At 44.1% G+C, this 134,143-nt stretch overlaps 2 protein-coding genes and 1 non-coding gene across 3 annotated transcripts; 1 reads left to right on the top strand and 2 right to left on the bottom strand.

Moving 5' to 3' along the window:
• Positions 1-31,924: 31,924 nt before the first annotated feature.
• SLC9A4 (solute carrier family 9 member A4) lies at positions 31,925-88,302 on the bottom strand. Its single transcript, XM_002691184.7, has 12 exons — positions 87,484-88,302; positions 78,053-78,516; positions 61,544-61,803; positions 58,756-58,973; positions 55,131-55,333; positions 54,486-54,572; positions 52,131-52,201; positions 49,140-49,301; positions 42,388-42,484; positions 38,768-38,899; positions 37,424-37,511; positions 31,925-33,491 (listed from the first exon to the last, which is right to left on the bottom strand). Exons 1-12 carry the CDS (start codon positions 87,737-87,739, stop codon positions 33,136-33,138), a joined length of 2,394 nt encoding a protein of 797 aa, XP_002691230.2. The 5' UTR covers positions 87,740-88,302; the 3' UTR covers positions 31,925-33,135.
• LOC112448964 (U6 spliceosomal RNA) lies at positions 61,864-61,970 on the top strand. The gene has a single exon (XR_003037413.1). It is a non-coding gene; the product is annotated as a U6 spliceosomal RNA (small nuclear RNA).
• A 7,438-nt stretch (positions 88,303-95,740) lies between the features above and the next one.
• On the bottom strand, positions 95,741-126,208 carry IL18RAP (interleukin 18 receptor accessory protein). Its single transcript, XM_010809839.3, has 11 exons — positions 125,899-126,208; positions 120,318-120,488; positions 119,198-119,519; positions 118,589-118,772; positions 110,947-111,097; positions 105,565-105,630; positions 103,306-103,429; positions 101,145-101,296; positions 99,920-100,057; positions 97,276-97,449; positions 95,741-96,552 (listed from the first exon to the last, which is right to left on the bottom strand). Exons 2-11 carry the CDS (start codon positions 120,388-120,390, stop codon positions 96,179-96,181), a joined length of 1,758 nt encoding a protein of 585 aa, XP_010808141.2. The 5' UTR covers positions 120,391-120,488; positions 125,899-126,208; the 3' UTR covers positions 95,741-96,178.
• Between the last annotated feature and the right edge of the window lie 7,935 nt (positions 126,209-134,143).

Here is a 134,143-nt window from a genome sequence, read left to right as displayed (position 1 = left end):
ACCTCTGCAGTTTCTGGGCACCTGCAACTACAAGTTTCTTGGCATCTATGGAAACCAGTAAGTCAGAGTGCTTCAGCGGATTGTGGGGAGGAAAAGTAGTATTTCCTCCACCCTCCATAGTGGCCATAGTGGAAGCAGAGATACGACCAAGCCCAAACCTGGAAATAAAGGAGCCAGGGTTTAAAACACTGATCTTCTTCTAAGCGTGTTCCTTTCTGCATGTTCATCTAAGCATCTTCATCCACTTTCCACCCCCTTCCATCTTGAATAAATCCTTAAAGTTTTTTGAGTTTCCATTTATCTGTCCAAAGGTCGCTCTAAAAAGCATGCTTGTGCAGATTTTATTTAATAAGAGTTCACTCTCAGAAAATCTCGTCAGCTGCTTCTAGTGTGAATTTTGGTCCAAGCTATTCAAAGTGGACTGTTTCTGTGGTTTCCTAGTACTTCCCCAATGGGGAGGTGCAAAATCTAATCTATATACTTTGGTATTTCTGCATTTCCTATAGTCCTTGGACTCCTACTATTTTATGATCAGTCTTAAAACTTGAAAACAGCTTAAAGAGCCAGTATTAGTTTAAAACTTAGTGTGTGCTGTGCTTATCTTTGACCTATGTTTTCATCCACCCACCCGTTCATTTATCTTTTCAAACAATCAAACATCAAGTAAACTTTTTGAGAACCTAGTGTGTGCATGCATGTTAAGTCACTTCAGTGGTGTCCAGCTGTTTGCAACCCTATGGACTGCAGCCCACCAGGCTGCCCTGTCCATGGGATTCTCCAGGCAGGAATACTGGAGTGGTTGCCCTCCTCCAGGGGATCTTCCGGACTCAGGGATGGAACCCGCTTTTCTTACTTCCCTTGTATTGGCAGGCAGGTTCTTTACCACTAGCATTACCTGAGAAGCCCAGTCTATGTGCGGGGCGTTAATTCCTTCAAGAGATACAGAGACAAGATATATGAATCTTGCCCTAGAGAACTACACAGCATAGTAGAAAAGATAGAATAATAGCAAGGGCTACATTTACTGAGCACAATGAGACTGTCTTCAAACACTGTATTGTTCATCTCACTAAATATGTGTAATACCTTACAATTATATTATTATTAATGGTACAGCCCATTTCGCAAATGTGTAAACATGGAGAAGTTATGTAACGTGCCCAAGGTCACAGAGTTAGTATTTTAGTACAAGTCATTTAACCCAGAAGCTACACCATTAAACACCATGCTATAAGACAATGGAGGTGACGATGACAATGCTGGTGAAAATGGAGATGGTGTCTGATGGTGGTGGTGGTCGTGGTGTGCTGCTGCTGATGGTGATGATGTAACTACGATGCCAACATGAATTCAGAACTTTGAGGATGCTTTTGTTACTCACTGGAAACCATATGGTGAGCATTATTTCCCCTTGTTTCAATATAAGAAACCTAAGACTCCAAAAAGTCAAGAAAGTTGATTCTGCTGCTGCTGCTGCTAAGTTGCTTCAGTCGTGTTCGACTCTGTGCGACCCCATAGACAGCAGCCAACCAGGCTCCCCCGTCCCTGGGATTCTCCAGGCAAGAACACTGGAGTGGGTTGCCATTTCCTTCTCCAATGCATGAAAGTGAAAAGTGAAAGTGAAGTTGCTCAGTCGTATCCGACTCTTCTCGACCCCATGGACTGCAGCCCACCAGGCTCCTCTGTCCATGGGATTTTCCAGGCAAGAGTACTGGAGTGGGGTGCCATCACCTGCTCCTCGAAAATGGACCAGGTGAATCAAACCCTTGTATTTTAAATCTTAAAAATAGAAAAATTAGATCTTAAATGTATAATAATAATGGGAGATACAAAATGGATGAACCTGATAAATATAAAAAAATAAGGACCATAAGAAAGCAGGACCAAGGAAATGATTCTATGTGTTCCCTTTTGGAAATAAAATTGGAAATTAATGCAGAACCATATTATATTACATTTAATTTTATTAATATGCTACTTACATTTTCAATCTTTTACATTTTTAGAAAATAGTATACATTTCCTGCCTATAGCATCTCCGGGAAGAACAGTTTGCTTATTCTGGGTTTATAGAGGGCTTCCCAGGCAGGGATAGTGGTAAAGATCCCTCCTACCAATGCAGGAGATGAGGGTTTGATCCCTGGGTGGCGAAGATCCCCTGGAGGAGGAAATGGCAACCCCTGCAGTATTCTTGGAGAAGGAAATGGCAACCCACTCCAGTGTTCTTGCCTGGAGAATCCCAGGGACGGGGGAGCCTGGTTGGCTGCCGTCTATGGGGTCGCACAGAGTCGGACACGACTGAAGCAACTTAGCAGCAGCAGCAGCAGTATTCTTGCCTGGGAAATCCCATGGACAGAGGAGCCTGGCGGGCTACAGTCCATGGGATCGCAAAGAGTAGGACACAACTGAAGCGACTTAGCACACACACATGGGTTTAGAGATTGAGATTATTCATTTACATTGTTTGCAAAGATACCTGGCACAACGTCTACACGAATTGTGTTTCAAATATCAAGAAAGTTTTACTCCCTAAAACTATGCACATACACGAATTGTGTTTCAAATATCAAGAAAGTTTTACTCCCTAAAACTATGCACATTTTATGATGTGCATTTAATAGTGTCAGTGTTCTTTTCAGTTAAAATGCAGATTTCATTTTATGAAAACTACTGCAATAGCTTTGAAGAGATACCTATAATTTAGGCCAACTAACAAGTATATAGTATGCTGCATTGGATATAATGATGATAATAATAATGATAATAAAATTACTCTCTTATTGTATTTTAAAAATCTATGTCCAATAAAATAAACAGGCTATAAACAGCCAAAGAGGATTCCTTTATAAGAGGCAATATGGCATTATCAACATGAATCACTCGAATAGGCACAGCCACTGGCCCTGGAAATGAAATTTCACATCACTGTGAAGCTCCCTGAGAGTTCTGTTGAGGAGGTAAAGTCACTCTTCTATGAATAGTCATAAATAGTCCCTTTTCTAGAGTAATTGACCAAATATTAGACTTTTTAGTGCATATTATTATTACTATTCCTTTGATGACTCAACTTAAATTTTAAACCTATACTCACCATATTTTTGTCTTGAATTGCTCTTTAGGTGTGAGTGCCTTTTTATCCTAGAATTAGTTGAGAAAAGAGATGATGCACAGACACAATGAATGAATGGAAAGGAAACACGGTAGTTATCAAGCAGGTGAATGGTATTTGTGGGCACCCTTATGTGGACACAGATTTCTGCTGCTTGCCCGGTCTCAATTTCTATATTTCTTCACTCATGCTATTTAAGGAATATCGTCAACCATAGACAGCTGCTGTCAGAGTTGATGGGAAAATGTGTCGTCCAGCACCTGGCCTGTCTGCAAAGCGTGAACACCGAATGAAGGTGGCTGTCCTTCCTACATGGCTCCCGGAGGTCCCTGCCAGCCCCAAGATTCTCTGTATCACAGGATGCAGTGCCTAATGACCATCCATAGTGGATACTTGGGTCCTATACGAATCCCAGAAAGAAACAGGAATCTATTAATATATTCAGAGACTTCATTCCACTTACCCAGAGGGTCCCAGTCTGAACTAGTGGGGCTGTAGCTCCTTCACAAGTGTAGATAGGAAATGAAATTTTTTGTCCTTATGATTCCAAGGGATTTAAATTTTCAGTGGTTCAAAATTAACTTGTAATCTTGCTTTTATATTTTGATTATGTAGGCATTATGGAAATAGTCATGAGGAAATAAAAATAATGGGGGTGGAGGGTATAATTGTCTTTACCGTGTACTGCATCTACCTTTGAAACCGTAGGTACTGTTTATCAAGAATGGTTAGATCCTGTTGGCTCTACAAATAAAAAATGTATTTTAGTTCTAAACTAGACAATTTCAGTTCTGCTAAGGTTTAAATTCAGGCTTTGAGTTCCAGATTAAATTCATCCATGTTTGGATTCACATCCAACTTCTTGGAAACTTCGATACAGTAATTAAGCTAACGAGTTAACTGGTCAAATATCCAGGAACACCGTGTAGTCCTTGAGGTTAAAGGCTAGCAGAAAGGACTTCCAACAATGATTTAAGAACACATGATTATAGCCATGGAGGCGGAGGTGGCGGGGGGAGTGCAGCGAGGGGGTGCCGGTGAAGTTACACTGGCCTGGGATGTTTCCCAGATGTTCGTGTTTTGTGGTTACATGATGAGCAAGGACCAGGTGATTCCGGCTGGTAAACTAACACCACGTGAATCCCTGAAGCGGAAAGGGCTCAGATGCCTCTTCAGTAGTGCTTACAGAGGGTGTGACTGTCTCCACAAAACGAAACAGTGGAAGAAACCCAGAAGGCGAAATGTCCGTAAGCCACTTCTAAGGAATAGCATGTTCAATGCCTCTCCTCTCATAAATGAATCTGTGGGCATCTGACTGAAAAGGATGAAGCTGAGAAAAAAAGAGCTACATTTTCCTCTTGTGGGGAAAGCCTAGACACAATCTTTTTCCATTCCAACACCTGCATTTACAGGTGAAGAGAACGAATGAGGTCCTAAAAGATGCACTGACGATGCAACTTCAATGCCACGTCCCAGTAAGGAATTCATAGTGAGATTCCACACTACTCAATTGTCATTTTAAAATACTATATTTTTATCAAGGTAGATGAAACTTAAGGGGGAAAAAGTGACCTGAGAGTTTGTCAAGGTAAGTGAGATTTGGGAGAAGAGAAACAAATAATTTTTCTGATCCCCAAATCTGCAGAGGGAAGCCCCATGGCTCAGGGGTAAAGAATCCGTCTGCCAATGCAGGAGATGCAGGAGACTCAGGTTCAATACCTGGGTCAAGAAGATCCCCTGGAGGAGGAAGTGGCAACTCACTCCAGTGTTCTTGCTTGGTAAATCCCATGGACAGAGGAGCCTGGCGGGCTACAGTCCGTGGGGTCGCAAAGACTTGGACATGACTGAGCAACTGAGCGCAGAGAGCAAGTCTGCAAGATAAACTGGTCCATTCTCCTGACCAACAGAAAAGAATTATGGAAAGTTCTTGTTGATTCGCCATGAAAATACAGGCTCACTCAGAAGGTGAGGCCAAATCAGGCTAAACTCTTTAATAAATAAGAAACTGTATTTTGCAACACACATATGCACACACAGATACACACAGATACAGACACATATATACACACACAGACACACGCACACCCTAGCTCAGTGGTGGCCTGGCTTCTCAGCAGGAAAGCCAGGCAGGGCTTCACTGACATCAACACCTGCTGCCCTCCGCGGCGTGTTTTCCAGACGCCCACAGACTGGCCTGCCCCGCTTAGCGAAACAGCTGCAGAGAGGAGGCCTTGGTGACTAAGCAGAACTGTTCCCATGTGGTAAACCTTGGGAACAAAGGTCAGTTGTGATAAGAATCTCCATGCTTGTGGATAAGGAGGAAACAGAAAAGAAATCTCAACCCTGCTTTTCCTCTCCTCTGCATTTAGTCACTTAATAAGATCCTTACTATTTTTCAGACTTCAGGTCTACTGAAATTTTAAATTATCTGGATGAATGAAGCAAAAGGAAAGAAATGGTTATGTCAATGATCATGCTTTTTTCCCTAAATTACCTGTATAATTAGTTCTCTTCTCCATTTAATTTTTATGATGCAGGACTGGCCTCCAATATAACCCCAACAAAAACAGTCACTCCCCATCCCTATCTGACTCTCTCATGCTACGTATGGTCCATATTAGGAGTTGTGTTTAAATGTATAGCACACATTCTTAAATTTAATTATTTTTTAAATCAGTTCTGTATGCCCTAGTGGCTCAGAATCTGAATCTGCCTGCAATGCAGGAGACTTGGGTTCAATCCCTGGGTTGGGATGAACCCCTGGAGAAGGAAATGGCAACCCATTCCAATATTCTTGCCTGAGAAATCCCACAGACAGAGGAGCCTGGCAGGGCTACAATCCATGGGGTCAAAAAAGAATTGGACACAACGGAGCGAGTAAGCACACATGTATGTTGGTGTGTTTCGTCTTTCCCTTTGCATTTCCACAAAAGCGGGTAGAGAAACTGGAATTACTCTTTAGGGTGGGCAGGGATGGTCCCCTGGGCATTTCACGTGTTTTCTCCTGGTGTGTATGAGAAAACCTTCCTACCCCAATCCTCTGTCTTATTCTTCTCCTCCTCTTTCTCTTTCTTTCCTTTCACACACGTGTGCACACGTACACATGCACACATGCATACATACACACTTCTGCTTGAAGCCATGTATCGAGAATTAAATGGTTCCATCTGATGATAATATATCAATGTCCAGCTTGCTCTATCTATCCGTCCATCTATCTATCTAACTTCTCCCCTTCTAAACAGAAGGCACACTTCCTTTTCTTCATGATCCAGTCTAAATTTAACCTGCTCCAGAGTTTTTAGTCTATTTCAGCTGGTCAGAGAGCAAGCTCTAATTACTCTCAACATCTTCATTTCATTAACATAATTTGCTATGGTCCCAAGAGAGAAGATATTCTAGGATTTAGGCTTGTAAAATGACCAGGAAAATCTGGAAATTAGACTTCCAGAAAAAAAAAAAAAAGGATATGTCCAAGTAGTGGCTAGACTGTATTCACAAGAACAAATTATTTGGCTTATTGCTGAGTCATTTTTCATCACTGGTGTTGCCTGCTGCCTGAGCCATAAGAATAGCAAGACAATCAAAATGTATGGAATATTTGGCTCACTCACCTTGTGAATATTCAACTCAAGGCAAGAGTAAGTTTACTTTTGAAAAATATGCCCACAGTGCAGTCCAGTTCTTACTATTTAAGAACCAGTTACAAACCTGTTCTTAAGACCTCTTGTTTAATTCACAGACATCAAGGAAAGCCGTAAAACCAGTTCTTCTGTTAGGCTGTTAACAAAAAGACAAGAACGTATTTCTATAACTCTTTTTATTAGATTGTGTAATTGTCTCTGTAAACAGGCCTATATTCTTCTCCTAGTCCGCACATTCCACCTTTTTAATTGTTGAATAGGTTGGGAATGGCAATGCACTCCAGCGTTCTTGCCTGGGAAATGGCATGGACAGAGGAGCCTGGGGCGCTCCTGTCCACGGGTCACAACGAGTTGGACACAACTGAGTGACTAAGCACTCATGCACGCCCCCCCCAACACACACATGCACGTGTGCACGCGTGCACACACACACGACTTGATCACAAGGGGCTTCATCACAAGTTTTGAATGTGATGGCACCCTCACGTTTTCCACCCACATTTCAGTGTGTCTCTATCCTAAGATGCATTTTCACCCTAGGAAATGGGAAAATACTTCGTCAATCATGGTTGTATTTTGATCTGAAAGGCTGTGGTTGAAACGATGCCTATTAAAACGTATATTTCCTAGTTAGATGTATTAACATGTAAATTGTTGATCTGTATAAATTTTTTCAAAACTTTTGAAAGTATAGTGGTCAATTAGCATATTAATATACAGGCTTTTTCCTGAGGTATTTCTTATCTATACAGTCTATACTTCAACATCTGTCTATACTTAAATTTCTATTGAAAGGAATTTTATTTTCAACCTTGCTAGTAAATTTATATTGAATTTTGAGAAGTTGACAATCCTATTTACTTGGCTTTCTAGCTTAATGAATTTCTATATTAGTAAATTCATTATAAAAATGCAATATTAACAATTATCTTTGACTCTTTCCTAAATAATCTTTGGATATAGAGAATAAGAAAAGCTAATAAATTGATTGTGTCCACTGAAGTCACTTGAAAAGAAACTTAAGAATATAAATAAGAGACTGAAGGAGTAAGCATGCATTGTTATGGGAAAATCATTTTTGTTTCTTTACCATGGACTAAGCAGTTGATTATTTTTGAGTAACATCAAAAAAAAATAATAAATTCTGAATTTTTAAATCAATTCTAAGAAAATTTTAAAAAAATAAGCTGGCTTTGAGCAAAGTAAACCCAGTGTCCTCAAATCTCTCCCTGCGTTGTCCTTCTGCAGACACTGCACTTGGCAAACTCTTGCCTGGGTGAAGCCAAGCGTCTTCTCTGTATGTGGCCGCAGATGCCAGTGGAAAACGACACAGCCAGGAAGGCGTGGGCCATGATCAATTCGCAGTCTCCCACCATCCCTGGACCCTTCATTCCGCCAGGACTCTGACTAGGTTTTCTTAATTTTCTCTCCCAGTTTGTATTGTTTCATTTTTTTTTTTCAAACTTTCTCTACTTATCTCAAGGTTAGTAATTCACCTACTCCCCACACCATTTTATCCTTCTTAAAAACAGAAACCACGGGTGCGAACTCTCTCACTTGCACCAGATTAACTGCTTACTGGCTTTCATGGCCATCTTCTCTTTCCTACTGAAGCGGGCCATGATGCTGACCTAAATTTTGTTGTTCATATCTCATTCTCTGAGGCTTGGTATAGAGTTGCTGTCCTGATGATTCCCTAGCTCTTGGCTACTCAGTCTCACCTTCCAATCAAGCAGGGGTCCACTCTTCCCCTACATCCTTCATCCCGTGGGTTTGAGGCACTTTTTCAGCCTCTCTGGCAAGATCCTTACATCTGTCTTTTAACTGCTGAGCTTGCTTCATCTGTCTGTCCTCCTATTCTTGTATTTTCCATGAAAGTTTCCCCCCTCACCCCAGTGTCCAAATCTGCCAGTCTTGTGATACATAAATTGACCACAGCTCTAAACTCTGTGGGCTTCCTAGGTGGCTCAGTGGTAAAGAATCCACCTGCCAATACAGGAGACTCAGGTTCAATCCCTGGGTCAAGAAGATCCCCCGGAGAAGGAAATCACATCCCACTCTTATCTCAGAAGTCCCATGGACAGAGGGGCCTGGCAGAGCTACAGTTCATGGGGTCACAAAGAGTTGGACACGACTGAGGATGCACGCATGCCTAAATGCTCTCTGGAACTCAGATTCATATTTATTGCAGAACAATGCCTTCAGGGTATTTCACAGTTATTAAAAATAAGACAACAGCCCCAAATGGAATCACTTATCTAAGCTCCAAGTCACCAAATCCAGACTTGATTAAATTACAGTTTCAGCTCTCCCAGAAATGGAATCTTAAACCAGTTCAACAGAAATCACTTCGCCAGCACTAGCAAGGTCACCTGCCTAATAGACCCTGCCATTCCCCTAAAGGAAAGGAATCTTGCCATAACCAGCCCGCTTTTTTTTGCCTAGTGTAACTTCCTTGTTTCTGCTCTTGTCTACCGATAAAAATCTCTCCTTCTGTGCACCTCCTCCGAGCTCCCTTCCATCTGTTAGATTGGCTGTTGCCTGATTAGAATCCAGTTTTGCTCAAACAAATTCTTAAAATAATTTAAGATAAAATACGTTATCTTTTCCCCTGGAGAAGGGAACGGCAACCCACTCCAGTATTCTTGCCTGGGAAATCCCATGGACAGAGGAGCTTGGTGGGCTACAGTCCATGGGGTCACAAAGAGTCAGACACAACTGAGCATCTAACAATATTACCACTACTACTAAAGTATCTTTTAACACAGGTAACTCAATATTTTTAGAATAAAGTTTATTATCTATTACTCCCATCAGTTCCATGTAACCTTTCCTCTAGGCTTTTCCAATGGCTCAGTGGGTAAAGAATTTGCCTGCCAATGCAGGAGACTTGGTTTCCATCCCTGGGTTCAGAAGATCCCCTGGAGGAGGAAATGGCAACCCACTGCAGTATTCTTGCCTGGGAAATCCCACGGACAGATGAGCCTAATGGGCTGCAGTCCATAGGGTCCCACAGAGTTGGACACACCTGAGCACTAAGCATGCACACTTCCCTCTAATCCTTGTTTCGTTAAATGCAAAACCATATGTTGATTGCTTAAGACATGTTGGCATTTCACTTGATTTCTCACTCCCCCTTAATCCTACACAGAATCAAACTCCATGACTCCTCATGGTGACTCCAAATCTCACCAGAAGCCATTTCTATCCGTCCACCCCTATTGCATCCACCCATGTTTTCCACCATCACCTCTGGCCTAGATGACGCAGTAGCCTCCCTGCCACCTGTTGCTCCATACCTGAAATCCACTCTCCATTCTGTGGCCGTCCTACATCCAACTCTTTTAACTTCTAAGTCTTCCTGCCCTCCACTACCTCTTGCACATACTAATAGTCTTCTCCTCCTTTGTCTTTTTAATGCATGCTTACCTGTTAGGCTTTAGCCTAGATGTCATTTTCTTTGTAAAAACACTCCTTTACACCATGAATCCAGGTAAACAGCCCTTCCAGGGGCCTCCTGTAACATACTGTTGAACTGGAATTCCCTACTACGGAATTTCAGAAACCTTGCCTGTCTGGTTCACTGCTGTGATTCTAGAACCTGGCATACAGTGGCTGTGGCATAGAAGAAGTGTTCTACATGGCTCTTTAATTCATGAATTCCTAGATAAGTGAATTGTTTTAGCATTTGCTAAAGAAGGCAATGGCACCCCACTCCAGTACTCTTGCCTGGAAAATCCCATGGATGGCGGAGCCTGGTCGGCTACAGTCCATGGGGTCGCTAAGAGTCGGACACAACTGAGTGACTTCCCTTTCACTTTTCATTTTCATGCATTGGAGAAGGAAATGGCAACCCACTCCAGTGTTCTTGCCTGGAGAATCCCAGGGACTGGGGAGCTTGGTGGGCTTCCGTCTATGGGGTCGTATAGAGTCGGACACGACTGAAGCGACTTAGCAGCAAATGGAAATAAATTGGTTTGAGGGAGGAAAAAGCAAACAGTGAGCTGGTGCATGAGGGCAAAATAGTCTAAAAATCATTTAAAATGCCTGTGTTCTATCATTGGTGCTTAAAAACATATTTGTAAACTTATAACATTTACTTGTTTGTGACACATGCTGAATCTCAGCTGTGTCTGACTCTCACGACCCCGTGGACTGTAGCCCACCAGGCTCTTCTGTCCCTGGAATTTCCCAGGCAAGAACACAGGAATGGGTTGCCATTTCCTCCTCCAGGGCATCTCCCCAACCCAGGGATTGAACCCACGTCTCTAACGTCTCCTGCATTAGCAGGCAGGCTCTTTACCACTAGGGCCACTTGTGATCGATTTCCATTATTCTCATTCTCCTCTCCTCCCAGTATCTGTGTCATTTGTCACATAATTTTGCACAGGTCTCTAACTGTGGGCAGGAGACACAGTTTTCCCACCTCTGACTCTGGTTTCAACCACGATGTCTGCTTTGATTAATAGATTGATGCGAAGATGACCCTGTGCCCTTCTGAGTCTAAGACTCAAGAGGCTGTGCGTGTTTCTCTCGGTCCTTGTGTGCCTCAGCCTCACCCAGGAGAATATAGCCATGTTCACCCCCTGGCTCCAGAGGAGGATAAGAGACCCATGGAGCAGAGTTCCCCCAGCCAGGGTACTTCAGCTGACCTCAGCCTAACTCAGCTGACTCCAACTGACCTGGACCCATTGTTGTTATATAAAGGTTTATAGGCTTAAGTTATTGAGTTTCAGGATAGTTTTTTTTTTTTAACACTAAATTCTTGTAGCAGTCACTTCCTGATATGTCAGTCACTTGAATGTTTGGGTACAGCTATTCCAGAGAATGGTTATGATATAAACTTGCCCCTGTTTATTTTTAAAAATGAGCTTTTAGAAAAAGCATTTATAATACATATGTCTGACTAAAGAGTTGAATCCAGGATGTATCAAGAACTCAGGACATTTCTGGATTAGAACTCCGTGCCTCCACTGCACAGGGCATGGGTCCGATCCCTGGTCGAGGGACTAAAGAACTTAAGAACCCACACCACCCCACCCCGCCACCACCACCAAAAAAAAGAGAACTCATATCAAACGATAAGAAAAAAGACAATTTAGAATGGCAAAAACAAACTCCCAAAACAAAAAATCCATCTCCCCTTGGGAGGAATATTTCACAAAAGAAGGAGTACAAATGGCCAGTGATCACATGAAAAGGTACTCACCATCATCAGCCATAGGGAAATGCAAATTAAAACCACAGTGAGATACTGCTTCACTCACACTAGTGAGCTCTTACCCCCAGACTTGACAACCCGACAGAGCAAATGTTGAGGAGCCTGTGAAAAACTGGAACACTCTTCCATTGCTGGTAGGGGTACAGCGATGCTCGACCACACTGGAGAACTCCTTTGACATTTTTCATAAGGATAAGCTTTACCCCATGACCCAGCAATTTCACTCCTAGTTATTACTCACCAGAAGTAAAGACTTCCTGTCCACCAAAAAAAAAAAGACAAAAAAAACAAAAAAAAAAAACGTACAGAAGAATGTTTATTGTAGCCTTCTTCATAATTAGGGCTTCCCTGCTGGCTCAGATGGTAAGGAATCCAATGGTAAAGAATCCACCTGTAAAGCAGGAGACCTGAGTTTAATCCCTGGGTCAGGAAGATCCCCTGGAGAAGGGAATGGAAACCCACTCCAGTATTCTTGCCTGGAAAATCCCATGGACAGTGGAGCCTGGTAGGCTATAGTCCATGGGGTCGCAAGACTTGTGGACACAGTGAGGGGAGGAGAGGGTGGGAAGGATATAAAGTTTGCTAACAGCAAATTTCATGTTGGGAGCTTAAAACTTGGGACTCAGAAAAGTGAAGTGGTTGAGGTATCAAAACCAGTCACAGTGGGTAAAGAATTTTCTCTGGTTTGCAGACTCCTAATCAGACTGCTAGTCCCCATTTTGTCCCAAGACACAACTGATCTGAGAGATGAGCTTTATTTTCTCCCTAAGAGCCAATACAAATTTAATTACTATTTTCCTTCAAAATTTATGGACTAATATTCAGGTCGCTTTGTAAAAAAACTTGGCACTAATCAACTTGAAAGAATTGACCCCTTCATGGGCCAGTATCTCAACAGATTAATAAACATTAAGAAATTTTATACCTCAAATTTTGCTTTGTGAATTCAATAAAATTCTTGAATGTCAAATCATTGATTAATTTTGAATTCTAAAGTATTGGGAGTGCATTTTATTATTACAGATAGAAAATTTTAGAAGGCAAACTTTTAAAATAGTATTAATTACCTTTTATTTATTTATTTTTGGCTACACCACAGAACATGTAGGATCTTAGTTCCTCAGCCAAGAATCAAACCCTCACCCCCTTCATTGGAAGTGCAGAGTCTTAACCTGTCCCTAGAAGACAGATTTTTGAAAACTATCTTTAAATATATTTAGCGAGTTGAATGTGAAAAGAAAATTCCGTTCCCCATCTTGGTTATGTGTTTATGTGGATATGCTGAAACATGCAATACTTGATTTTTTTTCAGGCTAAAATTAGTAGAATAAGTTATCAAATGAATACAGTAGCTCCATTTATCCTTCTTGATATCAACAACTAACCATGATGAGGGGTGATCCATCTAGGAAAAAAATGAGGAAAACTCACCTGGCTTTGGTAACAGAAATTTTTTCCTAAGCATCTAAATTTAGTTTTAAAATGCCATACTCAATATTTCACTAGTGTTTAGAAATATTTCTAAGCTTTATTGTATCTGTAGCTAGATCTAATGCATTCAAACTTAAAAACACTTTTAAAATTGTCATTTTTGTCAAATGCATTTTCTTCTATTTTTTCTTTTGGAGTATAATTACTTTACAATATTGTGATGAATTCCACCATACATCAACATGAATCAGCCATAGGTATACATACGGCCCATTCCCCTAGAGCCCCGCTTCCTCTTCACTCCCATCCTGCCCCTCTAGGTTGTCACAGAGCACTGACTGTCAAATGCCTCTTTATCAATAATCAATGCTTAAAAATGCATTTGGGGCACTTTCCTGGCAGTCTAGTGGTTAAGACTCCACCTTCCAATGCAGAGGGTGCCAGTTTGATCCCTGGTCAGAGAGCTAAGATCCCACATGTCTTGCAGCCAAAAAACCAAAACATAACACAAAAGAAATATTGTAACAAATTCAATAGCATCTTTAACAAATGCTTGCATGCATGCTACGTCACTTCAGTAGTGCATGACTCTGTGCGGCCCTATGGATCCTATGGTAGCCCTCCAGGCTCCTTTGTCCATGGGATGCTCCAGGCAAGAATACTGGAGTGGGTTGCCATGCCCTTCTCCGGGGGATGTTCCCAACCCAAGGATCAAACTCGCATCTTTTATGTCTCCTGCATTGTCAGGCGGGTTCTTTACCACTAGTACCACCTGGGGAGCCCCTTTAAAAAATGGTCCACATCAAAACAGCAACAACAACAAAAGCCTTTTAAAAAATGCCTTTAGGAAGTCTCATTCGTTTCTCATGCCCCATTGTATACATTGGAAGCATTGTTTTAAGGTATTAATCTATGTCAGTGGCCAGTGATTGTATATGGCACCGAACAGAAAAATAAGCAAGCAAAAACACAATTCCACAAACTGTAGGGGAGCAGTAATGACCTGCCTGTACAGTAGATTCATGTGCTTTCTAAAATGAAGTGAAGTCGCTCGGTCATGTCCAACTCTTTGGGAGCCTATGGACTGTAGCCTACTATGGCTCTTCTGTCCATGGGACTCTCCAGGCAAGAGTACTGGAGTGGGTTACCATTTCCTTCTCCAAAGGATCTTCCTGATCCAGGGATCGAACCCAGGTCTCCCACACTGTAGGCAGACGCTTTACTGTCTGAGCCACGAAACCTCCCGTAATTCTTATCAGAAGTGCTTTCTCATCAGATGGTATCACTTCTGAGCTCCTATGAATGTTTTTCCCCCTGGATACTTTACCTGGATACTGGATGACTAAGCTACCCCACTGATCTTGCTGCTGACCCCTGCACACACTCATTTTCTCTGATCAATACTGCAAACACACACAGATTAGGGATCTGCATTTCTATACGAGGCCACTGCTGCCAGATTTCACAAATAGTACAGGGTGCCAGCTAAATTCATATCACACTCAAAGAATCATTGTTTTATAAGAGTATTCTCCCCTGTCTATCTGGAATTCAAGTTAACCTGGGCACCCATCCAGAGAAGTAACTTAAGGAAAAGTCCTATGAAAGTTTGTATTAATATGTTGTTTATTTTACTGTGTAGTTTCTTTTTCATAGGGACAGAGCATAAGGTGTGTATGTGTGTGTGTGTGTGTGTGTTTTCTCCCTCTCTTGGTTTTAATATCAGGAAGCCTTGGTTGTCTTCTGTGAAATTCATTTGTTTTTATCTTAGAAGGTCTGCACAGGAGTCCTTGGTGAGGCTTCTGTTTTCACCTTGGCTGCTGAAAGGCTTGAAGACACAAAATTATGGCGCATCCAAGTCTAAGAGACACACGGGTACCATGTTTATGCTTATTTTTAGCCTTTCTAGCCCCATCTTTGGTTTCCTTTCCTCTGTTGTTTCTAACTATGTTATTGTTATTTTCTCAGGTTTTGTATCTTTTTTAGCACTGTTCAAAAGCCTCAGGGACAGGGTGTGTGAGGAAAAATAAATAGGCCAAACCTGGCATCTTAGGCAGTCTTACAAAAATAATTTGATAATTTGATGAGGAATTTGTTGTTTTGAATTCCATCTCAAGTGGTTTTTGTGGCTAAAGATTTACTTATTGCTACATGGAGGTCTACAGCTTTGGCCCACAGTGAAGGGGGGTCCCACAGCTGAAGCCCTGAAGGTGGTGATGGAGTCAAGATTTAATGTGCTTCCCTTCCATCCAGGAAAGAAAGTTCACCTGTTCTTTTGAATACTCTTTCCTTCGTTGCTGCTGCTGCTAAGTCACTTCAGTCATGTTCAACTCTGTAAGACCCCAGAGACGGCAGCCCACCAGGCTCCTCTGATCCTGGGATTCTCCAGGCAAGAACACTGGAGTGGGTTGCCATTTCCTTCTCCAATGCATGAAAGTGAAAAGTGAAAGTGAAGTCACTCAGTCGTGTCCGACCCTCAGTGACCCCATGGACTGCAGCCCACCAGGCTCCTCCATCCATGGGATTTTCCAGGCAAGAATACTGGAGTGGGGTGCCATTGCCTTCTCCACTTTCCTTCATTACGACCTCTAAAATCATCGTTTTGTTCAAATAACATCATTTCTATTAATATCTTATTTCCAGTCAAATAAATACCCTACCTCCTGTTTCTTTCTTTAACCTCTAAGTTATCATAAGGCAATGGCAACCCACTCCAGTGTTCTTGCCTGGAGAATGCCATGGACGGAGAAGCCTGGTAGGCTGCAGTCCATGGGGTCGCACAGAGTCAGACATGCCTGAAGCGACTTGGCAGGAGCAGCATCAGAAGGCAGCTAAGCCATATTATACCTCCTTGTTGACAGGGAAACAGAACGGCTGTCCATATGGTTTGCTTTATGTGTAGTTCCATCTGAAAGTTGAGTTAATTGGGCAGAAAGTTAAGGGATTCAGTCAGTCTAAAGGTTAAAATTCGAATACTCCATTGAGAGCTGAAGTCCAAGTTAACTCTTGGCTGGCTTGATACCCCCTAGCAGATGTGTTTATGATTGGTGTTCCCATTTTTACTTCTTTCATAGGATTAAAGTGGCTTACATTTAATTTATTTTTGAAAAACAAATACAGTCCACGGGGTCGCAAAAGAGTCAGACATGACTGAAATGACTTAGCACGCAGACACGTGCTTCTCCATCCATTCACCGGTTGGTGGATATTTAGATTGTTTCCATGTCTTGGCATGCATTGAATTTCTGAAATGGCTTCTAAAAGCTATCACCTTGACACTGTTATAGGAAGCCCTCTCTTCCATTTCTGTTTTCTCTTGGTTGACAGCAAGCAGTAGGAGTATGTAGGAAGTTAGGGGAAGCTGGGGACGTGGAATTCGATGTGTGGTTCCACCCATCAGTACGTAAACAATAAGAACACATAAAAATTAAAAGAATATTTTTTAAAGCTACCCTAAAGCATTGTGACATTTTCTTTTAAAATGTGGCAGGGAGTTTTTAAACTGCCTAAATGAAACTACCTTGGGTGGTTTATTTTTTTAAAACAATGCACAGTACAAAATGTTTAATTCTTTGAATGATGAAAAATTAGCAAAATCATTTAAAAGAGTGAATTCAAACTTGGGTCTCTGGAACGTGGCCACAGAGAGACAGAATCAGATAAGTTGTTAAGAAAAATGCTGGGCTGGGCTGCAGCTCCCAGCTCTGCTCACCGCATTGTCCTTAAGCTCATTCACCTCTGGTAACAGGTCCCGGCCTGACACGGGGAATAGCTCACATTTCACCCTCAGCGGGACTCCTTTCTGGACCGTATCTCACTGCACTTTCTGGTTTCATCAAGAGAGGTCACTGTGGCACTGCTACTAGTAACAGTCTCTCTGGCTCCCAAAACAATGGAAAAATGCTGTCAGTCAGTCAGTCAACAACCATGCGGTAGACAGACCCAGGCACCATGGCCAGCCAGAGGGACAAGGAGTGGTGTAAAGGAGCTGGTCTGACGGCATAGGAACATGGAGCAGGAGCAACAGAGGATATAGTTCAACAGGCTAAACCAGTGCATACGGGCCCGATCATGGGAGAAATCATTAATGTCCTATTTACCTTTGGTAGGCATTGTGTTTGACAGCATTTCTGTAAGGAGATAGTGGAGGACAGAGGAGCCTCACACGCTGCAGTCCGTGAGGTCGCTAAGAGTTGGACACGACTTAGTGACTGAACGACAACAATGCAAAGCCTCAAACATGAAGAACTACTTTTTAAAAGATTTGACTAGCTTGCATCATTTTGATCCTGTCTCTATGTCAAGATACCTTGTAGGTATTTCTTTGAAACAAACAGGTTGAAACAAACCAAAAAAATCCTCATGAATCTCTTCCTTTGAGAAATAAACTACTGTGTTATTATCCATTTTTTATGAATAGAGGGCCCAACATGAGGGAACAGTTAAATGACATCCGTTATCCCCTAATGGGGCCTCCCTCGTGGCTCAGATGGTAAAGAATCTGCCTGCAATACAGGAGATCCAGGTTTGATCCTTGGGTTGGGAAGATCCCCTGGAGGAGGGCATGGCAACCCACTCAAGTATTTTTGCCTGGAGAATTCCATGGACAGAGGAGCCTGGTGGGCTACAGTCCATGGGGTCACAAAGTCGGACACGACTGAGTGACTAACACTTTCATTATCCCCCTACTAGAGTGCTGAGGGCTTCTTTACTTAGTTCAGGGTCTTATTGAAATCCCCAGGCCAATACATCAGAACCTTGGGGGTGGGAGTGGGAACATTGATATCTTTTAAAGGCCCGGGAGAGTCCAGTGTGCAGCCAGGGTGGGGAGCCCCTGCAGGACAATGTCATCAAATTGGCTTCTCATCCAACACCGAAATGAGATTTTATAAATGATTGAAGAAAAAACCCATTTCATGGAAATGCTTGACAAATGGAGAGCCATTCAATTCTTCAAAAGCATTGTACAACCTGAATGTAGAGCTGGTACAGCAGTTCCTTTGGAAGAAGTGCTGGAGATGTGTGCTGGTATCCTTTTGAAGGCTGCCAACCATTATCGTATGGTCTTTCCAGTGGTCATGTATGGATGTGAGAGTTGGACCTTAAAGAAGGCTGAGCACCAAAGACTTGGTGCTTTCTAACTGTGGTGCTGGAGAAGACTCCTGAGAGTCCCTTGGACTGCAAGGAGATCCAACCAGTCAATCCTAAAGGAAATCAACCCTGAATTGTCACTGGAAGTACTGATGCTGAAGCTGAAACTCCAATACTTTGGCCACCTGATGCGAAGAGTCAACTCATTGGCAAAAGCCCTGATGCTGGGAAAGACTGGGGGCAAAAGAAGGGGGGGTGACAGAGGATGAGATGGATGGATAGCATCACTGATTCAAGGGACATGAGTCTGAGCAAACTCCAGGAGACAGTGAAGTATTAATAGGGAATCGCGGAGTCTGACATAGGGTCGCACACAGTCAGGCATGACTTAGCCACTGAACAAGAAAAACCATAATTTGTGGGTCAGGTGAAATGAGATTTATGTCAATAGAGTAGAAGCTGGTTTTTCTGTGCAGTTAAGCCCTTTTGCCTAGGTAAATAAGCAAACAAACGTGGGGCATCAGACAAGAGGGCTCCCTTTCCCTTAGTTTGGCCTCAAACAAAAACTGTGACTCCCACCTCTACCCTGGTTCTGTAATTGATTATAGAGAGACCTTTCTGCCCAGCATACTTACTGGTTCTCATCCCATCAAGGAAAAGAACATGACTTTATTTTTACTTCTTTCTTAAGTGAAACAACTACTCTTTTCACTGACATGCGCTTTAACCTATGTGAAGACTAACTGCAGGAAGAGAATCAGTTTTAGTTTAAAAAGCTTGTATAAAAATGTCATTTAATAAAGTTATTTTTAACTTTTATTTTATATTGGAGTATAGACTATTAACAATGCTGTGATAGTTTTAGGTGTGAAGCAGAGCAACTCAGCTATACATATACATGTATCCCTTCTCCCCTATATGTGGCAATTATTTTTAAGGCATAAAAATCACTAAAATACTTTCTATTGCATTATGGACAAAGTATGGGGAGGTAAATAAAGGTGTGTGAGTCAAGTGAAAATTGTCCAATTGCATTTACAGTGGAAGATCTCAAATGAAAGCAATAATGAAGTTCCTGCATAATTTTAAAAATTACAGTATGTGGTTCTGTTGAACATATAAATGGAATTGGTGTACCTGTCCATTGCTGGAGACCACATGAAGTAGCAGAGAGAATTTGAAAAATAATTTGAAAATACTTTAAAGAGCTTTGAAGAATTCATACCCTAAGTAATAGCAAGCAAGTAATATTTCTATAATATATGGTGTTTGTAACATTATATTTAAACACAATGAGAGAATAAGGTGGCACGGTGGTAAAGAATCTGCCTACTGACACTAGAGACTGAGGTTTGATCCCCGGGTAGGGAAGATCTCCTGGAGTAGGAAATGGCAACCCACTCCAGTATTCTTGCCTGGAAAATTTCATGAACAGAGGAGCCTGGCGGGCTACAGTCCATGGGGTCAGGAAGAGTCGGATATGACTGAGTGACTGAGCACACACACATAGAAACATATGTAAGAACATGTATCCAACATGCATAAACGTCTCCAGAATGTTCTTAAAATCTCTAACATAATTTATTTGCTGATAATAAGTTGTTTATATTCAATACATCATTGATTGGGTCATACAGTTACCTTTCCCAAACCTTTTCAAGCTGTGATCAGATGTTTCCTTTAGGATTCAAGGCCAAGTGATGTTGTTCTTTCTCACATGTTTCTTCAGTGATTCTAAGAGGTTAGCAACCCCTCAGTCTCCATGGTACAACCAGTTCTGCCCTTCTGAATCTGGGGTGTCACTGGGCGATTGTTGACTTTCCAGATGGATCCCCATGGTACCAACCAGTTCTGCTCTTCTGAATCTGGGGTGTTACTGGGCAATTGTTGACTTTCCAGATGAATAGACACTGACTGATTTATTCTTCTTCATATGGAACCTTCTCTACCATTTTAATCTTACAAAGTCCAGTGATTTGATGCATGGAGCTTGCCCCCACCCACCCCCTATGCAGGGAAAAGAGCAGAACAGGCAAGGGTAGAAAAGGAAGGACCGAGGGGGCCCCCACCATAGCCAAGACCAAGAAAGAGGGTGGGCTCCATGGTCCTGCAGATAAATTACACCCTCTGGTTCACTGAAGAACCGACACTGCATACATCTGTCAAAATGCAGATGCCTTGGCCCCAGCACAGACCTCGTGGATCATTTCAGAGGAGGTGAGAGGGAGAATGTGCCAATACTCATGCTTTGAACAAGTTTTGCAGGTGAGTCTTATGCATGATAAGGTTTGAGAATCATTAAGACAAAATGTTGGTAGGTGTGACTTGTCTGGCAGTCTAGTGTTTAAGACTCTGTGCTCCCAAGGCAGGAGCCAAAGTTCACCCCCTGGTCCGGGAACTAGATCCCACAGGTCGCAACTAGGGGTTTGCATGCCACAAATAAAAAATTCCACATGCCAGAACTAACACCCAGCACAGCCGAATACAGAAATAAAAGTTTGAAGATAAAATGTTGATATAAGCAAGCATTACTTTTGCATGTAATTATACTTGTTCTTAAGAAAATATTTCATATTTCCCAACATTCAGAAAATAACATTTTAAGCTTTCAACTTGTCCTCTATTGAAAGACCTCCCAAAAGAAGGCGGTTTAAACTTGTGTGGCAAAAACAATTTCATTTTCTTTTCTTTTCATATTTTCTTCAACTGAGCTTAAAGAGACACTCCTAAGTGCTCTCTGGTTTTCATTGCACTAAATTGGGCTGAAAGGGGTGACTTCATGTCAGTTTTGCACAAGGTCTGGTTCAGATCACTGTTTGGGTTTGTATACAGATCTGAGAATGTCCCACTTCTCTTCAGGAAGCTGTTATTCAGTTCAGTTCAGTTGCTCAGTCGTATTCGATTTTTTGCAACCCCATGGACTACAGCACACAAGGCCTCCCCGTCTATCACCAACTCCCAGAGCCTGCTCAGACTCATGTCCATCACATCAGTGATGCCATCCAACTATCTCATCCTCCATCATCCCCTTCTTCTCCCACCTTCAATCTTTCCCAGCATCAGGGTCTTTTCCAGTGAGTCAGCTCTTCGCATCAGGTGGCCAAAGTTTTGGAGTTTCAGCTTCAGCATCAGTCCTTCCAATGAGTATTCAGGGCTGATTTTCATTAGGATGGACTGGTTGGGTCTTGCAGTCCAAGGGACTCTCAAGAGTCCTCCAAAACCACAGTTCAAAAGCATCAATTTTTTGGTGCTCAGCTTTTTTTATAGTCCAACTTTCACATCCATACATGACTACTGGAAAAACCATAGCTTTGACTAGACCGACCTTTGTCATTTGTTTTTAGTTTATTGAATTTTAGTTATTTGAAGGAAAAAATTTATTTATTACCTATTCTTCACATGGAAGTAAATTCCATATGAATCCAAGAGTTAAATATAAAAATGGAATCATAAGAGTTAATTAAAAGAATGATTACAGAGTTTTCTGTATTATTCTGTGCAAACACATTTTAAAGCTTGGATTAAAATATAGATAAAAAGCTTCCCAAACCCAAAGGTGAATTTACCCGGCGAATCCCAAAAACTAACTTGAGATCAAGTAGGTGGCCATGTGGGAAGATCAAATTAAGGAATCTAGCATTCTATGTATGGGAAGATGCAAACCTCTGGGCTCATTTAATTCATTCCTTTCATATGTACCTCAGCTATCTGGGGTCCGTCGGATCATATAAAAAGCAAGAGAATACCAGAGAAACATCTACTTCTGCCTTATTGACTATGCCACAGCCTTTGACTGTGTGGACCACAATAAACTGTGGAAAATTCTATAAGAGATGGGAATACCAGACCATCTGACCTGCCTCCTGAGAAATCTGTACACAGGTCAAGAAGCAACAGTTAGAACTGGACATGGAACAACACACTGGTTCCAAATTGGGAAAGGAGTACATCAAGGCTGTATATTGACACCCTGCTCATTTAACTTATATGCAGAGTACATTATGAGAAACGCTGGACTGGATGAAGCACAAGCTGGAATCAAGATTGCCAGGAGAAATATCAATAACCTCAGATATGCAGATGACACCACCCTTACAGTAGAAATCGAAGAAGAATTAAAGAGCCTCTTGATGAAAGTGAAAGGGGAGAGTGAAAAAGTTGGCTTAAAACTCAACATTTAGAAAACTAAGATCATGGCATCTGGTCCCATCACTTCATGGCAAATAGATGGGGAAACAATGGAAACAGTGAGAGATTTTATTTTGGGGGGCTCCAAAATCACTTCAGATAGAGACTGCAGCCATGAAATTAAGACATTTACTCCTTAAAAGGAAAGTTATGACCAACCTAGACAGCATATTAAAAAGCAGAGACATTACTTTGCCAACAAAGGTTTCATCTAGTCAAAGCTATGGTTTTTCCAGTAGTCATGTATGGATGTGAGAGTTGGACTACAAAAAAATCTGAGTGCTAAAAAATTGATGCTTTTGAACTGTGGTGTTGGAGAAGACTCTTGAGTGTCCCTTGGACTGGAAGGAGATCCAACTAGTCCATCCTAAAGGAAATCAGTCCTGAATATCATTGGAAGGACTGATGCTGAAGCTGAAACTCCAATACTTCAGCCACCTGATGCGAAGAACTGACTCATTGGAAAAGATTCTGATGCTGGGAAAGATTGAAGGCAGGAAGAGAAGGGGACGACAGAGGATGAGATGGTTGGATGGCATCACCAACTCAATGGACATGAGTTTGAGTGAGCTCCGGGAGTTGGTGATGGACAGGGAGGCCTGGTGTGCTGCGATTCATGGGATCGCAAAGAGTTGGACACGACTGAATGACTGAAATGGACTATCTGGGGTCAAATCCTGTTTCCTTATTTGCCTTAAAGAGTGGCAGATGACTGCTTTTTGCATCAAACCCCCGCACCCCCCCCCCCCACCTACCACCCCATCACAGTTTTGGGAGCCCTCATTCACATTTGGAAGTCAGGAATCGCTGATGGCTGTGACATTTCTCATTTATTGATATGGCAGGAAATATTTCATTTCACAGTGAGAAGGAAGTCTCTCTTTCCTTCAAAAACTCTTTTCAACCACTTTGATGCCTGAAACTCATTTTTCTCAAGTGAGGCTTAAATGCTAGGACTCTGAAAGATCTAACATGCCAAAATGTGAGGTGCTCATTCAGAACTTTCTTAAAAAGGGAAAATTTAGTAAAAGGGGCAAGGGGAAGCCCAGAGGAGGGAGGAGATCTGCACAGCAACAAGAGACTGAAGTGTCAGACAAAGTTGCCCCCTTCCTTTTCCTGGGGCCAGCCTGCTGGGTTCCATTTCCTTCCCCTAAAGGGAAGGGACTAGCGATTGGGAGGCAATGCCTTGGGCTACCTGAAGCAAAACTGCCAGAGCTAAAGGAAGCCTAACTCCAATTCTGGTCCCTGGTCTGAAAGGAACAGAGGCAAGCCTGTTTCACTTTAGCCAGATAATAGATCAAACCGGGGAGAACAGATAAATCCATAACAGCCTTTCACCCAGACCATATTTGCCATACAGAAAAAGAAAGGCGTTCTATTTCAGCGTCTCTGGGCCTCCTCCCGGAGCTGAGCTAATTAAGGGTCACTCCAGGATCTTCTGAGTTTTCTTTGGTGGCTTCAGAGGGGAAAGATAGGAGGTGGCTTTTAACAAACAGGAACCTCACCCATAAAGCCAATCTCAGATTTCAGCCTCAGTTCTTTTGCCAGCTAAAGCATCCACGTGGAGAAGGGAGTGGGCCATTCTGCCAGGGAACTCACCCTTAGGGAAAGACAAAACCCCAACAGCACAGAATAACAAAAGGTAATCTCAGAAACACGCTCTTAAGCCTTGGTCCCTTATCATCAAGACCAAACGTGGAGAACTGGATCCCTCTGGTGGAAGAGTACGGCATGTGTTTAGGCTTATAGGTCCGGGTTCGCCAAATTGTAGGCAGAGGTCTTCTGCGGTTTCTTGAGAAATTTCCATTGATTCCCAAAGCCTCCCCCGGTCCTCGTCTAGCTTAGAGCCTGGCAGTGGCCACACACACCATCCCCTCATCTGGTAACTCTTCACGGTCTTGGGGTGTCACCTTGGGATTTTGTCCTCAGCTCCAAACTGCCACCCCCAAGTCTGAAGGCATTTTCTAGGAGAATTTGAAGAACAGCCAAATGCAAAGTCAAACAGGCAGAAAGCTTAGCGAGAGATTAGTTCACATTAAATATGTGCATTTTGGCGCCTGCAGGGCAGTTTTATACTATTTATACAGGGCAGTTGGAAAAATTGTTTGGAGGTTTACTTTGCTTTTAAAAAGTTGGCAATAAATTCACCTGTGAGTGATTCAAGCTGATGTGTGGCAGAGGCCAACACAATATTGTAGACAATTGTCCTTCAATAATTGTACTTTGTTCTATACTTTTCAAGATTGTACAATTATAATCTTTGATAATTAAAAAAAAAATACACACACAAAGAAGCTGACAATAAATATATTAAAGTCACACCTTTTAAGTTTCTCTAAACATTTAAGGTGGATTCACATTCAAGGGGACTTCCCAAGTGGTGCAAGGTAAAGAATCTGCCTGCTAATGCAGGACATGCAAGAGACACAAGTTCGATCCCTGAGCGGGGAAGATCCCTGGAGAAGGAAATGGCAACTCACTCCACTGTTCTTGTCTGGACAGTTCCATGGACAGAAGTGGGCTAGTGAATCAGAACTTACAATTATTTGAGAAAATTAAATTCTCCTAAACTTTCCATTGCTATTTGTAATCTTGCCAAGATGTCTATTGAAAAATGATTTGACTGTTTCAAGCGCTTAAGTTTTCACTTTATACTGGAATTTAAGTTCAATCTTTTGTTTCTGTCAACTCAAAATCTCAAACAATAGAAGTATACAGTTGCAAACATGCACAGTTTCCTTAATTAAGATATCAGTATCACAGATTAGATCTCATAAATATTCTTTAAATTTAGTTTTAAACTCCGCCCCCCCCTCCATTGAAAGATGTTTATCCATTATGGAAACAATGATGTCATTTCACACAATTTGGGGATTTCTTTCCTATAAAATTTCAGGGGGTGCCTTCTCAACTTGGCAAGCTTCTTAATGGCCAGAGATTTCAGGCAGGACATGATTGATCCTTGTCTGATGCTAATGGATTATGCCTGACCACAAGTATGTGGTGGCTGGTCCATGGATCCATTATTCAAAGGAGGTCATCAGATAGTCCCAGACTTACAATTAATTATATAAGGACTGTTTGAGAAAGACATTCAGAAGTGGCACCATAATGCACAATTTTCATTAGATTGTCTATGTGGATCTTAAGATACATAGTATTTTTTCATTTCACTGTGAAGATCTTTAGAACGGATAGAATCTCCACTTTTTCAAATATTTCTTCTACTCCTGATATTAAATGATCCTTGCTTGAATTCTGACTCTCCTCTCATGACTTGTCTGAGTACTTGATCATGGTGTTCACAGTTGCTCTGTTAACATGGAGATCAAGTTGAGAGCAGCATTGAGACTGCCGAGAGAGTTATTTCAGGCTTATTCACTGGAATATACGTGGACAATAAACTAGAGGGCTCTTTGTAAGAGTTGAGCAAGTTTTCTGTGCTATTCTCTTTTTTAAAAAAGTATAGTTGATTTACAATATTGTGTTAGTTTCATGTGTAAAGTAATTCAGATATATATATATATATGGGCTTCCCTGGTGGCTCTGACAGTAAAGAATCTGCTTGTGAAGCAGGAGACCTGGGTTCAATCCCTGGGTTGGGAAGATCCCCTGGAGAAGGGAATGGTGACCCACTCCACTATTCTTGCCTGGAGAATTCCGAGGACAGAGGAGCCTGGCAAACTAAGGGTCCATGGGGTCACAGAGAGTCAGACACAACTGAGCGACTAACACTTTGATACACACACACACGTATGTACTCTTTTTCAGATTTTTCTCCATTGTAGGGTCTAGGCACAGACCCACACATACACACACACACAGTGATTTTTGATCTACATATTTAAGATCAGGTAGCTAAGTATGGAATCCATATAGCTGAACTGACGAATTCAAAGCTACAGAGTTACAGTAGTTGCACCCAACTGCAAGCGCTGGTGATGTGTAAGGGTGCAAATGTTTCAGTGACAAGTAACAGTGTCTTTAGGTAAGAAAGCCAAGGTTTTCAGAGTCTGTTCAACAGCAGACTCCTTCCCTACCTTAGCATACTTCATCTTTCACCAGAAATGGTTCTGTAATTCTCCTGGATAAAGGGAGTCAAAGGCTATGATTAGAGAGTACTTAAAAAAAAAAATGACAGTGTGCTAGTATTATTGAAAGGCCAAAGAAAGTTTGAAAAATGTCCATATTTTGTTGGGAAATAATCATAGGAATAACATGGATCGAGCAGTTGTTATTGCAATATCTTAAATGCCTCCCAAGAAGTCTATTAATTTCCCAAATCACATGGCCACTATCATCAGTTTTGAGATGAGAAAACCAAAGATTACTTGCCCAACATCATAAAACCAATCGATATAAGTGTGTTTTAGTCACTCAGTCGTGCCCAACTCTTGGTGACCCATGGACTGTTAGCCCACCAGGCTCCTCTGTCCATGGGATTCTCCAGGCAAGAATACTGGAGTGGGTCACCATTCCCTTCTCCAGGAGATCTTTCCCACCCAAGGATAGAACCTGGGTCTCCTGCATTGCAGGCAGATTCTTTACCATCTGAGTCATCAGTATAGGATCTTATATAAAAAAATTAGGCAGTCAGACTCCAGAGCTATCCTCGTAACCCCTGGCCTGTATCTACGCCCCCAAAACAAACTTTTTTGTCGCTTTTTCTCGGCATTTCCCTCCACATTTGATCTTCGCAATTCTTGTTACATTTCCCACTCGGACTATTTTAAAATAAACCCTAGAAACCATGAGGTATGTGTATCTGAGGATGCCTTCCTAAAATTCGCCAAATGTAGTTTCCACTTATTCACAGGGTTGTGTGTAATTGGGTTACTTGCATAATACCGAGGCACAAGTGCCCTAAACATTCATATCAGAAACACCATTCTCATTTTTTCTAGCCTCCTTTGACAAACACTTCCCCACCCTGTACTCAACCTGTTTTCCTTGTTAGCAGTCTATGCAGAGATGTACTGCTATATTTTCTGAGTATGACTGGTTACCTCTCTGAGTCATATTTACCATTATTGCTTCTTGGTTTCCATATTCTCCTTTGTATGAACTATCTAAGTTTCAGAGAAACTCGTGTTCATTTCCTTATCTTATACCAAACCAAACACTCTCAGAAAACATACAGAATTCTTAAACAACCCTGATGGAGCAAGAACTTGATATGCCTGCTTCCTTCATATGAGTCTGTTTAATGTAAATATGAAAATCGTTTTGCTAAGTGTTAGGAACGGGGGAGCCTGGTGGGCTGCCGTCTATGGGGTCACACAGAGTCGGACACAACTGAAGTGACTTAGCAGCAGCAGCAGCAGGTACCCTATTAGGCTTTCAAGAAATAAAAATGAATAAGACCTGATGATTGCCCTCAAGCAGCTAGTGAACGATTCAGTGGCAGACCATTAACCCTCGTGTGGAGCTAGAGAAAGTCTAGAGAAGAAAACCCAACCAGAGAAGCAAGAATTCTGACTCCCCAGATTGAGACCTCTCAACTGCAGGAACCACATTTCCATATAGGATCAGGTGAACTGGTCATTTGCAAAAACTAAATAAATATCAGTTGAAGGCATACCATGTGGAAGACTTTGTTTTAGGGACCTTTTATTTTTTAAAGTCTTTATTGAATTTGTTACAGTATTGCTTCTGCTTTATGTTTTGTTTTTTGACCATAAGCCATGTGTGATCTTACTTCCCAACCAGAGGTTGAACCCACACCCTCTGCAATGGAAGGCGACGTTTTAAACCTCTGGACCACCGAGGAAGCCCCTGTTTTCAGGATCTTCAAGGAGAATTTTTAAAATTCACCACAATCTCACAAAGTAGATAGTAACTATTATTGCCCCCTTTTCATAGATAAGGAAACTGAGGCACAGAAAAGTAGAGTGACTTTCTCGGGGTCACCTAGCTAGAGAGATGAAACCATATTTTCAATTAAAAATAGTCTGACTACAGAATCTATTTTTATCGCCAATATCACATATTTTCACTAACTGGGTAGTCTCAGACAAGTTCTTTTTCTAAAAGTAAAAGTAGTATTTGTTCTACTTCAAAAGAATAATTACCATTAATTAACTGCTAGATTTCTAGCCAATGTAGGAAATTCGGGTTTGATTCCTGGGTTAGGAAGATCCCCTGGAGAAGGAAATGGCAACCCACTCCAGTATTTTTGCCTGGGAAATCCCAAGTAAAGAGGAACCTGGTATGCTACTGTGCATGGAGTTGCAAAGTGTCAGAAACGATTTTGCGACTGAACACACACATATTTCAAACACTAATTTTAGATTCTAGAAAAAAACAATAGTAAACCTTGCACACGTTAGTGTGCACCACAGCAGACCATAAATCAAGAAGCCTACTTAGATGGTTTTGTTGACTTGCCATTGCGGGCACTTGCCATCTACCTCTACAAGGATAAAGCCATGAGCTCCTGCAGCTGGGGACCCTCAACATTCCCTGAAGGAATTCAGGACAGATAGCAGAAACGAGGCAGTCTGTGCTTGCAGGGAGAAACTGGCAGGGCAGGTCTTCAGATAGTTAGATATTCTCAGGAGCTGACTTTATGAACCTGATTCCTGTATCTCCTGAAATCTAGAAAAATACTAAAATCCTTCATGGTAATGACTGTTCATGACTGGCAAAGTTTCATGAGACTAGTAGAAACTTTCTACAAAAAAATATGTGCTTAATTAAGCATATACTCTTCCTTCATCAAAACCACATATTACTGACCTCCCCCCACCCCCGTCCCCCTCTTTGGAGCAGTTTCTCAGAGATGAGGTGCCATCTCCCAGGCTGTAGTGCTCATGTTGCCCCAAATAAAACTTAATTTGCAACTCTCGGGTTGTACATATTTTTAAGCCGCCAGTATTCATTCATTGATTTCTTCATTCACCCTTGCGAAGGTGTTTAGGAAGACATTAGCATTCAGATTCGTGGCATGAGTGAAACAGACAGTCCTTCCCTCTGTGGACGGACATCATCCAACCCATGGTGGCTTGAACTGAACTGAGAAGAGATGAATTCTGTCTCTTTGTCTGGTTTGAGCTGAGATATTGATTTTCTTTTGCCATTGGATTGAGACCTTCACCATCAGCATTCCTGGTTATCTTGCCTTTTGGGACTCAGTGGGACTGTACCGTTGGCTTTCCTGGATCTCCAGTTTGCAAAGATGTATACACACACACACACACACACACACACACACATATATACATATATAATCTATATTAATATATATGAAATATAGAAAATATAAATACTATAAAATAAATAGGAGACACCCTGGTGACTCAGTGGTAAAGAACCTGCCTGCCAATGCAGGAGACCCAGGTTTGATCCCTGAATTGGGAAAATCCCCTGGAGAAGGGAATGGCAACCCACTCCAGTATTCTTACCTGGAAAATCCCATGGACTGAAGAGCCTGGAGGGCCACAGTCTGTGGGGTTGCAAAAGAGTCAGACATGACTTAGAGACTAAAGCAAACAGCAAAACATAAAATACATAAAATAAAAATACTATAAAATATATTGCTATTGTTCAGTAGTGTCTGACTCTTTGTGACCCTGTGGAGTGTAACCGGCCAGGCTCCTCTGTCCATGGGATTCTCAGGCAAGAATACTGGAGTGGCTTGCCACGCCTTCCTCCCAGGGATCTTCCCCACACAGGGAAGGAACCTGCATCCCTTGCACTGAAAGCTGTGTTCTTGACCACTGAGCCACCTGGGAAGCCCTACTTTGCAAATACTCATTTTCATTCTTGTCATGACTGAAATGTAATGAATAGTCTTTACAGATATTTTTAACAGAGAGCTGCCTGAAGTCTCAAGTGTGGTGTAGCAAAACTGCAAGAATTCCAGCAGTATTATCTAAATTCAGAACTTGAAATTCTGCTCCCGGGGTGTGGGTGGAAGGCAGCAAGCATTGTTTGCTAAATCCATGCTGGCTTGTGCTGCCTGCTCTGTGTGACTTTCCCGTGGGCGGGTCCCTGGATGAGGACCTGTCCTTTTGGCCTCTAAGAATACCTTTCCTCTTTCTGATTCGTTGTTTTTTTTTTTTTAACTCTGCATTTGTAACTTTGGGGACACCCTTGTCCCCCTTACACAGTCCCTTTTGAATACAGTATACTTAAATAACAGGGTTGCCTCCTGAACCGGATCCGGGACAAGAACAAACTCAAAACAAGGGCAGCCTTCACCAGCGAAACACAACACCAGCGAAACCCAGAATCCGAGTTTCACTTGCTCTTAGTCACCCAAAAAAACTCCTGTGAGGAAACAAAATAAATGAAACCCCGTGGAACCTTCCTTCCTTTTAAACTGGTCCAGAGCCATGATGCTAGGTGACCCTGTATTTTATAAGTTTCTAACTGGCTCTATTTCTCATATTTCCTTGAGTTCAAAGATAATATGTCAATAGAAATAAAATACAGAAATACAAATAATTGCTTACAGGATAATTCACGTTTTCACTTCACTGTACTACTGAATGGGAGATGCACACTCCCCATCAGTGATTTGGCTCCAGCCACTGCCAGCTTCCCAGGTGGCACTAGAGATAAAGAACCCGCCTGCCAATGCAGGAGACAAAAGAGACCCAAGTTCGATCCCTGGGTTGGGAAGATCCCCTGGAGGAGAAAATGGCAACCCACTCCAGTATTCTTGTCTGAGACATTCCATGGACAGAGGAGCCTAGCTGGCTACAGTCCATGGGGTCACAAGTAGTTGGACACGACTGCACACATATGCATGTTGATCCCAGATCTGCATTGCTCTGCCTGAAAACAGAGTAGTGACCCCCTTCATTCGTTTTGCAACACGGTTCTCGTTTCTCTGCTGAGTAAAATGTCTGTGAGTAGGGCAGGAATTGTGACTTCTTACCTGTCATACTTCTTGAGCATCCTTGGCTTGGAAGCTGGTTAGAGTCTCAGAAAGAAAAAGAATTTATTAAATCAAATACTGTGGGCAGATGAAACAACATATCACTTGCTAATTAGAGGAGTGGCCAGCACTGAGGCGGGTGTCTCTTTCATTCCCAGTAGCTTATGGCCCAATTAACAATTAACACCCACTAATGTTCTAAGAAAGAGCTTTCTGTCTGTGTGGCTGGGTTTTCTCAGGAGGAGTTAGAAATAAGATACTTGACAGAGTTGAGTTTGGAAAAAACAATTAAAAACTCCAAGAAACCACCTGCATTATTTGTGGATAAAACATACTTGCAAAATCTTTAGACAACATCAACATATTTGCTGATTTTATTTATATAAAAAATGACTTTCCTAATTTATAAAGTTGTCAAACATACTAGGCTTCTCGGGTGGCACAGTGGTAAAGAATCTGCCTGTCAATGCAGGAGACACAAGAGACACGAGTTTGATCCCTGGGTCAGGAAGATCCCCTAGAGGAGAAAATGGAAACCCACTCCAGTATTCTTGCCTAGAAAATTCCATGGACAGAGGAGCGTGGCAGGCCATAGTCCATGGGGTTGCAAAAGAATAGGACATGACTGAGCTACAGCACAAACATACTAGAAGCAGTCTTATACCGCAGGTTGGGAAGAAGAGAGACAGAATGCTCCTCTCATGTCACCTCCACCACAGCTGCAGAACCCTGAGTTAACATCATTTACAAAACAGAAATCCAGGATAGTAAGATAGCTCTTGTCAGCCCCTGGTGTCCACGTTTGTCCTAGAGAGAAGCCCATGGCCTCCTAGGGAAGCAGACCCTGAAGAGGCACCAGCCAGCTTCTCAAGGCCTCACTTTTGTCCCCTGGAAAATAAGAATGTCTGATATCACCTTCTCTAATGTCCCTCTAGCTCTGAGATGTGTTATGGACCACCGATGCTGTACAAGGGGCCTTCCTGGTAGCTCAGTGGCTTAGGATCCATCTGCCAGTGCAGGAGATGTGAGTTCAATCCCTGGGTCAGGAAGATCCCCTGGAGAAGGAAATGACAACCCACTCCAGTACTATTGCCTGGAGAATCCCATGGACAGAGGAGCCTGGTGGGCTATAGCCCAAAGGGTCACAAAGAGTCAGACACGACTGAGAAAGAGCACACACAGACATGAGCAGAGCCAAGGAGAATTACTGCCCAGTCCTGCTTATATCTCAGTAATTACACAAAGGGCACACTTGGTGAATACTTCCTGCGGGGATGGATGTCTGTCCTCTGCAGACAATTCAACTGTGAAGCACAGCTGAGAATATGGCAGAACCAGCAAGTGTACTCCTGGCCCTCTGAAAAATCTCCCTTACAGAGTCTTACAGAATCATGTGTAATAGAGTCTGACAGAATCATGTCTTATAGAATACAGAGTCTTGCTGTCTAATAGCTTCCAAAAACCCTAACTCTCTCCAGACCTCTGAACACCCTGCTTTCAACATAATCAGCAGACAGTGGACTCTGGAAAAACCCAGAAACAATCCCGTGGACATGACACCACGATACTACTTTCTTTGGAGCAAAGGGCTGTGGGACACGTTGCAGTCCCCGCCAGGTCTGAGCTCCGATGACAGTAGGGACCCAAATGCTGGGGTCTCCTCCTTACTCTCCTCCTCGGATTCGAACTCCTCATCCACTGCGTGAAAGAGCGGTTTGGGCCTCAAGATCGCCCTTCCGCCCCTGCCCAGGTGCTCTTCTCGGCCAGCGTTTCTCCGGTAACCGAAGTGCAGTGGCGTCCCTGCTCCGTGTAAGCGCTTCATCGGGATGACTTCAGGTGTCCATCGTCTTTCCTGAATCGTCCCCGTTGGAGAGTGTGTGTTGAACGTGATGGGAGGGAGTTCTGAGTCACTGCCGTCGTGATCTGGGAAAGTATGACGAAAGGAAAAAGAACAGGATTTAAGATCCGAGAGTGGGGACATCATATCCAGATGCAGGAACGAAGAGGGTGGCCTAGTCCTCCTGGTGTTTCAGCTCCTACGCTCACCTGTGGCATCAGGTGAAGTCACGTGGCTGGGCACCCATCGCCATGGTCCATCCATAGAGCTTGCTCCTCCTGTCCCAGTCTTCCTGGGCTTTAGGAGGGGTGTCCAGGCAGGACCTCTCTATTTATACCACCAAGTGGGCCCCAAAGGCAAAAGAGCCTTGGAAGAATGTATGTAGGCCTCAAAGCAGCAGGAAGTTCCTACACATCTAGGGAAGGGGTGTCCTAACCCAGGAGGACACGGACTGAGTAGGGAGGGACAGTGATCCCCATGTCACAGCCCCGTGAGCTGTGGGGACTATCTGCTGAATGCCCCACCTCCCTCCACGCCCTCCCCTAGAGCCCTGATGGGCATTCGCTGGCCTTGTTCTGTGGGATAAAGACAGATAAAGATTTGGGGAGAAAGTGAGTGCAAACAACTGTGCCCAGATACAGATGGAGAATTATCTCAAATATCAATTATCTGACATTTGATTACAATTCTCTGATAAAATTAAGTCCCACTTCACTACTTTTCCTTCTCAAATTTCTGGGTTACCCACTCCTTTTGCTCACCTAACAAAATTTAGAGGCACTTCTCTGGTGGCTCAGACAGTAAAGAACCTGCCTGTCGATGCAGGAGACCTGGTTCAATCCCTGGGGTGGAAAGATCCCCTGAAGGAAGGCATGGCAACCCACTCCAGTGTTTTTGCCTGGGAAACCCCGTAGACAGAGAAGCCTAGTGGGCTACAGTTCATAGGGTCACCAAGAGTTGGACACAACTGAGCAACTAACAACAAAAAAGAACCCATGAAATTTAGAACCAATTGAGCACATTTGAGGGGAAAAAAAATTCACTGGGACTAAGATTTCATTTAGTGTCTAGATTAATTCACATTGAACTGACATTTTAAAGCATCATCTTCCTTTGAAGAACACCCCTATCTACCCAAGTCAAGACTTCTATGAGGTCCCTCAGTGGTAACAGTCATAATGGCTAATATTTCTTGCTTCCCAGGTGGCTCAGTTGTAAAGAATCTAACTGCTAATATGGAGATGCAGGAGACTCAGGCTCAATCCCTGGATCAGGAAGATCCCCTGGAATAGGAAACAGCAACCCACTCCAGTATTCTTGCCTGGAGAATCCCACAGACAGAGAAGCCTGGCAGGTTACAGTTCATTAGGTCACAAAGAGTTGGACACAACTGAGCACAAGCATGGATATTTCTTGCACACTTACTTGGTTGCAGGCATTGTTCTAAGAGTTTTATCTGTGCTAAATGGCTTCACTCAGGGCAACACTTTTCTCTGTGAGGGGTACCAACATTCTCCTCTTTACAAAGAGGTAATGAAGCATGGAAAAGTAGAGTTTTATGTTTTCTTCATGTAAGTCCTATATATATTTTCCTACGACTTTGTCATTTTTATTGAGAGCATATGTGAGATGTCTTTCAGGGCATCTATTGAAACAGCCGTTAGACCTATTTACCTGGTGAATAATGCAAATGCATTTCCAAATGTTAAACAAACCCCACCTCTGGGATAAGTCCTTTTTTTTAAGGTATAGTAAGCCTTTAATATTCTGCTGTTATTTTATTTATGACTATTTAAGATTTGTACATTAGTAGTTGAAGCTGCTATCATAGCTTGTGATATTGACATTCATCTCAAGAAATGACTGGAGACTGTCAGGCTGTCTATCATTCAAGCAACCTAACAGCACCAGCTGTTTGTACCCGGAAGAGTTTTAAAAATTAAACAACTATACACCCTATAGCTGCTGTTATTTTGTTTTGTTTGTTTGCTTTTGTGTGATAGCTCTTTTTATCATAAAATAATGCTACTTACAAGAGTGTGACCTGGGAATAGATGACTAGATCAATGATACAGAATTAAGAGTCTAAAACTCTCTTTGGGCATGCTCAGTTGCTTAGTCCTGTCTGAGTATTTGTGACCCTATGATAATAGCCCACCAGGCTCCTCTGTCCATGGGATTTCCCAGGCAAGAATACTGGAGCGGGTTGCCATTTCCTCCTCCAGGGGATCTTTCTAATCCAAGGATCCAACTTGCATCTTTTGCATTGGCAGGTAGATTCCTTAGCAGGGTGCCATCTGGGAACCCCATGGGGCTCTCATATAATTGACTATCATTAAGTCATTAATATGATTACTAGGTTCCTATCTATTGACAGCAAAATGTTTCCACAACATAAGGCTGAGTGAACTGGACGATTCACAAAAATTCCCAAACAATGACTATCCTGTGACAATGTATCATGTAGTGCTATGTGTGATTTTTTTTTTTAAAGCAGGTTGTGGTAGGATAAGGACCAGAATGATGTAGGTAGAATTATAGAAGGATGCTTACCAAAATACTCTACAGTGAATATCTCTGGGTGCTGGGGTTTTCAAGTGCTTTCAACCTTCTTTTTTTATGCTTTTCTCTACTGGTTGATTTTTATTTTATATCAAACATGCTTTTATATCAGAAAAAGTTTCATTGTAAGGAATAATTATATTCATTCTTCAAATATTTAATTCTCAAATCCTATGTGTTTAGTTTATTTACATTTCCAATGTGATTTTTAGTCTTAAAAATTTTGTAATATTAGAACAGAGAACGTGGCATATCATATGTCACTTTATGCTAATAGAAAATCAATTTATATACATTTAAAAATAACAGCTTTTATGAGCACAATAGGCAATTTCAATAATTCTAAAATTCTATTTAAGTATTAGATATTAAGGGCTTCCTTGGTGGCTCAGTGGTAAAGAATCCACCTTCAATGCAAGAGATGCATGAGACACTGGTTTGATCCCTGGGTTCGGAAGATCCCCTGGAGGAGGTCATGGCAACCCACTCCAGTATTCTTCCCTGGAGAATCCCATGGACAGAGGAGCCTGGTGCCCCATAGGGTCACAAAGAGTTGGACACGACTGAGCATGCATTAGATATTAAATGGGAAATATCCAATAAGTAAATTTGGTGAAAGTATTTTAGTAAAATATAGCCAACTTTGGAGAATTCTTCTAATTTATAAACCACAGATGAATCCTATAACTTTAAAAAACTGCCCATTTTATGTTTCTCTAAGTCAAGGGTTGGCAATTGATGACCCCCAGGTATATCACCCTGCTGTATCTTTTGGTACAGCTCTTGAGCTAAGACTGATCGTTACATTTCTAAATGGCTGAAAAAAATTTTAAGAATATTTCTCAATAAGTAAAAATTACACAAATTTCACTATTTATCACTAAAGTTATTAATTCAATTAATAAAAGCTATGGTTGTTCCTGTAGTCATGTATGGATATGAGAGTTGGACCATAAAGAAGTCTGAGTGCTGGAGAATTGATGCTTTTGAACTGTGGTACTGGAGAAAATTCTTGAAAGTCCCTTAGACTGAAAGGAGATAAGCCAGTCAAACCTAAAGGAAATCAACTCTGAGTATTCATTGGAAAGACTAACGCTGAAGCTGAAGCTTCAATACTTTGGCCACCTGATGCAAAGAGCCAACTCATTGGAAAAGACCCTGATGCTGGGAAAGATTGCGGACAGGAGGAGAAGGGGAAGACAGAGGATGAGATGGTTAGATAGCAGCACTGATTCAATGGACATGAGTTTGAGCAAACTCCTGGAGATAGTGAAGACAGGGAAGCCTGGAGTGCTGCAGTCCATGGGGTCGCAAAGAGTCATGACTCAGCAACTGAACGATAACAACAATTGTGTTCTCTCTTGCTTGTCATGTGTATACTGATGTAATATTCTTGGTTTTGCCTTTTGACCTACAAGCCTGAAAATAAAGAGAAGCAGCCGTGGATGCAAGTTACCTGTGAATTCAGCCACCTTCATGTCTCTGCCTGCTGGCAGAGGCTTGCTATAGGGGAAGGAGAGGTAGCGGATGTTCTTGGTACCAGCCTGCAGGCAACAAGGAGAAATAAAAAGAAGAGTCAGCCCCTGTAACTGAGGGCATCACATGGCAAACAAGGAGGATACAGAGTCTTAATGGAGCATCCTGTTTGCATCACTGCCTTTCAGTTACTTTAGTTTAAGGAAAACAATGCTTCCACCTTCAGTATTTTTCCCTTCCCTCTCCTGATGGAACAGACCATGATAAACCTCTCCAAGTTCCTCCCGTGGCCCCACTGGGATCAGGGTAGAGATTAGGAGCTACTCCAAATTCAATGTCCATCCAGCGTCTCCTTTTAAGATTGCCTGGTGTGTGCTCAGTTGTGTCCAGCTCTTTGCGACTCCATGGACTGTAGCCCGCCAGGCTCCTCTGTCCGTGGCATTCTCCAGGCAAGAATACTGAAGTGGGTTGCCATGCCCTTCTCCAGGGGGTCTTCTTGATCCAGAGATCGAACCCGCATCTCCTGTGTCTCTTGCATTGCAGGCAAATTCTTTACTGATGAACCACCTAGGAAGCCCAAGATGTGGCCTCAAAAGGAGCAGTTAAGATGCACAGCTGGTGCCATGAAGATAAGGTCCAAGAATCTTGGCAAGAACAAATTCCTCCCTGTGTCTTCCTGGTAGAGAAGCAAGCTTCCTGATCCTTGGGTCCCCCATCCATGGAGGGGCCCCTGGAGTCCAGTCTCTGGCCACCATGGGAGCTCGTCTAGCCTCACAGTCCAGGGAGTATGTTCCAGTCACTGGCTCATCCTGAGCAGGTGCGGTTTGCTGCCCCATACCCCATGGACTTCCAGGTGGCTCAGTGGTAAATAATCCACCTGTCAATGCAGGAGGCCTGGGTTTGATCTCTAGATCAGGAAGATCCCCTGGAGAAGGAAATGGCAACCCACTCCAGTATTCTTCCCCGGGAAATCCATGGACAGAGGAGCTTGGTGGGCTACAGTTCATCGGGTTGCAAAAAGTTGGACACAGCTGACTGACTGAACAACAACAACCCCGGGGACAGTTCGGGCCCCAAAGGCCCCCTAGGAACCTGATTAAAAACAGACAATGGACAGTTAGTCTCACATTAGTGTGGGTTGGAGCTTGGGCCCCAAAAGCCCTGGGCTGAGAGAAGGGGGTGTCTGCTGTCCCGTACCCCCTTCGCTTTGTCTTACTCTGGCACCAAGGGAGTGGTTGTTTGTTTAAACAGTGATGGGAGTCACCCGAGGAGGCCCTGGTCGGGGACTGGCCCAGCTCGGGGTGAGTTGGTGTCTGCCCCTTACCGGCTTCCCCCAGGGCAGGCTGTGCCCTTTCTTCACGCTCTCCCTGAAGGTGTTCCGACGGCGGATCAGAATCTCCTTCGCCTGCTTCTCGCTTGTCTGGGGTTGGAGGTTGTATTTGTTGTAGGACAAGGTCTGCAGAAAGAGGGGGCATCGAACATGTACTGACATCTCTGCACAGCTTCCAGCTCTGGAGACCACGGGAAAGTCATGCACAAAAACTAGTAGAGGGACTCCCTGGTGGTGCAGAAGCTAAGACTCCAGGTTGCCGATGCAGGGGACCCAGGTTCTATCCCTGGTCAGGCAACCAGATATCACATGAGGTAACTAAGAGTCCACTGGCTGCAACTAAAGATCCTGCAAGATGGAAGTGATGAAGATGGAAGATCCCGTGTGCCACAACTAAGATCTGGTGCACCCAAATACATATTTTAAAAAAATGATTAGTAGAAGGAGAAGGTGACACCCACGCCCTCTGAGCCTCTGCCTCAATTACAGAGATGCAATCTGCGGCTCTGGAGGAAAGGTCTGAGATCCGGGCCAGCCCACCAGGACGGAGCTGCAGTTGAAGCCCATGCCCCTGGCTCGCAGGGGCAGTGGCCCCCGCTGTGCTGTCATCCTGTGACCCTCAGAGTGGTCCTCCCAGAGGTACAGATGCCCAACTGTAGACGCCTCCTTTGTGACCATCCTCAGCACTGTAGAACGGTCAGTGTTGCTAATGGTCTTCCACTAGCAACGAGGTAGACAGACAGTTGTCCTGAACTGCAACCTTGAATTTTCCTTCAAGAGAACAAGAGAACTGTGGTGGAGGGAGGAGTCACGTGACCTATGTCAAGACAGCATGATAACCAACCAGGACCTCCTGTATAGCTCTTGGAACTCTGCTCAGTATTCTGTAAAAAGCTAAATGGGAAAAGAATCTGAAAAAGAATGGACACATATAGATGTGTAACTGAATCACCGTGCTGTACACCTAAAACTAACACATCATTAATCAATGACACAAATAAAAAACAAAAATTTTTTAAAAATAGGAAAAAAATAAAGGAGACTTTAAGGGGAAAAATGTGGCTAATTCCAACTGCAATGTACTGTATTAGCTACATACTGATTCTGAAGACATTAATTTTTTAAAAAGAATATAAAATATCTTATTGGTAATTTTTATATTTATGACATGTTGAAATATTTTTGATGTGTGTCCATGCGTGCGTGCTAAGTCACTTTAGTCATGTCTGACTCTCTGTGACCCCATGGACTGTAGCCTTCCGGGTTCCTCTGTTCATGTGACTCTCCAGGCAAAAATACTAGAGTGGGTTGCCATGCCCTCCTCCAGGGTGTCTTTCCAACTCAGGGATAGAACCCATGTCTCTTATGTCTCCTGGATTGGCAGGCAGGTTCTTTTACCATTAGCTCATAAAGTGGGTTAAATAAAATATATTATGAAATTAAAGAAAAAAAAAGATGGGACGAGAAAGGAAAGACAGAAAGGGCAGGACAGGTGAGTCTCGTTCTCTCATGAAACATAAGTAGAAGCAAAAGTCGTCTCCGGTAGAGCCCCTGGATTTACCATGTATGTTCTCCCCACAGGACTCACTATCACCTATCTGCTCATCTCAGCAAGGAAGGGAGAGCCTACAAAGCTTAGAAGGGAGAAACCTGGAGGGCGACTGAATAGGCCCTGATAAAAGAAGAAGAAAGATGACTATCTAGGAACCTGATAAGAAAAGAGACGATGGACAGTTAGCCTCATTTTACGGTGGGTTGGAGTTCCAGTATCTCTCTTATTTCTGAGTGAGTGAGTGAAAGTCACTCAGTTGTGCCCGGCTCTTTGTGGCCCCATAGACTACACAGTCTGTGGAATTCTCTAGGCCAGAATACTGGAATGGGTAGCCTTTCCCTTCTCCATGGTATCTTCCCAACCCAGGGATCAAACCCAGGTCTCCTCCATTGCAGGCAGATTCTTTACCAGCTGAGCCACAAGAGAAGCCCAAGAACACTAGAGTGGGTAGCCTTTCACTTCTCCAGCAGATCTTCCTGACCTAGGAATCAAACTGGGGTCTCCTGCATTGCAGGCAGATTCTTTACCAACTGAGGACTTTCTCTAACCTCACTCTCCACCTCCATGGGGAAAGTCTCAGTACCAGGCACCCTTGGGGCTGTGACCCTCCCTAAGCAGGCTGGTGTTCTTTCAACCAGGAAATTCTACCTACTTATCTAAGGCAGAAAGTGATAGTCCTGTGGAAATGGTTTCACTTGGAAAGATTTGAAAGCTGCTGGGTTTACTTGACGCGTGCTATCTGCTGCTGACCTGCGTTCCTCCAGCAGGTGCAGGGCCTTTTGCTGACACATTCCCCTTGATCACTGACCTTCTCAAAACAGCAGCCAGAACACATTCACCTACCCCAGATCATGTAATTCTGAAGTCATGGAAAGAGCTATGGCTAGGCAGTTCGAAGACCTGGGTTCTTAACTCAAATTTGTTTTGTGACCTTAAACAAGTTAGATAACTCTCCAAGGGCTTCCAGGGTGGCTCAGTGGTAAAGAACCCACCAGCCAATGCAGAAGACTTGGGTTTGAGCCCTGGGTTGGGAAGACCCCCTGGAGAGGAAAATGGCAACCCACTCCAGTATTCTTGCCTGGAAAATCCCATGGACAGAGGAGCCTGGTAGGCTAGAGTCCATGGGGTCACAAAGAGTCAGACATGATGATGACAGAAAAAAACAAAACAACTCTTCTAACCTCAGCATCTTCTACTTGAAAATGAGAAACTGTGACTAAATGATTTTGGGGGATCCCATGACATAGTTGCAAAAACCAAGGCCCTAGCAGTAAACTCACTTATAACCCTACTCAACAATTGGGATGGTCCACTGAATCCTCACCCTTAAAGAGCTCCTAATTAGAGGACATTGGTATACATGTCATTTGATTAAATCAAAATTTCAGAAGAACTCACCTGAATAGCCTCTATACCTTTTCCAAAACTGATAAATAGTACGCTTGATAGGTCTCTTTTGTGTGTGTGTGGGGGGGGGGGGTGGAAATAGATAGATAGATAGATAGATAAATGTATATTGGCCAAGTGGCATGTGAGATCTTAGTTCCCAGACCAGAGATAGAACCCATGCCTTAGAAACTTGGTGTCTTAACCATTGGACTGCTGGGGAAGTCCCTGATATGTCTCTCTTTTTTTCCTCAGGCTTTCAGCACTGTGGTTTTGATATTTTAATCTAAACCATCCCAGTTTTCTAAGCTCTATTACAACCAATTATGCTGAGACAGCTCCATCACCACTGGCATCCTGGGGCCATATTTCTTCCCTGGTGGACAAGCTCCATCATCGGTCTGTCTCTGAAGGGGGAGGGAGCCCTGCTGATCCTGGAAAGCCAGGTCTGCAGGGTTGGGGCAGCCTGACCCCTACGGCCAGCAACTGGATCTGCATTTCTCTTTCTACCACGGGGGGCCAATTTTGCTGCAGAAACATAACAATTAACTTTCTGTTTTCCAAACAAAGCAGAGAGAAATTGCTCAGCAGGAAGGCTGCTTGGGAGAGGGTAACCCGAACAAGAACTGATATCTGGAGGACCGGTTCCAATAAGGGACAAGTCTTACATACACACCCTTTGTCGAACTTGATACATGTTGCGTGTCAGGATGTCCCTCATGGACTCCACATCTTCAGGGGAAAGTCTTTTGGTTTCTTGTGTCTTCTGGACCCTGGAAACATCATTGGAGGGAAGCCAAGCATTATTCTTTCATCTTGGCAAGACAAGTACAAAACCATCAATTTACTTTTAGGAGTTCCAATACCCAGAACCCCTGTTTTTCCATAAGCTTTCTTATTGTTTTAGGAAATTTGTAGAAAATATTGGCACATGTGCCTTGACTTGCATTTTGAACATATAGTTTCTTTGTCTATAACTTTTATGTGAGGATTATTCTAACTCATATATATATATACACATATAATTTTTAAAATTTTAATAGGCTTTTTATTTCAATGTACATTAGGAAAAATTACTACCAGCATATCAAACCACGTATTTACATTAACAATATAAATTTCCTATTTTAAAATCTTACAAAATATTTTTGCCCATAAAAATTTCTACTATATGTAAGGTGTAAAGAATAATATAATAATAAAGCATGCACACATCCACCATGCAGCATAGAAACAGAACATTATGAATAATTAGTGTTTCCTCCTCTTTGTCTCTCCCTGAACATTTCAGAAGTTTAATCAAGTCTGCGAATTTGGTAGTTGTCCCTCCATTGCCTAATGCATTTTTAAAAACTGGTGACAAACCAGTTATTTTTTCCTCCATATCTATTATGAACAGATATGTTTATAAAAAAATAAAAATCAATGATTAGAAAATACATTCTTAGAAAAGATACCACAAAATGTAAATCAAATAATTCACTGTTCGAGTCAACACAAATTAGCTTATTCCTTGAAGGCTCACAGATAACACCGTGTAGTCACCACATCTGGAACAGCACTAATTTATGCTTCCCAGGTAGCTCAGTGGTAAAGACTCTGCCTGCCAATGCAGAAGACACAGGTTCGAACCCTGGGTAGGGAAGATCCCCTAGAGAAGGGAATGGCAACCCACTCCAGTATTCTTACCTGGTAATTCCGTGAACAAAGGAGCCTGACAGGCCCCAGGTTGCAAAGAGTTGGACATGACTTAACAACTAAACAACAACAACCTATCCAGTATTAAAACTTTGAGTACATTTATCTTGGAATTCTCTCTTTAGGGATTTTATCTCGGGTTAAAGAATAATGGGAAGAAACTAAAATCATATTTTACAAAGAGAGTTAAACTATCTCCACCTCCACCAGGAAAACCAGCCCAGCTTGGAGACACTGGACCCTCTGAGATTCTAGAAGCAGTTGACTTCTGGCCTCCTTGACCATGAGCACCTCCACCCCCCACCCCCTCCTAAAAGGGCTCAAAAGCTAAGTCAGGGCCAGGTTAGCCAACAATGCACAATTGTCCTCGGAGGTTCTCAGTCATGACATCGCTATGTGCAGAATTCTCGTGTGACATACATATTCAATTTCAATCACTTGAGTCTAGAGGTTGTAATTCCTAAAAACTTACTGTATGAATCATATATGCTCACTGTAGAACATATGAACAAAAAAGGAGAGAACTAAGGAAAATTAAATCTATCTTTTAATACTGTCACCTCCCTTGACATCTTGGTATAAACCCTTAAGGAGTTGTGATTTTTTTTTCTTTTCTAGCTGCAGTTTTTCGAAATGCACACGTGTGCTGATTTACTATTCTCCACGTATGCGTGCATGCTCAGTTGTGTCCAACTCTCTGAGGCCTCATGGACTGCAGCCCGCCAGGCTCCTCTGTCCATGGGATTTCCCAGGCAAGAATATTGGAGTGGGTTGTCATTTCCTTCTCCAGGGGATCTTCCCAACTCAGTGATCAAACCTGCATCCCTCGCATGGGCAGGTGGATTCTTTATTACATGCTTCTAAAGGTCTTAGGATAATTGATCGTAAAGATGAGTAGTTAATGCTTTCAATACAGGCCACTTTTTAAGTCCTTTCCCCCCTCAAACAGTAGCGTCATTGCCAATAAATAGCAAAGACATTTTGTAAATAATGTACAACCGGTAAAAGGATTTCAACCATTTGAATCCTGAAAAACCACAGGACGCCAGCATTTACTTAGCAATGCAATCTGCCAACGGACTAATACCTTTCTATTAAATCAGTGAAATCAGTTTCTATATATCAGAGCTGAAAATATCAACAGTATTGGTGTTCCGTTACCACCCTCAGTGATTTAAACAATATTATCAGGCTATTTCAACCTAAATGTCCTTCAAACAAAATTCACTCTGATGTAGATACACCCACGTGTTCCCACAATCCGCATCTGCACACATTCCTTTATTATGGTGGAAGGAATCTATTGCTAAACAGAAACTACAGCTAATCAAAGAGTTCCACTTCTTGTGTTCATAATAAACTGACCAAAGAGGGAAAAACCATGGGTAAAGGAAATGATAAAGTTAAACCTGAGATAGGAGATCTAATTTGGCATTCTCCCCAGTTTATAATTAACCATTTTGGGAAGGATCAGATTGAGTTAAAGCCCATTTAGGTTGCTGGTTGGGTATATAATGCAGGGATCCCAGAGGCACTGCCTCTTATTAATCCACACTGAGAAGCTGTAGCTAGAAAATTATAAGGAAGAATTACTGACCCAAGCACGGTGATGCATACATTTTCCTACCTGCTACTTCATTAGCAAAATCACCCCTGAAATGATCATATCATGACCACAGAAAAGATAAAAACCACAGAAAAACTGAATGTTAGTAATCTCTAGGTCAGAAAAGTAAAATTATAAACTAAAAGACGCTTGGCACTGGAAGAAGACAGAAAGGAAGTCTTAATCACCTTAAAGAAAAGGTCACTGGTAATTTCATGGCCATTCAGATCAAACTGGGAAAACTGGGGTGTAAATGTGTTTGAATGAAAGGTTCAGATTTCTCTTAATCTTTTTAAAAAAAATCAGAGGCTCTAATAATGTAAAAAGAATTTTCAGGACTTCCCTGGTGGTTCAGTGGTTAAGAATCTGCCTGCTAATGCAGGGGACATGGGTTTGATCCCTAGGCCTGGAAGATCTCACATGCCATGCAGCAACTAAGTCTGTGCATCACAAGTACTGAAGCCTGCATGCACTCGAGCCGGGGCTCCACAGCAAGAGAAGCCGGTGCGATGAGAAGCACCACCACTGGAGAGTGGTCCCTGATCTCCACAGCTAGAGACAAGCCCACGCACAGCAAGGAAGACCCAGAGTGGTCAAAAATAACAATAAATACATAAATTTATTTTTAAAAAGAGGTCTCAATTCTAAACACAGCAATGTAGGTATGAAATCTAGTAGATGTTATATTCATGCCATAATCTGAAGTCCCAAAAGATCGAACATATCTGGATTTATCTGGAAGAATCCATGCTCCTTTAGTAGCTTTATACATGAAATCCAGGAAAATGTATGTTGACCAAAGGACGTGCTCACTGAGTAAACAGTGGTACCAACAGCTCTTCTCTGTGTGTGGCTGCCTCGTGTCTTTTCAGAAAGGTCACCAAAGTGGCCATCACTGAGGATGAGTGAGGACTCATCGTGGCCCCGGCTCCCCACAAGACGATATTCCATCACAGAAGTGAACACAGTGTGAGAATCTTCATTCTAGAGCCTTTGGTGTCAGCATGTACGACTATAAACCTATACCTGGCAATATGTGATCAATTGAAAAATTCTTAAATTATAATCAACCAATATGTGCTTTTTTTTTTTTAATAAATGACCTTATAAGTATTTGGGAGTTTTTAAAGACAATATTTGGAAGTCATATAGCTGTAGTGTTTATGCCTATGTGTTTATTATAAATATTTTAATATCTCTTTGTGTGCTGAGTTGTTTCAGCAGTGTCTGAGCCTGCCAGGCTCCTCTGTCCATGGGATTCTCCAGGCAAGAATACTACAGTGGGTTGCCATGCCCTCCTCCAGGGGATCTTCCTGACCCAGGGATCGAACCGGAATCTCTTATGTCTCCTGCACTCGTAAGCAGATTCTTTACCACTAGCGCTTTAATAGCAACCACATATTTTTTTAATCAGCTTGAGCCTCCACCCACTGATGTTTCTGAAGAGCTTACTGCTCATGGGTAAAGCAAGGTGCCTCATATTTAGAATAATAATCCAAATACATACTTATCTATGCAATAGAGTTGTTTTGAGACTCAAATAAAATAATGCATGTAAAAGTAACGGAATTCCCTAGAATCAGCATCGTCTACAGCGTGCCATACACAACTTCTGGGGGTAGTGTTCTCCTGAAGGTCACCGAGTTTAGAAATCTTAACCTCTTGGAGAACAATTGCTTCAACTTCTAAAGAAAAAAAATATGTGTGCGTCTTGTTGTTATGCTCTCATAGAGAATCACAAAAAGCGAGCTGAGTACACACTTCTTTTTCCTATTATTGTATGAAGGTTTGTTTTTTAAGAAATTAGCTGCTTTGATCTTAGGAGAGGAATTCCTCTTTGCTTGATGTCCTACAGATTTCTGATGAGATCAAATGAAGGCAATTTAAATACTAGACTTGTAGTAAATATCGATTTTAAAAAACCTCTCCCACCTTGGTTAACTAACTAGTTTGGGCTACAGGAGGGGGTATCTCTAAGCTATAAGGCTCTCTTACTAATCTTGAATGTCAGAAAAATAACTGACTCAATCCAAACACAGCCTCCAAATGAAACTGGATTAAAATTTGCCTTGAGGTCACCTGCTTATGAGCAATACAAAATAATACAGAGATCCAAAATATGTTTTAGCACACAACAGATTGGTCTCATTTGAGATAAGCACCCCTATCCCAGACAAGTCCTCACATCACTAGTGAGTAGATGTTTGAGGATGTTCCTCGTGATCTAAACTGCCTGCACCTCTCCTGTTGAGCATTAAAAGTGAAAAAAAGTGAAAGTGTTAGTCGCTTAGCTGTGTCCAACTCTTTGACATCCCTTGGACTATAGCCCACCAGACTCCTCTGCCCATGGGGATTCTCCAGGCAAGAATACTGGAGTGGGTAGCCAGCCATTCCCTTCTCCAAGGGATCCTCCCGATCCAGGGATCAAACTCAGGTCTCCTGCATTGCAGGCAGATGCTTTACTGTCTGAGCTGCCAGGGAAACTTCGGGTAAGGGGATGCCCAAAAGTTCAGGAATTAAGTGATGTAGGATTTGAGTGCAATGCTGTAGAAAATAAAAGTAAATGCAAAATTATCAGTGATGAATGAAATAGCAACATTTTAAACAAAGGCAAGATCAATATCTCCCACTTTTCTTCCTGTCTCAGGCTCTCATATGGCTCATCACGTCACTGCCAATTAATATTTGTCATCATCTTCTCATTTTAGGATCGGAAGTTTCCTTAAAGCTATGTAAAACCCACCAACAAACCAACCAACCACAAAAGCAGTCTCACCAAGAAATAAGGCAGAAAGCTTTCTGTTTATACCGAGACGCCCTCAGGGATGCTCCTTTAGATCTTTTCCCCAGACTGGGATTTTTCCCACTTAAGAAAGGTGATGGTTTTTCTGATTCATTAGCAAGTAAGGGTGAGAAATAACACTCAGGCATTGAGGACAAGTTGATTCTTATCTCTTGTCTGTTTGCTTTTCAAACATGAGGAGGTTAGGAGAAGGTGGATATTCCTGATCTTCTAAAGATGCCAGGGTGGAGAGGCTGGAGTCACTTATGCTAAATATACATCGTGACTACTTTCCCCAATTTGTGCATTGTTTCTTGGAGGAAAACTGGGCATCCTTGGTAGGGGGTGGGATAATTCTTATGACACTGAAGGGGTTCTTATAAATTCAGATCAATGTCAACGTGCTCAGTCATGCCCCACTTTTTTCCACCTCCTGGACTGTAGCCTACCAGGCTCCTTTGTCCAAGGGATTTCCCAGGCAAGAATACTGGAGTGAGTCACCATTCCATTCTCCAGGGTATCTTCCTGACCTAGGGATTGAACCCATATCTCCTGCATCAGCAGGCAGATTCTTTACCACCGCAGCACCTGGGAAGCCTCCATCAGAGGCCTAAAATTTCTACCAGCTCTTGGGACTACCGCCTTCCAGGTGCTCTGGCTGAAGCACCAGGTTTCAAAGGGGATCCTCTTATAATGATGCAGTATGTACCAGACTTACCTCTCCCTACACTGCCTCTTTACCAACTCCCTAAGGTCCCCTGGCCCCTCCATGCTCCTGCTCACAGCTGGTCTCACATAGACTCAAGCCATCTCCCAACTTCCCACAGATCTTTGCCTGAGACACAATTACAAACACAGCCTTCTCTTTAAATATCCCACCAATCACCACAGCTCTTGCTCCTACCCCCTCATCCCCCAATCCCAGTTAGCATCCTAGGATGCATACCTGGTCTTTCATAGAAGACAGGAAGAGACGACTCATGGGAGAAGACAATGTAAGACTAGCAGAGGCACACCAGCAGGGCTTAAAGGGTAGACATGTCTGACCAGGAAGAGAAAGACTTCTAAAATGTGCTAAAAATATTCTATAAACTAACTCGCCCCTCCCTCCCAAAGAAAGATGTCAAAAAACTCTCCTTTTCTTGCTAGAAAGTACTTTAGGTGAAATCGATGGAGCATGGACCAAGCTACAAGGAGCCAAGATGTAGATGTTATTCATCTCATTTTTGCTTTGTTGTATCTCTGCCTCTTCACTCCTAGGATCACCTTTAAATAGAACAATGAGCTACTGCTCTCTGTAACTCTGACACTGAAAGTCCAGATCAAGGGCAATGTCACTTACCGACGGGGGGTGGAAAAGGCTGTAGAACTTAGAACCCCCGACTCCACCATCTCAATTGCTTGTTTCATTTCCAGCTTCTTGTACAAGGAAACAAGGCTTGATTTTGGCAGATTCTTTCGGATGAGGATTTTCCGTAAGTATTTATGATCAAATTTCTTAAACCTGAAAATGAAAATCAAAATTTTGGAAATCTTCAGTCTCTGTCATGTTATGTAAGTATATACACTTTTCTTGAAACAAACTCCCACTTAACTGTATTATTCTCAAAAACACCAGGACAGTGCCTGGAATTCATAGACTCTGAACACTTTTTTTTTTTTTAATCATAGAATTCATACACTTTTTTTTAAATAAAGAAAGAACGGCCAGATGGCCTGAATACATTGAAAATCAACCTAACTAAAGGAAGGGACAGCTATAATCAGGGCAAAAAGTAGGCATTAGATGGGAAGCAGGAGAGACCAGTTCAGTTCCAGTTGTGGGAGAAGAAAGGAGGGGTTGATCGGGGCTTTTGTTGGCCCATCCTGGTAACTGTAATAGTGGCAGCTGCACTTACAGCGATGCTGGCCTATTCAGCCAGAACCCATACGTTTAAATAGCCTGGTAGTTACAGTAGTTTCATTCATTATGCTGCAGATCATTTTGAATCCTGCCAATTAGGTGGAGGCTGGTGGGAGAGCCCACATATACCCTGAATGACGGAGCATCTGAATAAGCCAGACGCTGATGGCCGCTGACCATTGTCTCAAAGCTCGGGCTGACCCATTAGACTCAGCCACTCAGAGAATGTGGGGCCTTCAGTGTCAGCCATTTGTTTGGAGGAGGAATTTTCAATACCTCCATCCATCTTCCATTCAAAGAGTAATGTATCTGCTGCTTTATTTCCTGGGTTGCTGGAATGTCACCTGGTCTCCTGGTCTGTGGGGTGAATGGACTCTTAATCAGCCAAAGCTCCTCTGGATTGAGCAGGGTCTGACTCATGGGCTCTGTGATCTGTGTTTGGTTCATACCAGGCTCACTCTGGCTCCAACAGGGTCATCCCTCAGCCTTCTTCATGAGAAGCAGTGGTTTCTGTTTATTCCTCAGTCTATTGCCATTGGTCACTCAACTATCAGAACTTGTCTGAGTTTCTCAACCTGGGCTCACTTTGACCTTGTCCTGGTCAAGACCAGTGGTCGCCATTGCCCTTGTGCTGTTAGCCACTGGCTCCTCCTGATGGTCGGCTTGGTGGCCACTTCCTATAAACCCAGCATGCCCTGCTTCCCTTCTAGCCTTTCTCATGACTTCTTCCCAGGCTCCTCTGTTCTTCCTCTCCCTTTCCTGCCTCAGAGGAAAGGAGAAAGGAAAAAAAGGAAAGCTTCTCCAACTCCTGTCCTCAGGGAGCTTCCCCTATTCCCAGGATCCCAGGCATCTCAGCCACATCCACATCTTTGGGTACCAAATACTGACAATTCACAATCTCTATCACAGTCACGATTTCCTCCTGAACTTGAAACTCAGTTCCAAAAGGGGTTAAGTGAGTATGGGACACTTAAGCAGAATCTGCTATTAACTCTGAACATTCTTCTACATTCTATAAACTTAACCATGATATTGTTACCTCCCTCTGCTCACTATCTGAAGATCAGATGGTCATTCTCATTTTTCCCTTGCTTCATCTTCCTTTTCTGATGTCATAGCAAGCATATCTCCCCCAGAAGTATTTCAATATCCCTTCTTCTAATTCTTGACCTTCACTAGTCTGGAAACTTTGTGGCTCATTGAAAACAACAGACCTAAATGCACATCCAGGTTCCACTGTACGGCAGGTTAATTGACTTCTTAGAGTTGGTTTGCTCATCTTTAAAATGAGCATAAGAACACAGGACAGTTAAGGAGATCATGTGAGAGATAACTGGTGTGACAGATAATTCCCCTCTTTCTTTTTATTGGAGTATAATTGCTTTAAAATATCGGGTTAATATACTCACCATTCATATAGTAAAATATATCGCCTCCCTCTCGAGCCTCCCTCCCACCCCCACATCCCACCCTCTAGGTCATCACAGAGCACCAGCCAAGCTCTCTGTTCTGCACAGCAGCTTCCCGCTGGCTGTTTCACACATGGTAGTGTATATCTGTCAATGCAATGTGTCTCCCCATTTAATTTTTCTCTTTCTAATCCAGCTTCCACATCACTGTGTAGTTTGCTTTCCGAAGTCCAAGTATGGCTATGCTCCTACTTAATAAATAGCCTTTTGATATGAGTCTTAAAGATCAAATTGAACTTTATAGTATCAATGGCTGTACAGAGATGCTGGACTCTGCACTGTAAAAGTGCATCCTTGTCTTTCCTATCCTTCACCTTGTCTCATCTTTCTGACCATATCCAAACCGGGACATGCTCTGCCTTGCCTTTGCAAGGGAGATACACTGCTTGGAAATACACTGCTATTGCTGATGCTTGGCAGGCTTGCATTCTTCTCTGCATTCTCTGCCTCACTTATTTTCCAAATGCACTCCCACATTATTATATAGTTTATGCATTTGCCTCTGTTATAACATGCCCATGCATGCTCAGTCACTCAGCCTTGTCCAACTCTTTGTACTCCATGGACTGTAGCCCGCCAGGCTCCTCTGTCCATGGGATATTCCAGGCAAGGATACTGGAGTGGGTTGACACTTCCTTCTCCAGGGGGATCTTCCTGAGCCAGGGATCGAACCCACATCTCCTGCATTGGCAGGTGGATTCTTTAGCGCTGAGCCACCTGGGAAGCAGGTTGTACTAATTCTCTCTAAAGCACTCAGATCCAAGTTCACCGCCTCCACCCGCTGGGAGTCCACTTCCCAGGACTTCTTCCTGCTTCCTATATGCCATGACTCCCGGGCCCTTTGTCTTCCTGGCCCCCTTCCTCGGGGTTCTCTCGAATTTCATGCTCAGCTTCCAGGGGAAGCTTCCGCGGTTCCCCACGTCACGTCTACCCCTCCTCGGGGCTGAAAGCTGTCTCTTACTTGTCTCTCACTTGGTAGTGGCTCCACTGCCCACACACATCTTCAATTCCAGCTTTCAGGTGGTCCATCAGCTGACAACAAACACAGAAAAATGATTGCTAGTGAAGCATTAACCCTACAAGACACACAAGGAAAGTTAACACACGGTGAAAAACAAAGGAGGCTTTGGTTTCCTAGCTCATATCTTCTTTTCTATCACTCTGTTGATAGAACCGAAGCTTACAATGCCTTTCCCAGTAATGCCACCAAGTTTCATAATTCAAAGGCTCTGTAGATAAGTTCTTCAATAAAGCATATGACTTCCAAGGAAAACAAGGTACTTGCTTTGCTATGAATACTATCTTTCTAGAATGATCAAGGAAGATTCTCATTACTGAAATGACATGGATATAAAGCCTAATAACCAATCATCGCTCTAATTTCATTGCAAAAAGAAAAGAAAATGCCAGTGCCCTTTTATACAGTTTCTAAAAATATAGTTTTATGGATATTCTATTATAATACCTCCTGGAGAAGGAAATGGCAGCCTACTTCAGTATTCTTGCCTGGGAATTCCCATAGGCAGAGGAGCCTGGTGGGCTACAGTCCACGGGGTTGCAAAAGGAGCCAGACATGACTGAGCAACAAAATTATAACGACAGAATTATATGTTTTTATCTGATCTTTTTGTCTCAGTATTTACATTTCACCATCCACGCCAGTTATACTCCATTTGCTTTATCCAAATTGTTTATAAGAATTTAGGGAAAAACACAATCTCTTTATAATTTATTAATTTACAAATAATCTAATTAGTGAAGTTTATCATGGCTTCTAAATTGTGGGGAGAAAGTAGATGAAAATACTCAATTAATTCTGAAACAATTATGCACTTTCTACCAATAATTATATCTTTTGTGATAAAAAGAGATAAATACGAAAGGGGTGAAATATCCAGGTTCTATTATTTTAGGTATACTATCTCATTTCTTAATGTAATGAATAGAGGGGATAAAGACAGAGACAAAAATCTTCAGTCAGGTTAAAGCGCAGTTTTTTTTAAGTTCCATGTATTTATTATTTACTGTTGGCTGTGCTGGGTTTTTGCTGGCACTTGGTCTTTTCTCTGGCTGAGGCAGCTGGGGGCCCCTCTTTCTAGTAGCAGCGTGTGTTCTCATTGCGGTGTTTCTCTTGTTGCAGAGCACGGCCCCTAGGGCATGCAGGCTTTAGTAGCTGCGGCTCCCAGGTCTAGAGCACAGGCTCGGTACTTGCAGTGCACAGGCTCCTCTGAGGCCGGTGGGGTCTTCCAGGACCAGGGATGGAATCTGTGTCTCCCGCACTGGCAGGCAGATTGTTTACCACCGAACCACCAGGGAAGCCCAAAGCACTCGGGCTGTATTCCACTGTGTTTAGAGGAATACTTCTTTTAAAACGCTCACTCCTTATCCCCAGCTGTTAAATACTTCCAAATGGGCTTGGAAAATTTTTCGGTTTGGATTTCCTGGAATTAAAATTATCTTATTTTCATGGGTGACTTTGGCCATGAAATTCTGCGCTGACTTTGACTTCATCAGTTTTTCCAGCATCAGGGTTAAGGACTCTCAGACATGAAGGAAAACTACACATTATGTGGGTCAATGGTCTCGAAGCCTGTGGCTGGAAGCCTGAATCTCCAGGACAGCGCCTGTGCCGAGTGTCCCCCGGTTACTGTCTGTACTTCACCTGTGACTGTGCCGTACGAGAAACCACTGTCCCGATGCTCTTCATTAGGAACCGAAGCTTCTCACAGTGCATCGTCCGTGCATTAGTTCCCATTTCTATTCCCCAGAGCCACTTGTTGCTGTATAGTCGCTCAGTTGTGTCCGACGCTTTGCAACCCCATGGACTGAAGCATGCCAGGCTCCTCTGTCCATGGGATTCTCCAGGCGAGAATACTGGAGTGGGTTGCCATGCCCTTCTCCAGGGGATCTTCCCGGCCCGGAGATCAAACCTGGGTGTCCTGCATTGCAGGCAGATTCTTTACCATCGGTGCCACAAGGAAAGCCCATAATGGCCTATATGGAAAACAAAACAAAAAAAATCTAGAAAAAAACAGACCCTTTCCTAGAACCTTCAGAAAGAAAGTCAGTCCTGCAAGATCTTGATTTCATCCCAGTGAGACTCACTATGAACTTCTGACCTCCAGAACTATAAGATAATAACTGTAAGATGAAAGCAACTGAGTTTGTGATAATTTCCTTCAGCGACACTGCTGGTGGAGCTGGAGAGGGAAGAGGCCACGTCTAGTGACATATCCACACCTCTAAACCAACTCCCATAGGCGACCAAGAAGGCACGTCTTACTAACTTATTAATCATGACCAAGAGATGACTTACACGAGTATGGAGTTCTTCGTTGATGGATTCTTTTTTATTGGTCTTTCTAACATCCAGATACCTGACCAGAGGGCCAACTGTGATTCCCTATGTTGTAAACAACAAAATAAAGGTTTTGTTGTAGCAAAGATTGTCACTGTAGAGACCACGAATCTATTAGCAAAGCTATGGGGACTCCCCATTTTTATAGCTTTGTTTTATACTAGTTTCTCCTGAATAAATGCTCCAGTGTTTACTTTAGTTCTTATTTAATGTTTTTAAATTCTGCAATAAAAACAGGTATTCTATTTTAAACCAAGGACATAGTTTCATTCTTTAAAATAAACTCCCATTAGTTTGCTAAGCACTAATTCCAGTTAAAATAAAAACTAGTACTAACTGGAATCTTATTTTCAGTAATACACATTAGAGGTGCTATCATTTACCTGTACCTAAGAACATTTTGATTTTATTATTCAAAAGTCATCAAAATTTAGAGTTTCCGGGATGACCCAAAACATGATCTAGACATATTTGGGAATTTAGTTTCAGTATTGAACACATATCTGAAAATCAGATAACAGTATCCTTGTCTTGGTATTTTATTAATTTAACACACAATCCTGAGAGGAATAGACATTTCAAATAGGAAAGAAATCTACCAACCTGAATAAATACAGTAAAATATATAACGACTAGGGTAGCAGTAACAAACAATTTCTTCCTAGGAAAAAGAGACAGAGGAAGCAAAAACGCAAGGGAAAAACTTCCAGCTCCTCGGACACCACTGTAGAAAATTACGCATTGGTCCTTGATGGAGAAGGGGAAAGTCCGAAACTGGTTACTGACATAGAAGAGAACAAACACGCCTAGAAGGGGGAGAATATGTATTAGAGGAGAGGGTCATGAATGAGCAGAGACACAGCAGCACTAGTAAATACAGGTCATGCCACGCGCCCCCAAGCAAGGCAACTGAATTCCATCACACCCACAGCTGTCTGAGCCCAACAGATCAGCTTACAAAGCTTTTCACTTCTCGGCTAGTTGTGGCACAGCAGTGCTTCAAGTCAGAAGTCTTGTTCCCGACAGGGATGCTCACAAATGTGTGTGTTTTCGTGTGTGTGTGTATTTGGGATTTCCCAGGTGGCTCAGTGGTAAAGAATCAGCCTGCAATGCAGGAGACGAGGGCTTCCCCTGGCTTGGGAAGATCGAGAAGAAGGACATGGCAGCCCATGGTATTATTCTTACAATAATGGACAATACCATGGACAGAGGAGCCAGGTGGGCTACGGTCCATGGGGTCACATAAAGTGGGACAAGACTCAGTGACTGAGCACGTCTGTGTATTTAGAGGAATACATCTTGATTCTTTTGCTATAAGAAATGGCATCTATTTTCTAATCCATTTTCGTAAACTTTGCTCTGCCTTTCAAAATTAAGAAAAGCAATGGTATTACTTGGAGGGTACAAGCCTTTCTATCAACTCCTACTCTCACTGAGTCAGCAGAGGAGGTGTGTGACTTTGAAGGTGAGAGGGGCCCTCGCAGTGCCTGGGGGGTTCTCTGCAGGTGAGCAGAGCTTGTGTGGGTGATTTGGTTCTTCTTGAAACTCAATGCAAACAAGAAGGGAAGTTGGCAAGGGGTCACCAGGGGGCTTCTTACTGTCAGTAAGTGGAAATGGAGGGTGGAAGAGCTTATTGGAAACAGGTCTTGTCTATCACATCTTTCTCCATCTCCCAGTGGCCCACACGGCTGAGTTACAACCAATGCAGGATTTCCTGGTGAGAGCAGTCCCTTCACTTAAGCTCCTAATCAGAGAATAATAAAGCACTCGGTATCCTCATGTGACTTCTAATGACACAGACATCTCAGCAAGCATCCTTGACACTAACTCTACTGCCCTATAGATCGCTGTAGTATTAGAACTGAAAGGGACCTAATGAATTGGTCCACACCCACCATTGTGTGCTTGGGGTAGAAGTTTTTGAGTAGTTGACTGTCCGCTCAAGATCAAATAATATCACCAACTCAAGAGACCAGAATTTGAGCAAACTCTGGGAGATGGTGGAGGACAGAGGAGCCTGGTGTGCTACAATTCACGGGGTTACAGAGTCGGACATGCCCTAGCTACTGAACCACCACCACCATCACCAAGGTCAAATGACTAGTTAGTGATAGTGACAAGACTTGATGTGACATTATAAATTTATATCAGAGTATTCTTAATTCTTTTCTCCCCTGAAGATCCAATAGGCACGCATATTCAGAGTTAATTTTATGAATAATTTAAATATTCCCACCTTCTTGTTATTCTTTCCTAGCATCCTTTGATAGTAGGGACATTGAAAATGCAGGAGATAATGCAATTTAATGTTTTTCATTTTGCTTTGTTTGTCCCGGCTCCTCCACAGGCTAGTCATGCGACCTTGGACAAGTGTCTTAATCTTGTCAGATACTCAGTGTCCTCACCTGCTTTATGGAGATGCTGACAGTATTTATATCAGAAGATGGAGGTAAAGTTCAATAAACTCAATATTTATAAATAACAGAAAACATGACCTTCTATGTTATAACCCTTCGTGAGTGAGAACTATTCTTAGCTACGATGAGTCAGGTAGTAGCCAGAGAGCTGGACTCTGACACCTGGCTCTGTCCCTCACCCTGATGTGGCCAGGTCATTTTCTTGGGAACTGTTCCATCATTTCCCTTGGATGGAAAATACAGGAGCTGGGCTGGATGGTCACCAAGGGTCAACCATGATGAGGTCTCTGCAACATTAATCTCCTAGATGGTTTCTATTCCTGTTGGCTGGGCTGAAGCTCTGAATCTGATGCTCCTCTTGACATTAACTTGACTCTGTAGGTCCCTGCAGTATTAGAACTTAAAAGGACCTAAGAAATTTGTCCACGTACACTGTTTTGTGGTTGGGGAAGAAGCTTTCCAGGAGTTAACCTTCTGTATGTGTGCTCAGTTGCCTCCAACTCTTTGTGATGGATTGTAGCCCACCAGGCTCCTCCGTCTATGGGATTCTCCAGGCAAGCATACTGGAGTGGGTTGCCATTTCCTTCTCCAGGGTATCTTCCCAACCCAGGGATTGAACTCACATCTCCAGCATTGGCAGGCGGATTCTTAACCGCTGCACCACCTGGGAAGCACAGGTAACTGTCTTCCCAAGGTCAAATAGCTAATTAGTGATAAGGCTTGATGTGAGATTATAAATTTATATCAGAGTATTCTTAATTCTCATCTCCTCTGAAGACCCAAGGCACACATATTCAGAGTTACTTTTATGAATGTTTTTAATATTTCTGCATTCTTGTTATTCTTTCCTACATCCTAAAAACCATTCTGAATTTAGAATGGATATATTCAAGATGAGTTATCAGCCATTTCTCCTAATTTCTCTCTGAGTAATTGGCTTGAAATTACCTATCAAAGTCATGTAAAAATGCATCAAATATTGGTCAAAACCATTTTAAAATATAACTGCTTCTAATCAAAGGAAATCTTATAGTTCAGTAATGAGTGTTCTTACTAATTCCAGAAACAAATATACAAGTTAAATTAAAAGGCCTTTGACAAGACATCTCGTGTTTTTAAATGATGCATATTTGATAGGGATGGTCGGACAGGGGAGCCCAGCATGCAGCAGTCCCCGGGATCACAGGGATTTGGACAGGACTTAGGGACTGAACTACAGACAATGAGTTACATTGCAGAGTTGCCTTTACAAAGCATTTTTTTTTTAAAAAAGAAAGGATCCACTTCCTTTGTTTTCTATACATCATACTCAATCCTTGACTAAAACCATCTATAATATTTAGGAGGTTGTTTTCTAGCAGGATTTGCCTTCTATAGACTACAATTTGTGAGATTTCACTTTTCCTGTAACAAAAGTGTAAAAGAGAGCCTGCAGTTTATAATCTATATCTAATTTAAGGTGCAAGAAGGTACAAATTGGCAAAGATGTGATGAGCAAAAGGTAAATGTACTGAGTTATATTTAAATGTGTCTTTGTGAAATTTCTCTCCTCAATTAAAAAAATAAAAGTGCTCTGGCTCCAGCTTTGTTTTAGTGCAAACACTTATCAGCTAGTAATTATTTTGAACTGATTGAGGAACGAACCAGAGAACATTCCTGGTCACCATAAGGTACCCAACCCCTCTACCCCCACCCCCAACCAGTTAAACCAGTTGGCATCATCTCATTGCTTATGCTTTAACCTTGCAGGAAGGAATAAGAAAAATAAAAAGAGAAGCAGGTAGGACTCCGTGGGGCTTGCCATGTCTTACTGATGGCCCTCCAGATCTGGCAGAAGACCAGGGTGAAGCAGATAAAAGCCCAGTTCCACTCGTGGTTCTTTCCAATGGTGGACACGCCCATGAAGATGAAGATCAGGGTCTCGCTGACGCTGCTCAGCATCTTCATGAAGTATTTGATAGTCGTGTATGAGGTCTGGGACACGTTTTCTTCCACATACTTTTTCATGGTCACCGCACAGGCTGTGATTCTGCAGCAGGAACAGAGAGAAGCCACAGGACCTTGCCCCTCACTGGAGAATCCTCTTTTGGTGATGGTGTGTGTGGGTGCTCAGTCACTCAGTTGTGTCTGATGTCTTTGTGACCCCATAGATTGTAACCCCTCAGGCTCCTTTGTGCATGGGCTTTTCCCAGGCAAGAGTACTGGAGTGGTTTGCCATTTCCTCCTCCAGGGGATCTTCCCAACCCTGCGTCTCCTGCATTGGTGGGCGGATTCTTTACCACTGAGCTACCTGGGAAGCCCGTGATGGCACAGAGACACAAATCCTGTTTTTATCCAGACAGAACATCTCCAACTGCAAATGTTCATTTTCTTTCTTCTTCTTCTCACTACCCAAGGGGTCTGCACAAATTGACTGTGATGGGGGAAGGTGGGAGTGGCATGGTTTCCAGAAAACAAAATGCTGCATACTTCATGCAGGAGCCAGAAGCAGGACTGTTTCTATCTTGCTCTCATCAAAAGCTATGTCAGCCCTATCTCTTACCCCCAGCTTCACTTGCCTTAAACCAAAACAAAGCCAGTGCAGTTGCCCAGAAAGAATAATTCAGCAAGACCCCTCATACGATAATGTTCCCTACAAAAATTTAATGAGAACATTTTCACTTAAAATGCTTCATTCTAGAGCCACTTAGCAAGTTTGGAAAGGAAAGAAAGGATTTGCTTTGCCTTAGTAGTTTGCTCAATTTTTTTTCAGTACATAGTAGGTTTTATTCTTCAAAATATATGTATACTTTTAGTATATTGTATCAAATAAATCAGGTGGGTTTCAAAAATGCAAGAGAGGTTATATGAGCCAAATACATTAATTTGAATAAATTGGCAGAATCATTACTTAATTTTCAACTTGCGACTTCCTGATGAGAACTAGAAATTTCCTTTCGCTGATGGTATTTAGTTATTTATACTTGGAATATAACTGCTTTACAATGTTGTGTTGTTTTCTGCTGTACAACAGTGTGAACCCGCCCTAAGTGTACAGATATCCCCTGCCTCTTGGTCTTTCCTCCCACCACCCCCCACCCATCCCCGCCCCCCAGGTCGCCACAGAGCACTAGGCTGAGCTGCTTGTGCAACGGCAGCTTCCCGCTATGTTTACGCAGGCCATTTACATACGTCAATGCTACTCTCCCAATTCTTCCCACCCTCTCCTTCCCCATGTGTGTACACACATCTGTTCTCTCTGTCTGCAGCTCTATTACTGCCCTGCAGACAGACTCATCAGTACCATTTCCTAGATTCCACACATATGAGTTAGTATAAGATATTCGTCTTCCTCTTTCTGTCTTACTTCACTCTGTACAACAGACTCTAGGTCCAGCCACATTCACTTTTAAGGAGAAAGACTGATGAGTGCCTAGACTTTGTGAAAGCGAAAGGAAAAGTGTCAGTTGCTCAGTTGTATGCATCTCTATGCGATCCCGTGGACTGTAGCCCGCCAGGCTCCCCTGTCCATGGGATTCTCCAGGCAAGAATAACTAGAGTGGGTAGACACTCCCTTCTCTGGGGGATCTTCCCAACCCAGAGAATGAATCCGGGTCTTTTGCATTGCAAGCAGATTCTTTACCGTCTCAACCACTAGGGAAGCTGCCTAGACTTTACACTACTGTATGTAATCAAAATAAATACTTCTATACAATAAAAGTGTGCCCAAGGATCTGGGTATGAGGATAATGTCATTTTTAAAAAGGCAACGTGATCAAATATAATAAATCAAGTTGAGAAGCCTGATTCCAAGATCTAAACAAGGATAAACATTTCAAAAACATTTTCATTAGAAAAAAAAATCTGAATTTCTAGTCTTATCCTATCTCTTGAGTTTTACTCCACACTGACCAGTCCTGGAGCAATGACATGACTTAAGTGAAAGAGCAGAAAGCAGAGTCCAGGAATGACAGTAGTTCCTGGCATGCTTCCTTTTGTGCTATGCTAAGTCACTTCAGTCATGTCCGACTCTGTGCCACCCCATAGACGGCAGCCCACCAGGCTCCCCTGTCCCTGGGATTCTCCAGGCAAGAACACTGGAGTGGGTTGCCATTTCCTTCTCCAATGCATGAAAGTGAAAAGTGAAAGTGAAGTCGCTCAGTTGTGTACCCTCAGCGACCCCATGGACTGCAGCCCACCAGGCTCCTCCGTCCATGGGATTTTCCAGGCAAGAGTACTGGAGTGGGGTGCCATTGCCTTCTCCAATGCTTCCCTTTAAAATAATGCATTTTTCAAGGAAAAAAGGTAACAACTGAAGTGAGACCTTAACCTTGAACCTCTCCCAGCTCATCTCCGCACCAGCTTTTCTGAGCATTATAAACTTGCTAAGCAAGCTGTCTTCAGGCAAATCACCAGGACAGAGCAAGCGCAGGTGCTGGGGAGAACATTTGTTTGGCAAAGGACCTGAACTGGATTTGACAGAAGTTCAAGAAACCTGAATCCTCCTGCATCGCTTTTGAGGACTAGCTTTAGAAGTCGGGCCCTTCCCAATTCTGGTCCACAAGATGTGGTCCTAAACTCTCCTTATGGGATGGGAGTGGGTCCTCCGTTTGTACTCACGCCAGGATGCCAGAGAGGTAGAGTGTCTCGGCCACTAGGTAGGACAGGTAGCTGAACATGAAGACGATGAGGGGTTCGATCGCAGAGATGTTCTGGGTGAAGCGGGTGATAAACGCAGAAATGAATCCAAAGATGACGCCAAAAAATGCCCCCCCGCACCCAACGATGACGAAGCGGGCACATCCAGCCAAAATGTCCACGGGTTCTATGTCTTCAAATTTGTGCATCTTCGTGAAGGCAATTAAGATGTTATACAAGACCTAGATGAAAAGAAAATGAGAAAAAGGAAAGTAGACTTAAATTAGAAATGAGAAACAGTCGTGCTTGCTTTGGCAGCACATATACTAAAATTGGAATGACACAGAGAAGATCAGCACTGCCCCTGCTCAAGGATGACATGCAAATTTGTGAAGAGTTCCACATTTTTTTTCACCCCAATACAAAATAAAAAGTTTAAAGTTTGGGGAAAAATAAAAATAAATTAAAAAAAATTTTAAGCATCTTAGAAAAAAGAAAAAGAAATCAAGGTAGCCTTTACAAAGTCATCTACATAAATCTTCCAGCTAGTAATACCAGCCAGTCCTTACCATGAGTTCAGATGTTAATTTGTTTAAATTATTCATTAAAATTAATGAAATTAATTCTAAAGAAACAAATGAAAAACAGTTTACACACAGATTCTTTTTTTTTTAATTGTTTTATTGTGGTAAAGTCGCATAATATAAAACATACTATTTTGACCAGGTTTAACTGTACAGTTCAGTAAATGGCAACCCACTCCAGTGGTCTTCCCTGGAGAATCCCAGGGACGGGGGAGACTGGTGGCTGCTGTCTATGGGGTCACACAGAGTCGGACATGACTGAAGTGACTTAGCAGTAGCAGTCAGTGGTACTAAGTACATTCACATTGTTCTGCAACTCTCACCATCATCCATTTCCCAATTTTCCACCATCCTAAATTTAAACTCTGTCCCTAATAAACACTAAGTCCCCAGCCACACAATCTATTAATATACTTTCTGACTCTATGGATTAGTCGCCTATTCTAGGTACCTCGTATGAGTGGAATCAAAACCTATGTGTCTACACCTACTGTATACTGGAGTGCATTTTCAAGCTTAGCTTAACCCATGTTCTATAAACAGATTGTACCTTAATTCTTTTCTGCCCACTGTGCTGTACAGTAGGTTCTCATTAGTTATCTACTTTATACATCGTTGGTTTACACACAGATTCTTAACTTTGGGTCTAGTTGAATAATACACCACAATAAATTGCATAAGAAGAAATATTGACACAGCTGCGAAAGATTATATGCATTCCAAATCATTTAAACCTGTTCGGCTTCAGGGAGTAAGTACAATCTGTCCTTTGCTCAGTTGTGTCTGTCTCTGTGTGACCCTATAGACTGTAGCCCCCAGGCTTCTCTGTCCATGGGATTCTCCAGGCAAGAATACTGGAGTGGGTTGCCATGCCCTCCTCCAGGGGATCTTCCCAACCCAGGGATCAAAACTGCATCTCTTGTGTCTCCTGCATCGGCAGGGGTTTCTTTACCACTAAACTACCTGGGCAGCCCCAAGAAGTATAATACAGCTTTAAAGCACGGAGCACCTGCTTCGCGCCAGCCTCTTCGCTGAGTTTGGTGTCATTATCAATTGATTTCCTCTGGCTCTGAATGCACCCTTCAACACAGGCTCCATAATAAACAATGAAAGTCTTTTATTGCTCTCCGGAGTCAGGATGGAATCAATTCATACACTTTTTGCTGTCCATTTGCACATGAAGGTCCAGAGTGTTATCCAGCCCAGCACAGGTTTTGTCTTTGGAATGTGAGTTGGCAGAGAGCAACATTTCTGAAAGTACTTCAAGTGTTACCAGTCTTCATCTGGGTGGCTTCATCTAGTGAACTCTACTAACGGAGGGGAAGGACCATGAGGGGGGCATGCAACGGCCCCTCTGCTCACAGGCCCTCATGCCCCGCTCCAGGGCAGCTTGGCCACACTGCCTTCTATGTTAGTTCCCTAGGGCTGCTGTAACAAGGCTTCCCAGGAGGCGCTAATGGTAAGGAACCCATCTGCCAATGCAGGAGACACAAAGGTTCTATCCCTGAGTTGGGAATATCCCCTGGAGGAGGAAATGGCAACCCACTCCAGAATTCTTGCCTACGACATCCCATAGGCAGAGGAGCCTGGCGGGTTATAGTCCACGGAGTCGCAAAGAGTCAGACACGACTGACTACACAGGCACGGATATTATTTAAGCAAAGCAAAACCATGCTCTAAGAAAAACCTTGCCTGAGTTTTTGCAAGAAAATTGTGACTTATGGTTTCAAAAGGAATCCAAAAGAAACTTAGTGGTTGTATCCCAACTCAGTGACTTTCTTTAGTTCGATTTAACCTTTTGCCTGACCTTGGGGCAACCCACGTGCAGGTCTCAGAAGGCCTGGGTGTTGCACTTTGGAGCTGTGCTCATGTCCCAAGGAGTGAAGCCAAGACGAGAAGCTGGAAGCTAGCATGAGACTCAAAAAGCAAATCTGAATGAGTCTAATTGAGACTCTGGGAGTTTATTTGACTCTTAAACCCAAGGAAACCCATGGAGTATGATTGAGACTCAAAGATTTGCATGTTTAGGCCACAAAAGAAAACTCTTTTGCATTGCTCTACAGATTATAAGGAGCAGCCTGATCTGTTCCTAGGACCTGGGAAGGTCAACAGGACTAGTCCTGGCCCCAGACACCCGTGCGCGCTGCCAGGAAGAGGCTATGGCATTTTCAGAAGCTAAAGTCATACGTATAATTAAGAAGACTACACTTACAGACATAATCCATATGACTACATGGAAAACAATTCTTATCTTTCAAATTATATGGCTGTGAATGTCATTACAGTTATGAAAGATTTTCTTTGGGTTCCTTTCAAATCACAATCATGTGTGTATATTTTTAATATATTGGAAGGGGAAACTCAGCCAATGCTAACACTCAAACACATCCCTGGCACTAAGGGGAAACAAAATCATATTTACCTTCTTTGCTCAGTGGGCAGGTGCAAAATCGGGACAAAATAAGAAATATATATTTTGGAAAACTTCCCTGGTGGTCTGGTGGCTAAGACTCCATGCTCCCAGAGCAGGGGGCCCTGGTTCCACCCCTGATCAGAGAAGTAGATCCCACATGCTACAACTAAGAATTTGCAAGTCACAACTAAAGATCCCACACGCCACAACCAAAAGATGCCGGAGGAAAAAAAGGATCCTGTGTGCTGCAACTAAACCCCAGTGCAGCCAAATAAATAAATTAAAAAAATAAAATATTAAAAATAAAAAAATATGTATATGTTTTCCTTTGTCCCCAGTACCTGGCACAAAGTTCCTAAAGATCTAGTAATTCCCTGAGTCATTTGTAATGAGTGCTTTTCAATCCCTCCTGAATTTACACTAATGAAGTGACTCTTGCTGGGGTTCCCTCTTACCCTGCCGCAAGGAGGGGGACTGGTTGCTGGAGGAAACAACCATGTGATGGTAAGGTTGTATCTTTCATCCCTACTCCCTGACCCTCCAGGAAGAGGAGAAAGGCTGGAGCTTGATTTCAATACTCAGTGGCCAACAACGTCATCAGTCATGCCTAAGTAATGCAACTTCCGGAAAAACCCCAAAGAACAGTGTTCAGAAAGCTTACAGGTTGGTGCTGGGAGGGTGGTGCACCTGGAGAAGACATGGAAGCTCTGCACACACTCCTCGGGACCTCACCCTACACATCCCTTTCATTTGGTTGTTCCTGAGTTGCACCCTTTCCAAAAATCTGGCTGTTGCTGTTCAGTCGCTCAGTCATGTCTGATTCTTTGAGACCCCATGGACTGCACACCAGGCTTTCCCGTCCTTCACTATCTCCTGGAGTTTGCTTAAACTCATGTCCACTGAGTAGATGATGCCATCCAGCCATCTCATCCTCTGTCATCCCTTCTCTTCCTCCCTCAGTCTTTCCCAGCATCAGGATCTTTTCCAACAAGTCAGCTCTTTACATCAGGTAGCCAAAGTATTGGAACTTCAGCTTCAATCCTTCCAATGACTATTCAGGGTTGAAGTCCTTTAAGATTGAAATAAACTGGAAATAAAAACTAAGCTGCTTTCCTGAGTTCTATAAGCTGTTCCGGCAAATTGTCAAACCTAAAGAGCGAGTTGTGGGGACGCCCAATTTTATAGCCAGTCAGTCAGAAGTATGTTGTCTTGTGGTCGGTGCCTGAGGTCAAGGAGTCTTATGGGACAGAGCCCTTAACCTGTGGGGTTTGTGCTAATTCTGAATACTTAGTGTCAGAACTGAAACAAATTGCAGGACACTAAGTTGGTATCTGAAGATTTGGAGAACTGGTTGGAATTGGGAAAAACATGCACACATTTGGTGTCAGAAGTCATGCTGTTAAAAAACAGTTTAGAGAAGTTTCATTAAGTGGTCCTTTTCTGTTACCTTTAACAAGCTCACCAACCTCCCAAGATCACAGTACTGGTAACCCTTTATGGACACCACTATAAAAGTTTGCAAAGGTCTTTCAACACAGAAAATAATGATCAAAGACACCTGCCCACCACCCAGGGTTTAGCAGAAGTGGAGAGTCAATTTCAAATGTGCTGGTATTTGTTTTTTTACCAACTTTACCGAGGAATGATATACAAATGATAGACTGGAGATGCAGTTCAATCCCTGGGTCAGGAAGATCCCCAGGAGAAGGAAATGGCAATCCAGTGGAGTATTCACGCTGGGCAATTCCATGGACGGGGAAGCCTGGTGGGCCACAGTCTATGGGGTTACAAAGAGTCAGACATGACTTAGCGACTAAAAAACAACAAATATGTGTGTGTGTGTGTGTGTGTGTGTGTATATATATATATATACACATACATATAGCAAGATGAGTCAGTAATATACTGTGTACTACACTGTGTACTATAAATACTAATATAATATACTAATGTAATATAATATAAATACTGTGTAATATACTGTGTATACACACATATTTTCAGTATATTACTGACTCACCTTGCTATATATCTGAAACTAACTTTCAGATAAGTGTAGATAAACTACACTTCAATTTAAATTAGAAAAAAAGCTTTAAAAAATGACAAAAGGGAAGAAACTTTTACCTTACTTCTAAAAAAAGGTCAGAAAATTTAACAAAGAGTGGCAGGATTTTATTGATTTAGGACACAGCAAAGAAGTTTCTTTAAGGAGCTTCTTTTCAATTTAAAAAGCCTGACCCTCCTTCTCAGCTTAAAACATGGTAGGGTAAAGGACAGACCATACTTCATAGCTGCTGTTACCATCTACCTGCCAATCACTTTCAAATACACATTTCCCTCCAATCTCTCTTCCAGGCTCTAGACTCCTATTTCTAAAACTAGGGAAAATTTCTTTTCAGTGGGCTGATTTGATGGTATCTCAGACTTAGCAGTTCAGAACTAAGAGTGATCTTGTCAAAGTGTTAGTCACTCAGTCGTGTCCAACTCTTTGCTACCCCATGGATTACTGGTGGACATTTGCCCACCAGGCTCCTCTGTCCATGGGATTCTCTAGGCAGGAATATGGAGTGGGTGGAGAGTGCCATTCCCTTCTCTAGGGGGTCTTCCCAAGCCAGGGATGGAACTTGAGTCTCCCTCACTGCATGCAGATTCTTTACCCTCTGAGTCACCAGGGAAGGCCCAGTAGTGATCACTCACCCACAACTGCTCCTCAACCCTGATCCCATCAAGGAACCAACCAGCCTGACATCTCTCATCACCTCCACGCCAACCTGGAGCAAATGCCCAGAGGACTGATTTCACCATCTGGCATCAGTCCACCTACAGGACCAGATGGGAGTCGGATCCCACAGGTTAAGGGTTCAGCCTCGCAGGACAGCCCCTCCTCTGCTTCAGATGTCCAGCACAAGTAAGTCCAGGTTGTCACCTGGGTTTCTGACTCACCAGCTATAGACCCTCCTTAAGTAAGTAAGTAAGGTCGCTCAGTCGTGCCTGACTGTTTGCGACCCCGTGGACTGTAGCCCACCAGGCTCCTCTGTCCATGGGATTCTCCAAGCAAGAATACTGGAGTGGGTTGCCATTTCCTTCTCCAGGGGAACTTCCCGACCCAGGGATCGAACCCAGGTCTCCCGCATTGTAGGCAGACGCTTTAAGCTCTGAGCCAGCAGGGAAGACCCTCCTGGGGTTGGTTAATTTGCTAGAATGGCTCACAGAACTCAGAGAAACATCTTACTAACTTGACGACTGATTTACTACAGAAGGAGCAGCCAGATGGAAGAGATTCTTAGGACAAAGGATGGGGGCAGGGTTGTGGGGCTCCTATGCCCTCCCCAGGACCACCACCCTCCCCAAATCTCCACCAACCTGAAAGCTCTCCAAAGCCAATCCTCTAGGCTTTTTCCGGAGGCTTCGTTACATAGGCTGGGTTGATTAAATCACCCGTCATGGGTGACTGACTTTACTCCAGCTCAGCTCCCTTTCCTGTAGGTGGGAGGGGGGAGGCTTAAGGAGGGAGACTGAGAAGTCCAACTCCTTAATTATAAGGTTGATTCCACTGGCAACCAGCCCTCTTCCCCTACGTAGGGGCTTTCCAAAAGTCACTTCATTAGCATAATAAATTCAGCTCTCTTCACTTAGGAAATTCCAAGTGTTTTAATGAGCTCAATGCCCTGAATGAGCATGAGCTGGTTGGATGGCATCACTGACTCAGTGGACATGAGTTTGAGCAAATTCCAGGAGATAGTGAAGGACAGGGAAGCCTGGCGTGCTGCAGTCCATGGGGTTGGGTTGCAAAAAGTTGGACACAACCGAGCAGCTGAACAACAATAGCAATGCCCTGAATGGGGACAAAGAGCAAATATATATGTTTCTTCTTGTAAATCATAATATTACAAACAGCGAAGGTCTGTGCTTCACTCTGTGCCAGGTGTTGTTTTGAATGCTTACGTGTATCAACTCACTTGAACCCTCAGACATCCTGGCTCCAGTCTGCAGAAAGGAAACTGGGGGTCAGAGGGGTTAAGTCACTCAACTGAAGGCACACAGTTTGCAGGTAAACAAGCCGGGCCTTGAACTAGGGCATGTGGCCTCCCTGTCCATGCTCACGGGCACAATGTACTGCCTCTTGAATGCGATCTTCCTGGAGCTAGGATTTCTTTGCTGCAGGAAAATATTAATATAAACCAGAGAGAATTATGGAGGAAACTGCTGCTGCTGCTGCTGCTAAGTCTCTTCAGTTGTGTCTGACTCTGTGCAACCCCATAGATGGCAGCCCACCAGGCTCCCCTGTCCCTGGGATTCTCCAGGCAAGAACACTGGAGTGGGTTGCCATTTCCTTCTCCAATGCAGGAAAGTGAAAAGTGAAAGTGAAGTTGCTCAGTCGTCTCCGACTCTTAGCTACCCTATGGACTGCAGCCCACCAGGCTCCTCCGTCCATCGGATTTTCCAGGCAAGAATACTAGAGTGGGGTGCCATTGCCTTCTCCTATGGAGAAAAATTCACCCCCAAATGAATGTTTTTGAAAATCTCTTCCAAATTAGATACAGTTTCCTCTGGCAAGCTGTTCCCCTGCCATCCTAGCTTGCTTTGAATTTAAGACGTCATCCATACCACCTGGGTCAGGATGATCCTCTGGAGGAGGAAATGATAATCCACTCAAGTATTCTTGTTCCCATGGATAGAGGAGCTTGGTGATCCGTGGGATCGCAAAGAGTCAGGCACAACTGAGTGACTCAGCATGCAAGAAGCAAAAGTATGTCAAATACCCGCCAATGTGGCTGGCCGAAGGTTCCTGCTCAGAAACTCTCAGTGGCTCTTCTACCACTCTCTCATCCACTGTGCTCCCAAAGAATGGACCATAGAGGCAGCAAGATGCCCAATGAAGACATTATCAGAGGACGGAGAAAAACTAGAGGAGAAGAAAGTAGAGGGACAGGGAGCAAGGCGTGAAGAGGCAGCATGGCGTGGCAGTTAGAAGCAGAGATGCTCTGGAGCCAGGCTGCCGAGGTTCAAATCTCAGCCTTGGCCAAGCAGACTTGGGGTCCTCTCAGTGAGGTGGAGGAGGGGGAATGTAGGGACCCCTCAGATGAGGTGGAAGGGGGGATGTTGAGACCCCTCAGTGAGGTGGAGGAGGAGGGTATGGGGTGAGATGGGAGGCGATAGGAACCTTGGTGGCCTTACCTTGTTGCTTATTCCACAAATTGATGCAGGAAAACCAGGGAGGGATACAAATATAAGAACAAAGTGCCTACAGTACCTGAAGCAGTGCCATATTTAAAACCAAATGCCTACGAGGAGGGAGCTAACCAGCACAGACCTCCATGAGCTCAGTTCAGTTCAGTTCAGTCGCTCAGTCATTTCCGACTCCTTGTGACCCCACGGACTGCAGAATGCCAGGCCTCCTTGTCCATCACCAACTCCTGGAGCTTACTCAAACTCATGTCCATTGAGTCGGTGATGCCATCCAATCATCTCATCCTGTGTCGTCCCCTTATCTTCCCGCCTTCAATCTTTCCCAGCATCAGAATCTTTTCCAATGAGTCAGCTCTTCACATCAGGTGGCCAAAGTATTGCAGTTTCAGCTTCAACATCAGTCCTTCCAATGAATATTCAGGACTGATTTCCTTTAGGATGGACTGGTTGGATCTCCTTGCAGTCCAAGGGACTCTCAAGAGTCTTCTCCAAAACCATGACTACTGGAAAAACCACAGCCTTGACTAGATGGACCTGTGTGGACAAAGTAATATCTGCTTTTGAATCTGCTGTCTAGGTTGGTCATAACTTTCCTTCCAAGCAGCAAGTGTCTATTAATTTCATGGCTGCAATCACCATCCACAGTGACCTTGGAGACCCAAAAAATAAAGTCTGACACTGTTTCCACTGTTTCCCCATGTATTTGCCATGAAGTGATGGGACCAGATGCCATGATCTTAGTTTTCTCAATGTCGAGTTTTAAGCCAAATTTTTCACTCTCCTCTTTCACTTTCATCAAGAGGCTCTTTAGTTCCTCTTCACTTTCTGCCATAAGGGTGGTGTCATCTGCATATCTGAGGTTATTGATGTTTCTCCCTGCAATCTTGATTCCAGCTTGTGCTTCATCCAGCCCAGCATTTCTCATGATGTACTCTACATAAACGTTAAATAAGCCGGGTGACAATAAACAACCTTGACGTTCTCCTTTGCCTATTTGGAACCAGTCTGTTGTTCCATGTCCAGTTCTAGCTGTTGCTTCCTGACCTGCATACAGATTTCTCAAGAGGCAGGTCAGGTGGTCTCGTATGCCCGTCTCTTTCAGAATTTTCCACAGTTTATTGTGATTCACACAGTCAAAGGCTTTGACCTGAGCTGGTGTGATATAAAACAATAGCCAGCGTGCATGGGGTTCTCCCTGCATGCTGAGCACTCACTGTTCTAAAAGCTTAACAGGAATTTTCTAGTGGTCTTAAGAGCTAAGTAATACCATCACCCTAATTTTACAGAACTCAGGCACAGAGATGACCAGAATCTTTCCTGGATCCACATGCTGGACTTGGCCAAACAAGCCAACTCTATTTTGGAGAAAGACCGCTGTATTTCCTGCCCACTGGACATGAGCCCAGTCTCCTCGTCAGTAACATATGGGTTCTCTCCTGTCTTTCCAGCTCCATGAGTTGAACATTCAAAGGGTAAGAATAAGAGAGAAGAGAAAGGGGGACTTCCCTGGTGGCTCAGTGTAAAGAATCCACCTGCCAATGCAGGAGACACAGGGTCAAATCCCCGGGTCAGAAAGATCCCACATGCCGACGAACAACTAAGCCCCTGCGTCACAACTTTTGTGCTCCAGATCCCATGCTCGGCAACAAGAGAAGCCACTGCAATGAGGAACCCATGCACAGCAATGGAGAGTAGCCCCTGCTCACTGCAACTAGAGAAGAGCCTAAGCATCAATGAAGAGCCAACACAGCCAAATACAAATAAAATGAGAAAAAAGAAAAGAGAATGGGAAGAGACCTCCTTGTGCACCCATGTCTGGTCCATCATGGCCAGGCCGGATGCCCTTCTGCAACTTTACTCCTTTTGCTATAGTTTCTTCATCTGTGAAATATGGTTATTCATTCAGGCCTGACAGTAAAAATCTAGGAATTGGATCGAATAGTAAATGCACAAGTGACCCCCATACAGAGCCTGGACATAGCAGCTGCTTCTCTTTTTCTGCTATGAAATTGGCCATGAGATTCAACTGAGGATGGGTGGTGGTTTAGTTGCTAAGTCGTGTTTGACTCTTGTGACCCCATGGACTATAACCCACCAGGATCCTCCATCCATGGGATTTCCCAGGCAAGAATACCGAAGAGGCCAGTTCTTTCTCCAGGGGATCTCCCTGACCCAGGGATCGAACCCACATCTCCTGCACTGGCAGGAGGGTTCTTTACCACTGAGCCACCTGGGACGCATCTGCTGAGGATACTAGTTATTATTTAAAAGGTATTTGGGTTTTGTCTCTGCTTCCTCTGCCTACCACTAAGAAAATTCTTATGATTAGAATCATAACCTAAAATATGCAGCAAGAAGGAGAAGTTAAGTGGACAAGAGGCTTGGAGGGTCAGGGCCATCACTCTTTTCCATGGTTCTGCAACATCTTCCCTTCAGCGCCAGGCAGCTCTTCCGTGGATGAGGATCTGCAAAGTTGTCTCAAGTCACCCGCAAATCACAGGTCTCTCTCTGCTGATTCAGACTTTCTGCTGGAAGAGCCCGCGTGTGATGGCTGCCCTCCTCAATGAAAGGGTGAGTCCAAGCCCTGCACTCAAAATACAACTGCCCTGCATTAAATACCAGTTGCTGTCAAACTGCTTTCTAAATCCAGCCCGGAGCTTCTCCAATTTCACGCAGGGATGCAGAAGGGCCCCAGCACACACTTAATATCACTGTGCTGTGGGTGACCACAGAGTGACCTGGAGTGACGTGTGAGCAAGCCCCCATCTCAACCCAGAGCCAACGCCACAGCAGCTTCGCCGGGTGGAGGTCACAGCAGGGCCCTCCACAGATACTCTGGTCAGCCGAAAATTGCAATTTTATTTTGAAATGATCATTTAAAAAAAAAAAGTCCAAGTGGAAGCAATTAAACTTTGGGAAAGTCAAACAAATTTCGTCAGCAAAGAACCCCCAAGCCGTGACGGGTCTAGATGTAACATCTAGAGACAATTCAGGACGAAGTGAGTCTCAAGTTCAGAGGCAGCCAGGGAGATAGCAGAGCCCCATGTTTTCATGGCTGCCTGATGCAAAGAGCTGACTCATTGGAAAAGACCTTGATGCTGGGAAAGACTAACAGCAAGAGAAGAGGGAGACTGAGGATGGGAATGGTTGGATGGCATCACCAACTCAATAGACATGAGTTGTAGCAAACTCTGGGAGATAGTGAAGGAAAGGGTCCGTGGAGGTCACAAAGAGTCAGACACGACTTAGTAACTGAACAACAATAAAGACTACGTCTCGGCAAGAAAGTTTATAGGCTGCATCAAGAAAGAGATTGTTCTATGAAAAGTAAGTGAGGTGGTACTGTCATTTCTAAATTTCTCTAACTGTGGAGCCCTATACCAAGATCACCAAGGCCACAGATGTGGAGCCCTGTACCGAGGTCACCTTTGGAAGTGACCAAGCCCCACTTCACTTTCACTTTTCTCTTTCCTGCACTGGAGAAGGAAATGGCAACCCACTCCAGTATGCTTGCCTGGAGAATCCCAGGGACGGGAGCCTGGTGGGCCGCCATCTATGGGGTCGCACAGAGTCGGACACGACTGACGTGACTCAGCAGCAGAGCCCCATAGCAACAGTTGCCTTGAATTCCCCTGACCTGAACCATACAGCTCTCGGATCCCATATTAGGTAAAAATGCCCACCCTATAGCGTCCTAACCAATCACCTAATGCCAGCCTTCCTGCAGGAGTTTCCTCTGTCTTGAGGCTACAATAATTGGCTACTATCCAGTGAAAGCTGTCGGCTCTCCCTTGCAATGGCCCACTATTCTAACAGCATCTCTCACTCTAAAAGATATTCACCTCTCATTCTGTCTCATGTCTGCAAATTCTTCTCCACCTGGCGCACAGACCATGACACTAAACATTTATGAAGAGGAAGTAGAATAATGGCCTCATGATGGGTTGCCAAGAGGCCTTACATGGCATTACAGTCAGCAAGGGACCCCAAGGGACTTGGATATGAGTACAGTGAGATGACGTCTGGAGGCACCATAGCTCAGAGAAGCTGCCCTAGGAGGGGGAACTGGTTTCCAGCTGGCATCACTTATTCTACTGTAACAAAACCCCAAGCAAGAAAGCATCTAAAGAAAGAAAGGGTGGGGGAAAGGGGATCTCCAAGATGAGTCCAGCCCAGTCCTTTCCCAGATGTAGCAATATTTTATATCCAGATGGGTCAGTTTCTTGACACTTAAAGGCCATGAACCAGGAGTTCTCAAACAATAGCCATTGTCTGAGATGCTGGTTAAGAATACAGATTCCCAGGCTCCATTCCCAGAGAGTGGGGGTCAGTGGGTCTGGGGTGGGGTTTGGATGTCTGAGTGCCCATCAGACCCACTTGGGGGATTCTGAGGCACAGAGCTTGAGGGCCACATGCTGAGAAATGAGGTCTCTGAATGGGCTGGCAGGCTGGAGCCCAGGGTCCTGTGGCGACTTGCTGACAACTTGGCTTTCTGAGATGCTCACCCAGCAGGAAAGCTTGTGCCCGTCTGATGAGCCTAGAGTCATGCTCAACACTTAGAGATTCTCATTATGAATAAATGAAGTGATTTCTAATTTCAGGTGTGGGTCTTCCACTTGGTGAATCCACCCCATATCTTGGATTACTTTCCCCTGCCCCCAGTACTATCTATTTTGACCTAGTTTGATCAAATTCTCACAATAGAATCTTGTGCCAGGATGAACAAGGTCCTACCGTTAGAGCACAGGGAACTATAATCAATATCCTGGGATAAACCACAATGGAAAAGAATTTTAAAAGGAAGGTATGTATGTATATACCTGAGTCTCTTTGCTGTACAGCGGAAGTTAACACAACATGGTAAATTAGCTTCAATAAAACTGATACATGAAAATTCTAAAAAGAGAAAATAAAATTATGACTAACAATACTAAAAAACTGTATGCTAGGTGACTTACATAATTAATTGCAAAAGGGAGAAAATTTTTTTAAAGTTTGTATGATTTTTGGTTATGTACAATGTCAGAAAGCAAAATATGAAAATAATATGATAGTAGGTTTGACTACATACAAATTTAAAACTTTTACAGGATACCAAGATTTAAAATAATTAAGGAACAAAATGGGAGAAAATATTTGCTTTTTATGTAGCATCCAAAAGTTTAAAATTTAGAAAGTTTAAAAAGTTCCTTTTTAAAGTTTTCTTTAAAAAATAAAAAAAAAAGATCAGCAAATGGTCTCAAAGAAAAGAGACAAAAATCAATGCTTGCATACAATAATTGGGACACACTTATTAAATATGATTCATTTTTTATATGAAATCCAAGTTTAACTGGTGTCCTATATATTTATTTAAGTCTGACAACCCTGATAGGACATGAACATCCAGTTGGCAGGATAAGAAACACTAATGATCTACAATTGTTGAAAAGATGCTTAATCATCATGCAAATTACAACAAACACTTGTCATCCTTTTTTTCTCATTAGATGGGAAAACATTAAGAAAATAAGGCCCTTTGTTGACAGCAACACAAGGAAATACGCACTTATTAATAACACATGTTCTATGGAAATATAAGTCCATAAAGATTGCCAAGAAATCTTGGCAGCTGTGTACATAAAAACTGAAATTAAGGTTTAATATGGTATTTGGTAAAAAGGGGCGGGGTCCTGAGTGACCCTACTGCAAGCTCCCCCTGCAACCTGACACCAGGGTAACATCCTCCAGCCAATAAGCTCCTTATTCAGGGACCAGTAGTTGCATATCCATTCGAACTGGGGCCCAGTTCCCTGCTAGCTTGTGGAATTACTCAAAAGAATTTGATAAAGAATTGATACATGTATAACTGAATCACTTGGCTGTACACCTGAAACTAATACAACATTGTTAATCAATTAGGATCCAATATAAAAAAAATTCTAAAAAAAGAGCAAAGAACCTCGTCTCATCTCATTATTGCCACCCAAGTAGCTAGCACAATGCCTAGAACAAAATAGGTACCAAATAAATGTTTGTTTAAAAAAAAAGTCAAGCACATCTTTCCCGAGGACCCAGGAGGTACCCCATCCTTCTAACAGTGTCTTCTGCAGACACTGAGAGCTCACTGTTTCCGAGTGCAGCTCCCACGTGACCCTGTGGGGTGTGTTACGTCTCCTCCCCTGAACTGTGAGTATAAGTGACTAATACACTATCATTAGTCTCTTTTGTTAACTGCTGGAGTCACTCCTGAACCCTGGGGTGGGAATCCCTCCTTTACCAGCTGAATGAAGAAGAGGTGATTAGAACAGCGTCTCTCAACTTTTTAAGTGCACCTATTTTTAAACACTTTTAATTTTTTTAGATTTTTTCAGCATGGACCATTTTAAAAGTCTATCAAATTTGTTACAATATTGCTTCTGTTTCATGTTTTGTTTTGTTTTGCTGTGACATATGCAAGATCTTAGCTCCCCAACCAGAGGTCGCACCTGTACCCCCTGTACTGGAACATGAAGTCCTAACCACTGGCCCACCAGGGGAGCCCCCAGGTACAACTACTTTTTAACCCAGAAACTTTACTTTCAAGAAACTATCCTATATAAAGGCACACAAGTACAAAAGAGAGATGCATGTAGAAACAAGAGTACTTATTGCAGTATTGTTTTTGAAAGTGAAAAACTGGCAACCACGTGAATATCCATCCATGGAGAAATGGTTCAATAAATCATTGCAAATGTCATCTATGAAACACTCTGCAACAGTGGGAAAGATCTAGAAAGAAGTCTAAGATTTGTTACATCTAAGCATACATCTGATATAATCCCACCCAGTTTATGTAGAATGATGCAAGGAGATCCAACCAGTCAATCCTAAAGGAAATCAACCCTGAATATTCACTGGAAGGACTGATGCTGAAGCTTAAGCTCCAATACTTTGGCCACCTGATGTGAAGAAGTGACTCACTGGAAAAGACCCTGATGCTGGGAAAGACTGAGGGCAGGAGGAGAAGTAGATGGCAGAGGATGAGATGGTTGGATGGCATCACCGACTCAAGGAATGAATCTGCGCAAATTCGAGGAGGTAGAGAAGGACAAGGATGCCTGGAGTTCTCCAATACAACTTAGCGACTGAACAATAACAATGCTTACCTATGCATATGCCTGTGTTCAACATAAAGACCGGAAGGGATATGGAAACTGGATCCAGGAGGGTGAGGAGAGGGCCAGATGGAGGCTTTTGTTTACTCGGTATAATTTTGTACTATTGGAGTCTCTTACACTGAAAGTGCATTCTAGTATTTGTTATGTGATGTGATATCAATGTAAAAATAAGAAAGGTGCATCAAAGTTTATATAAAATCATGGAGACTAACCCCTGGTGAAGTGCAACAGCCAGTCTAGAATGTTCCAGCACCTCTAGCCAAAGACACCTCTGGGGTTGATGCTCTGTGCTGATCTGGCCTGTAAACCCTTCTCAGCTTCTCTCCCAGAGGACTCCTAAGCAAAGGTGCCCCCTCACATTCTCTATGGGAGTCACACAACTGAGACTGATAAACAAGCCAATGCATTCATGCAAACCCGCCATCATCTCTCTCCCGACCCCTATCTTTTATCTAACTTCATCATCTAAATCAGGACTTAAGAAAGAAATCTGAAAGCTGAGGTCCGATGCTGAGAGAACATTAAATCCGAAGTATTACTTCTCCCAGGCTTCCCAGGTGTCAGTGGTAAAGAATCCGCCTGCCAAGGCAGGAGACACAAGACACATAGGTTCAACCACTGGATTGGGAAGGTCCCCTGGAGAAGGGAATGACAACCCACTCCAGTATTCCTGCCTGGAGAATCCCATGGACAGAGGAGCCTGCCAACTATAGTCCATGGGGTTGTAAAAGAGATGGACACGACTTAGAAACTAACAACAATAGTGTTGCTCGACCCAGTGTGAAAACACAGAAGAGCCTTCAGCAAGGGTTTCTGCAAAGTGAAAAACCAAATGCACTAGACTTACGCATCCTCTCCTCTGTTTCTCTCTTTAAAGAAGATAGTGGGGATTTCCCCGGCAGTCCAGTGGTTAGGATTTTGCCTTCTAGTGTAGGGGGTTGCAGGTTCAATCCCTGATGGAGGCGCTAATATCCCACATCCTTCTTGGCCAAAAAACACAAAACTTAGAAGCTAATGAAGGCTAGCAGTGTAGCAAGCCAGTGTGGGCACCCTGCAGATCCCAGTGGCGGATGTGGCCAGGCCGCCGGGGCCAGTCTCTGTGCTGCCCGCTTCCCACCCCCGACCCCTGCCCCGCTCCCTGGGGACCGTGTGTGCGTCTCACCACGCTGATGCCGTCATTGAGCAGGGCCTCCCCAAAGATCATCATGTATAGCTGCTCGTTCACACACGCCTCCTCGAACACGGCCAGGACGGCCACCGGGTCCACGGCCGAGATGAGGCTCCCGAACAGCAGGTTCTGAAGCAGGTTGATGTCGCCCAGCCCAAAGGCCGGGACCTGGCAGATCAGGTAGAGCGAGAGGCCGATGCCGAAGGCGTTGAGCAGGGCGCCCAGGCCCGCCCACCACAGGATGGAGCCGAGGTTCTCGAAGAAGGGCCGCGTGGGCATGAAGTAGCCGCTTTCCAGGACGATGGGCGGGAGGAGGTACAAGAAATAGATGCTCGAGTCCATCACCGGCGGGGACTTGTGGTCCGTTCCGAAGATGACCGCGCCTACCAGCGCCCCCACGAGGATGAGCAGGCAACTCTCGGGCATGAGGCCCGGGAGCCTGCGGTTGAGGTGGAAGCCTGCGGAGCAGAGAACCAGGATGAGAGGTGGGCAGGTACCCCGGCTCTGGTCGCTGGGACACCAGTGGAGGTGGGTGCCAGGGGCCTTTCAGAGCCACGCAGATGGGTACCCAGGCAAGCCGGCACGCATCCCCCAGCCTCAGCATCCTTGTCAAGGCTGGAGCTTGACAAGATCAAGTGCCTCCCACAGCCTGTGCAGGTTCTAGAATCTTCTCAGTCCTCCCGTGCCCTCCTGCCTCCTCCTGCTTTCTGCCTCCTCCATCCTGAGGGCTATGAGAGAGAGAACTCGGCTCTCATGCAAAACTCGCCTTTGAAGCTCAAGCAAGAGTCTTGAGGGATCCACAGGACAAACTAGCGAATTTAACAAAAAAAAAATAAGCAACTTCACAGGTATAGAGAACAAACTAGTAGTTACCAGTGGGGAGGGGGACGGGGCCAGGGTAAGATATAGGTGGGGGAGTCAGAGGTGCGAACTATTAGGTGAAGCATAAGCTACAAGGATGTATTGTACAGCATGGAGAATACAGCCAATATTTTATAATAACTATAAATACAGTATATCTTCCCAGGTGGTGCCAGTGGTAAAGAACCCGCCTGCCAATGCAGGAGACATGAAAGACACAGGTTCTGATTCCTGGGTTGGGAAGATCTCCCGGAGGAGGAAATGGCAACCCATTCCAGTATTCTTCTTTGGAGAATTCCATGGACAGAGGAACCCAGCTGGCTACAGTCCATAGGGTCGAACAGGGTCGGACACAACTGAAGACTTAGCACCCATGCATTAATGGAGTATAACCTTTAAAAATTATGAATCACTATGTCCTATACCTGTAACTTATATATAACTTAAAAAACAATGTCTATCACTGGGATTTAACACCAGCTCCTTCCAAATGTACACCTCCTTCTCGACCAAACCAATAAATAAAGATGAAAAATCTTTGTTTCCCTGATTTAACCAGTAACATTGCCACCCAGTCATCCACTTAAGAGGAAGTCAAGTGGCATTCTTATGAGGACTCCATCACCTCTGCTCCTCATGCATCAGCAACCTATTTTATCACTTACACCTTCCACTCGCTGCCCCTGACACGTATCTACTCTTCTCCACTCCCGTGACTTTCACTGAGGGCAGGTTCTCCCCACTTCTCATCCACTCACTGCAGTGTCTTCCTGACCTCCTACTTCACCCCCCATCTCCCAGTGCATTCCACTTCCTGCTGCCAGATGTTCTACACCATGTATATCTGGGTGTCGAATCCCCGCTCAAGGGATACAGTCCAGGGGGGTCATAAAAAGTCAGACACGACTGAACAACTAAACTACAACAAGGGCTTAAATAATCGAATAACAGAAGGGAAGGCATTTTAGAAGGGGAGAACTCGGAGAGAAATAGGGGAGAGTCAGGAATAGCCCAGCTGCTGCTGCTGCTGCTAAGTTGCTTCAGTCGTGTCTGACTCTGTGCGACCCCATAGACGGCAGCCTACCAGGCTCCCCCGTCCATAGGATTTTCCAGGCAAGAGTACTGGAGTGGGGTGCCACTGCCTTCTCCAATAGCCCGGCTAGATGGTTTCAAAAATATCTTCATTCATTGAGTAGATTCACCTTGTTACTGAGTCCAACTTGCTCTTTGGAGGGCCTGGATGCCAGTTTCTTTAAAACACAGAGACAGAGGTGGTGAGGAATTAAAGTAAAAAGCCCTGTAATCTTGCAAATATCTCCTGGGATGGCTAGCACTGGGAGGGCATGTGTTAATTTCTTCCTTCCTGTAGCAACCCACAGGTGGACCCAGTCAGGGTGTTTCCCTGAGCAAAGGCACTTTGGTTTAACCTTCAGGCCGAGAGGCTGGGTTCACCAAGGCAGGCCATTATGTACAGACAGTATCCTCTTAGTAAACAGAAGCAACGAGAAGCAAAGGTTAAAGTAAAAGAAACAGATCTGACCTGTAGTCAGATTTTGTTCTTCCCTGCAACAATCTGACTGGAGCACATTTTAATTGGGAAGATTATTAGGGGAAGAGTTGCAAGATAATTTTGAGCTAAACAATGAAGGGTGTGAAATTCAAGGCTAAAGAGGTAGTGTTAGTCCCTCAGTCGAGAGGAGCAACCCCACATCCAAGGAGCGGTAGCTGCGCAGGTGCAGGAGGGCCTAGAGGAGCTACTCCACGTTCAAGGTCAGGAGGGGCGGCGAGGAGATACCCCTCATCCAAGGTAAGGAGCAGCAGCTGTGCTTTGCTGGAGCAGCCGTGAAGAGATACCCCACGTCCAAGGTAAGAGAAACCCAAGTAAGACGGTAGGTGTTGCAAGAGGGCATCAGAGGGCAGACACACTGAAACCATACTCACAGAAAACTAGTCAATCTAATCACATGGACCACAGCCTGGTCTAACTCTATGAAACTAAGCCACGCCCGTGGGGCAACCCAAGATGGGCGGGTCATGGTGGAGAGGTCTGACAGAATGTGGTCCACTGGAGAAGGGAATGGCAAACGTCTTCAGTATTCTTGCCTTGAGAACCCCATGAACAGTGTGAAAAGGCAAAATGATAGGATACTGAAAGGGGAACTCCCCAGGTCAGTAGGTGCCCAATATGCTACTGGAGATGAGTGGAGAAATAACTCCGGAAAGAATGAAGAGATGGAGCCAAAGCAAAACAATACCCAGTTGTGGATGTGACTGGTGATAGAAGCAAGGTCTGATGCTGTAAAGAGCAATTTTGCATAGGAACCTGGAATGTTAGGTCCATGAATCAAGGCAAATTGGAAGTGGTCAAACAGGAGATGGCAAGAGTGAACGTCGACATTCTAGGAATCAGCGAACTGAAATGGACTGGAATGGGTGAATTTAACTCAGATGACCATTATATCTACTACTGTGGGCAGGAATCCCTCAGAAGAAATGGAGTGGCCATCATGGTCAACAAAAGAGTCCAAAATGCAGTACTTGGATGCAATCTCAAAAATGACAGAATGATCTCTGTTCATTTCCAAGGCAAACCGTTTCAGTATCACAGTAATCCAAGTCTATGCCCTAACCAGTAACGCTGAAGAAGCTGAAGTTGAACGGTTCTGTGAAGACCTCCAAGACCTTTTAGAACTAACACCCAAAAAAGATGTCCTTTTCATTATAGGGGACTGGAATGCAAAAGTAGGAAGTCAAGAAACACCAGGAGGAACAGGCAAATTTGCCCTTGGAATATGGAATGAAGCAGGGCAAAGGCTAATAGAGTTTTGCCAAGAGAACGCACTGGTCATAACAAACACCCTCTTCCAACAACATAAGAGAAGACTCTACACATGGACATCACCAGATGGTCAACACTGAAATCAGATTGATTATATTCTTTGCAGCCAAAGATGGAGAAGCTCTATACAGTCACCAAAAACAAGACTGGGAGCTGACTGTGGCTCAGATCATGAACTCCTTATTGGCAAATTCAGACTGAAATTGAAGAAAGTAGGGAAAACCACTAGACCATTCAGGTATGACCTAAATCAAATCCCTTATGATTATACAGTGGAAGTGAGAAATAGATTTAAGGGCCTAGATCTGATAGATAGAGTGCTTGATGAACTATGGAATGAGGTTCGTGACATTGTACAGGAGACAGGGATCAAGACCATCCCCATGGAAAAGAAATGCAAAAAAGCAAAATGGCTGTCTGGGGGGGCCTTACAAATAGCTGTGAAAAGAAGAGAAGTGAAAAGGAAAGGAGAAAAGGAAAGATATAAGCATCTGGTTGCAGAGGTCCAAAGAATAGCAAGGAGAGATAAGAAAGCTTTCCTCAGTGATCACTGCAAAGGAATAGAGGAAAAGAACAGAATGGGAAAGACTAGAGATCCCTTCAAGAAAATTAGAGATACCAAGGGAACATTTCATGCAAAGATGGGCTCGATAAAGGACAGAAATGGTATGGATCTAACAGAAGCAGAAGATATAAATAAGAGGTGGCAAGAATACACAGAAGAACTGTACAAAAAAGATCTTCATGACCCAGATAATCACGATGACGTGATCACTGACCTAGAGCCAGACATCCTGGAATGTGAAGTCCAGTGGGCCTTAGAAAGCATCACTATGAACAAAGCTAGTGGAGGTGATGGAATTCCAGTTGAGCTATTTCAAATCCTGAAAGATGATGCTGTGAAAGTGCTGCACTCAATATGCCAGCAAATTTGGAAAACTCAGCAGTGGCCACAGGACTGGAAAAGGTCAGTTTTCATTCCAATCCCAAAGAAAGGCAATGCCAAAGAATGCTCAAACTACCGCACACTTACACTCATCTCACACACTAGTAAAGTAACACTCAAAATTCTCCAAGCCAGGCTTCAGCAATACGTGAACCATGAATTTCCAGATGTTCAAGCTGGTTTTAGAAAAGGCAGAGGAACCAGAGATCAAATTGCCAACATCCGCTGGATCATGGGAAAAGCAAGGGAGTTCCAGAAAAACATCTATTTCTGCTTTATTGACTACGCCAAAGCCTTTGACTGTGTGGATCACAATAAACTGTAGAAAACTCTGAAAGAGATGGGAATACCAGACCACCTGACCTGCCTCTTGAGAAACCTATATGCAGGTCAGGAAGCAACAGTTAGAACTGGACATGGAACCACAGACTGGTTCCAAATAGGAAAAGGAGTACGTCAAGGCTGTGTATTGTCATCCTGCTTATTTAACTTCTATGCAGAGTACATCATGAGAAATGCTGGGCTGGAAGAAACACAAGCTGGAATCAAGATTGCTGGGAGAAATATCAATAACCTCAGATATGCAGATGGCACCACCCTTACGGCAGAAAGTGAAGAGGAACTGAAAAGCCTCTTGATGAAAGTGAAAGTGGAAAGTGAAAAAGTTGGCTGAAAGCTCAACATTCAGAAAACGAAGATCATGGCATCCGGTCTCATCACTTCATGGGAAATAGATGGGGAAACAGTGGAAACAGTGTCAGACCTTATTTTTCTGGGCTCCAAAATCACTGCAGATGGTGACTGCAGCCATGAGATTAAAAGACGCTTACTCCTTGGAAGGAAAGTTATGACCAACCTAGATAGCATATTCAAAAGCAGAGACATTACTTTGCCAACAAAGGTCCGTCTAGTCAAGGCTATGGTTTTTCCTGTGGTCATGTATGGATGTGAGAGTTGGACTGTGAAGAAGGCTGAGTGCTGAAGAATTGATGCTTTTGAAGTGTGGTGTTGGAGAAGACTCTTGAGAGTCCCTTGGCCTGCAAGGAGGTCCAACCAGTCCATTCTTAAGGAGATCATCCCTGGGTGTTCTTTGGAGGGAATGATGCTGAAGCTGAAACTCCAGTACTTTGGCCACTTCATAGGAAGAGTTGACTCATTGGAAAAGACTCTGATGCTGGGCGGGATTGGGGGCAGGAGAAGGGGACGACAGAGGATGAGATGGCTGGATGGCGTCACTGACTCTATGGACGTGAGTCTGAGTGAACTCTGGGAGTTGGTGATGGACAGGGAGGCCTGGTGTGCTGCGATTCATGGGGTTGCAAAGAGTTGGACAGGACTGAGCGACTTAACTGAACTGAACTAATACAATGGACTTTAATTAGTATCCAGAGACACGCCAAACCACACACCCAGCCCACTGGCTTCAAGACCAGTTTAAGTTCGCCTTCTAGAGTGCTGCTTTCTCTGTTTCTTCCTTTTTTTTTCCTTATTTATTTTTGGCTGTGCATTATTGCTGCATGAGGGCTTTCTTCAGTTAAGGTGAGCGGAAGCTACACTCAAGTTGCGGTGCCCAGGCTTCTCATTGTGGTGGCTTCTTTTGTTACAGAGCATGGGCTGAAGTGTACAGGCTTCAGCAGCTGTGGTACACAGGCTTAGTTGCCCGCAGCATGTGGAATCTTCCTGGACCAGGGATCAAACCCGGGTCCCCTGCATTGGCAGGCAGATTCTTAAGCACTGGACCACCAGGGAAGCGCTCTCCATTTCTTACTAAGAGCTTCCTTCTTCTCCTTCTCCCCTCTCTTGCTCCTCTTCCTTCTTCGATGAGTGCTTATTTTAATCACACTTAACTTTTAAAATATGTAAGGTAGGCAGAAGAGCCCCTAGTGTGATTTTTTTCAGGCCCTGTGTCTCCCCCAGGGTGGTCCTGCTTCCAGGAACTGAGTTTCCTGAAATGAGCCCACGTCACCTGCCTGAAACTAAGGCGTATCTACACACTGATAGCAGCAAGAGGGTTCAGCCTGTAAGCAGGGCCCTTTCAGGGAAATACTTTGTGAATTTCACCTTTCTCAACTCTTCTCCCTTTCCATAATGGACAAAACAGTCACTCACTTTTAGACTTTACAGTTTCAGGGCCTGAAACTTAAATGGCCACAGATAACTAAGTCCTGCCTGAAAGTCAAAGATGGCCCTTGTTGGAGTACCTATGAGGCACGACTAGACTCACCCATCTTTTCCTTTGAGGCTAGGGACCGAAATGATTCCCACACATTGCCTGGGCACTCAATACATGTGTCTTGGTAGAAGACTGAATAAAAGAATGAATGATAATACTAGCGATTATTAATCAGATTTTGATTCAAGCTTTATAATATAGAATCTAAAAAATCTTTGTGGACTCCTTAAGTGTTAAAGTTTTATGTCATTATTATTATTATTTGTTTGCTATCGTATATAAAGTTATCCAGTCAATCCTAAAGGAAATCGATCCTGAATATTCATGGGATGGACTGGTGCTGAAGCTGAAGCTCCAATACTTTGGTCACCTGGTTCGAAGAGCCGACTCACTGGAAAAGGCCTGATGCTAGGAAAGACTGAGGGCAAGAGGAGAAGGGGGCGACAGAGGATGAGATGGTTGGATGGCATCACTGATTCAATGGACATGAGTTTGAGCAAACTCCAGGAGGTAGTGAAGGATGGGAAAGCCTGGTGTGCTGCAGTCCATGGGGATGTGAAGAAACGGGCATGACTTAGCGACTGAACAGCAACAAGAGTAAAGCTACAAGCCCAATGCCTGGATCACACTATGCATTCACTAAATTTGACCTTCATTTCAAGTCGCTCAGTCGTGTCTGACTCTTTGCAGTCCCATGGACTATACAGTCCACGGAAGTCTCCAGGCCTTTCCCTTATCCAGGGGATCTTCTCAAATCAGGAATCGAACCGGCGTCTCCTGAACTGCAGGAAGATTCTTTACCAACTGAGCTATCAGGGAATCCCTCTTTTCATGTACAATACAAAAATAATCTGAATTCTTAAAGGCCAGCAAAGATAACATTGTTTTTCAATAGGCATGCCCCAACTGATAACTTACTTTAGTTTTTTTTTTTTTTTCTATAGCATGTTGAGTTGCATCCACATGAAAATCAAGAACATTTAGGCAGCAGTTCAGTGAACAACAGCATCCTCACAGGACTCTCAACTTGTAGACATAGTCTGGGCACATGCAACACCTCTAAAGGACTATCTGTGTTTTCTGTTGGTATAAAACATACACTGTGTACATTGAGATGTTTAGTGGTATAGAATGGAAGCTTCTTTTCCATTAAGAAATCCTTATTTGCACCAGGAAGAGATCTCAGGAATAATTTCACAGATGAACAAATTGAGATTTAAAAAGGCAGCGTGACTAGTCAGTGGCAGATTTAGTTTCTTGGTTCTGGACCAACATCACGCATTCCTGTGGAAAGGAAGGGAGTGGGTGGGACCAGAATCGCTGGCATTTTGACAAAGGACATCTCAAGGTCACAGAAGATCACCTGGACTGTTCTTAGCATCTGTGTGCTTGCAGGAAAGGTGATAGACCCCTAGCTCTGAAGCGAGAATATCATCCCCTTGGGAAACCCCATGATTACTTGAGCACTTCTCAGAAATAATGTGAGACCCTCTGTGTCATCAGGTCATGTGACCGCACAAGAGTTCTTCAAACTGACAATTTATCTGCATACATTACGAGCTCAAAATGAATGGCAGTTATGAAGGGCGCCTAATGAATATGCCGGTGCCCCCAACATCCACGAGGAGCGAGTTCAATGAAATGGCCAGAATCCTGAGTTAACTGTCTGATTTCTTGCCTTAACCCACACTTCACAGCCATTCCAGACAAAACATATAAATAGCCACCTACATACTTCACTGTGTCTCCTTCACTGAGACAATCTATCTATTCAAATAACAAAGTTTATCACTAAGGCAAAGGAGATGCTATGCTTGACCACTGAGATAATTGTATCCGCCTTCCGCTCTGGAATACCTGTTTTTAAGGAGACAAGGGGGTGAAGTTGGGGATTAAATGGTCTCAGAGTGGAATCCCTCACTTTGGCTGGAGGCACTAAGAACCCTGGCTAGAATTTCATCCATTAGCTTGAATCCACTTTATGTCGCAGAAGAAACCACAAGTGCTCCCTTGGCTCCTCTTGGCTCAGGTGTAAACCAAGATTTTACTGACAGATACCATCTCTAATTCCACCCTCCCTCATCACTGAGGGATATGAGTTGCCACTGGTTGCCTTGTTTCTTGCTTTCTGTCAATTTTCAAGGAGCACACACCACTTTTAAAAATGAACAAAGAGAGTCATTGATGAAGCCCATGGTTCCATGGCCAAGAATGAAGAAAGCACATTTTACAGAAGAATCATTATGTGGGTCCTAAAATTTCCAGTGGGCATCACCCCAAGGTCAGCATACTTTACTCCGCATTTCTTAACGCACAGAACTTGAGATTTTTACATACCAAATAATGTCACATGGCTGTCACCCTGAAAGGAGATGAAATAGAAACAACCCAGAGCCCAGAAGTAGGTTCTTAAATTTCATAGCACAACCTGAAGCAATAAATGGCCAGACAAAAATGCCTTTCCCTTGAGTCAAGAGAATACAATTTTTATCTAAGAGCAGCAATAGTTAAAATCCACTTGACCCACCATCTACAAGGCATTTTCATACACATTATCTCACATAGAAAACAACTCCCCAAACCAGCTAACACACTCGGGGCCTTACCTATTTTTGCAAGTGATGCTAGGAGTATCCAGAGGGTGACCTCGTAGGGAATTTGCACGTAGTCATAATCCAGTGTGAAGACAGATATTGTCTCGGCTGGCTGGGAGCTGGCAGCAGCATACCGGACATTAAGCTCACGCCGGGCAGAGGAGTCTGTGGATCTGTTCAACTCAGAAGATGCTCCGCAGCACTGGAGGGTCGCTAGCAACAGGCACCAATTCCAAGGACAGAAAGGCACAAACCCCCGAATGCCCATGCTGGGGCTTCTCTCAGGGCGTGCGCCCTGCTGCACCACTCTTGTGAAGAGAGGAGGATTGTCAGAGCGTGCCAGCCGCCACCTGGGTCACAGGTGATGTACACACAGCCCGTGGGTCGTTCCAGGAAGAGTCCAAGCGTGTCACTGAGTTCCAAGTACACATGTTTTCCAGTCACCTTTACAGCATTTGTGTTCAGGCAACACAGCTTCTGACTTAACGCATCCTGTCACTCAGCAGACTCGAGAAAGCCCAGAGAACTAACTACCTGTGTGACTTCCATCCAATCATGATTCGAAGAGCAATTTATGAAGCAGAAATACCTGTTCCTTTAAAGCTGTTTCCTCACGTCACTGCATACTGGTTTCATCTTGTGAGCGAAAATTAAAAAGAACACCATGGTTCTCATTCCAGGTGTCACTAGGGCCCTCCTAACCAGGAAGAGGGTTCTTCCCTGTCTCCCAGAAACCTGGGTTGCACTTGCTCCTTCTCTCCTCCCCCTGCTAGCTCCCTTGTTTTGCATGGCCAAAGCTGCAGGTAGCTCTTGAACCACACTTAATTATTTGCTCAGATTTGACTTCTGTAATGAAATACTTTCCCTGAGTTCTCTGGCAGTTACACTGCTGACACCTAGTGGGAAGCCTCAGTACTACACCTTGGAAGGTTCAATTAATGATTAAGTACTAGTCAACGGAGAAGGCAATGGCACCCCACTCCAGTACTCTTGCCTGGAAAATCGCATGGACTGAGGAGCCTGGTAGGCTGCAGTCCATGGGGCCGCTAAGAGTCAGACACGACTGAGCGACTTCACTTTCACTTTCATGCACTGGAGAAGGAAATGGCAACCCACTCCAGTGTTCTTCCCTGGAGAATCCCAGGGACGGGGCAGCCTAGTGGGCTGCCGTCTATGGGGTCACACAGAGTCGGACACGACTGAGGTGACTTAGCAGCAGCAGCAGCAGCAAAGCTATGGTTTTTCCAGTAGTCATGAATGTAAGAGTTGGACTATAAAGAAAACTGAGCGTCGAAGAATTGATGCTTTTGAACTGTTGTGTTGGAGAAGACTCTTGAGAGTCCTTTGGACTGCAAGGAGATCCAAACAGTCCATCCTAAAGGGAATCAGTCCTAGGTGTTCACTGGAAGGACTGATGTTGAAGCTGAAACTGCAATATTTTGGCCAACTGATGTGAAGAGCTGACTCATTTTTTCCAATGAGACCCTGATGCTACAAAAGATTGAAGGCAGGAGGAGAAGGGGATGACAGAGGATGAGATGGTTGGATGTCATCACCAACTCAATGGACATGAATTTGAGTAAGTTCTGGGAGTTGGTGATGGACAGGGAGGCCTGGCGTTCTGCGGTTCATGGGGTCACAAAGAGTCGAACACGACTGAGCGACTGAACTGAACTGAACTGATTCGTCATTTCAGTGGTGTCCGACTCTCTGTGACCCCATGGATTGTATCACCCCAGGTTCCTCAGTCCATAGAATTCTCCAGGAAAGAATACTGGAGTAGGTTGCCATTCCCTTCTCCAGGGGATCTTCCCTACCCAGAGGTTATACCTGGGTGTCCTGCATTGCAGGCAAATTCTTTACTGTCTGAGCCACCAGGGAAGCCCAGAGATTAAGGTGACCATGTAATCGTCATCTAAACCAGGTTCATAGACAAACAGATTTGAAATATGATGGAGGGAAAACTCAGCTTGCAAAGCAGAGCACCAAAGGAATTTTTATGGCATTTTAGGTCAGCAAACTAATGACCCATCTGAAGCTTTTGGTTTGATCATCTGATGACTGTATTAGCGGTAGAAACCTGGCTTCCTCTGACCGTTTTTGGTGCCGGGTCCCAAGAAGCCTTGTGATCCTTGTCATCTGCTCTTCTAAACCCGTCTTCTCGTGGAGTCCAGTGGTGTGGAGGGAAGGACATCCTCTTCCCAGTGGATCCCTTGTAATTTAAGTGACCAAATCCGGTCCACCCTCAAGAGACTAATTAAGGGGTGATGTACCCAGCAGAGAAATCTCTCTTCACCTAGGACCTCAACTGTGCACAGTTGGAAACAAAGTTTGAGGTGGGGGTTGCTGGTTTTCTTCCTTTTTACCCTCAGTTTCACAAAGCCGCTTCTGTTCTCAAAGAGCAGAATTGACTTTTCTGTGCATGCCCATGGTTAATTAGACAATCACCTTCCTCCAAGAATAGTTTTAAACAAAATGATCAGCACATCTTTTCTTCTTTCCCCTAGTAGGCGGCATAATTGACTTTACCGCACAGCGCTTCTGGAATTGAAGTATCCATCGCTTGCCCCAAAGCTCCTGTTACTTTGTTGGGGCTTAAATTTGATTCTTTTTTTAGGAAGAAAGGAGAAGAAAGCAGGGATAGAGAATTGGCCAGTGCTGTCCAGAAACACCATTTGCTTTCCAAGCCCGAAACTAGCAATTAAGCTGGATGGCTTCGGATCAAGGGCTGGCACGTCACACCCTAAATTGAAAGCCTGCATCCCGTGCTGGAGTGAAGTCAAGAGCTTTGACCCCGCTCTCAGGACAGAAGAGCTGAGCTCTGTCTCTGCTCCCCAAAGTCAAAACTTCCACTACTCAGGGAGGAACAGAGGACGCTGTGGAAGGGTGCGCTATACTTTGGGAGATTCCGCATCGTCAGAGTAGAGGCACCACGGTGCTGCTGGTGGATGGGGTGGGCGTGAATATGAGCTCTGAAATGAAACACGTCTTCACACCAGAGTGTGGCTCCTGGCTCGGTCTTCAATTCTAATGTGATCGCTTCCCTAAGGGAATAGGGATTTTGTAGAGAGAAGAAAGTTGAAGTTGTGTGATCTTGGGCATCTTCTAAACACCACAGAGCTTCAACTGCCTTATTGATGGTGATGATGATGGTTCTGATGGTGATGGTGGTGATGATGATGACTATCTTAAAGGTGATGTGGAGATTAGGTGATTAAATACATGTCTGAGAGGAAAGTGCTTAGTACATAATAGACACCAGATGAATTTTAGATTCTTTTTTTTTTTAATTTATTGGCATATAGTTGCTTTACAACACTGTGTTATTACAGTAAATTGAATCATTCATACATGTATCTATTTCCCAGGTGGCTCAGTGGTAAAGAATCTGCATGCAAATGCAGGAGATGTGGGTTTAGTTCCTGGGTCGGGAAGATCTCCTGGAGAAGGAAATGGCAACCCACCCCAGTATTCTTGCCTGGAGAATCCCATGGATAGAGGCGCCTGGCAGGCTACAGTCCATGGGGTGGCAGAGCTGGACACGACTTAGCAACTAAACAACAACAGGCTTCCAAAGTGTCACTAATGGTAAGAAATCACCTGCCAATGCAGGAGACACAAGAGACTCAGGTTCAATCTCTGGGTCCAGAAGATCCCCTGGAGGAGGGCAAGGTTATTCTTGCCTGGGAAACTCCATGGACAGAGGAGCCTGGCGGGCTACAGTCCAGAGTCACAAAGAGTCAGACGTTACTGAAGTGACTTAGCATGCATGCACGCACATCACACTTTGAGCTTCAGCCAAGCTGTTGTGTGTCTCAGTGGTACATTCTCTTCTATTGCTGAGAAGTACTTAATTTTTGCATGTACAGCTATTGATGGATTGGTGCACTCTATGCCAGGAATCACTCGATTACCTCTTGGCCCCAGATTCACCATTCAATATCTGCTCCACGGAGTGGACTTGGTTTCTGAAGCATTTATCCTTTATGGTGAGCACCGTGTAGCTCCATCAGCAGAGGGCGCTGGAGGGACCATGCAGGAGAGCCTTCCAGTTTCCCGCTGCTGTTTTCTGTGTTTCTCTTCCTCTTGCTGCCCCATCTATCAGCAGCATGGGTGTGTGGTGTCTGCCAGTGCCCTTCCAAGGCTGTACACACAGAGGAAACTGCCTCTCATCTGTCCTGGACACCATGCAGTTTAAGCCTCTGGCCCATGATGGATACCCCCCGACCCTGCCCCGTGCCCCTGTGCACAGCCACATCACTCTGACTCACCTGCACACTGGCTTCCCAGGTGGTCCTAGTGGTAAAGAACCCGCCTACCAGTACTGGAGACATGGGTTCGATCCCTGGGTGGGGAGGATCCCTTTGGAGGAGGGTATGGCAACCCACTCGTTCTCTTGCCTGAAAATGTCCATGAACAGAGAAGCCTGGAGGGCTACAGTCCATGGGGTTGGAGAAAGTATGACTTGAGCACAGCCCAACACGAGGAATAAAAATATATTTACGCTCTCACTTTCTACTTGGAAATAATATTTTACTACTTCAAGTTGTGTGTGCCTTACCACCACACAAAGGCCCCTACCTTGTCCCTTGTATGTTGATATTACATCTACCTACATTGAAAATTCCATCCGAAAATGTCACTGCTTTGCTCTCAATGGACTCTATCCTGGATATTTGAAATATTATGTCATGCAACTCTGGATCTTATGAAATCCTATGTAGGATGCCACTTTGTTTAAGCAGGCAACTGACCTAGTTGGACTCAAGCCCAAAATGCTAACCAGCCTTGTGGTTTCACTGTCAGTTTTTTTTCACTGTCCTTCAGTTCTGTCTGGGCTGGTCCCTGGAGCTCAGGAAGCCGTCTATCCTATAGTGCTGTTCTCAGAGTTTATGCTGTTCTATTTAGGGTCAGATTCACGCCTCTGAGGCTTGGCGGTGAGTTTGCTTTCCTGAGTGCCTTCCTGTCTATACTCAGCAAGGTATGCTCAGGTTCTACACACCTCTGGCCCCCTCTTCGAAAGTGCGGGTGCCCTTAAGCGCCCCACCCTGCAGTGCGTTTCCCGTCGCGGCTTCCAGCGCCCCCACCAGGTGGTAAGAGGAAAGAAGGAAGGGTCAAGAGATGTTGGCCACGCCCTCTTGAGACCACAGCTCCACGAATCAAAACGGACACATCCCCCCGCCCCCCACCACAGAGACGTCGGCTCTTGAAACCAAGCAGGTACTCAGTAGTGTAAGTTATGCGTGTATGTGTACATATATACCTTTGACAATATTCTTTCCCACGATGATTTATCGTAGGATATTGAATGCAGTTCTGTGTGCTGTACAGGAGGGCCTTGTTTATCCGTCCTATATATGGAAGCGTACATCTGCTAATCCCAACTTCCCACTTCATCCTTCCTCCAACCCCTGCTCCCTAGGCAGACAGCAGTCTGTTCTGTCTGTGATTCTGTTTCTGTTTCACAGATAGGTTCTTTTGTGTCATATTTGAAAAACCAAACCGATTTCTATACGCATCTAATCCAAGCTTCATAGCCACAGTGAGTGGGGGAAAGGTGGTTGAATGCTTACTCCATTTTATCTGGTCGGAGAAGGCAATGGCACCGCACTCCAGTACTCTTGCCTGGAAAATCCCATGGACGGAGGAGCCTGGTAGGCTGCAGTCCATGGGGTCGCTAGGAGTTGGACACGACTGAGCGACTTCACTTTCACTTTTCACTTTCATGCATTGGAGAAGGAAATGGCAACCCACTCCAGTGTTCTTGCCTGGAGAATCCCAGGGACGGGGGAGCCTGGTGGGCTTTCGTCTATGGGGTCGCACAGAGTCGGACACGACTGAAGCGACTTAGCAGCAGCAGCAGCAGCAGTCTGGAAAGGTAATAATATAGATAGTAAATGTGGGTGTTAAAACCCAGGTGAGACCAGGTACATTGTCAGATCTGCCTGAGATATCACCCAGGGTCAGTAAAGACCATTCTACAATGTGCCCTAGAGGTAAGATGACCACAATCTAAAGTGGGACACATTTTCAGAATCAGAAATTATACTCTCACTATGAAAATTGTACTTGGACAACAGGTATGAAACAGAAGCAGAGCATATGGGCACCTTATTTAGAACGTGCGGTGGGGGAAAAAAATTATTCCTTCACATTGCATTTTACCGAGATCAATTATTTAATTACCATCAATCTCCTGTATCACAAACTCGTTTTGGCTGTCCACCTTATTTGATTGAATTACCTGTAAGAAATATTAATAAAGCTTTATCCTAAATGTTTATTTGTCATTCTCAGTGCACCGATTCACCTGAAAGAGTGTATTCTGTAAATGGTAGACCTAGTTTCTTTTTTGTGTGTATGCAGCAATAAGCTTTGGTTAATCTAAGAACAAAACTCCAAGGACCTCCTGGTGGTCCAGAAGCTAAGACTCAGCATTCCCAATACAGGGGGCCTGGGTTTGATCCCTGGTCAGGGAAATGGATTCCACATGCCTCAACTAAAGATCTCACACGCCAAATCGAAGGCTGAAGATCTCAAGTGCTGCAACTAAGACCCAGCACAGCCAAATAAATAAATAAGTATTTTAAAAAGAACAAAACTCCGGACCTCTGGAAATATCAGCTATGGCCATACTTATTCTAGAATAAAAGAAACCTGGATAAACTAGCCGAAAGAGATTTCTGAGGCTTAGGTCTCTGAGAGTGACCGACCGGAAAACCAAGGACTCGGGTCATCCCATGACACCATGGGACAATGACAGTGTGCCTCCTTCCCTTCTGAGAGCCTGCAATGAGGCTTCCCACAAGAAACTCCGTCCAGGAATAATTTGTACCCTTGAACTCATCTTTAACTTTATCACTGAAATTCCCAACAAGGATGCTGCTCGATGCCAAGCCACCGTGGTTTGTGTGATGTGGGTGCCTCTGTGCAAAGAAACCTCAGAGCCTTTCCCACCGGCACTAAGCAGTGGCCAGATGACAATGGCTTTAAACCTGGATCATGCTCACACCAGTGAGCAGGGCACAGTATGTGTGAATCAGTCCAGAAGGTGCTATGCTTTACTGCACAAATGAATTGCTCCCTTCTACTGGGGAAGCTCCAGTACTTTGGCCACCTGATGTAAAAAGCTGATTCATTGGAAAAGACCCTGAGGCTGGGAAAGAGTGAGGGTAGGAGGAGAAGGGGACGACTGAGGATAAGATGATGGATGGCATCACTGATTCACTGGACCTGAGTTTGAGCAAACTCCAGGAGAGAGCGAAGGACAGGGAAGCCTGGCATACTGCAGTCCATGGTTTGCAAAGAGTTGGACACGACTTAGCAACTGAACCATAACAACAAATGGGGAAGACGGAGCATGACATGTGCACATCCGTCTGTGACTAGAACACTGTTATAACTGCAGGTTGAACTCTCATCAGGAAAACACACTGATGAGAATGAAATGAGCCTTGTCTAGGAGAAACAGGTACTTGGTCCCCCAGCTGATGGTCCATCACTTACGAGGACCTCAATGAGACTGGTGGGTCAGGAAGCACATGGGGACCACCAGTCTCAATGGGCCAACAGTTCAGACTTAAGCACTGTTCAAGCCCTAATATTGCTGTCTGTCAACCAGTGTAGACAATTATTTCCCAGACTGTTGTCTTGGCTGCTGCCTCTTGCCACCGTCTTTCTATTGGCTTGGCCAAAAAGCTCCATAACATCTTACAGAAAAACCTGAACGAACTTTTGGGCCAACACAATATTTTGCACATAAGATCCCTGGGTCAGGAAGATCTCCTGGAGAAGGAAATGGCTACCCATTCCAGTATTCTTGCCTGGAGAATCCCATTGACAGAGGAACCTGGCAGGCTACCGTCCATAGGGTTGCAAAGAGTCAGACATGATTGAAGTGACTTAACACACACACTCACACATACATACACACACACACTCACGCATGCAAAACCACTGGTCGATTCCTTGTCTCCTCAATGGCCAGACCATGTTGGCTTAATTGGCCCCCACTTCCTGTGGTCCAGAGTAAAGCATGAACTTCAGGCCCTGCACAAAGGCCAGGAGACAAGGAGGAGCTGACATTAGCCCCACTCTGCTCCCTAAGGCCTGTGTCCTGACTCAGGGCTGTGTCAGCCCAGAAGAAGGGGATCTTCCTTCTAGTTCCCACAAGGACACACTAGAGATGAACCAAGGTCCTGTCTGGTCCTTGACCCCTGTTTTCTCTTTTCCTCCTTGCGTACTGGGCTCCAGTGAATGGTGAACACAGAGTAAGAATTGTCTTCTTCACAGAGATGCTTTAGGCAAAGTTTTAATCACTTGTTTCTAATAAAGTAATATTTATTTGATTGCAAAGATATCTAAAGTGATGTGTACGAAACAAAATAGACACAACAGTCCACAGCCACCACTAGGAAAATCTTAGGGACTTTGTGGGCCGAATGTGTGCAGGAGTCTGGAGAATTCGCCCTCCCTCTGTCCTGTCCAGGGAATCAGAGCCTTGCACCACAGCTTCCGTTCATTCCAGTGCCGGCCAAGCTTGCTTGGGGCTGGCAGGACCCTTCCCGGTGATATCAGCCTGGTGTGTGCTGTGTGTTCCATCCATCAAGGTCTCTGCTCACCAGGGGCAGGACGAGAGGCAGAGGGAGGCGGTTCACATCCATTTTACCATCCTCCAGGCTGGGAGCTCCTCCCAGTGGGTTCTGTCTTACTGCGTCTTTTCCAAAGAAAAAATCCATGGCATAGTTCTCAGATGGTTCCACGTGACTCCCCTGGAGCTTTTCACAGGCATGTGGTAGCGTATTTGGGTCCAGAATCTAGAGTTGGGAGGAACTGATTTTAAGCCTTTCCAGGTGACAGAAGGCAAAACCCTGAGAGCTCTTCTCACTAGATGAGGTAGGGACTCTGGCTCTTGGAAGGAAGAGAACTTAATTAAAATCAGTTTGAGTGTTTGATCCTCCAAAGCCAGATTCACTGCTGCTTGTAGTTCAAAGATGCTGGGTCCACTGACGTAGTTGGGGCTCAAGATGAAGATTCCCCTCCTGCTTTTCTTAATAATGCTGACAATGTCCTCTGTGTACACTGGAGAGAAAGAATTTAATTATTTGCAATTGTTATTGTTAAACCTTGAGTCACCATAACCCTGAATCTCCCAGATCCACCCAGCGGGGTTCTTTGTGATGGCAAAGGAAAGGAGAAGCCTGATTTTCTCGATCACTTTTACTGCATCTACTAACTCTACAGACAGTTGGATTATATTCCGTGTCTAGTGACTGTCAGTTCAGCTTCCTCCCCTGTGTTCTCTCCCCTCAACTTCTGAGTCCCTCCAGGATCAAAACTCACTGGAACCAGGTTGACTGGAATGAGGGAGGGGCAAGCAATGTCCCTGGCTCCTGGGTGGGGGCCTCTGAGGCAGAGGAGGACGGTGGGAGGAATGAGGTCCACACATCTCATGGGTGCCTGGCCTGGGAGCCTGCTGAGCCCAGTGCTGAGTCTGTGGCTGGCAGAGTCCCAGGAAGGAGAGGGACCACTCATTTGGGAAGACAGAACTAACTTCCGGTTGAGGAGCCAGAAAAGATATCTTTGTTCTGGAAGTCTCTCTGGGCTTTCTGAAGATGGATTTTTTTTTTTTCATGATGGAGCATGTCTCTGCAACACATGGCTTTCTGTGTCATTGCCCAAGATGTTCTAAGCTCATGAATCCTTCCAGAAGATATGTAGCCCAAGACAAAGAATGGAGGACAACACGCAGAGTGCACGCCTGTAGCTCTCCTGTTCTGCGTTTTCTGCCAGCTGCAGACCTACCTCCCCCAGGGGCCACGTCCCTTTCAAGCAGGCACAGGGTATATCCATATTTGTTTTCCAAAACATCAGGGAGAAGATTCAGAGCCAAGGTTTCCTCACTCAGAGATGAAGAGGCCTCGGTCTCAAAGGGGCTCCATTTCGCATAGGATACAAAGGCGTCAAACTCCTTTTGGTCTGAGAAAGAGGAACAAGAAAGAATGTGAATAGCTACCTAAGCTCAAGCCTTATGGTAAGTGGGGAAGAATTAAGACTTGGGATCCTTGTTTAGTTACTCAGTTGGATCAGACCCTTTGTGACCCCATGGACTGTAACCCCCCAGGCTCCTCTGTCCACGGGATTCTCCAGGCAAGGATATTAGAATGGGTTGCCATTTCCTCCTCCAGGGGGATCTTCCCGACCCAGGGGTCAAACCCACATCTCCAAGATTGGCAGGTAGATTCTTTACCACTGAGTCACTGGGGAAGCCCTGAACTGATTTTGAAAGTCAAAAGCAGCATCTGTGTTCACTTTTTCAGAACCACACTGCTGAGGGGCATCCACTGTGCACCCAGAATCAGATTCTAATCAATGAGGCACTCCTGTGTCTTCCCTGAGGTCAGATTAAACAGCCGGGGCTTTTTTTCTGATTAAACAACACGCACTCCGGAGTTCCTCCAGGCTGTCTCTGTAGCTGCAGCCCCGCTGTCTTATTAGGTACACATCAAAGGACAGTCTGCTCCATCGAAGCATGATAATATCCAGAGAACAAAGCCCTGTGAGGGCCTGGCACGCTAGCGTGCTGACGGCACACATACCAGGGTTTGAACCCCCAAGTGTAAAATCAGGGACGAACAACCCCTGGCAGGCTGCTGCCAGAGTTTCCTGGGATAATGTAGATGAAGAGTTTAGTGTCTGACTTACAGCAGGCTTGTTCCTTTCCCTTTCAGATAGAGAACTATATTTTGGAACTTGTTTAAGGTCTCATACGGAGAAGGCAATGGCACCCCACTCCAGTACTCTTGCCTGGAAAATCCCATGGACGGAGGAGCCTGGTAGGCTGAAGTCCATGGGGTCGCTAGAGTCGGACACGACTGAGTGACTTCATTTTCACTTTTCACTTTCATGCACTGGAGAAAGAAATGGCAACCCACTCCAGTGTTCTTGTCTGGAGAATCCCAGGGACGGGGGAGACTGGTGGGCTGCCGTCTATGGGGTCGCACAGAGTCGGACACGACTGAAGTGACTTAGCAGCAGCAGCAAGGTCTCATAAGATTCTGTTGGGGCTTCCCAGCAGCAAAGAATTTGCCTGCCGATTCAGGAGAGGTGGGTTCAATCCCTAGATGGGGAAGATCCCCTGGAGAAGGGAATGGCAACCCACTCCAGTATTCTTGCCTGGAGAATTCCATGGACAGAGGAGCCTGGTGGGCTACAGTGCACGAGGACACAGAGTCAGACAGGACTTAGCGACCAAATAACAATAACAACAAATGCCGTTGTTGACTCAACTATTATAAATACACATAGATTGTAAGGTGTGCTGAAGAACTAAATGGAAACTTTGCTACTGCTACTGCTGCTAAGTCGCTTCAGTCGTATCCAACTCTGTGCGACCCCATAGACGGCAGCCCACCAGGCTTCCCCGTCCCTGGGTTTCTCCAGGCAAGAACACTGGAGTGGGTTGCCATTTCTTTCTCCAATGCGTGAAAGTGAAAAGTGAAAGTGAAGTCACTCAGTCGTGTCCGACTCTAGCGACCCCATGGACTGCAGCCTACCAGGCTCCTCCGTCCACAGGATTTTCCAGGCAAGAGACTGGAGTGCAGTGCCATTGTCTTCTCCGAATGGAAACTTTAGAACATCTCAAAAGTTAGCCTCTGGACTCTGAAATTGGACACAACTGGCTCATTTTCCAGCCCTTTGCATAATGCCTCTCAAATAGTATTATTGGAGAGAGGGGATACATGTATACATATAGCTGACTCACTTTGCTGTACAGCAGAAACTAACACAGCGTTGTAGAGCAGCTCTGGGTGCGTGCTCGATCACTCAGCCGTGTCTACCTGTTTGCGACCCTGTGGACTGTAGCCCACCAGGCTCCTCTGTCCATGGGATTTCCCAGGCAAGAATACTGCAGTGGGTTGCCATTCCCTTCTCCAGGGGATCTTCCCGACCCAGGGGGTTGGATTCTGCCAATCCTCACTGGCAGGCAGATTCTTTACCAATAGTGCCACCTGGCAAGCCTGGCACGGACACGTCCTGTGTGCTTATGTTGTGCTACATGCCATTCTAACCCTCAGTGTGTCCATTCAACGAGCCCACATGGCATTCATTGTGATTACAACCCTACTTCACAGAAGAGAGAACGAAGGAGGCATGGAGATGTTAAGTCATCCACCATCTTGCTTTAGGATGTTGAGTGGAGAGTCATTTTTAAGTCCAATATGTCCTACAATAGCATCATTGGCAAGATTCCTAGTAACTGGAATGAGAAGAGATCATTTCTCCCCCGGGGGCCCAACCCTCCCAGGTGTAAAGCCACCAGACCAGCAGAAGGACCTCAGAATCTGGGGGTTATGACTTTGCCCCTCAGGGAACGTGCGTGTCCCAAACTCTCTCCCTCTAGGTCCATTCAGAGGGGAAACAGCAGAGGCGAGGTGGGCCGTCTTACCCCCGAGCGTCTTGTCCTTGCTCCAGTAGGTTCGGTAGACCAGCACTATTTCAATCCAGTACATGTAGAGCAGTGCGCCCGCGGTCAGCACGCCTGCCAGGCCCATGACTGCGCCCAGGAGGATGTAGAGGAATACCACTGGGGACAGAGACGCGCGGGTGTGAGCTGAGCAGTCACAGAGGCAGAGCGCCCTCCCACACACCCACACTCAAGCAGCGCCTGCCCGGCACCTCTGCCAGAGGTGATTTACCAGAATCACTGCCATTGAAAACATTTCTCTTGATTCCAGACATGTCTTAGATCACATCTTGAAGGAATTGTCATAAAATAAACTCAAGAGAACCCAGGATAATGGCCAGTTCCTGATTGGGGTGACTGGGGAAGCTGACAAAAACTACTTTTATTTACTTTTCCCTGATAAGCTTCCTTCTCATTTATTGTAATTTACTTTCATATGTTATCAAATCTACTAAAATCTAAACTTCCTGGAGCCCAGGGCTACTTCCATCTTGCTTTCTCACCTCTAAAGTACCTAACACCTGGCACCTTCAACCCACACCTCTACAGAGCATCCACCAGGCGCCGGGCATTACGTGTGTCCTAGTTAAGCCCCACAAGCATTCCAAACGTGCTTGTTCTCTCATCTCTATTCATTGGTGAGTAAATGATATCACCTTCAACTCTGAACTTCTTAAAGAAATTTGAAAGCCATTCCTTATCAGGAATTTCCTCTCCAGCCACAATCTGTGATATATACATGTAACTCCTAAACTGAGCGTTTTTCTCCATCTCCCTTCTTTCTCTCCTCCACTCGCCAAGTCCAGACCATCACATGCTCCGGATTTGGAAGCCAGGGGAGGACAATAAGAAAGAGGGCTAGGTCCCAGCGTGATGCCTGTCATGTAGGGCATGTTCTGTAGGTCTTTACAGAAAGAATGAATGAGTGAATGAACTAAGGAGTGAGTGAACAAATGATAGGTTTCTCCAGCACAGCCCCTGTATGCAGAATATTAGTAAGAGGACCAGCTCTCGGTCACTGATGTGAAACTTACAGCTGTGTGGCCTTGGTGAAGGTATTGAGTGAATCAACACAAGCAAAGTGCATGCTTAGCTTGGCATCTAGTGCACGTTTGTGGCTATCATCACCATGACTACTTTTTAGGGAAGTTCCTCTCCTCCTAGGTAAAAGCAGTTGTGTGCATTCTGCATCCCCCTTCAGGCTCACCTCCTGTCTTCTTTTTTAGCTGGATGGACTGAGTAGTGTTCCCAATGGAGTTCTGGGCAAAGCAAATGAACTTCCTGTGAAGATCACTCTGAGTAACTTTTTCCAAGAGGACAACACGTTCTATGACTTCATCCTTTAAGGTGGATTTAACACTAGGAAAAGAGGCAAAATACCACACCACTTGGGTAACACAGATTGACATGCATTAAACAGTTTTTGGAACTTGTATAAGCAGACAAACTGTTTGGCTTTCAGAAGAGCTGTCAGATAGTACAAGGAGATGCTGGAAGGATGGAGGATACTCAGGGATGAGCCACTTTTTAAAAATGATGGAGTTTGCTAAGCATCATACTAAGCACTTATACTAGAATATAATTGGTTGTTGGAGAAGACTTTTTAGAGCCCCTTGGACTGCAAGGAGATCAAATCAGTCACTCCTAAAGGAAATCAGTCCTGAATTTTCATTGGAAGGACTGATGCTGAAGCTCAAACACTGGCCACCTGATGCGACGAAGTGACTCATTGGAAAAGACCCTGATGCTGGGAAAGATTGAAGGCAGGAGGACAAGGGGACAACAGAAGATGAGATGGTTGGATGGCATCACCAACTTGATGGACATGAGTCTGAGCAAGCTCTGGGAGTTGGTGATGGACAGGGAAGCCTGGCGTGCTGCAGTCCATAGGATCACAAAGAGTCAGACATACTGAGCAACTGAACTGAACTGAACTGATAATTGCTTGTGGGCCTCATCCGATCTTTCTTTCATGACAAATTCCCCTTAAGAAGAGATACTGCAATTTATAAATGTCTAACTTCTACTGAAGGACTTCCTGGTGGCTTAGCAGTAAAGAATCTGCCTGCAGATGCAGGAGCCGCAAGTTCCGTCCGTGGATTAGGAAGATCCCGTGGAGAAGGAAATGGCAACCCACTCCAATATTCTTTTCTGGGGAATCCCATGGACAGAGGAGCCTGATGGGCTACTGTCCATGGGGTCACAAAGAGTCCAACACGACTGAGCAACTAAACAATAACAACAACAGCATTGTAAATAAAGCTGCTGTGGACGTGCATAAAAAAATAAGAAAAAAATAAGAAAAAAATAGCTATCCCATCTCTGGGTCTCATTTTCCAGGTCGGATTGTGTCAACTATTCCTCATGCCTCATAATTTTGGTCAGACTGCTTATTCCTGTGCCTTTTCCTCTGGATACACTCGGACCATTAAGGACTACAGAGTTCAGACCCTGACTCACCCCACTGTGAAAGGAGGACCCCACGGGGGGATGGGAGAGTCTGGCACGGGTGCAGAGTCTTCTCCAGTCTGTTGGACACACCGAGTCTATTCAAGTAGCCTGGGTCAGTGTCTGCTTGTTAGCATGGTGGGCAAAGCAGCCACAGCAAACTGTTCTACAAACAGAACTTTGAAACAGCTGATACAATTTTTTAAAAATAAAAAATTTTTAAGTAATTTTTAAAAAGGGACTTGAGGGACTTCCAGTGGTTAAGACTGCATTTCTAATGCAAGGAATGCAGGTTTGATCCCTGGTCAGGGAACTAAGATCCCACATGCTGCACAGCGCAGCCAAAAAAAAAAAAAGTACAGGGAAAAAAAAAAAAAAAAGGAGATAGGGGAGAACTTCCGATAGTCTAGTGGTTAAGATTCTGGGCTTTCATTGCCAGGTTCCTGGGTCCAATCCCTGGTCAGGGGAGTAAGATCCCACAAGTCACAAGGCCAAAAATAAGAAATAGATTAAAAAGTAATAAAATAACTGAAATATTTAGTTCTATGACCCTCTTTTACTGTATCCCGCCAGGATCCTCTGTCTATGGGATTTCCCAGGCAACAATACTGAAGGAGGGTGCCATTTCCTACTCCTTCCCAACTCAGGGATGGAACCCACATCTCTTGTCTTGGCAGGCAGATTCTTTACTTCTGAGCCACCAGGGAAGCCCATACAAAACTGCCTTTGGCCCCCAAGTTTAAAATTAACTCACACTTTGCACGTCTACGCTTTTGCTTGCTCCACTAGCTGGCACTAGTGGCCACACCATCAACCGTGGGTGTGTGCGTGCAGCTCTGGGTGGACATTTGAGGGGTTTTTTAAAGGTAAAAGCCTTTCGTGGGAGTTGCAAAGAATAAGTTGGCTCATTTCCTTCTTACCTTCTTCCCTTGGGTGTTTTGATTTCCCACTCCTGGTCAGAATCTCTGATGTACCATTTTATCACAGGATTAAAGTTTATTTCGAAGCCAAATCGTGCCGTGCAGTTAAGCATTAAAGGCTTTCCTGAAAAGGAAGGGGCCACAGAAAACAGGAAGGCCGCTGGTGAGAATGATGTGCCCTGTGAAGGAGGAAGACGCCACCTGGAAACTGTCCCCTGAGGCGGTCAGGTTCACAGGTAGAGCAGGCCTGCCGGACATAGCCATTGAGAAACGTGTAAAACCAGGAATAGATCTCAAACCTGTGGCTATATTTACCCAAATGAAGACTGGCATGGTCATACACTAAGAGTTCTGATGTGGTTTCAGGATAAACACCAGGAAAATGAGCAGTTTCAGTGACTAGCCCTGTCTTCCAACGCTGCTGCTCAAGCAGTTACAAGGGTGTTGCTGAAGAATATTTTATAGGCAGTATTTGCATTTCTTGTTGTTGTCCGACTCTTTGTGACCCCATGGGCTGCAGCCTGCCAGGCTTCCCTGTCCTTCACCATCTCCCAGAGTTTGCTCAAACTCATGTCCATTGAGTTGGTGATGCTATCCAGCCATCTCATCCTCTGTCACCCTCTTCTCCTCCTGCCCTCAATCTTTCCCAGCATCAGGGTCTTTTCCAATGAGTCGGCCCTTCGTATCAGGTGGCCAGAAGCACTTGCATGCTAAATGAAAATCCTGAGGTTTTTGTGATTATCTGGATATTCAGCTCTATTTTGAATTGTGCTCTGTGGATGGGTGTGTACGTAACTATACTGCCCTCTTTCTACCCATTTTCTGGGGAAGGGTTATCCAGAAATTCAGTATTTTAACCATATAAAGTTTAGGGACTTCATTTGAAAACTCACCTTGATAATGCTTTTCCTACAGTAATAACTTTAACATTCACTGGTACCATAAACAACCCTCCTGCCAATGCCGGAGACATGAGACACTCAGGTCCAAGCCCTGGGTCAGGAAGATCCCCTGGAGGAGGGCATGACCACCCACTCCAGTCTTCCTGCCTGGGGAACCCCATGGACAGAGGAGCCTACCGTCCACAGGGTCGCAAAGAGTCAGACACGACTGAGGCTACTTAGCACAGCACATAGGTAACTTGGCTATTTTTATATTAATTAATGCTTTCCTTCCTTCTTTCCTCCTTCCTTTAATTCTTGTGATGTTGCCTGTACTATTGGGTTGGCCAAAAACTTCATTTGGGTTTTTCCATGAGGTCTTACAGGGGAAACCCAATGAGCCGTTTAGCCAGCCCAGTAGCTCTAGTTCATTATCAGGATATACCGCTACCGCCACCTAGTGGTAATTTACCATATCTATTTTGACGTTTCTATAATGAGATAATATTATCTTCTTGTTTAGTCACCAAGTCTTGTCTGTAGCCCACCAAGCTCCTCTGTGGGATTTCCCAGGCAAGAATACTGGAGTGAGTTGCCATTTTGCCCTCCAGGGGATCTTCCTGACCCAGGGATCAAACCAGTGTCTCCTGCTTTGGTTCCTGGGTTCTTTATCCCTGAGCCATCAGGGGAGCTATAATTAGCACCTAAAAGAAACTGCTACACAGTGGTCTTTTACGATAGTATTACTTTTTTTCTTTCTACAAGGATAAATACTTTATTAGCACTTAAAGTAGCATTTATTTTACTGGCACAATCAGCACTTGGTTTTGAAGACAGCAGTTCTTACTTGCCCATATGGGAAGATGCAGATATTATTGAAGCTGACAAAATCAAAGGGAACCACTAGACATTGCTTCCCCCTCCACCCCAAAGAAGACACTACTTTGGAATACAACTTATTTAAACAGGGATTGTAGTATTCTCTTGTGGTTATCTTAAAGGCCAAACCAAACTCTGTGTTCATACATACTTAGTGCTGCCTAAGTTGGTAAATGGTTAAATTTATAATCAATGGACCTAACCAATCTATGTTCCAATTTATGTGGAGTACAGAAGAATCTTTTTTAAAAATCTACTAACCATGGTTGACATTCAAGTCACCCTTATTTCTCAATGCAATTTTGTGAGGTCACTTTTACAAACCATGGCTTCAAGAGATTTAGCAACTGTATAAGGTCACAGAACTTGTCAGTGGCCGAGTCGAGATTCACCTCCGGTTCTGTTTGACTTGAAATCCTGATGCTCTTCCTTGAACCACACTTAGACCTGCTCCCAGAAGCACAAGGTCATTCAGGGGTGATGACCCCACCCATCTTACCAAGTTCTACTTCCAAGGTGTCCTTGATGGGATCCAGAATATCTGGTTTGAGATTAGTGTTCTTCACTAAAAGATAAAAATAGAAATCATTATTTGCATTGGAAATATGAAGGCCTGGTCTGCAGGGTCACACTTTGATCTAATTTGGGGGAACTTTTCCAGATTTTATTCATAATCCATAAGACTAGAAATTCAAGTTTGCATGTGAAAATCATGCTTCCAGAAATGACTGTGACATCAGATTGCAGGTTTTGGCAAAACAGGAGTCCTTGATAAGTCCATATCTGTCCAGGTACATTTTCTTCCAGGCCAGCCTGCTTGCTGACCACAGACTTGAACCCTCATCTTTACCCTCCAAGATTGGTTTTTGGTCCATCTGGAGAAATGGAACAGGAAGGAGAACCCACCTGAGGAAATGCACAGGTCAGCCAGATTGGAGTTCACCTCTTCCTCCATCCTCAAATTTACGATTTATTTCAAAATAAAGGTGAGTTCAGCCCTTCATGAATCATTTATCCCTCAACTTTCTGTCACAAACTTTCAAATGTGCCTCCACTGTCAAACTCCCTCCTGAAGATGCCTCATCTCCTAAGATAGGAAAATCCACCTCTTCTACTCTGGGCACCTCCTATTCTTCTCCCACTTCTCAGGGACCTCCTTCCTTCAATTACACCACCTACTTCTTGTATCTTTGACTTTCTCTCTCTCTTCCCATCAGCATTTATCCTTGCTCAGTCTTTCCATCTTTTTTTTTTTTTTTTTGCCACTCCCCGCAGTGGCTTGTAGGAATCTTAGTTCCCTGACCAGGGATTGAACCTGCAACCTCAGCAGTGAGAGCTCAGAGCCCTAATCATTGGACCTCCAGGGAATTCCCCAGTCTCTCCATCTTAAAACGGAGGAAAAACACCCTTCAACTCACATCCCCACCCCTTCTCCTTCCTTCCCCGCTGAGTTCTGCAAGGAGCACTGTGTGTTCATTTCCTCCCCCTCCCCTCCCACACATCTGATTTCTGCTCCCATCTCTCCACTGAAAGCCCTTTGGCCAAAGTTGCCAGTGACCTCCATGACCTCCTTGCACAAAAATCTGCTGGGCACAGCTGAGTTTTTAACTTGCTTTCCCTCTTAGTAGCTAGGTCAGAGAAGCAAATGGCAACCCACTCTAGTGTTCTTGCCTGGGAAATCCCATGGACAGAGGAGCCTGGTGGGACCCTGCGTGGGGTCACAAAAGTCATACATGACTGAGCGACTAAACAACAGCAAGCAGCCTTGGCTGCTGCCGGGCACGCTCTCCTCTCCTCCTTGGGCAGCACATTTCCGGGCCCCGAAGCTGGCCTGTCCTCCCAGTCTCTGCTCACTGCACTAAGCGCTGTGGGCTCTTCCTCCCGCTCTGCCTCTGGTGAATATCACTCCGCAGTTCTCTCCGGGTGGTCTTCATTGCACCTGCTCTCCATGTGGGGCAGCTCCAGGTGCCTTCCCCATGAGACGTCTCTGCCCTTGAAAGGTTCTCTCTCCTGCATCATCAGTTTCACTTGTGTAACTGCTCCCTCCTGCCCTTCCACTGATACCCACTTGCTGATGCAAATAATGACCCTTCTCTTCCCAGAGCCAGTGATCTGTTCCCGGGTCTCACCACATGAGGCCAAGCCTCACCCCCTCCTTCTTGCAACACCTTATCTCTGAGTTACCGGGCAGTTTTCCTCTGTCCTCGCACCCCTGCTTCAACTCCTGTGAGGACGCTCCTCGTCCCCCACACCCCCCAGCGCTGGATGCTCTGGCTCTCTCCTCTCTGTCCTCACTCCCAGCCTGACCCCGTCTCCCTGGACTGTATGCCAACCATTCTCACATTGACAGCTCCAGCTCTTACATCCCAGTCTGGTTTACCCAAACACCCACTTGTCACGGTGACTTGGTGACTGAAAGTCCTTTCAAGGCTAACACTGAATTTCCTCCTCATACTCACTTCTTGTTCGTCTGTCTCATGGCATGGTACCACGGTTTGCCAACTCATCATGCCAGAAAAGTAAACCGTCTTTGAGTTTCCTCTTTCATCTTGCACTTAAACTCCATCCACATGTTTTTTACGTATATATAAAGCCATTTCTAATCACCTCTGCTAGGTCTGCTCAAACAGTGACCAGAGAGGACTTCCCTGGTGGTCCAGTGGTAAAGAATCCACCTTCCAATGCAGGGGACAAGGTTCCAACCCTAGCTGGGGAACTAAGACCCCACATGCCATGGGGCAGCTAAGCCCAAGCCACATCTAGAGAAGCCCATGCACTGAAACTAGAGAAGCCCACACACCGAAATGAAGACCCAGCACAGCCCCTCCCCTCAAAAGTGACAAGAGACATCTTTCAAGAGCATAATTCAAACCTGTTGCTTCTCGCCTGTTCCCTCTACCAGCCCCCTATACCACAACCTGCCCTTCCACTTCTGTTCCATCCCATCCCAGCTCACCCCGTTCCTCCCCATTCTATCTCATCTTCTCTCAGTGTATTACAGAAAGTCCACCTCCTTGCCCAACTTAAAACCTGGCTCTCGTCCTGGACTCCTCCTTTTCCCTCTTCCTCACTCCTGATTCCCAAGCCCCTTTACGTGTAACTCCTTAAATATTTCTGGAGTTCATTTACTTCTCTCTATCCCTCCATCCCTCCTAGTTCAGGCCGCCATCAGCAGTTGCCTGCTTGCCTGATAGTAGCCTCCTAATTCTTCTTCCTGCCTCCACTGTTGCTCCCCCAAACACATTTTCTGCACAATAAGCAGAGAGATCTATGTCAAAACCAGATCTATTCATGACACTCTCCTTCATAGAACCCTCAACAGCTCCCGGTTGTTCCTTGAACAAAGTCCAGACTTACTAGAACAGTGTGGAGTCAGTTCTGCTTCCAGATACCCTCAACTCACTTTCTTCTGCGCCCTGAATGCACCATGCTCTCTCTCATCTCTCGCACATTAGCTGTGCTGCTCACTCTGGCTGGAATAGCATCTTGCCCATCTTCAGTGGGCAAGATTTGTCTTTGCCCCTCACTTTTCCGCTGGCCTCGGTACCCAGGTGTGGGTTTGATGGGCCTCCCTCATGCTTCACTGCTTCCCTTTCTCTCTATTCATCCTACTGAACCGTAGAAGCCTGAATCCTCCCGGTTTGTCCCACAAGATAGAAAGTTCTGGGAGGTCAGAGAAATGTCCAGATGCTCACTCTTACATCTTTAGCATCAAGCCCAGTGCCTGAAATGTATTAGATGTTCTACAATACTTGTGTGAGAATGAATACGTGAGAGGATGAACGAGTAAGTGAGGAAGACAGACATGATGACAGAGAAGGCATGAAAAGATGCGATGGATGTTTCAAGGTATCCTCTGGGAGAGAGAAAAGCAAATCCTGCCACTGAAAGTTTGATGGAGCAAGTTATCACGCCTGAGTGAAAGAGCAACTGCACTTGGAGGAGCAGCCAGTGCTCCATGTGGGCTATTTGCCTTCTAAGCCCTCACCCAAGGAACAACCTCTTATAAATGTAAATCTCTGACGTCGGCAGTGGTGGCGAGTGCGAGGGCCAGGAAGGAGACAGGTCTCGGGGTGCCTCATGTGGTTTGTATCTCGTAATGAAAGAAGAGGAAGTAAAAGTAATTAATGGATTTACTCAGAGCTAAGTCAACCATTCTGAGTGGTTATGTTTTGAGATCAGCCATACTTAAATTATATCATATAGTTTATCCATGCTGATATTTGTAAATCGCATGAGAATGACCCAACGGAAAGCCTGGGGTGAAAATAGACAAGTCACAGAAGAATAAGCCCAATGGGCCAAGAAACGAGTGACGGGGTATTCAACTTTGATAGTCGTCAGAGAAACGTAAATCGGAATGGAAAAAGAGAGTCCAGCTGAGACAAATCAGAAAGTCTGAAACCTCTTCTGACTTTACTGAGGCTTTCAATGGCCAAGTCAAAGATCTCTGTTGCTAAGTGTCACGTTGCAGTTGAAACTACGTGGGTTACTTTCAAATATCTTTTGATATTGATTTCTAACATGATTCCACAGTGATAAGAGAGCACACTCTGTATGATTTCAATACCTTTAGACCATGAAATTTTTGCACCTTGTTTTATGTCCTTGGATATGTCCCAATGTCTCCTGGCTTATAGTCTATGGAAACTTGAATAGAATGTATATTCTGCTGTTGTGTGAAAATTGTATAAATCTTAATTATGTTGAATTGGTTCACAGTGCTTTTCAGGTCTACTATATCCTTCTGCTTCTCTGTATATTCATTCTATTAATTTTTGAGAGTTTTATATTCAAACTCCAACTAAAAATCTATCTACTTAAAAACGTAATTGTAGTATATAGTAGAACTATATGTAACTTTGTTCTGGATTTTCTAAGTTTCTTATAAACATATTATCATACTTTCATAATTCAAAAAATAAAATAAATAGAAAGCCTGAAACCACCAAATATTATTAATATTTGGGACAAATAGGAATCTGTACATTGCTCATGGGGGTATAATTCAGCAAAATAATGCTTAAGAACAATCCCATGTGTTTATAACACAAATCTCATTTTATAACATAAAACAATATCCTACTTTATTAATGGAAATATACATACGTAGCAAAAGCATAAACATGTAGATGGAAACAGTGGGCTACAACTGCAAAGAGAGGAAGTGGGAAGGGCTGGGGACCCAGACCTCAAGCTCTGTCTATAGCGTTTTGTTTCAGTAAAGAAACAGTGGGATGGAAAAGCCACTGTTGAAGCTGGTGACCGGCACATGAGGGGCGCTTATCTCTGGATGTGAAACCTTTAGTATTATTTTTAAATGTATTACCACTCATGTGTGAAATACTTAATCTTTTTTGTTTCTGTGCATGAATCTTTCATTTTTTAATTAGGATTTTTTTTTTGAGGTGGATCATTTCAAAAGTCTTTATTGAACTTGTTACAATATTGCCTCTGTTTTATGTTTTGGTTTTTGGGCCAGCAGGCATGTGGGATCTTGACTCTCTGACCAGGGATTGAACTCACATCCCCTGCCTTGGAAGGCAAAGTCTTAACTAGTGAACTGCCAGGAAAGTCCAATATATATATATATATATATATATATATATATATAGTATCACAAAACAAAGAATCAGTGCGTAAAAAAACCAAATGTGACACCTGAATATGATCCACAAAAAGGCCTTCCTTAGAGGATGGAAGCTGGGTTAATGGAAAATTGATGTTTACCAATATTCCAGGCTTTTCATGACTATAGTCTATGACTATCTTCTTCCCCTCACCCCCCAAAGGGAAAAACATCACTAAGCCAAAGAAGATAACTTTAATTGGATAATTGGACTTGAAATATCAAATATTGAAACCAAAAAATCTCACTTACCAATGGTTTTCACATGAACAACAGCTCTTACTGTCCATGAACTTGAATTATCTGTCTGAGTGTAATCACACACGTACGTGCCCTGGTGATAGTAATAAACTTCATCCACTTCAATTGGGTTGCTCCTCTTTTCAGAGAGAAGTTTTCCATTCTAATGCAAGAGAGAAGAAAATTAAAGAACGTAACCAGAGAGTTACTATTCAGATGAAGTGCTGCTATAGCCAAACCTCACAAATCTGAACCAGAGAAGGTCAGTCAGACATAAGGATATTGCAGAAATCATACCCTCAAATTGTGAAAAAAATTCTGTGTTTGTATCTTTAGGGACACTGTAATATTTACTGAATGATGGGTGATAAGTTTATCATTAGTCTTGTAATCATTAATTCTCTAACCTTCACATAGCACTTGGCCTTCCAACTCCCCACTAAGAGTGTACCAACAAGTACTCCAATGGTATATTTCTCACCACTGCAGTCAAGGGAAAAGAGATTTAAAAAACAAAAGTAACAAAATAATGATAATCTATTACCCATGATGCTAAAGCTGAAATTCCAGTACTTTGGCCACCTCATGCGAAGAGTTGACTCATTGGAAAAGACTCTGATGCTGGGAGGGATCGGGGGCAAGAGGAGAAGGGGACGACAGAGGATGAGATGGCTGGATGGCATCACTGATTCGATGGACGTGAGTCTGAGTGAACTCCGGGAGTTGGTGATGGACAGGGAGGCCTGGCGTGCTGTGATTCATGGGGTCGCAAAGAGTCAGACACAACTGAGCGACTGATCTGATCTGATTACCCATGTAGAGACTTCCCTGGTAGCTGAGTGGTAAATAATCAACCTACTAATGCAGTAGAAGCGGGTATGATCTCTGGGTCAGGAAGATCCCCTGGGGAAGGCAATGGCAACCCACTCCAGTGTTCTTGCCTGGAAAATCCCATGGACAGAGGAGCCTGGCAGGCTACAGTCCATGGGCTCATAACAGAGTTGGACATGACTTAGCCATTAACAACAATGCATGTAGACTGCTAAGTTTTTTCTCTGCGTATTTCATATGATTATTCTAAGGATTCTCTGACTGGGTTTGCACAGACTACGCTTCCATTTTACAGATGAGAAACTGAGGTTCTGAAGTCTGTGTTTTACTCCATATCGTACAGCTCATGAGAGACCTGAGGATCCATCTACATTTTTCTGATTCTGAGTTTCATGTTCTGATTAAGGAATTTCCCTTCCACTTTGCCTGCTGACTCGCAGAAGCAGGAATTCCCCTCCTCAAGTCTCTGTTGTGTTTCCTGTGGCCCCAGAAAGAATTTCCAGTAGGTTGGCCAGGGGCTGAGAAGAAGATCAGAGCTGGTCAGAGCTGGGCAACTGCAGGTAGGAAGTCAAACAAGACCAAGAAGGGGGACAGATGAGGTTAGACAGTGTTTAGTGGATCTCAAGGATCAAGAAGCTTTTAAAAGGAAGCTTCAGAGCATGGGGTAAAACTCAGAGATGAAACTTCTAGAGAAGATGGTAATATACCTGAAGAACAGAAATTGGTGAAGATGGGTTTTAAATTATATGAGAAAGTAGTACAGAGAAGAGGATGCAGAACTGGAACCAGACTGTAGCTGGGCCATGCGGAAGATGAGTAATTACTAAGTGAGCCTGATTTATTTTAATGAAAAGTAAGTATGGCTGAGTATGTATCACTAAGATTTTATGAGATGGAGGCTTCCTTAGTGGCTCAGTGGTAAAGAATCTGCCTGCCCACACAAGAGTCAAGTGTTCAGTCCCTGATCAGGGAAGATTCCACACACTAAGGGGCAGCTAAGCCGTGCAGCAACTACTGAAGTAACGAGAGAAGCCATAGCAATGAGAAGCCTGCACACCTAAACTAGAGAGTAGCCCCCGTTTGCCTCAACTAGAGAAAAACCTGCACAACACCGAAGACCCAGCATAGCCGACAATAAGCAAAAATTTAAAAACAAGACTTTATGAGACAGAACTCAAGCAAAACATCAAAGAAAAGAGATAAACCATTTGTCTCAAGACGGATGGGAAGCCCTTCTAATAAAACAATCGTAAATGATCCAAGTAGAAAGAGGTGCCGCTGGGGCCTCATGAGAAATTCTTTGTTTTGCTCAGACATGAAACAGTCATGAACAAAACAGGGAAGGAGAAGAGCGGATCAGCGTGAGTGTATGTAAAGAGCATCAGTGAGTCCTACAGAGAACTGACACCTCTGACACCCTGTGGATGGTAGCGTTGCACAGAGGGTAGGAAGTTGCCCAGGGTTCAGAAGTTTCACAGTGAGAACCATTGAATGGGCCAATGTGTGGACCTTGGAAATAATTTCCAAAACCCCCTCCCTCCCTGGCATCATATCAGCCTTTGGTCTGGCGAGTCTCACCTGCTCCCCAGCTCCCCATGACCCTGGGCTCACAGGATGTCACTGGGTATCAGGGACAAGAAGAATGAGGCCAGAGGAAATGAAAAGAAGTGGCGGTCTATGTGTGAAGATTCCATGGAACTCAGGTTCAGAGAGGATGCAGCAGCCACGTCAGTGCTGTGGTGTGTGAGTGAGGCCATCTTAAACCACCAGTGGAAAAGTCATTTGGGCACAGTCCTACTGGCAGGAGGTCATGGCCGTGTCGTGGGCACCCAAGGCTCAGTGCCCCAAGCCCTTCCAGAAGAGCCTCTCCCACTGCTCTAACTCTGCCTTGGGTCAAAGATTCACTAAAGATTGAACAAAAAACACACTCCCCTTAATATTAGAAAGAATGAATCTCTCAGTCGTGTCGACTTTTTGTGACCCCATGGACTGTGGCCTCTGTCCATGGGATTCTCCAGGCAAGAATACTAGAGTGGGTTACCATTCCCTTCTCTAGGGAATCTTCCCAACCTAGGGATTGAACCCAGGTATTCCATATTTCAGGCAGATTCTTTACCCTCTGCACCATCAGGGAAGCCCTCCCAGTGATACTGACTTGGTAAAAAACTTCATTTGGGTTTTTCCACGACATCTCAAAGAAAGATCCAAAGGAACTTTTGGACCAGCTCAATATAACATCATCTCTAGATGAATTCTGTTTATGCCAGTTATTTGTTCTTATATTTTTATTTAGGGCTTCCTTGGTGGCTCAGACGGTAAAGAATCTGCCTGCAATGTGGGAGACCTGGGTTTGATCCCTGGGTCAGGAAGATTCCCTGGAGAAAGGTATGGCAACCCACTCTAGTATTCTTGCTTGGAGAATCCCATGGACAGAGGAGCCTGGTGAGCTACAGTCCAGTCCATTTGAGTTAATTGATTAATTTATCATTAATGTTAAATTTATGATTAATCTATTTATTATTAAATTATTAACCTACATCTCTGATGTCTCTTGCACTGGCAGGTTGTTTCTTTACCACTAGCACCGGGGAAGCCCCGTTTGTCTAATGTCATCACTTTTAGTGATATGCCTCTTCCAGGAGGTCTGTGACTTTCCATGATACCGTGTATGTGTGCGTGTGTGTGTAAGCACAGGTGCACACACACACATGCAATGCATGCACTTCACGCAGTTCATGAAACATAACCTAAATAACGACCTGTCCAAATCTTTATCAGGATGGATACATGTATGAGTTTGCTGTCCACCTGAAACTATCACAGCATTGTTAATCAGGTATCAGTTCAGTTCAGTTCAGTTCATTCAGTCGCTCAGTCATGTCTGACTCTTTGTGACCCTATGAATCGCAGCACCCCAGGCCTCCCCGTCCATCACCAACTCCCTGAGTTCACTCAGACTCACGTCCATCGAGTTGGTGATGCCATCCAGTCATCTCATTCTCTGTAGTCCCCTTTTCCTCCTGCCCCCGATCCCTCCCAGCATCAGAGTCTTTTCCAATGAGTCAACTCTTCGCATGAGGTGGCCAAAGTACTGGAGTTTCAGCTTTAGCATCATTCTTCAATACAAAATAAAAACTTTAAAAAAAGATACAATTTTAACAACAGTCATTGTTTGCCTGCTTTTAAGACAGATGCTACATCACCACTGAACACATCCTGACCTTTGAAGCCAAGCCAGAGAAGAAATAAAACTTCCTTTTGTGCATGTCACACGGTGTTAGGGTTTCGTTCGTAAGAGTGGTTTATACAGAAAGCTGTCAACTACCCTGTGGATTGTGCTTACCAGAAAGCAACAAAGCTTTCATTTCAGGGACACGAACATTGAAACTTCAAATGCATTTTCAACTTAAATAACTGGGGACAAGCTTACTTTCCAGGACTGGGAACAGCCACCTTGACATAGTAAGATGTTGATCACCCCAGATGACGGATTCATTTGAACTGTGGGAAGCTTTGTTCTTAAGAGAGAACTGAAAATAATGAACAGAACCACTGACTTTACTTACTACAATTTAGAGGTTATGAAATTTTTTATTTTTGATTCAAGGATGTTCACTTATAATGTTGTGTTAGTTTCTGGTGTACAGCAAACAGTTACACACACACACACACACACACATACACTATACACGTATGGATGTAAGAGTTGGACTATAAAGAAAGCTGAGCACTGAAGAATTGATGGTTTTGAACTGTGGTGTTGGAGAAGACTCTTGGGAGTCCCTTGGACAGCAAGGAGATCAAACCAGTCAATCATGAAGGAAATCAGTCCTGAATATTTACTGGAAGGACCAATCCTGAAGCTGAAACTCTAATACTTTGGCTACCTGATGCGAAGAACTGACTCATTTGAAAAGACTCTGATGCTTGGAAAGATTGAAGGTGGCAGGAGTAGGGGATGACAGAGGATGAGATGGTTGGATGGCATCACCGACTCAATGGACGTGAGTTTGAGTAAGCTCCAGGAGTTGGTGATGGACAGGGAGGCCTGGCATGCTGTGGTTCATGGGGTCACAAAGAGTCAGACACAACTGAGTGACTGAACTGAACTAATAAAATCTCTCACTGTTTCCATTGTTTCCGCATCTATTTCCCATGAATTGATGGGACCAGATGCCATGATCTTAGTTTTCTGAATGTTTAGCTCTAAGCCAACTTTTTCACGCTCCTCTTTCACTTTCATCAAGAGGCTCTTTAGTTCTTCACTTTCTGCCATAAGGGTGGTGTCATCTGTATACACACACACACACACACACACACACACACACACACACATGTATATACATATAATGGAGAAGGCAATGGCAACCCACTCCAGTACTCTGGCCTGGAAAATCCCATGGGCGGAGGAGCCTGGTAGGCTGTAGTCCATGTGGTCGCAAAGAGTCAGACACGACTGAGCAACTTCACTTTCACTTTTCATTTTCATGCATCGGAGAAGGAAATGGCAACCCACTCCAGTGTTCTTGCCTGGAGAATCCCAGGGACGGGGGAGCCTGGTGGGCTGCCATCTATGGTTGCACAGAGTCGGACACAACTGAAGCGACTTAGCAGAAGTATATACATATACATACTCTTTTTCCTATTCTTTTCCATCATGGCTTTTTACAGGATATTGACTATAGGACCTTGTGCTATACAGTAGAAACTTGTTATCTATTTTATGTATAGTCATTTGTATCTGCTAATCCCAAACTCCTAATTTATCCCTCCCCTCCTTTCTCCTTTGGTAGTCATAAGTTTGTTTTCTATGTCTGGGAATCTGTTTCCTTTTCATCAATAAGTTCGTTTTTGTCGTATTTTAGATTCCACATATAAGAGATATCATATGATGCTTGTCTTTCTCTATCTGACTTACTTCACTTAGTGTAACAATCTCCAGGTCCACCCATGTTCCTGCAAATGGCAATGTTCCATTGTTTTTTACAACTGAGTAATATTGTATTGTGTGCATGTGTGTGTGTGCACCACATCTTCTTTATCCATTCACTGGATGGACACTTCCATACCTTGGCTATAGTAAATAGTGCTTCAGTGAACATTGGGATGCCCGTATTTTTCCAAGTTAGAGTTTCGTCTGCACGTGTGCTCAGGAGTGCGGTTGCGAGATGGTATGGCGACTCTGTTTTCCTTCTGAGGAACCTCCATGCACTGCCTATAGTGCTGCACCGACTTCACATTCCCATCCCCAGTGTCGGAGGGTTTCCTTTGCTCCACATTCTCTTCAGCAGTTTCTATTTGTAGACGTTTTAATGAAGGCCATGGTGACCAGTGTGAAATGATACCTCTTTGTAGTCAGGTGTTTCTTAAATTAGGATTTCAATGGGGCAGTATGTTTTCAGTGTCACTTTAAAATATAAAATTGAGGCCTTAAACACACACTCACCCTCCCTGTTCACTTACTTCTACAATGGCCATAACACTGGTTGTCACTGAATCTCAAGAGAATCAAGTGAGGAAATAGCATCTCACCCCACAATAATTTTACCTCCAGGAGTATCTGATGCTGAGTCTGGGAATACAAAAAGCCAACAGGTAGAGACTTCCCTGGTGGCTCAATGGCTAAAACTTTGTGCTCCCAATGCAGAAGGCCCGGGTTTGATCACTGGTCAGGGAACTAGATCCCATAGGCCACAACTAAGCCCCAGTATGGTCAAATAAATAAGTACATTTTTTTAAAGAAATCATAAAAATTATTTGACCAGTGGCAATTTGAAATAATGATTTTACATTAATAAACAGATATATTTGGAAGTCGAATTTAAACTTCCGCATGCTTTCTTAAAGCAAAGTATTGAACTTCAAACAAGCATTACAAGTGTAGGAGGCAATTTAAACTCTCTTCCCAGATTCTGCCACCCCGGGGTCAACTGCCATCAGAAGAGATGCTCATGCAGCATTTGTGTATCTGATAGGACTCAGAGAAACCGTAAGACTCAGTGGAAATGTGAAATGTTTTTGTCATGAAGTTTACTCACACGTCGTTCCTAACTCAGAATCATTTGGGAACTTGTCTTTCCCTAGTTCCTGTTCCCTTTTTGGCTTAACACTGCCCTCCCCCCACCCGCTACTCACCAGTGCGAGACACCTGTCCCCTGGGAGGCCTTGTGTTTGCTGTCTGGTCTGCCCAGATGTGCCCTCTTCAGAAACTACTCTGGTCTCCTGCTGCTTCTAGAAACCCTTCAAGACACACTTGTTGGGTGCACCTTTCACCTTAACCATACCCTTTGCTTTCCAAAGGCAGTAAAGTTGAACAAATCAGGTTTTCTGCATGAGCGAGTGGTCATAAGTTTATGTCTTAACCTCCCATGTCATGGACTTGAGTTTTAGAGGATTTTCTGGCACTGATCAAGAGGGTGGTTCTAATGATTGGGACATCAGACTCTGTGGCTGCTAGGCGATAGACTGCTTTAGGAAGTCAGGTCTTTTCTGTAGACATGAGGCCACGCTTTGGGAAGTTCTGGAGCAGTGGTCCCCAATATTTCAACACCAGGGGCAGGTTGCATAGAAGACAGTTTCTCCATGGACCAGGGTCGGGGGAGGGGGTGGTTTTGAGATGATTCAAAAACACTACATTTATTGTGCACTTTAGCTCTATCATTATTACATCAGCTCCTCCTCAGATCATCAGGCGTTAGATTCTGGAGGTTGGGGACCCCTGCTCTAGACCTCAGATTCAAACCCATGCTTCTATAATGTACGTAAGGAGCTATTACCATAAAAAAACAAACTCTGGCATCAGATTCAGAGAAGTCATTCTTACCTGGTACCAGGTCACCTCTGGACTTTGTGCATCACTTTGGTGGCTGAGACCTGGGCAGTAAATGGAGCTCACACTACCAAGAAGAAGGTGTTGCTTATGTGAGACAGAACTCTCACAGGACATATTTGTTTGGGGCTTAACTTCCAAGATCATCCGGACACAGCAGGCATTCTCTTGGGGGCTCCTAGGGAAGTTAATAAAGTCCCATGAACACAGAAGGTCAATCCAGTCAGTCCTAAGGGAAATCAACCCTGAATATTCATTGGGAGGACTGATGCTGAAGCTGAAGCTCCAATACTGTGACCACCTGATGGGAAGAGCTGACTCATTGGAAAAAAGACCCTGATGCCGGGAAAGATTGAAGGCAGGAGGAGAAGGGGGAAGACAGTGGATGAGATGGTTAGATGGCATCACCGACTCAATGGACATAAATTTGAGGAAACTCTGGGAGATAGTGAAGGACAGGGAAGCCTGGCGTGCTGCAGTCCATGGGGTCACAAAGAGTCGGACACGATTTAGCGACTGAACAACAACATGAACACAGCCGCTATATTCAGATAGTAAAGGACGTGGAGATGTTTGCAGAGAGAAATGCACTTGAGACATTACCTCATCCTAGGTCTACAAATATATAACCCGGCATGATTTATCCCCGTGCTCAGAAAATGAAGGTTGCTCTTCTCCTGGATGACCTGAGGAGCATTCTGAGTGATTTCTACTGCTGCGTCTCCATTCTGAGGCTGTAGGTACCACTGGACATCAGATAGGTTCTTACTGCCACTACAGGGCAGGTATTCAGAAGCTCGGGTGGGTGAGAGTTGACTTCCATGGTAGAAGTGGGATTTCTGTGGCTCTGGCAAATCACAAAACAAGACAAACTCCTCTCCACACCTTGCAGAGTATGTTCTAAGTGGCTTTTCAGTGATGCAATCTGGAAACCACAATAAGCAAAACAACCCAGAAACACATTAGAAGGTGAAACTCTATAGCGCTGGTGCATATACACTATAAAGAATAAAATAGATATAGAGCGGGAAACAGTTGCACAGCCCAGGAAGCTCAGCTCGGTGCTCTGTGATGACCTAGAGGGGTGGGGTGGGAGGTAGGAGGGAAGTCCAAGAGGGAGGGGATATGTGTGTACACATGGCTGATTTGCGGTGTTGTAAAGCAGAAACGCACACAATATTGTAAAGCAATTACATTCCAATAAAAAAAAAGCAACTCTGTCTTTAAACAGTGACTGGAAAATTGCCTATTCTGTTAAATAAATATTGAAAGTTGTAATTTAAAAAAAAGAATACACTCTAACTTATATTTCCAAAGAGTATATGGTTTCACAAAGAATTAAGCTCCCATGGGTCTTTCTTCTTATTATTTCCCATTTTGTGAGGAAAAGAAGTTCAGGTCTAATTCCCTTCCACTGGTCTTCAGCATCACTAATAGTAATGGAGGTTTCCTGTTAGAGATGGCCAACCCACCTGTAATTCCTCTTCAGTTGCATCCGCTGAACACTCAGAGAGGGTAACTGGGCTCCCCATCAATGCTTGGGGTCAACTCAAAGCTGTTCAGCCCAATCATGTCTCCCCAAACACGTCACCCCCCATTTTAACCGCAGAAAGGAAGTGCTCTGTATAATTATATCATTTTCTCATGTATTACAGAATATCTGTCACTTTTAACTTGGAACATAAGACTCACAGGGTCAGCAGGAAAAGTGAAAACCCCCTACCTGGAGTATTCAATCCTCTAATTCTCCCTCGTGCGACAAGCCAAAGAAGTATCCAGCCCAAAGAGAGCCTCATTCTCCCTGGGTCCCTGTCATCGCCTCAGGACATTGGTTCTGTGGTCAGAGTAGAGGACATTGCCCCTCAGAGCTCCACCCTGAGAATCCTCTTCATTTCTGTAAATCAAGAAATGGGAAATGAAGAAATTGGAACCAGCGATCAAAACGCAAGTCACACAGGAAGCTTTGAAAGGGCAGGTCCTACCCAAGAGCCCTCACATGCCTGCACTCAAGTGGTGTTTTCAGCGGTGTGTGGCAGTCCTGCGTATGTCACTTCTTACTCAACTGAAGGCGGAAGGGCATCTCCGACTCTGGGTCCTGCTTGAATTTATACTCTGTACAGTGTGTTCTTTTGATGCTATTTCTCCCTGGAATACTTTTTTTTTTTCTTTTCTTAAGTTTCTCACCAAATATGTATATTTTCAGGCTTCTCTGGTGGCTCAGACAGTAAAGAATCTGCCTGCCATGCAGGAGACCTGGGTTTGATCCCTGGGTCGAGAAGATCCCCTGGAGAAGGCAATGGCAACCCACTCCAGTACTCGTGCCTGGAGAATCCCATGGACAGAGGAGCCTAGCAGGTTACAGTCCATGGAGTTGCAGAGTCAGACACGACTGAGCGACTTTGACTTCACTTCTAATCACATATATTTTCATGAGCAGCTTAGAAAGAGTTAAGAGAAAGTTTTCCTGAAAAGATGACCCAAGTTGAGTGAAGATGCCAGATTCTTGTTAGGGAAGCTAGGCCTGTAGCTCATGTGTATAAATGAGAATGTCTGTGCTTTGCTGGTTTGTAATAGATGCTAGAGAACAGAGGATGTTTGACTTGTGCCCCAAGTGAAACAGGGAGCATTGTTGCTGGGTGGCATTTCTAAGGATTCTCTGAAGTCTGAAAGGGAAAGAAGGTCACCCAGGGTAGAATGTCAGACCCTGGACTGTGTTCACGGTGGTTTTGTCCATCTTGTTGATAGAGTGGCTGTTGGACGCTTCAAACCATTTGAAAGAGAGGAGAGATGAGGTTGCTGGGTGCATACCCGGGTCCATTCAGGTTGTTGTTCAGTCGCTCAGTCATGTCCAACTCTTTGTGACCCCATGGTTTGTGAGGTAGTTTGAACGTTCTTCGAAGACATTGCCCTTCTTTGGGATTGGAATGAAAACTGGTGTTTTTCAGTCCTGTGGCCACTGCTGAGTTTTCCAAATTTGCTGGCATGTTAAGTGCAGCACTCAAACAGCATCATCTTTTAGGATTTGACATAGCTCAGCTGAAATTCCATCATTCCACTAGCTTTGTTTGTAGTGATGCTTCCTAAGGACCACTTGACTTCACACTCCAGGATGTCTGGCTCTAAGTGAGTAATCACACCATCGTGGTTATCCTGGTCATTAAGGCCTATTTGGCACAGGTCTTCCGTGTATTCTTGCCATTCAGATTGCCATAACAGAAAACCAAAGACCGGGTGATATACCCAAGAGAAACATCTTTCTCAAAATTCTGGGGTCTGGAAAGTCCAAGATCGAGGCACCAGCAGGATCACCTTCTGTGAGGCCTCTTTTCCTGGTTCATAAGTGACACCTTCCCAGAGTCCTCATATGGCCGAAGGGGCTACCCATGTCAGGGAAACAGAACACGGAGACCACCCTGACCTGAAGCACAGAGGAAGTTTGGAGGAAAGACTCGGTATTGACGGTAAAAGCCACAGAGAAGCTGGGCACAAGCAGTACTGGACAGCTTCTGTGAGGCTTGGCCACGGCCCATCAGACCCGCAAGTGTGGAGGGCCTAGGGTGACCGGGACGAGGGAGTCAGAAAGGAAGGTGGGGAGTGGGGCAAGCCACGCCCTCCCCAGGCTACCCTGTGCACAGGAGACAGGACAAGGAAATGTCTCCTCCTGTGCTGACTTCATTCCACCTTGGAGGAGAAGGAGTGGGAGGGGGAGCAGGCCAAATGTAAGTGAGGGTGAGGAGAGAGAGCATGCACCAACTTCTCTGAGGAGGCAGGAAGAGGCAAACCCAGAAAACCACAGAGACATTATCTTGGATGGAGGCGAACAGGGTCATATACAGTGGGAGGTCCCTCCAGATCCGTTTGCCCAGGTGGGACCCGAAGTCAGGATGTTTCCACCCGGCAGCTGATCCGCTGAGAGGAGGGCGTGTTCAGAGAAGAAACGGCTTCACAAGATGGTGGAAGACCTAGGGGGCCAGGGACGGGGACCAGAGTCACCGCATCACTTTTCCCCAGTGGTAACAATGTGGGGGTGAGAGGTGGCTCTTCTTATCTTCTTACCAAGATTGTAATCAAGGAATAGGGCAGGATAAGTAACTGCCTTTCAAGATGCGGTCTGCCTCCCACCTCTGTTTGCCTTTCCTTTGCCCACAAAGCCACTGAAGGGACAATATCTCCATCTCCAGTCACTGCCTGGAAATAAGTCCTAGAAGCATCTGCCTAGACAACAGGCCTGAGAATGTAACTTCTGTGCTGATAACCTCACCAGACCTCCATCCATGAGATAAAGAGTCCATTCCAAAGCATCAGACGCCAAACCCTGTATGACCTAATATGGCTCCCTCATGACTTATCTTGTGCTTCGTCCCCAGAGAGACCTCCACTGACCACTTGCAGCATGATCAAGTGGTCTACCTCCCTCCCTCTTCCCCACTGCCCCAGCCAGCAGCCATCTCTCTTTTTACTTGCATGTTGGATTGCTTTGTCTTAGCACTCATTATTGTCTGAAAAACATCTTGTTTTAGAGACTTTCCCCCTAACTAGAATCAAAGCTCCATGCTGGCAGGAACTGAGCCTGTCTCGCAGGCTGCACAGCCTAGGACAAATCTTTGTGCATAAATCATAATCAATTCTATTGTCCAAATAAATGCAGAAGAATTCAGGAGCCAAAACAAATCGATATCGACACTTAACTTGCTGTGTGACTCTAGCTAAGACACTTAGCCTCCTTCTGCATTTTGGGATTTTTTATTTGCAAAATAAACTATTTGGACTGTAATAGCTGTTCTTTCACCTTAGAGCTAGGGGACTCAAACTTCTGGGGATTTGGCTGGGAAACATGCTTTTTTTTTTTTAAAGCTCCCTGACTGGGGAAATCATGAGACTCTATGATTTCTAAGATTATCTCAGCTCTAACATTCCATGGTTCCATGATTGAATGACCAATGACCAATCATAGAAAATCGGCTACCACGACACCTGTAAGTCTCCAGTCCTCAGAAATTCCCATCCAAATCTTGAGTGGACAGATGTTCTGTCCATGACAAGCTCACTTGCTGGCATAGGACCTCAGGCTGCCTGGGACTGTCCCTAGGCTATGCCTTTGTCTCTGGGATTGCGTTTCTCAAATGATCTCCATTATGAGAATCACCCAGAATGCTTGTTACAAATTCAGATGTCTGAGCTCTTCAAACCATATTAAATCAGATTCTCAAAGAGAAGAACATTGGGCTCTATATTATAAACAAGTGTCAGGGGACTTCCCTGGTGGTAAAGTGGACAGGAATCCACCTGTCAATGCAGGGGACAGGGTTTCTATCCCTTGTCTGGGAAGATCCTACATGCTGTGGAGCAACTAAGCTTGTATGCTACAATTACTGAGCCCACGAGCCTAGAGCCTATGCTGGCAACAAGAGAAGCCACCACAGTGAGAAGCCTGTGCACCGCGATGAAGAGGAGCCGCTGCTCATCGCAACTAGAGAAAAGCCTGCGTGAAACAGTGAAGACCCAGTGCAACCAAAAATAAATAAATGAAAAAACAAACAAGTGTCAGGGACGTCACCGTGACCCAGACAGCGTCCTGGGGCAGTCCTGCTCAAGGGCAAGAATAGAGCCTGGGGAGGTGGGTCTGTGCGAGGGCGTGAACTGAAGGTGAGAGCTGGTCCATTCTGGAAACCCCATCCGTGTGGGATAACTCAATGGGTTTTGTTTGTCAACATCTACCTTTTTGAGATCTTTTAGTTTCGATGAGATGCCTTCCATTCCACCATCACCAAAACACTTCCAAGAATCATAAGGAATTATCCAAGATGCCTTTATCAAACATTTATCATGCACTGAGCAACTTAACCAAACCAGGCTGCAAGTCTGTTCATAAAACAGGAGTAAAACAATAGCCAGGGAGCTCTGAATCTAATGGGGTCCTGACCTTTTACATACTTTCTGCTCACACTTGGGAAGGTGGCTGTTGTCTTTCTGGTTTTACTGATGGACAACCAAGGCTCACATTGCTTGAAGAGTGGACCCCACTATTAATGATAATTGCACATCTTAGAAATATTAGAAGAGCAATTTGTGTCCGTATGAAGAGGGTCTCAGAGACTCTAATTTTCCTATCACCATATGTCATCATCTCAGAGGAGCAGATGAGAGGGGGCTTCCCTGGTGGTCCAGTGGCTAAGACTCTGTGCTCCCAATGCAGAAGGCCTGGGTTCCATTCCTAGTCAGGGAACCAGATCCCACATGCCTCAACTAAGTAGGAGTCTGTATGCCACACTAGGAATCCTGCAAGCTGCCACTAAGACCTGGCACAGCCAAATAAATAAAATTTTTAAGTGGAAATGAGAGTCACAGGGTGACTTCAAGTATCTGAATGGTCTCTTCTCCAAAACAGCTTCCATACCTGCTTTCCATATTTCCTTTGTCAGAGGTTGATGATCCCTCCCCTCTGCCCAATCAGTTGGTCAAGACTACGCTTTCAATATCTTTGGTTGATGATGAACTATTCTTTTGCTGATCCAGGCTTTTGGTGGGAGAATAAGAAGAGGAAAGGCAGGCATCAACAAAGAATCTGAAACTCAAGTAGGGGAATCCCACCATCAAAGACAATTTCCCACGGGATCATCGGTGACTATACACAGAGAACACATGTACATGTAGACATCTGATCTGGTGTAATAGCAACCGTTTAATTCAACTACTATAATTATGGTTCTCACATAATCCATGGTAGCTTTATATACCATTGTCTAGGAATTACAGAAGGTCAAGAGTATAGCTGGATCCAGTGGCTGAGACGCTGAGCTCCCAAAGCAGGGGGCCTGGGATTCAATCCCACAGGCCAATCCCTGGCATTGATCTAGGCTAGGGAACTAGATCCCACATGCTGCAACTAAAGATCTCATTCATGTGCCACAACTAGAACCTGGTGCAGCCAAACAAATAATTTTTTTTAAAGAGTGTAGCTCACACTCTCAGAGATCTTAAGGTGGTCAAGTCAAGACAAGCATTGAAATTCAGCAACCACCTTAAATCCCTCTACTCTCCAGCTTTCCCACAACATACTTGAAGCTTTATAGAAAGGCTTATTTGGTAACCACAAGTTTTTTTAAAAACGTGAAGCCTCCATATATAGAGAGGTATAAAATTTGCTAGTTCAATACCACACCTATCAGTATAAAATAGTTTAGGAAAAGGAACTGCATTAGCAACCCATCCTGAAAATGTTTCAAGTTCTTTTCTCAACTTATATTTGCTGGTTAGGAAATCTAGTGGAAAAAAATGTACTTCTAGTGAAAAATATGTCTTACCTGTACTTCCTGTCCTTAAGCCACTGAAAAGGAGGAAGGAACTTCAAGGCTTTATTTCAGTGACTGCCGGCTTTTCTGTCTGATGAAGAAATGTGAGCATATCCATTTTGAAAGAGGAATACAGTATGTCATCCTGCCCAGAGAGATACATTTAACTCACATAAGTTTAGAAATAATAAGCTAAAACTGGAGAGAAAAAAATAGGAAAATCTTTTACTAAAGGAAAATGACCATTGACATTGTCAAATTCATGATCATAAAGAGAAAAATCAAATGAACTGCCTCTATCAGTAGAAGGAAATGACCGAAAGATGAAGCATCTAAAATTCTCTCCAGACCAACCTCCTTGACTAGATGAGGTTTGCGGTTAGGTTTAGTTGAAAGAGTGAGTAAGCCTACTTCCTTTACAGGAATTTCCTGTACAGATTATTAGCATTCAACTCAATTTCTCAACTGTGGGTTTTGGGTTTTTCTATTTTGTTTTGTAAAACTCCCCAAAATGTAGCCTTTATGATATAATCTAAAGCTTCTCTTGTGATTAACTTTTTTAATTCTGCAAAAGAAAAAAAAAAACTCTATCAACATTTATTTGAAACAATAATTTATTTATATAGACATGGAAATGAATTTAAAGTCTAAAATCACCAAGGTTTTTTGGTGCCTATTTTTATTAAGGAAAGATTCAAAATATAACATATAATTAAGAACAGCCCGTGTGGCATGTGCTCAGTTGCTCAGTTGTGTCCGACTCTTGGTGATCCAATGGTCTGTGGCCCACCAGTCTCTTCTGTCCGTGGGGTTTCCCAGGCAAGTATACTGGAGTGGTTTCCTACTCCAGGGGATCTTCCCGACCTAGCGACCAAATTTGCGTCTCCTTCATCTCTTACGTTGGTAGGCGGATTATTTAACCACTGAGCCACCTGGGAAATCCCAATTAAGAATATTACTGTTCCTTTCATAGAACAAATAAAATCACTTAATAAGAACCTGAGGACTCTCTGAGAGCACCCTGGTCAGAAAGAGTTTTGATTAAGCTTCTTGGTTAAGCCTAGAAACCATCCTTCCTCAAGATAAGGCTGATTCATTGAGCATCTGAATGCTCCAGGGCTTTTTCTACATTTATCTAGAGGATGATGTAAAATGCAAAAGAAGACTACATTCACTTTGGGATGAAGGTGAAATAAGTGTTTACCTGAGATGGAGGAGAAAAAAGGGAGTGAGTTATTATAACTAGGAATGAACCCCAAAACATATCCGTCCCAGGTCATAAATCTGCCTAGAATTCCAAGAGAAAATGAGGTTTCTTCCAGGCCTGTTTCCAGACAGGTCACAGGGAACAGATGAACAATATTGCAGGCACGTGAGGCTCCAGGCTCACAGCGTCATGAGGGAGCAACACAGCAGGAAGAATAAAGACCTGGGAAGAGATGTGTCTAGATTGGAAGGGAAAGGCCAAACATAAGGGTTGTCTATGGCCTGTACTCAATACCTGTTGAATTGAACTAGATTCAAGTGAGTTGCAATGTGGGAGCTGGCTTTGTGAAGCTTCAGAGATCCTGATGCAGACCTAGGAGTTGAGTCTAAAGTGATTCAGGGAGGTGATTAATAAAGTGAGTTTGACAGCTCAAATCGAGAATGAAGAGGGCTTGACAGGAGAGGCAATCTTATCTACAGCCCTTGAGGAGGAACTAAAGGTCCTTGACTTAGTTTTATGGCTGAACTGTTAGCATTTCATTTTGTTTTATTGCTATCCTTTGTTTTTGCACTTTCTCACTTTGATTATATTTGCTCTTTGGAACTCAAGGAAGCCTAGGCAGCTAAAGCTCTCCTACAGACAAGAGTGGGGGACTCAGGGTTCTGTCCCTGGGGATGCCTCCAGGGGTCCCCTCAGTTTCACATTCCCTGAAGAATTTAGCCCCCAACTTACTGTTATGCTCACCAGAACAATGCAACAACGCAAAACGGCTGTCTGGAGAGGCCCTTACAAATCACTGTGAAAAGAAGAGAAGCGACAAGCAAGGGAGAAATGGAAAGATAAAAGCATCTGAATGCAGAGTTCCAAAGAATAGCAAGGAGAGATAAGAAAGCCTTCCTCAGCGATCAATGCAAAGAAATAGAGGAAAACAACAGAATGGGAAAGACTAGAGATCTCTTCAAGAAAATTAGAGATACCAAGGGAACATTTCATGCAAAGATGGGCTCGATAAAGGACAGAAATGGTATGGACCTAACAGAAGCAGAAGATATTAAGAAAAGGTGGCAAGAATACACAGAAGAACTGTACAAAAAAGATCTTCACGACCCAGATAATCATGATGGTGTGATCACTCACCTAGAGCCAAACATCCTGGAATGTGAAGTCAAGTGGGCCTTAGAAAATATCACTACGAACAAAGCTAGTGGAGGTGATGGAATTCCACTTGAGCTATTTCAAATCCTGGAAGATGATGCTGTGAAAGTGCTGCACTCAACATGCCAGCAATTTGGAAAACTCAGCAGTGGCCACAGGACTGGAAAAGGGCAGTTTTCATTCCAATCCCAAAGAAAGGCAATGCCAAAGTATGCTCAAACTACCACACAATTGCACTCATCTCACACACTAGTAAAGTAATGCTCACAATTCTCCAAGCCAGGCTTCAGCAATATGTGAACTGTGAACTTCCAGATGTTCAAGCTGGTTTTAGAAAAGGCAAAGGAACCAGAGATCAAATTGCCAACATCCGCTGGATCATGGGGAAAGCAAGAGAGTTCCAGAAAAGCATCTATTTCTGCTTTATTGGCTATGCCAAAGCCTTTGAGTGTGTGGATCACAATAAACTGTGGAAAATTCTGAAAGAGATGGGAATACCAGACCACCTGACCTGCCTCTTGAGAAACCTATATGCAGGTCAGGAAGCAACAGTTAGAACTGGACATGGAACCACAGACTGGTTCCAAATAGGAAAAGGAGTACATCAAGGCTGTATATTGTCACCCTATTTATTTAACTTCTATGCAGAGTACATCATGAGGAACGCTGGGCTGGAAGAAGCACAAGCTGGAATCAAGATTGCCGGGAGAAATATCAATCACCTCAGATATGCAGATGACACCACCCTTATGGCAGAAAGTGAAGAGGAACTAAAAAGCCTCTTGATGAAAGTGAAAGTGGAGAGTGAAAAAGTTGGCTTAAAGCTCAACATTCAGAAAACGAAGATCATGGCATCTGGTCCCATCACTTCATGGGAAATAGATGGGGAAACAGTGGAAACACTGTCAGACTTTATTTTTCTGGGCTCGAAAATCACTGCAGATGGTGACTGCAGCCATGAAATTAAAAGATGCTTACTTCTTGGAAGAAAAGTTATGACCAACCTAGATAGCATATTCAAAAGCAGAGACGTTACTTTGCCAACAAAAGTCCGTCTAGTCAAGGCTATGGTTTTTCCAGTGGTCATGTATGGATGTGAAAGTTGGACTGTGAAGAAAGCTGAGAGCCGAAGAATTGATGCTTTTGAACTGTGGTGTTGAAGAAGACTCTTGAGAGTCCCTTGGACTGCAAGGAGATCCAATCAGTTCATTCTAAAGGAGATCAGTCCTGGGTGTTCTTTGGAAGGACTGATGCTAAAGCTGAAACTCCAATACGTTGGCCACCTCATGCGAAGGGTTGACTCATTGGAAAAGACCCTGATGCTGGCAGGGATTAGGGACAGGAGGAGAAGGGGATGACAGAGGATGAAATGGCTGGATGGCATCACTGACTCCATGGATGTGAGTCTGAGTGAACTCCGGGAGTTGGTGATGGACAGGGAGGCCTGGCATGCTGTGATTCATGGGGTCACAAAGTGACTGAACTGAAGTGAATTTTCATATTCACTTAGATGATCCAAGGAACACCCTGATCTCTCAGTTCTTCGACTTCCTTTCTTCTAAGTGTCTTGTCCTTGACACCAACCTCAGGCATTTATTCCTGTAACAGTAACACCTGCTGTTACTAGCAATTGACAAGCCTCTGTAATTTCCATGTCAAGCACCCTCTACCCTGACAGTCTCCTCCTATCAGCTTATTCCCTGAAACACTCCAATTTGGATTCATTTGTGACATCATGTGGTCACAGATGAATCTTTGTTGATCTTACCAATTATGATACCTGCCATTTCTGCATTTTTCAACTTAAATTTTATCATCATTCAGCATTATCAGTCACTTGCCTATACCCTTATTCACTTGACACTCTATTTTGTTGCATTAGCGTGAAAAATACTAACTCTACCCCCTAGTTAAACATATACCACCGAATATGGCTGGAGAAAAGACACAGGCGTGCTGACTGGTCTCAGTAAGATACGGGAGACTATAACCGCCATTGCAGGAGATTCAGAAGACACAGGTTCAACTCCTGGGTAGGAAAGACCCTCTGGAGGAGGAAATGGCAGCCCAGTATTCTTGCCTGGGAAATCCTATGGACAGAGGAACTTGGCAGGCTACAGTCCATGGGGTCACAAAGAGTTGGACATGACTGAGGGACTGAGCATGCACACATTCACACATGAAAACAAGGAGGGAATCTCACAAAACCAAGTGAAGTTTCAGAAGAAAAGAGAGGTGGCTACTGTGGGCTATAGCAGAGCAGTCAAGAGGGAGTGAAGAGTTTCCATTAGAGTCGGGGATCCAGAGCCTGCAGAGTGTGAGAAACGCTGCAGCAAATGGATCAGGGATTAATGAGTAAGCCAGGCATAGCCTGCCTTTCTAAGAACTTTGACTTTGGACAAAGTTGTAGATGTAATCTGATGGCTTCCTAACAATGAAAGTTGTGCTTTAACCCCCAAACCCACCACTACCACAAACACATTTTCCCTCCCTTTCTGCCTCCAAATAATATACCATAATTTTAGTTAAATGAATATTTACAACATTGTGACCAGGTAAATACTATGTGTGGCTGAGCCATATAATGCTATATAATGTTTTTCATTGAAAAAGACCCTGATACTGGGAAAGACTGAAGACATAAGAAGGGGGCAGCAGAGGATGTGATGGTTAGATAGCATCATTGACTTAGTGGACATGAATTTGAGCAAACTCTGGGAGATAGTGAAGGATACGGGAGGCTGATGTGCTGCAGTCCTTGGGGTCAAAAAGAGTCAGACACAACTTAGTGACTAACACTTAACACTTTGGAAGATATCCTTGGAAGATTAGCCTTCAGTTCAGTTCAGTCGCTCAGTCGTGTCCAACTCTTCGACCCCATGAATCACAGCACATCAGGCCTCCTTGTCCATCACCAACTCCTGGAGTTCACTCAAACTCATGTCCATTGAGTTGGTGATGCCATCCAGCCATCTCATCCTCTGCTGTCCCCTTCTTCTCTTGCCCCCAGTGCCTCCCAGCATCAGGGTCTTTTCCAATGAGTCAACTCTTCGCATGAGGTGGCCAAAGTACTAGAGTTTCAGCTTCAGCATCATTCCCTCCAAAGAAATCCCAGGGCTGATCTCCTTCAGAATGGACTGGTTGGATCTCCTGCAGTCCAAGGGACTCTCAAGAGTCTTCTCCAACACCACACTTTAAAAGCATCAATTCTTGGGTGCTCAGCTTTCTTCACAGTCCAACTTTCACATCCATATATGACCACAGGAAAAACCAAAGCCTTGACTAGACGGACCTTTGTTGACAAAGTAATATCTCTGCTTTTCAATATGCTATCTAGGTTGGTCACAACTTTCCTTCCAAGCAGTAAGTGTCTTTTAATTTCGTGGCTGCAGTCACCATCTGCAGTGATTTTGGAGCCCCAAAAATAAAGTGTGACACTGTTTCCACTGTTTCCCCATCTATTTCCCATGAAGTGATGGGACCAGATGCCACGATCTTCGTTTTCTGAATGTTTAAGCCAACTTTTTCACTCTCCACTTTCACTTTCATCAAGAGGCTTTTTAGTTCCTCTTCACTTTCTGCCATAAGGGCGGTGCCTAGAGTCTATTTCCCTTTCTAAACAATTCTATAATCATTTCTATCTAGTTAGAAAGGATTGATTGCATTCATTACATCTAAAACATGGCTTATTCAGACATGTTGGATTTTGCCAAATAAAATTGTCACATGAAATCTCAAAATAAAAATGGGTAAAAGCAGTGCTGGTCTGGTTGACAGATTGGAGGGAGTGGGATGTGGGGAGAGGTCTGGAGTCAGCACATCTATATGCCCGCCTCACTCCATCCCACTGCCTGGATATGCATTAAGACACCTCTCATGAGCCCTGGGATTCCTGAAACCCAATTTGAAAGTTGATTTTAATATGTTAACCATTAAGTAGTATTATTATTTATTGGTGTATAGTTACTTTACAATGCCATTACTTTCTACTGTACAACAAAGTGAATCACTATTACATACAGGTATACCCCATCTTTTGGGATTTCCTCCCTAGTAGGTCACCACAGAGCGTTAAATGGGGCTCCCTGTGCTATACAATAATTAGTTATCTATTTTATACATCGTATCAATAGTGTATATGTGTCAATCCCAGTCTCCATCTCTTCCCCTTGGAATCATACACTTGTTCTCTATGTCTGTATCTCTATTTCTGCTTTGCATATAGGTTCGTCTGTACCATTTTTCTAGATCCACATATATGTGTAAATACACAATATTTGTTTTTCTCTTTCTGACTTACTTCACTCTGTATGACAGCTTCTCTAGGGTCTCACCATTAATTATTAAACTTGCACATCAAGTTGTGGCTATTGTGTAAATGGGGCATCACATGTTCCCCGGATGGTATGTGCAACCACAAGGTAGGCTACAAAGAGATAAAAGCTGGTTTTCATAAGCCTCTCGCAGATACACAATGTTGGTCTCAGCCCTCCCAGCCCGGCTTGTGATCACTATCAGTGTGGTCCGGAGGCAGGTCTGCAGGGACCCTGTGTCCTGCCTTCAGCGCACACAGCCCGTTTCCTGTCGGAGCTGTGGTTTGGCCACTCTCTGAAGAGCCCTGCAAGGCTCCCAAGCCCATCTCTCAGAGTAGCTTCTGCTCAGGAAGCTGGCTCCCCCCAAAGCCCAGGTCTCCTCCTTCAGAGCTGCACTCGTGCCGGGGTGATGCGATGAGCTATTTCCCCTGAGCATTTAGAGCTGCGATTCAAATCGATTGTGCCGGTGTCTCGTTCAGACAAGCATGCTGATAATGGCTGCAAAGAGCTCACCCTCATCTATGCCCGGCTGACAGTCCACTGGAGCCAGCTGGTCAACCGCTAGCATCCATATTGGATGCGCTCCTCATACTTGTCAGGGGCCTGACTCCCTGTATCTTAGCAGGTACCTCAGTCGAGTGTACATTCCCATCCTGTGGAGAACTTGGGTGCTGTTGCCCTCCATCCCTACCCTAGTACCCTAGAAGAACCCTTGTACTCTTTTATCCTCCTCTGAGCCGTACCTTGGGAAGATCCACTGGAAGAGGAAATGGCAACCCACTCCAGTACTCTTGCCTGGAAAATCCCATGGGCGGAGAAGCCTGGCAGGCTGCAGTCCCTGTGGTCGCAAAGAGTCAGACACGACTGAAGCAATTTAGCTTGCGTAGCATGAGCCAGTCCTAAGCAGCCCTGCTTCCTCTCTGCAAGACTGTCTAGACCCTCTGGTACAATGGATCTCCCCAAGAAGTGCCCACAGCTTCCCTCAAGTCTCACTGTGCAACAGCCCATAAAGAGAGGGCTCGGTACCCTCTCTGCTCCAGCCTGTCACACTAGCTACTTGTATGCTCAGGATTGGCCCCTGGATTGGTCGTGTCTCAGGTTCCAGGCTTTAGAATATTGGGTAATAAGGTCTCTCTCTGCTCTCAGAGTGGAGAAGGAAATGGCAAAGTGGAGAAAGAAATGTCAACCCACTCCAGTATTCTTGCCTGGAGAATCCCATGGGCAGAGGAGCCTGGTGGGCTACAGTCCATGGGGTCACAGAGAGTCGGACACGACTTAGTGACTAAACCACCACCTGCTCTAAGAGACTGTCAGAATAATTTAGTAAATACTTCCAGCACATAATGGACACACACGGAGTGTTTCTTTGTACATCTTAAGTGGCGGACTCATCTCTGATTTTCTGAGACGGACTCCACATGTAAGGACATATAAAGTCATAAAAGAGAATGACATTATTTTATCAGCCAGTTACTTATTGGTCCTGGTTGGAAATGTTTGCACTTACATTTTAAAATATGCACGTGAATTAACTGGCATGTGAATAACCTGATATTCCTGCTGGGCATTGGGTGACCTTGTG

This window comes from Bos taurus, chromosome 11 (genome assembly GCF_002263795.3).
Source record: "Bos taurus isolate L1 Dominette 01449 registration number 42190680 breed Hereford chromosome 11, ARS-UCD2.0, whole genome shotgun sequence".
NCBI classification, from domain to species: Eukaryota; Metazoa; Chordata; class Mammalia; order Artiodactyla; family Bovidae; genus Bos; species Bos taurus.
This window is presented reverse-complemented; position numbering and strand designations above follow the sequence as displayed.

Bases quoted from the DNA above. Each gene is read 5' to 3' on its own strand.
- SLC9A4 (XM_002691184.7), bottom strand. From the start codon at position 87,739: ATGGGCATTCGGGGGTTTGTGCCTTTCTGTCCTTGGAATTGGTGCCTG. The intron at 78,517-87,483 runs GTAAGGCCCCGA...TCTGCTCCGCAG, and splicing joins AGCATCACTTGCAAAAATAG to GCTTCCACCTCAACCGCAGG. The intron at 52,202-54,485 runs GTAAGTCATCTC...GTTTGTTGTCAG, and splicing joins ACGAAGAACTCCATACTCGT to CTGATGGACCACCTGAAAGC.
- IL18RAP (XM_010809839.3), bottom strand. From the start codon at position 120,390: ATGAGGCTCTCTTTGGGCTGGATACTTCTTTGGCTTGTCGCACGAGGG. The intron at 105,631-110,946 runs GTAAGTGAGATT...TTTATCTTTTAG, and splicing joins TGTTCATGTGAAAACCATTG to TGAAGAACACTAATCTCAAA. The intron at 96,553-97,275 runs GTAGGTCTGCAG...CTTTCTCTCCAG, and splicing joins GGACGTGGCCCCTGGGGGAG to TGTACACAGAGGACATTGTC.